Genomic DNA, 144,179 nt, shown 5'->3' on the forward strand with positions numbered 1-144,179 from the left:
TTCAGCTTTCATTTCAGTTTGATTAGTTTCCTGCTTCTAAAGTAGGCTGGATCACACCTGTGCCAAAATAATTGCGAGTCCATTCAGTTCCTTTGTTGGATTAAGACTGCAAATCCCAGCATGCAGTTCATTCTTGATCACACTGAATGTCCCGGTCAGCCTAGTCAATGATTGCTTAAAGTAAGCGGCTGACTAGATTGGGCTCAGGCTGAGAATCATGGTGCTGTGCAGGGCAACAAACAGCTCCTGTCCCTCGCTCCCAACCGCACAGTCTCGTCGGATGCAGGCTCCGTGATGCCGGTTAAAGTAACTGCATACATCCATCTATGATGAACTGCCATTCAACAGCAAAGCTTCTGCTACGTCGAGACGCGTGGCGGTTCCGGGTAAGTACCAATGAACCCGTGAACCATTCTGAGAGGGTCCCCACTGCGTGTCATTGGCAACACGCCAATATGCAATAAATATCTTCTTGTGGTAAAGGAGACGTAGGGACACAGAGGGACTTTTCTGGAGCCGTTTATTCAAACACTTGGCATGACGCGTTTCGGCAAAGCCTTTATCAAATGCCACCGGTGCTCTCGATTCCCTGGTGTCTCTTCCGTTAGTTTTCAGCTTTCATTTCAGTTCGATTGGTTTCCTGCTCCTAAAGTAGGCTGGATCACACCTGTGCCAAATTAATTACGAGTCCATTCAGTTCCTTTGTTGGATTAAGACTGCAAATCCCAGCATGCAGTTCGTTCTTGATCACACTGAATGTCCCTGTCAGCCTAGTCATTGATTGCTTAAAGTAAGCGGCTGACTAGATTGGGCTCAGGCTGAGAATCATGGCGCTGTGCAGGGCAACAAACAGCTCCTGTCCCTCGCTCCCAACCGCACAGTCTCGTCAGATGCAGACTCCGTGATGCCGGTTAAAGTAACTGCATACATCCATCTATGATGAACTGCCATTCGACAGCAAAGCTTCTGCTACGTCGAGACGCGTGGCGGTTCCGGGTAAGTACCAATGAACCCGTGAACCATTCTGAGAGGGTCCCCACTGCGTGTCATTGGCAACACGCCAATATGCAATAAATATCTTCTTGTGGTAAAGGAGACTCAGGGACACGGAGGGACTTTTCAGGAGCCATTTATTCAAACACTTGGCATGACGCGTTTCGGCGAAGCCTTTATCAAATGCCACCGGTTCTCTCGATTCCCTGGTGTCTCTTCCATTAGTTTTCAGCTTTCATTTCAGTTCGATTGGTTTCCTGCTTCTAAAGTAGGCTGGATCACACCTGTGCCAAAATAATTACGAGTCCATTCAGTTCCTTTGTTGGATTAAGACTGCAAATTCCAGCATGCAGTTCGTTCTTGATCACACTGAATGTCCCGGTCAGCCTAGTCATTGATTGCTTAAAGTAAGCGGCTGACTAGATTGGGCTCAGGCTGAGAATCATGGCGCTGTGCAGGGCAACAAACAGCTCCTGTCCCTCGCTCCCAACCGCACAGTCTCGTCGGATGCAGGCTCCATGATGCCGGTTAAAGTAACTGCATACATCCATCTATGATGAACTACCATTTGACAGCAAAGCTTCTGCTACGTCGAGACGCGTGGCGGTTCCGGGTAAGTACCAATGAACCCGTGAACCATTCTGAGAGGGTCCCCACTGCGTGTCATTGGCAACACGCCAATATGCAATAAATATCTTCTTGTGGTAAAGGAGACGCAGGGACACGGAGGGACTTTTCTGGAGCCGTTTATTCAAACATTTGGTATGACGCGTTTTGGCGAAGCCTTTATCAAATGCCACCGGTGATCTCGATTCCCTGGTGCCTCTTCCGTTAGTTTTCAGCTTTCATTTCAGTTCGATTAGTTTCCTGCTCCTAAAGTAGGCTGGATCACACCTGTGCCAAATTAATTACGAGTCCATTCAGTTCCTTTGTTGGATTAAGACTGCAAATCCCAGCATGCAGTTCGTTCTTGATCACACTGAATGTCCCGGTCAGCCTAGTCATTGATAGCTTAAAGTAAGCGGCTGACTAGATTGGGCTCAGGCTGAGAATCATGGCGCTGTGCAGGGCAACAAACAGCTCCTGTCCCTCGCTCCCAACCGCACAGTCTCGTCGGATGCAGGCTCCGTGATGCCGGTTAAAGTAACTGCATACATCCATCTATGATGAACTGCCATTCGACAGCAAAGCTTCTGCTACGTCGAGACGCGTGGCGGTTCCGGGTAAGTACCAATGAACCCGTGAACCATTCTGAGAGGGTTCCCACTGCGTGTCATTGGCAACACGCCAATATGCAATAAATATCTTCTTGTGGTAAAGGAGACGCAGGGACACGGAGGGACTTTTCTGGAGCCGTTTATTCAAACACTTGGCATGACGCGTTTCGGCGAAGCCTTTATCAAATGCCACCGGTGCTCTCGATTTCCTGGTGTCTCTTCTGTTAGTTTTCAGCTTTCATTTCAGTTCGATTGGTTTCGTGCTCCTAAAGTAGGCTGGATCACACCTGTGCCAAATTAATTACGAGTCCATTCAGTTCCTTTGTTGGATTAAGACTGCCAATCCCAGCATGCAGTTCGTTCTTGATCACATTGAATGTCCCGGTCAGCCTAGTCATTGATTGCTTAAAGTAAGCGGCTGACTAGATTGGGCCCAGGCTGAGAATCATGGCGCTGTGCAGGGCAACAAACAGCTCCTGTCCCTCACTCCCAACCGCACAGTCTCGTCGGATGCAGGCTCCGTGATGCCGGTTAAAGTAACTGTATACATCCATCTATGATGAACTGCCATTCCACAGCAAAGCTTCTGCTACGTCGAGACGCGTGGCGGTTCCGGGTAAGTACCAATGAACCCGTGAACCATTCTGAGAGGGTCCCCACTGCGTGTCATTGGCAACACGCCAATATGCATTAAATATCTTCTTGTGGTAAAGGAGATGCAGGGACACGGAGGGACTTTTCAGGAGCCATTTATTCAAACACTTGGTATGACGCGTTTCGGCGAAGCCTTTATCAAATGCCACCGGTTCTCTCGATTCCCTGGTGTCTCTTCCGTTAGTTTTCAGCTTTCATTTCAGTTCGATTGGTTTCCTGCTCCTAAAGTAGGCTGGATCACACCTGTGCCAAATTACTTACGAGTCCATTCAGTTCCTTTGTTGGATTAAGACTGCAAATCCCAGCATGCAGTTCGTTCTTGATCACACTGATTGTCCCGGTCAGCCTAGTCATTGATTGCTTAAAGTAAGCGGCTGACTAGATTGGGCTCAGGCTGAGAATCATGGCGCTGTGCAGGGCAACAAACAGCTCCTGTCCCTCGCTCCCAACCGCACAGTCTCGTCGGATGCAGGCTCCGTGATGCCGGTTAAAGTAACTGCATACATCCATCTATGATGAACTACCATTTGACAGCAAAGCTTCTGCTACGTCGAGACGCGTGGCGGTTCCGGGTAAGTACCAATGAACCCGTGAACCATTCTGAGAGGGTCCCCACTGCGTATCATTGGCAACACGCCAATATGCAATAAATATCTTCTTGTGGTAAAGGAGACGCAGGGACACGGAGGGACTTTTCTGGAGCCGTTTATTCAAACATTTGGTATGACGCGTTTTGGCGAAGCCTTTATCAAATGCCACCGGTGATCTCGATTCCCTGGTGCCTCTTCCGTTAGTTTTCAACTTTCATTTCAGTTCGATTAGTTTCCTGCTCCTAAAGTAGGCTGGATCACACCTGTGCCAAATTAATTACGAGTCCATTCAGTTCCTTTGTTGGATTAAGACTGCAAATCCCAGCATGCAGTTCGTTCTTGATCACACTGAATGTCCCGGTCAGCCTAGTCATTGATTGCTTAAAGTAAGCGGCTGACTAGATTGGGCTCAGGCTGAGAATCATGGCGCTGTGCAGGGCAACAAACAGCTCCTGTCCCTCGCTCCCAACCGCACAGTCTCGTCGGATGCAGGCTCCGTGATGCCGGTTAAAGTAACTGCATACATCCATCTATGATGAACTGCCATTCGACAGCAAAGCTTCTGCTACGTCGAGACGCGTGGCGGTTCCGGGTCAGTACCAATGAACCCGTGAACCATTCTGAGAGGGTTCCCACTGCGTGTCATTGGCAACACGCCAATATGCAATAAATATCTTCTTGTGGTAAAGGAGACGCAGGGACACGGAGGGACTTTTCTGGAGCCGTTTATTCAAACACTTGGCATGACGCGTTTCGGCGAAGCCTTTATCAAATGCCACCGGTGCTCTCGATTTCCTGGTGTCTCTTCCGTTAGTTTTCAGCTTTCATTTCAGTTCGATTGGTTTCCTGCTCCTAAAGTAGGCTGGATCACACCTGTGCCAAATTAATTACGAGTCCATTCAGTTCCTTTGTTGGATTAAGACTGCAAATCCCAGCATGCAGTTCATTCTTGATCACACTGAATGTCCCGGTCAGCCTAGTCATTGATTGCTTAAAGTAAGCGGCTGACTAGATTGGGCCCAGGCTGAGAATCATGGCGCTGTGCAGGGCAACAAACAGCTCCTGTCCCTCACTCCCAACCGCACAGTCTCGTCGGATGCAGGCTCCGTGATGCCGGTTAAAGTAACTGCATACATCCATCTATGATGAACTGCCATTCCACAGCAAAGCTTCTGCTACGTCGAGACGCGTGGCGGTTCCGGGTAAGTACCAATGAACCCGTGAACCATTCTGAGAGGGTCCCCACTGCGTGTCATTGGCAACACGCCAATATGCAATAAATATCTTCTTGTGGTAAAGGAGATGCAGGGACACGGAGGGACTTTTCAGGAGCCATTTATTCAAACACTTGGCATGACGCGTTTCGGCGAAGCCTTTATCAAATGCCACCGGTTCTCTCGATTCCCTGGTGTCTCTTCCATTAGTTTTCAGCTTTCATTTCAGTTCGATTAGTTTCCTGCTTCTAAAGTAGGCTGGATCACACCTGTGCCAAAATAATTGCGAGTCCATTCAGTTCCTTTGTTGGATTAAGACTGCAAATCCCAGCATGCAGTTCATTCTTGATCACACTGAATGTTCCGGTCAGCCTAGTCAATGATTGCTTAAAGTAAGCGGCTGACTAGATTGGGCTCAGGCTGAGAATCATGGTGCTGTGCAGGGCAACAAACAGCTCCTGTCCCTCGCTCCCAACCGCACAGTCTCGTCGGATGCAGGCTATGTGATGCCGGTTAACGTAACTGCATCCATCCATCTATGATGAACTGCCATTCGACAGCAAAGCTTCTGCTACGTCGAGACGCGTGGCGGTTCCGGGTAAGTACCAATGAACCCGTGAACCATTCTGAGAGGGTCCCCACTGCGTGTCATTGGCAACACGCCAATATGCAATAAATATCTTCTTGTGGTAAAGGAGACGTAGGGACACAGAGGGACTTTTCTGGAGCCGTTTATTCAAACACTTGGCATGACGCGTTTCGGCGAAGCCTTTATCAAATGCCACCGGTGCTCTCGATTCCCTGGTGTCTCTTCCGTTAGTTTTCAGCTTTCATTTCAGTTCGATTGGTTTCCTGCTCCTAAAGTAGGCTGGATCACACCTGTGCCAAATTAATTACGAGTCCATTCAGTTCCTTTGTTGGATTAAGACTGCAAATCCCATCATGCAGTTCGTTCTTGATCACACTGAATGTCCCGGTCAGCCTAGTCATTGATTGCTTAAAGTAAGCGGCTGACTAGATTGGGCTCAGGCTGAGAATCATGGCGCTGTGCAGGGCAACAAACAGCTCCTGTCCCTCGCTCCCAACCGCACAGTCTCGTCGGATGCAGGCTCCGTGATGCCGGTTAAAGTAACTGCATACATCCATCTATGATGAACTGCCATTCGACAGCAAAGCTTCTGCTACGTCGAGACGCGTGGCGGTTCCGGGTAAGTACCAATGAACCCGTGAACCATTCTGAGAGGGTTCCCACTGCGTGTCATTGGCAATACGCCAATATGCAATAAATATCTTCTTGTGGTAAAGGAGACGCAGGGACACGGAGGGACTTTTCTGGAGCCGTTTATTCAAACATTTGGCATGACGCGTTTCGGCAAAGCCTTTATCAAATGCCACCGGTGCTCTCGATTCCCTGGTGTCTCTTCTGTTAGTTTTCAGCTTTCATTTCAGTTCGATTGGTTTCCTGCTCCTAAAGTAGGCTGGATCACACCTGTGCCAAATTACTTACGAGTCCATTCAGTTCCTTTGTTGGATTAAGACTGCAAATCCCAGCATGCAGTTCGTTCTTGATCACACTGAATGTCCCGGTCAGCCTAGTCATTGATTGCTTAAAGTAAGCGGCTGACTAGATTGGGCCCAGGCTGAGAATCATGGCGCTGTGCAGGGCAACAAACAGCTCCTGTCCCTCGCTCCCAACCGCACAGTCTCGTCGGATGCAGGCTCCGTGATGCCGGTTAAAGTAACTGCATACATCCATCTATGATGAACTGCCATTCGACAGCAAAGCTTCTGCTACGTCGAGACGCGTGGCGGTTCCGGGTAAGTACCAATGAACCCGTGAACCATTCTGAGAGGGTCCCCACTGCGTGTCATTGGCAACACGCCAATATGCAATAAATATCTTCTTGTGGTAAAGGAGATGCAGGGACATGGAGGGACTTTCAGGAGCCATTTATTCAAACACTTGGCATGACGCGTTTCGGCGAAGCCTTTATCAAATGCCACCGGTGCTCTCGATTCCCTGGTGTCTCTTCCGTTAGTTTGCAGCTTTCATTTCAGTTCGATTGGTTTCCTGCTCCTAAAGTAGGCTGGATCACACCTGTGCCAAATTAATTACGAGTCCATTCAGTTCCTTTGTTGGATTAAGACTGCAAATCCCAGCATGCAGTTCGTTCTTGATCACACTGAATGTCCCGGTCAGCCTAGTCATTGATTGCTTAAAGTAAGCGGCTGACTAGATTGGGCCCAGGCTGAGAATCATGGCGCTGTGCAGGGCAACAAACAGCTCCTGTCCCTCACTCCCAACCGCACAGTCTCGTCGGATGCAGGCTCCGTGATGCCGGTTAAAGTAACTGCATACATCCATCTATGATGAACTGCCATTCGACAGCAAAGCTTCTGCTACGTCGAGACGCGTGGCGGTTCCGGGTAAGTACCAATGAACCCGTGAACCATTCTGAGAGGGTCCCCACTGCGTTTCATTGGCAACACGCCAATATGCAATAAATATCTTCTTGTGGTAAAGGAGATGCAGGGACACGGAGGGACTATTCAGGAGCCATTTATTCAAACACTTGGCATGACGCGTTTCGGCGAAGCCTTTATCAAATGCCACCGGTTCTCTCGATTCCCTGGTGTCTCTTCCATTAGTTTTCAGCTTTCATTTCAGTTTGATTAGTTTCCTGCTTCTAAAGTAGGCTGGATCACACCTGTGCCAAAATAATTGCGAGTCCATTCAGTTCCTTTGTTGGATTAAGACTGCAAATCCCAGCATGCAGTTCATTCTTGATCACACTGAATGTCCCGGTCAGCCTAGTCAATGATTGCTTAAAGTAAGCGGCTGACTAGATTGGGCTCAGGCTGAGAATCATGGTGCTGTGCAGGGCAACAAACAGCTCCTGTCCCTCGCTCCCAACCGCACAGTCTCGTCGGATGCAGGCTCCGTGATGCCGGTTAAAGTAACTGCATCCATCCATCTATGATGAACTGCCATTCGACAGCAAAGCTTCTGCTACGTCAAGACGCGTGGCGGTTCCGGGTAAGTACCAATGAACCCGTGAACCATTCTGAGAGGGTCCCCACTGCGTGTCATTGGCAACACGCCAATATGCAATAAATATCTTCTTGTGGTAAAGGAGACGTAGGGACACAGAGGGACTTTTCTGGAGCCGTTTATTCAAACACTTGGCATGACGCGTTTCGGCGAAGCCTTTATCAAATGCCACCGGTGCTCTCGATTCCCTGGTGTCTCTTCCGTTAGTTTTCAGCTTTCATTTCAGTTCGATTAGTTTCCTGCTCCTAAAGTAGGCTGGATCACACCTGTGCCAAATTACTTACGAGTCCATTCAGTTCCTTTGTTGGATTAAGACTGCAAATCCCAGCATGCAGTTCGTTCTTGATCACACTGAATGTCCCGGTCAGCCTAGTCATTGATTGCTTAAAGTAAGCGGCTGACTAGATTGGGCCCAGGCTGAGAATCATGGCGCTGTGCAGGGCAACAAACATCTCCTGTCCCTCACTCCCAACCGCACAGTCCCGTCGGATGCAGGCTCCGTGATGCCGGTTAAAGTAACTGCATACATCCATCTATGATGAACTGCCATTCGACAGCAAAGCTTCTGCTACGTCGAGACGCGTGGCGGTTCCGGGTAAGTACCAATGAACCCGTGAACCATTCTGAGAGGGTCCCCACTGCGTGTCATTGGCAACACGCCAATATGCAATAAATATCTTCTTGTGGTAAAGGAGACGTAGGGACACAGAGGGACTTTTCTGGAGCCGTTTATTCAAACACTTGGCATGACGCGTTTCGGCGAAGCCTTTATCAAATGCCACCGGTGCTCTCGATTCCCTGGTGTCTCTTCCGTTAGTTTTCAGCTTTCATTTCAGTTCGATTGGTTTCCTGCTCCTAAAGTAGGCTGGATCACACCTGTGCCAAATTACTTACGAGTCCATTCAGTTCCTTTGTTGGATTAAGACTGCAAATCCCAGCATGCAGTTCGTTCTTGATCACACTGAATGTCCCGGTCAGCCTAGTCATTGATTGCTTAAAGTAAGCGGCTGACTAGATTGGGCACAGGCTGAGAATCATGGCCAAGTGCAGGGCAACAAACAGCTCCTGTCCCTCGCTCCCAACCGCACAGTCTCGTCGGATGCAGGCTCCGTGATGCCGGTTAAAGTAACTGCATACATCCATCTATGATGAACTGCCATTCGACAGCAAAGCTTCTGCTACGTCGAGACGCGTGGCGGTTCCGGGTAAGTACCAATGAACCCGTGAACCATTCTGAGAGGGTCCCCACTGCGTGTCATTGGCAACACGCCAATATGCAATAAATATCTTCTTGTGGTAAAGGAGATGCAGGGACATGGAGGGACTTTTCAGGAGCCATTTATTCAAACACTTGGCATGACGCGTTTCGGCGAAGCCTTTATCAAATGCCAGCGGTTCTCTCGATTCCCTGGTGTCTCTTCCATTAGTTTTCAGCTTTCATTTCAGTTCGATTGGTTTCCTGCTTCTAAAATAGGCCGGATCACACCTGTGCCAAAATAATTGCGAGTCCATTCAGTTCCTTTGTTGGATTAAGACTGCAAATCCCAGCATGCAGTTCATTCTTGATCACACTGAATGTCCCGGTCAGCCTAGTCAATGATTGCTTAAAGTAAGCGGCTGACTAGATTGGGCGCAGGCTGAGAATCATGGTGCTGTGCAGGGCAACAAACAGCTCCTGTCCCTCGCTCCCAACCGCACAGTCTCGTCGGATGCAGGCTCCGTGATGCCGGTTAAAGTAACTGCATCCATCCATCTATGATGAACTGCCATTCGACAGCAAAGCTTCTGCTACCTCGAGACGCGTGGCGGTTCCGGGTAAGTACCAATGAACCCGTGAACCATTCTGAGAGGGTCCCCACTGCGTGTCATTGGCAACACGCCAATATGCAATAAATATCTTCTTGTGGTAAAGGAGACGTAGGGACACAGAGGGACTTTTCTGGAGCCGTTTATTCAAACACTTGGCATGACGCGTTTCGGCGAAGCCTTTATCAAATGCCACCGGTGCTCTCGATTCCCTGGTGTCTCTTCCGTTAGTTTTCAGCTTTCATTTCAGTTCGATTGGTTTCCTGCTCCTAAAGTAGGCTGGATCACACCTGTGCCAAATTAATTACGAGTCCATTCAGTTCCTTTGTTGGATTAAGACTGCAAATCCCAGCATGCAGTTCGTTCTTGATCACACTGAATGTCCCTGTCAGCCTAGTCATTGATTGCTTAAAGTAAGTGGCTGACTAGATTGGGCTCAGGCTGAGAATCATGGCGCTGTGCAGGGCAACAAACAGCTCCTGTCCCTCGCTCCCAACCGCACAGTCTCGTCGGATGCAGGCTCTGTGATGCCGGTTAAAGTAACTGCATACATCCATCTATGATGAACTGCCATTCGACAGCAAAGCTTCTGCTACGTCAAGACGCGTGGCGGTTCCGGGTATGTACCAATGAACCCGTGAACCATTCTGAGAGGGTCCCCACTGCGTGTCATTGGCAACACGCCAATATGCAATAAATATCTTCTTGTGGTAAAGGAGACGCAGGGACACGGAGGGACTTTTCTGGAGCCGTTTATTCAAACACATGGCATGACACGTTTCGGCGAAGCCTTTATCAAATGCCACCGGTGCTCTCGATTCCCTGGTGTCTCTTCCGTTAGTTTTCAGCTTTCATTTCAGTTCGATTGGTTTCCTGCTCCTAAAGTAGGCTGGATCACACCTGTGCCAAATTAATTACGAGTCCATTCAACTCCTTTGTTGGATTAAGACTGCAAATCCCAGCATGCAGTTCGTTCTTGATCACACTGAATGTCCCAGTCAGCCCAGTCATTGATTGCTTAAAGTAAGCGGCTGACTAGATTGGGCCCAGGCTGAGAATCATGGTGCTGTGCAGGGCAACAAACAGCTCCTGTCCCTCGCTCCCAACCGCACAGTCTCGTCGGATGCAGGCTCCGTGATGCCGGTTAAAGTGACTGCATACATCCATCTATGATGAACTGCCATTCGACAGCAAAGCTTCTGCTACGTCGAGACGCGTGGCGGTTCCGGGTAAGTACCAATGAACCCGTGAACCATTCTGAGAGGGTCCCCACTGCGTGTCATTGGCAACACGCCAATATGCAATAAATATCTTCTTGTGGTAAAGGAGATGCAGGGGCACGGAGGGACTTTTCAGGAGCCGTTTATTCAAACACTTGGCATGACGCATTTTGGCGAAGCCTTTATCAAATGCCACCGGTCCTCTCGATTCCCTGGTGTCTCTTACGTTAGTTTTCAGCTTTCATTTCAGTTCGATTGGTTTCCTGCTTCTAAAGTAGGCTGGATCACACCTGTGCCAAATTAATTACGAGTCCATTCAGTTCCTTTGTTGGATTAAGACTGCAAATCCCAGCATGCAGTTCATTCTTGATCACACTGAATGTCCCGGTCAGCCTAGTCATTGATTGCTTAAAGTCAGCGGCTGACTAGATTGGGCTCAGGCTGAGAATCATGGCGCTGTGCCTCCCCAATGAGATCGTTTGGAGATGTATTTAAACACACACAATGTTTGCGTGTCAGTTGATATGCACTGAAGAAGGCAAGAAGCCGAAATGCATTTGCAATATTAAAATCAACTTCTAACTCTTAATGTGTCCCGTGAGTGCTCCGCACTTTGCAGCCTGAATTTTCCCCGTGATTTCACCTTCACGTTTAGCGGAGTATGCATCCTCCCTGAGTGCGGCAGCTTAAAGGTGAAACCTGGAGCTTGAATTTGAAATACTGCCAGCACCGCCGAAAGAATGAATGATGAAGCATCCTGCCTGCATTGCTGACAATTATGTAATTGGAGTACTGGTGTAAAAAAATACAGAAAACCTGCAGGATGGTGCAACGTTTCAGATTTTGTCAGGTGAGGGACTGTGAGATGACATCATGGCACTGACATTTTTGAGACACCACGATCAGATCAACCTCAAAGGGCTGGCTGAGTCATGCAGCATGAGTGAAATTATACGTTGCCTTTATCATCCACGAAAGTCTGTAAACTTTGCAAAGTGAAAATGTTTCCATCAGGTCACGAGTGAATAAGCACACGCAGACATGGCAACCAAAATACAGGCATTTTGACCTTGAACTGCTCAATCAATCAATCAATCAATCAATCATAACACTTATATAGCGCGCTACTCACCCGGAAGGGTCTCAAGGCGCTTGGGGGAAGGGGTCCGCTACTGCTCGAACAGCCAGGTCTTGAGTTGTCTACTGAAGGCGAGGTGGTCCTGGGTCAGCCGGAGGTGGGTGGGGAGGGAGTCCCATGTCTTGGCCGCCAGGTAGGAGAAGGATCTGCCACGGGTGGTGGCTCTTCGGAAGCGAGGTGCGGCGGCGAGGGCGAGGCTAGCAGACCGTAGCTGGCGGGTGGGCGTGTAGAAGGTCAGGCGGTCGTTGAGGTACTTGGGGCCCAGGTCGTGGAGAGACTTGTGTGCGTGGGTGAGGAGCCTGAACGTGATCCTCTTGTTGACGGGGAGCCAGTGCAGGTCCCTCAGGTGGCCGGAGATGTGGCTGCGTCGGGGGATGTCCAGGATGAGTCGGGCGGCGGTGTTCTGGATGCGTTGGAGTCTTTTCTGTAGCTTGGCTGTGGTTCCGGAGTAGAGGGTGTTTCCGTAGTCCAGTCGGCTGGTGACGAGAGCCTGGGTGACCGTCTTCCTGGTTTCGGTCGGGATCCATCGGAAGATCTTGCGGAGCATGCGGAGGGTGTGAAAGCATGATGAGGAGACGGAGTCGACTTGTCTGGTCATCGAGAGGGAGGAGTCCAGGATGAAGCCCAGGTTGCGTGCGTGGTCTGTTGGCTTGGGGGTGGTGCCCAGGGCTGGGAGCCACCAGGAGTCGTCCCTTGCGGAGGGTGATGGTCCCAGGATGAGGACTTCCGTCTTGCCTGAGTTCAGTTTCAGGCGGCTGTTCTTCATCCACTCGGCGACGTCTTTCATCCCTTCGTGGAGGCTGGTTCTGGCGGTGTCGGGGTCTCTGGTGAGGGAGAGGATCAGCTGGGTGTCGTTGGCGTAGGAGATGATGTAGAGGTTGTGTTGGCGTGCGATGGTAGCGAGAGGTCTCATGTAGATGTTGAAGAGGGTGGGGCTGAGTGATGATCCTTGCGGGACGCCGCAGATGACTTCGGTGGCCTCGGATCGAAACGGGTGGAGGCGGACTCTCTGTGTTCTTCCGGCGAGGAACGAGATGATCCACTTCAGTGCCTTCTCTTGGATGCCGGTGTTGCTGAGGCGTTGGACTAGGGTGCGGTGGCAGACAGTGTTGAACGCTGCGGAGAGGTCCAGGAGGATGAGTGCCGCTGTTTCCCCGTTGTCGAGCATGGCTCAGATGTCGTCGGTGGCTGCGATGAGGGCGGTCTCGGTGCTGTGGTTGGCTCTGAAACCAGACTGCGAGGGGTCGAGGGATCCGTTCATTTCGAGGAAGGCGGCAAGCTGTCTGTTGGCGATCTTCTCGATGACTTTGGCAGGAAAAGGGAGGAGCGAGATGGGGCGGAAGTTTTTGAGGTTGGTGGGGTCCGCTGTTGGTTTCTTCAGTAGGTCGTTGAGCTCGGCATGCTTCCAGCTCTCTGGGAAGGTGGCAGTGTTGAAGGAGGTGTTGATGACGTCCCGGAGTTGGGGTGTGGTGGTGGAGTTGGCCTTGTTGAAGACGTGGTGGGGCAGGGGTCCGTTGGAGAACCGGAGTGGATGGTGTTTATCGTGCGGGCTGTGTCTTCGGTGGTCACCGTGGTCCAGGTGCGGAGGGTGGCGGTGGGGTGCGTTGGTTCGATGGTTGGGTGCATGGATGGTGCGCCAAAGCTGTTGTGGATGTCGGCAATCTTGCGGTGGAAGAACGAGGCGAGGGAGTCGCAGAGATCTTGTGAGGGGGTGATGTCGTTGTTGCCGGTGCTGGGGTTGGAGAACTCCTTGACGATGCTGAAGAGTTCCTTGCTGTCGTGGGCGTTGTTGTCCAGTCGCTCCTTCGGTGATTTCTTCTTGGTGGTGCGGATGAGTTGGTGGTGCTTGCGGGTGGGCATGTTGTCAGTGGTCTGGTCGAGGAGCCAGGCTTTCTCGAGGGTGCGGCAGGTCTTCTTGGAGTCCTTGAGTTCATCGGTGAACCAGGGGGCCTTCTTGCTTCTGGGTCTGCTGGGAGGGTTCTTCAGTGGTGCGAGGTCATCGGCGCAGGCGGTCAGCCACTGCGTGAAGTTGCGGGCTGCTTCGTTGGGGTCCGGTGTGCCTCCAGGTGGGTTCTGGCTGAGGGAGGTGGTGAGCTGGTCGGCGGTGATCTTGCCCCAGCTTCTGTGAGGAACCTGTTGCGGGTGGTGGTGAGTTGTGGTTTTTCTGAAGCTGAAGTGGACGCAGCTGTGGTCGGTCCATTGGAGTCCAGTGGAGTGGCTGAAGGTGATGTGCTTGCTGGATGAGAAGACGGGATCAAGAGTGTGGCCGGCGTAGTGGGTGGGGGTGTTGACCAGTTGCTTGAGTCCGAGGTTGGCGAGGTTGTCCAGCAGGGTGACGGTGTTGCAGTCCTTGTTGTTCTCCAGGTGGAAGTTGAGGTCCCCATGGAGGATGTGGTCGGCGGAGGGGAGGGTGTGTGGGCTGATGAAGTCCGTGATGTCTTCGCTGAATTGTGTGCGTGGTCCCGGGGGTCTGTAGATGAGGGTGCCTCTGAGGGTCATCTTTGGGTCGGTGTGAATCTGGAAGTGGGGGTGTTCCGCGGTGGCGTAGGTGGCGTCGGTCGTGATGCGGATGGTGTTCTTGTGGACGATGGCGATGCCTCCTCCGGTCTTGTTGACGTGGTCCCTCCTGATGATCTTGTATCCATCCGGGATGGCGATGGCGATGTCGGGGGCTGAGGAGGCGTTCATCCAGGTTTACGTGAGGAAGGCGACGTCTGGTGATGTTGTAACAAGCAGGTTTCAGAGTTCGACGGCGTGTCTGTGGATGGAGCGGGTGTTGAGCAGGATGCACTTGAGGTCGCTGCTGGAGTTTGGCTTGTCGGGCGCGGTGCATGTTCGGAGGCAGGTGAACTTGCAGGTTGTGCAGGTGAAGGGTCCGTGGAAGTGTTTCGGGGCGGCCCAGCAGCAGGTGGGGTTCCGGCCGGCATTGAGTGCGATGAGGGCCACAGCATTGTAGGTTAGTCGGGTCGTCTTGCGTCAGTGGGGACCAGGGGTCCTGGCGCTGGGCGCGGTCCAGGCGCGGACGGGTTTGCCTTTGGCGCGCCTTCGGCGCACAATCGGCGCGCCCGCTGCGCGTGACCACTGCACGTACGCGCGGTCGCCATTGATGACCAAGTGGGAGGGAGGAGCAGCTGGGAGGCGGGAGCGGGGAGGACAGAAAACAAAATGGGGCGTGGCCGCGTGAACGGCGGCGGGAAGCGGGGAGCAGGGTGGGCAAGGCACAGGGGGACAACAGGAAAATGAGTACAAAAAGGCAATTGAAACGCACACAGGCACAGGAGAATAAATACAAAAAGGCAATTTAAAATGTGCACAGGAAAATAAGTACTAGAAGGCAATTCCAGTCCTTCGTCAATGGTTGTGACTGTGTGCCTCCCCAATGAGATCGCTTGGAAATGTATTTAAACACACTCAATGTTTGCGTGTCAGTTGATATGCGCTGAAGAAGGCAAGACGCCGAAATGCATTTACACTATAAAAATCAACTTTTAACTCTTAATGTGTCCCGTGATATATATATATATTACCTACTGGCAGTCACCGGTAGGTAGTTATAGTTAGGACCTAGTTACTATAGGAAAATGGCAACATTCTATTCCCAATAACTTTGGCGCTGATTGACAAATCTTCACGAAATTTTCAAAACAAATTCTTTGTTGAGATCAGCTCCTATATTTAAAGTTTGGGGTGATTCGTCAAGGGGGGGCCGAAATAAAATGGGGGTCCCTAACGTGTTTTTTCAATGTTAATTTTCGTAGGAAACTTTAGACAAGGCTATAGGTCGAACAGAATTACCCCAAATTTGGCAGGGAGAAGGGTCTTGGTCTAGAAAGCACGCTTTTGTTTATTTGGTGTAAATATGTTCAGTAGTTTTCGAGAAATATCGAAATGTACAGATATCAAATTGGGAATTCTGCCATCTGATTCGCTGAGGCGTTACGAGCACGAGCTTGCTGCTTATTGGCTACACAAAAGGGGGTGGTGATGGATGGAGCATCTGAACCAATGAAACACTCACACCCAGTCAACATATCTGGGTTTAATCCATCACCGTTCTTTAGCCCACTCTGCCACCCCAGTTCAGACATGGCCATATGCAAATCAGTCTTGACCCTGTGCCTCATAGGAACAGTGCAGCCCGAACTGCCAAGCTTCCGAGTACCGGTTTCTGGCATTTCAGCCGTCTTCAGCTCGGCTTGCTTGAATCCAGTGGCAAAGTGAGCAAGGGACCACTGGCCATGTCTGAACTGGGGTAGTGTGGAGTGCAAAAAAACGGTGGATTTAGGCCCATATCTCTGTACTGGGGTGAATGTATGACATTGTCCTGCATTCTGTCCATCAACTGTTAGTTTTGCATTTGTCACCCCGAGTGGGATGAATATGCTCAGACGTGAGTCCCATGCTCTCCGCACCACTGGAGTCAAGCTATCCTGGCTGAATACGGCTGATAGCCAGAAACCAGTCCTAGGATGCTTGGTTCCGGTCCAGGAAAGACATGACTTGGCAGTTCGGGCTGGACTGTTCCCATGAGGCACAGGGTCAAGACTGATTTGCATATGGCCATGACTGAACAGGGGTGTGTGAAGTGCAAAAAAATGATGGATTTAGGCCCAGATCTCTGTACTGAGGTGAATGTATGACATTGTTATGCATTCTGTCCATCAACTGTTATTTTTGCATTTGTCACCCCGAGTGTGATGGGTATGCTCAGATGTGAGTCCCATGCTCTCCACACCACTGGAGTCAAGCTATCCTGGCTGAAGACGGCTGATAGCTAAAAAACGGTCCTAGGATGCTTGATTCCAGTCCAGGAAAGACATGGCTTGGCAGTTCGGGCTAGACTGTTCCCATGAGGCACAAGGTCAAGGCTGATTTGCATATGGCCATGTCTGAACTGGGGTGGTGTGGAGTCCAAAAAAACGATGGATTTAGGCCCAGATCTCTGTACTTGGGTGAATGTATGACATTGTCTGCATTCTGTTCATCAACTGTTATTTTTGCATTTGTCACCCCGAGTGGGATGGGTATGCTCAGACGTGAGTCCCAGGCTCTCCACACCACTGGGGTCAAGCTATCCTGGATGAAGACGGCTGATAGCCAAAAACCGGTCCTAGGAGGCTTGATTCTGGTCGAGGAAAGACAAGCCTTGGCAGTTCGGGCCGGACTGTTCCCATGAGGCACAGGGTCAAGGCTGATTTGCATATGGCCCTGTCTGAACTGGGGGGGTGTGGAGTGCACAAAAACTATGGATTTAGGCCCAGATCTCTGCACTGGGGTGAATGTATGACATTGTTCTGCATTCTGTCCATCAACTGTTATTTTTGCATTTGTCACCCCTAGTGGGATGGGTATGCTCAGACGTGAATCCCATGCTCTCCACACCACTGGAGTCAAGCTATCCTGGCTGAAAACGGCTGATAGCCAGAAACCGGTCCTAGGATGCTTGATTTCGGTCCAGGAAAGACATGGCTTGGCAGTTCGGGCTGGACTGTTACCATGAGGCACAGGGTCAAGGCTGATTTGCATATGGCCATGTCTGAACTGGGGTGGTGTGGAGTGCAAAAAAACGATGGATTTAGGCCCAGATCTCTGTACTGGGGTGAATGTATGACATTGTTCTGCATTCTGTCCATCAACTGGTTTTTTTGCTTATTGGCTGCAAGCGGTGCGAGCGATTGCAACTAGGAAGTGTTGGCCGCCATTTTGTGATTCTGTTGAAGCGAGTAAGGGGAAAAAAGGGTGAAAAAGTGGGAAATAGGAGGGTAGGAGCACTGTAAGCTCTGTGGGGTGTTTAGGGTAGGCTATAGAGGGGGTGCAAAGTGAAGTATTCACCCCTACCGGTTTGAAAGTGGTGGGTTACAGAAATTAAGTGAGATATTGCCTGGAGTCTGTTGTTGGTAAAGTGAGGTGGTGCGGGACTCAGAGATTACAGCATGAGCGCAAACTGTGTGTCTTATGCTGTGAAGCATTGTGCTGTGGCCGATGTGCTATACTTGTGGAGGTAGTTCAGCATGTGTTTATACCTTCTAGGACAAACTACTGACCCGTACTAGTGTGAAAGTCCTGGGTACGGAAATATGGGACGTATTGTCTAGAGTCTCATTGAAGGAGGGAGTGTTTGACGCCATTTTGTGATTCGGTTGAAGCGAGTAAGGGGAAAAAAGGGCGTAAAAAGAGGGAAATAGGAGGGTAGGAGCACTGTAACCTCTGTGGGGTGTTTAGGGTGTGCTATACAGGGGGTGCGAAGTGAACTACTCATACCTACCGGTCTGAAAGTGCTAAGCTATGAAAATTAAGTGAGGTATTGACTAGAGTGTGATGCTGCTAAGGTGAGCTGGTGCGGGACTCGGGGATTAAAGGGTGAGCTCAAGTTGTGTGTCTTATGCTGTAAAGACATGCGCCGTGGCCCCTGCACAACAGCTGTGGAAGTAGTATCAGCATGTGTTTATAACTACTAGGATGAACTACTGACCCGTACTGGTCTGAAAGTCATGGGGTATGGAAAGTTTGTGAGGTAGTGCGTAGAGTCTTATGCTGCTAAGGTGAGCTGCTCCCGGACTTGGGGATGAAAGCGTGAGCCCAAACTGTATGTCATATGCTGGGAAGTCATATGCTCTGGCCGCTGTGCCACATCTGTCCAAGTAGTGTCAGCATGTAGTTATAGCTACTCGGAGGAACTTTTGTTTCGAACATTGTAAGTTGTGTATGGTGCTTAGGGGGTGTTATCTAGGGAGTGCGAAAGTACATTTGTGTGTATGAAATGAATTTGGTATTTGGAAAGTGGAAAGCACTGATTCCTACGGGTCTGATGGTGCTGGGGGTATAAGCTGAGTTGCTTGTGGAGTTGGGGGATAAAGCTGATGAACTACTGACCCCTATTGTGAACTTTTAACCTGCACGGGCCATTAAATGTTCAATAAATTGTTGCAAAAGTATATCGTTAGGTTACATAAAAAAATAGATTAACTTTTAACCGGCAGGTGTTGTATAATGTTTCAGAAAGTGTGGTGATAAAATAGGTGGAACTTGTGACCTGTATGTAGCGCGGGATATTAAGTAGCTTTTTGTATGGAAAATTCTAAATTAACCAATGGAGCTAAGTTTTGAAATGTCGTTGAAGGAATGAAGTATTCTGATTTGTTCTTTACATGTATTTATGTGTGGAGCGACAGAGAAAGTGTGTCATTACTGGTTCCATTCTTGATGAAAGCGGTGCTTTACATGTAGTGTCCACGCGTGTGTGATATGTGCAATCTGCATACCAACTACAAAGGTGAGTTAGAAATGAACAAGGTGTGTTATGTGTTCTGTGGAAGTATTTGAGGTGATGTTTTTAATTTTGAAAGTATTATTTATTTAAATGTAATACAGTGTTAGTAAAGTGTGGTGTTTGATATTGGTTACAAAATATGCATAGAATTTGAGCTGTTGTTAAATAAGTACGTTATATTTGTTTAGGAATTTTTCACAGAGAAGAAGTGTAGTTTGTCATTTTTATCGGACTGTATGGTTTTGAAAATGAGGTACAGCGTTAATTTGGTCTCATTTTTGACACTGAGAGGTAGATTTGAATGTAAGTCAAGGTAGGTTGTTGTACTGTGAGGCCGTCTACAGTGTTTGGAGATTACATGGAGAGGAAATGGAGATAGGAAAAGTGATATGTTCCTTTTATATGTATGCATAGTTTGAATCATGTGATCCTAGGTTGAGATATAATATGAACATGATTTCTGGTTTGCATTTGGGTATAGTTAATAATTTTTGTAGTTTCTTACTAGTGATTAATAAAAAGGTGGATATACTAAAACATATGGTAGTAAAAGTATTAATTATTGTCTGTTCTTATGGAATAGACGTGGTTGGGGAGTGCTTCTTTAGAAGAGATGATTTATAAATGTGTGAGAGATAAAAAAAATGAACTGTGCAGTATATTTTCTGTATGACTTTGTTGACATTAGAGAACTACATGTGATTTTAAGTGATACTATTTGTTAGGCTGTGTCGCTGTAGTGGATATATGGAGGTGTTGAAGTGGTCCGTGTTTTACTGATGCTGAGCTTCACTATCCCTTTTGAGACACTCATCAATTTATTCATTCCATTTAATATTTTTAATATAGATACAATAAAGGGACGGTATATCAAACGTTTGGGAGTTAGAACTTTGTTTACTCTCCCGATCCCCTGCTATACAATCTACTAAGGGGCCGATTCCGATGTCGGACAGACTCAGGTCCGTCCAACATCGGTCAGGAGCCATAACCAACCGACCTGCTGTGGTCGGTTATGGCCCTGCAAGTACGATGCGACCAAACTGTGTTTGGTAGCATTTCTATGCTTCACAATGGAAGCATGCATTCTGAGCGGAAGGCATGCCTCCATTGTGAAATGCAGGGGTGCAGTTCATCTCTGCACCCTGTGGCCGGCACCCCAAGGTGCCTGCCACTGGGTGCAGGGATCAACTGAGGGGCACCATAAGTGCCCCCAGGCCACCATTCGGCAGCCTCACACCCATGGGGGCCCTGCTGGGGACCCCCAGAGACAGTTTCCGACTGCCTTTTCGTGCCAGACACACCGGCACGAAAAGGCAGTGAAAAACTGCAATCGAACTCCCTTGGTTGTAAAGAGGCGACGGGGGGAGTACTGGAGGATTTCCGGATGGCAGACAGGCTCTCCGAGCCCGCCGTAGGCCCTCCGGAAATCCGAGTTGGATTCCTTTCTGACCGAGCCCATCGTAATGGCTCGGTCAGAAAGGAATCCGGCTGACACGTTCCGATTCGGTCAAAAGGGCTCCGAACATGGTTCAGAGCCCTTCCGTACGCAATCGGAATCTGTCCCAGAATGTTTAAACAACTTTCATAACATATAGATGTCTAGCTAGTAAAGGGGGTGTAGTTCGACTTGGCCCATTTATAAACTATGCTATGGCATGGTATATGTTTTACCTGCAAATTTGCATGTTTTAATACGTTTTGCTGATGAGCCTTTCGGGAGACATCTGTTGAAATTAAGCCTCTGTATGGCTATAGTGGTGCTTCTATGTTTGCTGGGGCTCTTTCTTTTATTGCGTAAAGTTAAGCAAGCGCGGTTGTTGAAGTGGTGTTGTGGTACTGTGACTATTTATAAACCGACTTATGGTATGGTGTATGTCTGAGTTGAAAAATTGCAGGTTTTAATAGCTTTTGCTGATGAGCGTTCTGGCAGACACCTGTTGACATTAAGTCTATGTATGGCTATAGTGGCAGTAACGGGAGTGCTGGGGCTCGTTGTTTGATTTCGTAAGGTTAAGCAGAGGCATGGGTGGGAGAGGTGTGTATGTTGCTGATTATAAGACGGATATTTGTAACGTGGGCATGTGTAGTTAGTAAAGGTAATGTAGTTTCATTGGGCTCATTTATAAACTGTGCAATGGGATGGTTTATGTTTTACCCGCCAATTTGCATGTTTGAATAGTTTTTGCTGATAAGTGTTCCGGTAGACACCTGTTAAAATTAATCCTGTGTATGGGTATAGTGGCGCTACTAGGAATGGTGGGGGTTTCTGTTTGATTTTGTATGGTTAACCAAGGGCAGGGGTGGGTGTGGGGGAGGTAGTTATGTTGCTGTTTGAAATACAGAATATAGTAACGTGGAGATGTGGAGCTACTAAAGGTGATGTAGTACCACTGGGAGCACTTATAACGCGCCCTATGGCATGGTATATGTTTTACCTGCAAATTTGCATGTTTTTATACGTTTTGCTGATGAGCTTTTCGGGAGACATCTGTTGAAATTAAGCCTCGGTATGGCTATAGTGGCGCTTCTATGTTTGCTTGTGCTCTTTCTTTTATTGCGTAAAGTTAAGCAAGGGCGGGTGTTGAGGTGGTGTAGTAGTAATATGACTATTTATTAACGTCTTATGGTATGGTGTATGTTTGAGTTGCAAAATTGCAGGTTTTAATAGCTTTTGCTGATGAGCGTTCCGGCAGACACCTGTTGACATTAAGTCTATGTATGGCTATAGTGGTGGTAACGGGAGTGCTGGGGCTCGTTGTTTGATTTCGTAAGGTTAAGCATGGGTATGGGTTAGGGTGGTGGAGGTGCGTATGTTGCTAATTATAAGACGGACATTTGTAACATGAGCATGTGTAGTTAGTAAAGGTAATGTAGTTTTACTGGGCCCACTTATTAACAATGCTATGGGATTCTTTATGTTTTCCGCCAATTTGCATATTTGAATACTTTTTGTTGATAAGTATTCCAGCACACAACTGTTAAAATTAAGCCTGTGTATGGGTATAGTGGCGCTACTAGGAATGGTGGGGGTTTCTGTTTGATCTCGTACAGTTAAGGAAGGGCAGGGGTGGGTGTAGGAGAGGTTGGCATGTTTCTGATTAAAACACAGAATATAGTACTGTGCAGATGTCGAGCTACTAAAGGTGATGTAGTACCACTGGGAGCACTTATAAAGTGCCCTATTGCATGGTGTATGTTTTACCCGCAATTTTGCATTTTAATACGCTTTGCTCATAGGCGTTCCGGTAGACAGTTGTTGAAATTAAGTTCCTGTATTGCTATAGTGTGTCTACTAGGTTTGGTGTGGCTCTTTCTTTAATTTTGCAAAGTTAAGGAAGGATGGGGGAAAAGGGTGGTGCAGTGGTAGTGTGCCCATTTATGAATCGCTTTATGGTATGGTATATGTTTTTCTGGCAAAAATCCCATGTTTTAATACCTTTTGGTGATGAGTGTTCCAGCAGACAGGTACACAAATGACACAACATTTCTGTGGAAATCTTCATGCTGATAGACACTCTTGTACTGTAGTAGAAGGCTGATAGCGTTTATAGAAAATTATGAAACTTGGTGCCATTGTAGATTTCAATGGAAGCTTACACTGTTTCTTTGTAACTATGGTGTAGGTAGGGTTGTAAGTGGGAAAAAAAGTGGGGGTGCTCTAAAAGGGGGGTAAAGCTCTTAAAGGGGTGTGGGCTATGCAATTTGGACTGTGGTCTGAATCAAGATAAGTATCATTGTGTGCTTTAGAACATTCTCTCCAATCATCCTACGTTTGGAAAAAAACATTCTTTAAAGGATTTCCCTTCCTTCTACAATGTGGGTAACCTAGCGTGATGCCTCCAGTTCTCAGTAGTGAGCAAAATAAGCAGTCATACATCGATGTGCATGCTCTCACTGCAGTGCAAAAAAAAAAAATTACTATGTTTGCGAGGGCCGAAAATAGAGCCCGATAGAGACCCATTTGGAGGCTCTCTGAAAATATGTGCTGGTCCTCAGACCCAGCCCAATTAAAGCCCAGCATCCATCTATCCTAAGCACTGCGCCATCCAACCATCATTTAATTGATGCATACATTCTACATACATCTGTTCCTGCACTTATCTTAAGCATCTATGAGCCCACTCGCCTATTGTAAGCACTGTGCCATTCATGCAGCCATACGCCTCACCTTATGAGGCGTATGTCTGCATGAATGCGTATGTCTGCATGAATGTGCCATTCATGCAGACATTCCCCCTCACCTTAGGTGAGGGGGAATGTCTTTCTATCTTACCCCCCTTATCTTTGGAGGTGTTTGACTCTCTCAGCGCCAAAATCAAGTCTGGATCTCCGGCAGACCCGCTGAAACCGGCCCATTTCAAGACCCTGGCGCCGGTTTGCCGCATCCCGGTGCTGTCCTTGATCAACCTGTCCCTCTCTTCTGGAGTGGTTCCCGTCAGATGGAAGCAGGCAGTAGTCATGCCAATTCTGAAGAAGGCGACCCTTGACCACCTTAAACCTGAAAGCTACCGCCCTATCTCCCTTCTCCCTTGGGCCACGAAAATAGCGGAGGCCCATGTGAATGCCACTCTTACAGACCATCTTGGTAGGCTTAACATTCTCGACCCTACCCAGAACGGGTTCCGTGCGGGTCACAGCACGGAGACGGCCCTTCTCTCGATGGTCGAGCATCTGCGTTCCGTGCTGGATTCCGGTCGGACGGCGGCACTATTGTTATTAGATCTCAGTGCCGCCTTCGACACGGTCTCGCACGGGATTCTGATTCGGCGTCTTGAGGAGGTGGGCGTTTCTGGCTCCGCCCTGCACTGGTTTCGATTCTTCCTTACGGATAGGTCATTCCAGGTGGCGATCCCACCCGGTAAGTCGTCATCCTACCCGTTAGACCAGGGAGTCCCACAGGGGTCATCACTGAGTCTCACTCTTTTCAATCTGTATGTGAGACCGTTGGCTGCGGTCGTCAAGCGGTGGGGCCTGACCATGGTCTCTTACGCAGATGACACGCAGCTGGCGGTCACACTGAGTGGGGACTCAGACCTGGAGGCTCCCAGGTTCTGTGATGGTCTGCGGGAAGTGGCTAACTGGATGAATTCCAACTGTCTCCAGTTAAACACCAAGAAGACGGAGATTATGGTGGTTGGTAAACAGGTGGCTTTGTGGGGTGACAAATGGTGGCCTTCGGAGTTGGGTGTGACTCCCCTCCCAGCGGCAGAGATAAAAAACCTGGGGGTGTGGCTTGATCCTTCTCTGAGTTTCATCTGTCATACCAAGAAGGTGGCGGCTTCTTGCTATGGCATCATCAGAGGACTTCGACCCATCCTCAAATTCTTTGATGCACCCACAAGACAGCTGGTGGTCCAAGCATCAGTGCTGTCCAGGCTGGACTATGCCAGCTCCCTACTGGCGGGGGTTAACCAGTCAGAATTTCTGCGGCTCCAGCGGGTTCAAAACGCTGCGGCCCGATTGGTGACAGGTCTGCCTAGGCGGTGCTCGGTGTCCAATGCCCTGCGCTCTCTCCACTGGCTCCCTGTGCAGCAGAGGATTAGATTCAAAGTTCTCTGCCTTGCATTTAAAATCCTCAAGGGTACTTCCCCACAAATCTTGGAGAAACTGCTGATCCCCTATGTCCCCTCTCGCACTCTTAGATCGCTAGGCCAGAACTTAGCAGTGGTCCCGCGTTTTAAGTTGAGCAGAATTGGTGGCCGCTCCTTTCGAGTCCTGGCAGCGAGCTGGTGGAATTCTCTTCCTCCACAAATCCGGGCCATCGATGAGCTCCTTCAGTTTAGACGGGCTATCAAGACCTTTTTATTTGTTTAGCTCATCTGTTGTGTCTCTTCTCCTTTCTGCCTGCTTTTAATGCTGTGTTGTGTTTACCTTCTCAAAGCGCCAGGACGCCCCTTTGCTGGGGCAGCTGTGCGCGGTACAAATAAAAATAACATAACATAACATAACATAACATAACATAACAAATATCCATAGATACACCTGTCCCAGAACCATCCTAAGCATCTATCAGCCCACCAGTCTATCGTAAGTAATGGTCCCTGTATTCATTTATCCTTCCATCCATACATTGATACATCCATCTATGTATCTATGCATTGATGCATCTGGCCATGTATCCACTCACCCTTTATTCAACTATACGTTCTTATTTCCGTGCATCGTCCGCCCCTGATCCTAAATACGCCTCTTAAGGGATCAAAAAGGCTTGCGAAAAGCATTGACAGGCATATTTTTTATAAAGAATAACAAAGCTTTGAGTTGCTCTTTGTGGAGCATACTTCACCACCCTTCTCTGGTGGTCTTTTAAAGAAAGAGTCATCTAGCAAAAGAAATGTAAAGGAGCTTTTAAGTGTAAGGCGTTAATTTAGAAACATACTATTTTGTTGAGTTGTATATAGGTACACTGTGGCTGTGACTGACAGATAATGAATACTTGTACTTCTTACATTTGAGAAAGTATACCAGAGAGCTAATTTGGGGTGGTGAGATTCTTGAGTTCTATATTTCCATGTGAAGCACAGTATAGGAATATAAAAGTAATATGAAAGCTTTTATGTTCATATTAAAGAAGGGGTGTGAGAACTAAGTGAGGCACACAAAGCATGTGTTTTCGTAGCACTAAAACAAGACAGTGTGTAAGGTCAGAGCAGGTTTGTGCTGAAGTTGCCTGCTTGTGGTCGTTTCCAGAGGTGTAACCAGTGAAATTTCGGGGGAGCCTAATTCGTTCAGCAATAGACAGAGTGGGGATGTAGGGGCTGTAAAAATGGGTGGAAAAGAACAGAGTCTTCTTTACCAAAAAATGATCTTTTGAAGACCTGTGAAGTACTCGGGTGCGGCTGTGTGTGTGTGCGCCCGGGAAGCTGTTTCAGAGAGTATGGGGCAATGGGCGAAGCCCGCCTGGTGGTCTGTTTGCTAATTACCCCACAATGATGTTGCTCCTGCGTTGCAAAACGAGAAGGGACATTCTAAGAGAAAATGTGTCTTTTTAAAGGATTTCCCTACTCCTACAGTGTCACCTGGCATGATGTCTGCACTTCTAAGTAGTCATAATGTGCATGCTTTGACAGTTTCACTGCAGTGCAATAAAGAAAAAAAAACGGATGAGGTTTGGGAGGCCTGAAAATAGACTCCCATAAAGACCTGTTTATAGACCCCCAAAAATAAAGTGCTGGTGCTCAGACCCCCCACTTAAAGCTGGAAGGGCAGTGTTATGTTTGGGAAGTTGTAGATAAAATTGTAGGCTAATATTGATAATTTGTGTGTGTGCTGTTTGGTTGATAATATCATCTTAAGTACATAGATTAACATTTTTAAAAATACTATCTATACAGTTGTCTGCGGTGGGTTGCAGAGAGAGTGGTGTGGGGTGGTGGTGTGCAGCGGAGAGGTGACTAGTATGAGGTAGTGCAGTTACATATAAATTGCAAAGGTGTATGTAAATAATTAAATACATACTTGCTGTATATTCTATGGCACTACTTGTCATCCTAGTGCTGCTCTGTCATGCTCAATCACATTGCATCACTGGGTGGAAGTCGTTAGTGGAAGTTTTGTAATTGTATGTTATTATTTTAACCCAGTGAACAAACGTGAAAAATAATAGAATCTATTTTTTGTTTTTCAGAAAATTATTTTCGTTTGGATTAAAATTTGGAAATGCCAAGAAGAAGTGAAAAGAAGAAGAAAAATATATATTTCAGCAAAAGCTTGAATTAGAAAAAAATGTGAGTAGTACAGAAACAGTTTGTTCTACTATAAGTACAAGATAGTTTGTGAAAAAAATATTACGAACATTTAAAAAAAAGGATCACACAAGAGGAAAAAGAATTTTTGAAGTAAGGTGAAGCAGAGTTCAATTTCAAATACCAGAAAAAGGAAACATGATAAAGAAATAGTACCTGTTACTCGGAGACAAAAGCAGTTTCAGGAAATTGTTTTTTTTTATTTTTTATTATTGGCAAATTCAGAACACAAAACATGAATATACAGAATAAACAATATGGAATGATACGGTATACATGGATTACAAGGTACATACACAGATATAAATAATCAAAATTCTACCTCTAGGAAAGATATGACGATTAAGAGAAGGAGCACTGGAATACAAATGAATAATAATACAAAAAGAGAAAGAACGAGACAGAAAATGGGAAAGAAAGGAAGGATAGCATCAAGATTAGAATCAAACAATCAAAGACCCTATAACTGATTACCCCTTTCTTCATTATACCACCTGGTAATAGGTTCCCATATCTGTTTTCCTATTGCTCTCATTTTCCTACCTCTTGTGGCATATATTGAAATTTCTTGTTTATAGATAGCTATAAAACGACTAAGCCACATATTAAAGGTGGGAGGCTCTGTATCTTTCCACCTAGCTGCAAGAATTATCCGTAACACGGCGTATCCCAGAAACAGTACCGCCTGTTCTTCTCTATTGTGTTTCAAAGAGTCATCATGACCCAATAGGAGCAATGTTACAGAATCATAAATACGATGCCCAAAAATTTGGGACCAGAATTCCAGCATCATAGTTTTGATTGTTATCAGTGTAGGGCATTCAGCAAACATGTGTAGGAGATTTGCGAGTGGTTGTTTGCATCTAGGACAGTTATCATCCGTCCTAAGCCCCCATGGAAACAATTTAGCTGGCGTGTAATATAAATTATAGATGATTCTATAATATTGAGCCTTTAAGTTAGAGGCTATGAAATATCTAGTTGAGAGGGCTAATGAGAGATCTAAATCTACATTTGGGTTAGATAATTTTAAGGCCCAAGATTGTTCCGTGCGCTCTAAATCATCAGGAGTGTTGGCTAAAAGTAGCTGATATAGAACCCCGATTTTGGTAGATTTTTTCCCTATAATGTCAAAAATTGGGATATTATCTAGTAGGATTTTTGGTCTAGTATTATAGATACTAACTGATATTTGTTAGAATTTTAAAAAGTCACTCGCGGGAACATTATATCTCAATTGGAAGAGCTCAAAAGAAAATGGGAGATTATTACCGAAAAAGTCTCCAACTGTTTTAATACCAAGGAGCTCCCACCTCTGGAGTCTGCTGTCATTAAGGATACTAGGAAAAATGTTGCAATGCCATAACGGTGTATATTTCGTATATGTAGGAAGGCGTAGATGTTTACCAATAGCTTTCCAGACTGAGCGAGCATCTAAAACAGTCTTTAATTTAATTTTTTTATAGTAGGATGCTTCAACCTGCCTTAAAAAAAGTCCCTTATGTTTTTTACCTATACTGAGCTCATATATCGATGGTATATATGGAGTTATAAAGGTTGGGCCGCCTGGTTTAGCGGTCAGAAGAGGATCCATGTGTTGCAATAATGATGCCCAAAAATATAACCTTAAATTTGGTAGGGCTAAACCGCCTCTACTTTGAGGAAGTGCTAGCAGGGGGAGGGCCCGCCTTATTTTTCCATAGCTCCACATAAATTTTGCTATGAGGGAGTCTATAGTCTTTATAAAGTGCTCCCCAGGTAAAAGGGGGATTGCTCTGAAAAAATATAAAACACGCGGGAATACATTCATTTTAACGTAATTGGACCTACCTATGATAGAGAGGTGTAGACTGTCCACCCTTCTTAGATCGCTTTTAATTTTATCAATGAGGGGGAGATAATTAATATCGCTAATCTTACTTATCTCTGCAGAGAGTGCTACACCTAGATAAGTGGCCTGCTTAACCCTAAGTGTGCTTTCGTATTGGGTATTACTAGTGGATAATACCATAGTCTTATCCCTATTCAAAGAGTACCCTGAGTACTTCCCAAAAACTCGAGTAATTGACTCGATTTCATGAACTGCTTCAGATGGTTTAGTGGTTATTACGGCAATGTCGTCCGCATATGCTATAACTTTGGTGGAAAAGGACCCTGTGAGTACTGGTTGTATGGATGTTGAAATTAATAATTTTTGAATAAGGGGATCTATATAGAGTGCAAATAGGACCGGGGAGCATGGGCAACCCTGCCTTGTACCTCTCTGGATCGTGATAACTTCCGACTCGTTACCTGCTACACAAATTTTTGCCGTGGGGTTATTATAAATGGCTTTAATGGCATTGATAAAATTGTTTCCAAAGTTTTTACTTTCCAAGATGTTCCAGAGAAACTGCCAGGATACTCGGTCGAATGCCTTTTCGGCGTCAAGGAAGATCATCGACATCTCGCCCCCCGTGGCACCCATGATGTCAAGTAGGGTTATGGCTCTGCGGATATGGTCTGTAGTGCCTTTGCCGGGTATAAAACCGTGTTGCCACGGGGATACAAGCCGTTCGATGACCCCGCTCAGTCGATTTGCAAATATTTTAGCGTACAGCTTTGAATCGGAGTTAATCAAAGATATGGGCCTATATGAGGAAGGCAGGTGGGGTGGTTTACCCTTCTTGTGGAAAATTATTATATTTGTTTGTTTCCAAGACTCAGGAGGAATTGTGTGGTATTGGACTCCAAGAAACAAATCAAATAGAAAAGGAGTTATCTGGTTACCAAGGATTTTGTATAGATCCAATGGAATTTTATCCGGTCCGGCCGCCTTACCATTAGTCATCTCGGCTAATGCAATCTCCACCTCAGTGATTATTTAGAAATGTTGTAACTTCATTATCAGCATGTGAGATATCGCTACTATAGAGTTTTTGATAGTACTTTTGAAATACTTTAACAATGTCTTTGGGGGTAGTATACTCATTTCCTTCAAATTCTATCTTTTTAATATTACTAAGTGATTGCTTTTGTCGAGTACGGAGTGCTAACTGCTTCCCCACATTTTCCCCTGATTCGTACAGACTATCCTTATTGGCCTGATAGGTTTCCGCGGCTTTTTGAATTAGCGTACTATTAATCTCATTTTTTAAAATCATTATTTTATTTAGGGTTTTCCCAGGATCTAAGGTAGGATCGACGTGCCCTCTACGAGAGAGATTTAGCTGGGAGGCATGAAGGGCCTCAAGATTGGACAGCTGCTGCGTCATTGCCATATTAGATTGTTTTTCTAGCTTGCGTTTATTAGCAACAAATGAAATGGTCTCTCCTCTCAATGCTGCTTTAAAACACTCCCATACTATAATACGGGGTGCACTAAACTGGTTACATTCAAAAAAGGACTGGATCCATGATTTAATATAAGCGATGTATTCTGGATTAACCAATAATCTCCTATCAAATGTCCATTGTGTAATTGGTTTAGTTAAATTGACCGCATCAAAGGTAAAGGTCAGTGCATTGTGGTCAGATATGGTTTTCGGGGATTTAATTATTTCTATAATATCCTTCTGATTTATACTTGACATAATATAGTCAATTCTAACATATTTGTTGTGGGGGAAAGAAAAATATGTAAAACCATCAACATTTGGCCCTCGGAGTAAACCCCAGACGTCAACCAAGTTATGGCTTTTCATCATCTGATCCAATGCACTGTATACCTTTGGTTTACGTCCTTTATAATTTTGAGATAAATAGTTCCCAGAAGATAACCCTATGTCAATGTTGAAGTCTCCACAAAGAACCAAGGGACCAGTCCAAGAGGCCAATTCAATTTCGAGCTCGTGGAAAATAGCAGGGTCGTCTAAATTTGAGCCATAGATTACACAAATAGTAATACCCAGTTGAAGCTGAATGATCACCCATCTGCCATGTTTATCAGCTGATTTACGAATTGGGGGGCCTATTACAGGTTTAGCAAAGATGGCTACCCCTCTAGTTTTAGATGTTTGGGATGTAGCTGCCATTAAATTATAACCAGGTAGTTTAAGTAAGTTCCTGTCAGAATATGCAATATGTGTCTCTTGGAGACATAAAATATCAACAGGATTTTGTTGTGTTAATTGAAATAGCTGAGCCCTTTTGTCTTTATGATTAAGGCCTGCCACATTCCAAGTACGTAGGCTTACTCTCCCCATGTATTAACTTGAAAAGCTAGCCCAATATGCTTAGGACCACCATTCTCCTTGAGATGCATAGTACGGTTTTGCTTTGCTTTAACTTTTCTGTAGCTTTTACTCCCCATACAACATAGTTTATGACTGAATTTGCCAATTTTTCTTTTTTGGTTCCCCCCCTTCCCTCCCCTCCTCCTCAGCCCCCTCCCCAAGGCCTCCCCCAAGGCCTTCCCCCCCCCTCCCCCCGCACTCCACCCTTTGAGGCATGTAGACTCTCACTAGAGTCTAAAGTGATGGAGAGACACCCTGTGACCGTGCCTGAACAATATTTCTATATACTTCAAATATCACGTGTGTAGGCTAGTGGAGGGGTATGTAAAAAAAAAAAAAGGAAACATGCGAAGCTGTAAAAGAATAATCATCCTAGAACTACGCAGTACCCACTGAATCGGTCGTAAAAACCATAGGTGTTGGGAGAAAAAAAATTCATTATAACGATAACAGATTATTATACCAGATTATGCAGCATATTCTAATCGTATTCTACGCGATATATCCAGAAAAAAAAAATAAGAGTTGAGATATGCTTATACTTTCTAAATTGCTAATCAAACAGTAGAGAAAATAAACGTTGCATTTAGTATTCTTTAAAGAAAAGCATATTGTCTCAAAAATTAGTTCAGGCTATCTAAATAAGCCTTCGCTTTGATCTCGGAGGAAAAAAAATTTTACCTGACCATTATATAGCACTTTGAGTGTGGCGGGGTTATTCAAATAAACCTTAGCTTTTTTGTCCAAAAATGGTTTAATTAACTGACGAAGACGCCATCTCCGCTCCACAGTTGTATGGCAGAAGTCCGGCCTGACAAAGTATGAAATGTCACCACGGATCCGATGGGCCTCAGGTCTCGCTTTCTCTGCAATGGTTTGACGTAGCAAAAAGTTACCAAAATAGACCAGGATTGCCCTAGGATATTTGCTCTGCGAGTTGGTAGGTCGCAGTGTAGCAGGGGTTCTATGGACACGTTGGACTTCTAGTTCCCAATTCCATGTAGATAACTCCGGAAAGGTGTCCTTAAAGAGCTGGATCACAAAGCCACGTATGTCATCCCCTTCACTTTTTTCGGGTATTCCCAGGACTCGGAGATTGTTGCGACGCATACGATTTTCCATCTGCTCAAGCTTCCATCTTACATCAGTCATCTCAGCGTCGTGGGCATCGACCTGCTCTTTCACCACTGTTGCTTCAGCCTCAATAACCACAATTCGATCTTCCATATCCGACATTCTAGCATTGGACGCTGCCACAGTTTTTGAAAGTTTACGTACCACCCCTTGTACCTTTTGTAGAGCTTGTTGAGCTTTCCGACCATCCTTAGACGTTTGTTCTCTGTGAGATGCGATTGCCTGCAACACTGTGTCCATTACTGCAGTTAAGGTAGTGTCTTGTTCCTTTGAAGAAGAAGAGGCTCCGTGAGAGCTAGAGGCTGATGCAGGAATGCCATCCCGATAAGGGGCTGCTGGGTTATGATGGCTTCTCTTTTTTTTGATCACTGTGTGTCTTACGGCTGTGGCTTCACCTAATAGCTCGTCCGCATCGCTATCTTGGGTGCTGGTGCTAGAGCCAGTATGCAGGTCGGAGAGGGAATCTAAATCAGAGTCTAAATTATGGTGCCAGCCTGGGTCCTCACGGCCCTCAGAAATAGTGTAAAATTCAAGAGGTTCCAGGTCTGTATCAGACGCAATTCCAGCTCCACCTGCGTAGTCTGGCCCAAGCAATGTTGGCTCTTCAACGTTTCCTTCCCCGATTGGTGCAGAGGTGCCTTGAGATTGAGCAAATGTTTGCGTTGCGTTGTAGAGGGTGATATTAATTTATCCTTCTTCAGAGACTTTTTCGATCTAGAGTGATTCAGAATTCAATGAAAAGTTGCTGCAAATATAAAACGAAAGTTTTTGAATTGAAAGAGAAGCAGCGTATTGAAAGTATAGTAGATAGTGCTTTCAATTTAAAACAGAAGTTATTCATTGTGATTTTGTAGAGAAAGTAATAAACAGAACTTTAAGTTGTTACAAGGACTAGATCCATGTCATGTAAGAAAATATACTAAGAAGTATGGGCATACCCTGGCTTGTCTTTGAAGAAAAGTTTGTAAGAGCATTTTTCATCAGTTGAGGATGTTAGCAGTACTTCATTCAGAAATGCGGAGGTTTGCGAGGAAAGTGTACTATGTAAAAACTCCTGCATAATTTTTAAGTGAGCTGAGTACAAGTCTTTTATATGCTTCTTTATTAGTTGTTCAAAAAAAGTGTGATGATATTGAAATGCGAAATTTTGGTTCAGAGGAGCAGTTGATAGAAAGTGAAAGTTTGACAATTACAGATGTTGGAGGAGATGAGAAAGTGATCAGTTTGAAAAAGAAATTGGAAAGTTTAATTTAGTGTGGTCTTAAATACGAAACTATGTTTGTGTTTGTTGTAAACGTGCTGATTATAAAAGTCAAAGTAGGAATGTTGATTTGTATTTGAAAAGTGAAAAGGAGAACAAGGGAAAGTGGGTAGAATTTGCAATTTACTTGTTGGTGGAAGGTCAATTTGAGTTAGGTAGTGATCAACCTATATGTAAATATTGTTACAACAAATTAGAAGAGAACAAAATGCCTTTTAGAGCAGTACATAATAACTTAGAATTACATATGAGTCTATTCTAATTTTATGTGTTCATTCTTTTCAAACTATGATTCGGATGGAGCCTGAAACAGGTAAACTGACACCAACAGACTTGCAAAGAGGTTTGAAGGACGAGTGGTGTAGTTACCTTTGGATTTTAAGAAAAATATTGAAACTATTGCTGGAGTGAAAGAGGAAAATTAGGTAGTAGTCATTCTAGGAAATTGTGTAGTAACAAAAAGTCGGAAAATATGGCAAGAATTTGTGGGTGTTAATAAAGTTGAAAAGGCTACCTTATATCTTATAGAGAACAATATTTATTACAAAACTGTAAATGTGGGTGAACAGGTAATAAGTTTTGAAGATGAATCTCGTTGACTGATATTCTGAAGTTGCAATCTGTACAGGTTGATCATTATACCGTCCACCTTCTCCTGTAAGAAACAGATGTGGAAAATAATGACCTTCCAAGGTTTTCTTCCATACAATCATTGGAGTTCCCTGTGCTTTTTACATTTCAAATAACTCAATGCTGCTTCCTATTACTTCTTTTGAATACAAAGGATATATTGTGTAATGTTCATAAATATCTTCAGTCCTTGACTTTTCCACTTTCTCAATTTGATCACTTAAAATTTCAGATTATATTCTGAAGGTCCAAGATTTCAACAGTGCATTTTATACATATTTCACCTTTTGTTTGAAAGTGATGCGTCTTCTCTGTTGTTTGCAGTGAACCACATACTTAAAACTAAAGTTCATCAATAAGTTCTTTCAGCGAAAGAATTTGTAGAGAAAGTTCAAGAAAGAGATGAAAATTTAGAAGGACACTTAATCAATTTGATGGCATGTCAACGTGGAACAAATGAGTATTGGTATTGTCATCATGAAGAACTCAAGTGTAGGTTACGGAACATAGGTACAAGAACATGGTTTGTCATACTTAGGTGTGCAGAGTGTACATGGGAAGATTTGTTTGACTTTCTAAGAGAAGCGACTTCCAATATAAAAAATGTTTAAATAAAGACTTGTGGTGAACTGTGTTCATTGGATCCTGTAACTGTGTGCAGATGTTGTAATGATAGTTTCAGCCTATGATGTCTTTTATCTGCAATAAAAGGAATACACCTCTTGGAGAGGTTACCAATTTCTTTTGGAGAAAGGAGTATCAAGCAAGAGGTGCAACTCATATACATATGCTCCTATGAATCAAGGATGAACCTAAATTTGGAAATGATTCTGATTAAACAGTATTGTCTTTCATTGAAAAATATGTGACATGTGAGACACCAAGAGAAGAAGGAGATAGAAGCTTGAGATAGCAAGTTGTACGTTTCAAAAGTCACAGTTGTTGAAAGTATTGCAGAAGAAATACAAGTCTAAAGGAACATTTTAAACCAGATGTTGGTTTAGTTTTTCCTGTCCAGTCATTTGTAAAGGAAGACTAAAGTATTTTTTTTCCTCTGTAAGGCAGACAATAACTCAGAAATCTCCAAAGAATAACTACAAGTTAAAAAGAAGAGAAGTGTCAAAGCATATCAATGATTACAATCCAGTCATTTTAAAAATGTGGAATGCGAACATGGACATTCAGTTTGTTGCAGATAACTCAATTCCTGTTGCATATATTGTTACATCGTACATAACAAAATCAGAAAAAATAGAGATGAAAGAACTGTGGGAAGAAATTGCACATGAGAAAAGCCTTAGTAAAGAATTGTACAGCTTTACTTTGAAAAATATTTCCCACAGAGAAATTGGATTGTATGAATGTTCGGACTGATTGTGCTCTTCAAGTTTAAATTCAAAGTCATGAGGAATCATTTGGGTAAGTTTAGGTCTTGCCTGCAAACGAAATGGAGTCTTGAAATCATTTGAAGAAATTGAAGAATTAGCAGCAAATGAAACAGACAGTACAGACAATCTTACAACTAATATGTTGGACACGTACTAACCGAAAAGAAGTCAACATCTGGAACAGCTATGTCTGTATGAAGTACTTCAACATTACAGCTTGAAAAGAAATGTTAAAGAGAATGTAAAAGAAGGAAAATAATATGCAGTAGTTGGATGTCATGGTTGTTTAGTAAAACATGAGAAGAGTAATCTCATAAACCACAGGAAAGATAGTTAGGAAACTTTAGATAAGCGAGAATTTTACTATTTAGCACTTCTGCAACTGTATTGAAAGTGAATTATATGGAGACTTTGACTGTTATGAAGATTCTTGTAATACATGTAAAGGTAGCATGGCATGTGCAATTGTTGCTATTTATTTAAAAATGTTGAATGATGAAGTTGAACAGGAAAAGACTATTACAGCTCAAATTAGTAATTAAAGTTCTCAAGATAGTGAAACTAGTGGTCCATGTAGTCACGATCTTCTTGGATGACCAGTACTGGAAAACGAAGCAGCCATTGCTATGCATGAAGTTGAAATTGCAATGCGGTACAGCAGGTCCGAACAGTGAAACGGGGTCTTGATTCTATGATTGAGGACGTCAGAAGTTAAACTCTGTGATAATTTCTGTGTACCCCCTCTGACTAGGTGCAATCAACTCTAGGTCCCAACAGTGGAATGGCATCTTGATCCCACAATGGACAATGTTAGAACTGAATCTGAGAGTGGAGATGAAGGTATGCTCTTTGACCAGGTGCAACCAACTCTATGTTCCAATAGTAGAACGGTGTCTTGATCCCACAATGGACGATGTCAGATATAACTTGCTGCTTGCTTTTCACCGAACTCCCTCTGTTGAGGTGCATTAGCAGTGTGTGCTTATGTAGCTAACTGTTGTACATGATTATTGGGCTTGCTTGAATGTAGTCGGTGGAGTAAACCGTGGTACAGCAGGTCCGAACACTGAAACAGGGTATTGATTCTATGATTGATGTTTTCAGAAGTTAAAGTCTGTGATTATTTCTGTGTACGACCTCCGACCAGGTGCAAGCAAACTCTAGGTCGCAACACTGGAACGGTATCTTGACCATGGAAGATGTCCGATATTACATGATGTTTGGTTTTCTTCGAACTCCCTCTGTTGAGGTGCATTACACTCTGGGCTTTTGTGGCTAAATGCTGCACAGGATTATTGGGCTTGGTTAAGTGTAGTCGCTGGAGTACACCACGGTACAGCAGGTCCGAACACTGAAACAAGGTCTTGATTCTATGATTGAGGATGTTAGAAGTTAAAGTCTGTGTTTATTTCTGTGTAGCACCTTCGACCAGGTGTAACCAGCTCTAGGTACCAATAGTGGAACGGTGTCTTGATCCCAGAATGGAAGATGTCCAATATTACTTGTTGCTTGGTTTTCATAGAACTTCCTCCGTTGAGGTGCATCAGACACTGTGCTTGCGTAGCTAATTGTTGCACATGATTATTGTGCTTGGTTGACACCAGTCAGTGGAGTACACTGCGGCACAGCACATCCAAACAGTGAAACAGGGTCTTGATTCTATGATTAAGAATGTCAGAAGTTAAAGTGTGAGATGATTTTTGTGTACCCTCTCTGATCAGGTGCAATGAACTGTAGGTCCCAACAGTGGAATGGTGTTTTGATCCCACAATGGAGGATGTTAGAACTGCATCTCAGAGTAGGGATGAAGGTACTCCGTTCAACCAGGTGCAACCAACTCTAGGTCCCAACATTGGAACGGTGTCTTGATCCTAGAATGGATGATGTCCGATATAACCCTTTGCTGGGTTTTCACAGAACTGTCTCTGTTGAGGTGCATCACACTTTGTGCTTCGGTAGTTAACTGCTGCACATGATCATTAGGCTTGCATGACTGCTGCCGCTGGAATAGACCATGGTATAGCAGGTCCGAACAGTGAAACGGGGTCTTGATTCTATGATTGAGGATGTCAGATTTTAAAGTTTGTGATGATTTCTGTGTACCCCCTCTGATGAGGTGCATCAAACTCTAGGTCCCAACAGTGGAACAGTGTCTTAATCCGACAATGGAGGATGTTAGAACTTCATCTGAGAGTGGAGATGAAGGTACTCCCTTCGACCAGGTGCAAGCAACTCTAGGTCCCAACAGTGGAACGGTGTCTTGATTCCACAATGGAAGATGTCCGAAATTACTTGTTGCTTGGTTTTCATAGAACTCGCTCCGTTGAGGTGCATCAGACTCGGTGCTTCCATAGCTAACTGTTGCACATGATTATTGTGCTCGGTTGACACCAGTCGGTGGAGTACACCGTGGTACAGCAGGTCCGAACAGTGAAACTGGGTCTTATTTGTGTGATTGAGGATGTCAGAAATTACAGTTTGTGATGATTTGTGGTACCCCCTCTAATGAGCTGCATCAAACTCTAGGTCCCAACAGTGCAACGGTGTCTTGATCCCACAATGGAATGATGTTAGAACTTCATTTGAGAGTGGAGATGAAGGTACTCCCTTCGAACAGGTGCAAGCAACTCTGGGGTCCCAACAGTGGAGCAGTGTCTTGATTCCACAATGGAAGATGTCCGATATTACTGTTAGGGTTTGTGCACAGCAAAGAGCATGTCCCCTCTCATTGCACTAGTGGTCTCTGTAATAGCTCTCTTTAAACATACTACTGAAAGTCTTTCTTGTTATCTCAGCCCCTCCCTAAGACTTCTGTGTATGTTGCTCAATGTATTCACAAGTTTGGACATTGCTGTCTTGTTTGCACATTGAACCTTGCTTTTACCAAGGCTTATTTAGAAAACATCGGACCTTGCTTTTACCAAGGCTTATTTAGAACACTCCTACCTAGGCCATGTGTTACTTCAACTCATTAGCATAATATCTGAAGCTCTGCACACCTGCTTGTGAGAACCACACCCAGTTCTTCAAACCACACCCAGCTCTTCGAACCACACCCAGCCCTGTCTATAAAAGGCAGCCCCTGAGCCTCACCCAGTGCTTGTGCTAGTCTTCCTCCCACTTACCTGAGAACAGATCCTTCGGCGCTGGCACTCCTGCTCTCTCCAGACCTTCATTGACTTCAACGGGCACGGCTTCTGACTCTTCCTTCTTCTGGTTTCCGGCTACTTCTTGCCTCAGCCCCTCTTCTGTCCACTGCAATCGACCTGCAAAAGAGAAAGAGGTCAAGGTTAGACTGATCAGTATCCCTTTTCAGCAACAAGTAAGTGCAAAACCTTTTATTATCTGAAAGAACTTTATCGGCGATTTCTGGATTCATGTAGAGCCAATTTGGAACAAGATATCTCCCACGAACTTTATGGTTCAAACCCTTTGTTACAAGAATATTTTGTGGAACTTTGTGAAATAAACATTGTTTTACATGGAACTTTTTTAAGAATCGAACAAAGGAAACCATTGACTGCAAGGCAAACAGTAAATCAAGGACTTGCACAAATTACCTGCTGTATTTTGATGTAAAAGTACAGTATTTGTTTTATAAAAAGTCTGGAAATGTGTGAAAAGTGAGTTTGCTATTAAGAATTTAGGCTTTAGTTATATTAAGGTGAATGTTAGACGTTGGTAATTCTGATAATGATATTCGTTTGATTTTAAGGAAGTTTTACAGTAATAGAAAGCACATCCCAGAACAGTAACACATTCCAAACCTGGAAGCTTGAGACCAGGATCCAAGAGCTACTTTTAGAAGAGAATTTCTAATAAGATTAAGGTTTAGTCAGGAACACATTTAGGGATAGGTTGCACTTATCTGTTCTTTGTTTATGTTTCATTAGGCACCAGTTTCTACTGAAGTCAGAGAGGGCCGCAGATTTTAGCAGCTCTTCTACAGTGGAAACGCAAGAACGGTGTTGTCTCTCTTTTTTATTTTATCCACTTCCCCCCTTCCCTTGAGCTTCTGGTTCCTAGTGCACTGTTTTAAAACTAGTGTGCTGGAACAAGCAGTTTCAGGGTGGGGTCGGACTGTCTTCAAACTCCATCAGAACTGAACAAAAACTCAGGTGAGCTGGGCTTTGACAATTACTTGTTACTTGTTGCTTGGTTTTCATAGAACTCCCTCCGTTGAGGTGCATCAGACTCCGTGATTCCATAGATAACTGTTGTACATGATTATTGTGCTTGGTTGACACCAGTCGGTGGAGTACACGGTGGTACAGCAGGTCCGAACAGTTAAACGGAGTCTTGATTATTTGAATGAGGGTGTCAGTTTGTTATTATTTCCGTGTACCCCCTCTAATCTGCTGCTTTTGAATTGAACGGTACATGGCTGTCACGTGAATAGTGAGTCTGGCCTACAATGCAGACAGAAGTGTTCACAATTCAGATCGAGTGCTGATTGTTTAATTATAGAATCCAGTAGTCAAGCAACTACAACGTCTACTGGAATATACATATTATGTTTTTAGTATACTTGCTTGAATAAATTTTTTTAAATAACTTGCATGTTTACTACAATGACCAAATTTAATTTGCAAGTGCAAAGGAGCACTGCATAGTTACACTGTAGACAGCAGAAATGGTATTTGAATTGTTTTGTTTTATTTATTGCAGATTTTTCTGCTATTTATGTTGTTGTATTTTGTGAAGAGGAAGTGAGAGAAAGTATTCATGAATGTCTGTGTGAGTACTGTCTACAATTAACACTGCAGATAGCAGTGTTCACAATTCAGATCGAGTTGGTCTTGTAGATGACGCAGTTCTGTAGGAAAAGACATTGCTCCAGTGCGCTCTGTCTTAAACCATGCATACGTATTATTACAGGCTCCAGAGACACGCTTTTTGTAGCTTCGCGTATGACAAACTCTGTAGCTGAATTTCGCCTTACATAGCTGTGGGCCCTTGCTGACCGCTCTCTCTGGCCTACACTGTTGACAGCAGTTTTCACAATTTAGATTGAGTTGCCATTGCAGATGATGTTCTGTTGATGGCAACAGATATTACTCCTAGTACGGCCTGCCCGTCTACAGCACACATCATCGCTGGTTGTTGACATGCTGAATGGTTTTGATTTGGCCATCTGAGTGCACTAGAACTGATGGACCCTTTATGATACAATATTTATGTGTATTATTTCGGATTTATTAATTGTGTCTCAGTATACCATAAGTTGTGTTTCTTTTACGATAGAATATTTTTCTGTATTACTTCACATCTACTGTCCCTACCTTACTGCAGTACAAACTATTGATTATTTTATTATTGAATGTCTGTGTGTGATCCAATGATTACTGTTGTAGTAGATGATAGCAGCAACTCTTCCTTGAGGGCTGGTTTACACTCACTCCACACGCATCCACTACAGACATCACTGGATATGTGACCCTGGTAATAAAAAGGTGTCGAGCGCACGTGCCCATACCCACTCCCACTATCTATCTGTGTCCGTGTGTTCATTATCTATGCATGATACTGTCCCTGGGCCGTATTACATTACATTGTGCTCTGGGCAGTGACTGTAACTATGTTACCTCTGGTAGTGGGGAAAACTTTTAGGTGTATGGCTATCATAGGTGGAAGGCTACTTTACAGACAATGAATATTGATGAAGATGATCGTTGAATGTTGTGTGTAGTGCAAGATATGTGTACATAGCAAAAAGTTTCAGAAAAGCTCTCTAAGCAGAAGAGGTGTGTCTCATGAAATGCTGTAGAGAGAATTACTAAAATGGGTGGCGTCCTTCAATTGCTACAATGGGAAATTTTATGAACTAATCAAAAGCTTTTTTTTTTAAGGTCACATGGTAATCGCGCACTCAGTGCAGAAGGAGACTGCACTCGATGCAATTTTGAAACAATATATTTACTATAATATGTATATTACAGTTAGAAATATATAAATGTTTTAAATATTTTAGATTATCGCTTGCTGTCATATACACTTTAAAGTTATTTACATATACTTTTGAGACAAAAAAAATGAGGGAATGGCGTACCCTGCGCAACACCATACATCTATGATGTAAGACAGGGCCTGGCAGTGTGTGCTCGTCGCATATGAAACGCACAGCGGGCGCGATCCCATACGTACATGACATAATGCCCGGCTTGGTACTGCATATCCGTTGCATACCAAACTAGTAGGTGGTGCAACCTTGTCCATATATGTTGTTACGTGGGACACGGTGTCACGAACGCGTTGGATTCCAAATGCGCATTATTTCAATATGGTGGATAGGACTTGCGTGCTGACGGAGTTTGGTAGACTACCGGTACGGGGCTTTAGTTTTTTCTAAAAAAATGAAAAAGTGATTTACATATTTTTGGGGGAAGATTTAAAATATTACATAATTTTTATGTTAAAAGGATAATAGAGTTGCAAAATATTTTTAAAAAATAGAAAAAATATAGGTTTTATATATATTAAAATATGAAATTAAGATTTAAAAAAACTTTGAAATTCACTGAAAAAAACATAGGTTTTACAGATGTTATAGTTAGGACTTAGCATTTAGGTTTCAGGAACGTTATAGTTAGTTGGACATTTCACTCATACAAAACAATAGAAATTTCCCCTATTATAGTTAGTTGAGCTAACTATAACTCGCGCCCCCGCAATGCACTGCTGATGACGTCACATTTTACATCATTCATGACATGGTCAGTGACAACAACGATGACATCACTGATAATATCTCAAATGATATTACAAATGATATTACTGATGACATCACTGATGACATCATCCATGTGAAAATCTGATGCACCTCATCACACTCTAATATAACAGTTGATACACCCACTCCGAAATACAGACTATCATTTTCAAAACTATGAACACACCAATATCAGTTACTACATATCCACTCACCTATTCCTAGCTGTACGCTGTACACACAGATCCACTCATTCACACATACAGTTACTCATACATACAGTCAGCCATTATTACAGCATTATCATATACACTCACATATCTATACAGACACACACACATCGCCTCTCATTCATGGAGTTACTTACACACCTAGTCAGTCATGGAAATAAACAATCACACTTTCATTTACTCACCTGTGCAGTTATACACATACCACCTCACTTATTTAAATATATACTAACACATACTTACACTCTAATACAATAAGTAATACAAGCACTCTCACAATCACTCACTGTCACATATAGTCATTTATACAGTCCAACTCTCGCATATGCTGCCTTTCACATATGCAGTTACTTACACATGTACCACTGAGACAACCATTCACTTACCAACACAGCCATACACACACTCACCCAGCCATACAGCCCTTTAGAGATACAGACTTGAGCATATACCCGGTGAATTATCCACTTACACATCTATGCACAGACACACACCCCACACTCACTGACACGCACACTCAGGCTCCCATACAGGTACTCAGACTACAAATCAATAACACATATAGATCCTCATTTATCTGCTAACCAACCCATGCAACCGCTTACACACCAACTGACAACTTAAACTCTGTGAATATGTGTCAGTCGCTAACATATGCATTAAGCAGGACACAATTAATCACTTACTTATACAGCCAGTCACACACCTACTAAATCAACCATGCTGACTCTTATACACCAATTAATTCTTCAATACAGCTTGGCATATATATATATAGAGGCGAAACACGTCATGCGGAAATGCTTGGGTGTTATTCTGTTATACTGATGGAATAAAACACTGTTTTTTGCACAAGAAGTTGGGTCTGACTTGTTCGTTCAGAGAGTCCAGTCGAAGCAGTAGAACTGGGATGCGGCAGCGTCGAGCGAAGTGAATAGATATATATATATATATATATATATATATATATATATATATATATATATATATATATATATATATATATATATATATATATATATATGTTTTGGGGTACTGATGTATATGTTTTGGGGTGTTTGGGTATTTTTAGGTTTTAGGGCAGTGTTTGGGTTTTGGGGTACAGGGGTGTTTTTAGGTTTTAGGGCAGTGTTTGGGTTTTGGGGTACAGGGGTGTTTTTAGGTTTTAGGGCAGGGTTTGGGTTTTGGGGTACAGGGGTGTTTTTAGGTTTTAGGGCAGGGTTTGGGTTTTGGGGTATAGGGGTGTTTTTAGGTTTTAGGGCAGGGTTTGGGTTTTGGGGTACAGGGGTGTTTTTAGGTTTTAGGGCAGGGTTTGGGTTTTGGGGTACAGGGGTGTTTTTAGGTTTTAGGGCAGGGTTTGGGTTTTGGGGTACAGGGGTGTTTTTAGGTTTTAGGGCAGGGTTTGGGTTTTGGGGTACAGGGGTGTTTTTAGGTTTTAGGGCAGGGTTTGGGTTTTGGGGTACAGGGGTGTTTTTAGGTTTTAGGGCAGGGTTTGGGTTTGGGGGTACAGGGGTGTTTTTAGGTTTTAGGGCAGGGTTTGGGTTTGGGGGTACAGGGGTGTTTTTAGGTTTTAGGGCAGGGTTTGGGTTTTGGGGTACAGGGGTGTTTTTAGGTTTAAGGGCAGGGTTTGGGTTTTGGGGTACAGGGGTGTTTTTAGGTTTTAGGGCAGGGTTTGGGTTTTGGGGTACAGGGGTGTTTTTAGGTTTTAGGGCAGGGTTTGGGTTTTGGGGTACAGGGGTGTTTTTAGGTTTTAGGGCAGGGTTTGGGTTTTGGGGTACAGGGGTGTTTTTAGGTTTTAGGGCTGGGTTTGTTTTTTGGGGTACAGGGGTATTACGACTTTATATAAATTAAATTAATTAAATTAATTTTATTTAATTTAATTACATTAATAACTATATTTACAATTATTAATTTAATTGTATTAATAAACGGTTATAATTAAATTATATTATTTAAAAATGTTTAATTAATTAAATTCTTTTAATTATATTAAATATAATTATATTATGTATTATTTATAATTTAATTAAATTATAATTATATTTATTGTAATTAATTACATTATATTATTTACTATTTATCAATTTTTTATATTTCATTAATTATATTATTTTAAATATATTAAATTAATATCAATTTTAATATTAATTAAATTACTATAATTAAATTAATTACTGTTTTAAAAATGTTATATTATTTTTATTATTTTAAATTAATTTAATTAACTTTATTACATTTTTTTAAAAAAAGATATACTTACCTATACTTACGATGTAATGCCATGCGTTGTAAAAGTATCTGCTATGTAATGCCATGCGTTGTAATGGCATGCATTGTAATGGTTTTTGCGTTGTAAAACATCGCGTTGTACTGACACCAATCCACAAAATTGACAGGTCAGCACTCCTGGGCTCAGGAGTTGAACGACAAGGGCCTCCCACCGATAGACCATGTGAGGAGACAAGGTTGATTATTGGATACAGCAACCAGCATAAAAGTATCCACAAAATCATCAAGGACAATTGGTCCTTAATATCCAGTGACCCTGTCATAGGCCCTACTATGCCTAAACATCCCAGCATTACCTATCGCAAAGCCCGGTCAATGCAAGACAGTCTGGTGTCGAGCAGCCCAGAGGTGACTACAGGAACATGGCTAAATGATAGCAAGGGTTTCCTGAAGTGCTTTACTTGTAAAGCCTGCAAACACGGTATCAGCAAGTCTGAGGTCAATACCCCACTTTCCCCTTTTCCAATCAAAATCAAGCAAAAAACTAAACTGCAAATCTGAATTTGCAGTTTATGTTTTAGAATGCCCATGTGGGCTCAGATATGTGGGCAGTACTAGGCCACAAGTCCACAAGAGAATTCTACAGCATCTGCGTGCTATCACCAATGCAGATGCGACATATCCTGTAGCCAGGCATTTTGAGAAAAACCATGGGAAAGATGCCTCTTTGTTGAAATACTATGTGATAGATTGTGTTCCTCCCCAGAGGAGGGGAGGTGATAGAGAGTCCGCAAACTAGAGACTCGATACATTATATCACTCGACACCAAGGCACCGCAAGGGCTTAACACTGGGGAGGACTGCCACACCTATCTATAGTACTCAGCTAACTCTTGCTATATGCACATTGCACCTTCTTCTCAGTACTGTGTCTGCTTTGTAAATATGAATTTTGGACTAGAGATAAGATACTTTGACATGCTTTCTGGACCTCTCTTGACCTTTTTTGTATATGATCTCTTATAGATTATTGATTTAACAAACTTTTCACTTTTTCTGGTAGCACTTTATTGCCATTTGACATGTTTTGCACTAATTGCGTATTTGCACATATAAATTTCTACCTCAGTGCTAGTGTACAGCCCACTTGGGCATTATACTTTTGAATTCAGTTTGAATCCATGACAACTGGGATTTACAATTATTTCTCTGCACTTTTCATACATCTGCTGGTTTAAACTTGCATATGCAACAGTGGTTTGATGGAATTTTAATGGCAATACAATTATTTATAACTATTTATTAGGCTTTTAACTTTTATACTAATTTTAGAAGTTTTTTTTAGCTGTTGCCATGAATTCTTACAATTACACTTGATCTCTGAGGTTTTTTAAGTTGTGCTTGTTATATGTATTTTACTGCAATTTAAAAACATTGTCTATCAACTTGTATACTTTATGTGCAATACTGGCATTTATGCTGCAATGTAATGATTGTGACATTTTGGAAACATTAGTATTTCTACGCTTTCCATGACATGTGATGGCACTCTTGCACTTTAAATGGGTGGTCAGCCCTCGTGACGTTGTCATGTGATCAAGGCTATATCTAGCCAAAACGCGTCATGGCGGACTGGTGCTGGGCTAAAATCTAAATAAAAGAAAAATTTGCACCTTTCTGGGTCTCGCTGGTTCCTGTTTGTTCGTGTGGCCACATTTGCTGCGCTTGCCGACTTTGGGAATTCAACATACCTCATATATATATATATATATTTATATATATATATATATATATATATATATATATATATATATATATATGAGAACACTGGATTTTCCTCACTCAGCTCTGCGTATGCGGACACAGCCTCCACGCCAACCACAGCAAGGAAGAGACGAACCACCGAATTGGCAGGCAAAAGTACTTTATTTTCTTGCAGTTCACTCAGCCATACATCAGCGACGCGTTTCGGACACGGATGTCCTTGCTCACGCTGCTATGCAAAAATTTCAGCCGATTCCGTCCACAAACGCCAAAGTTATTAGACATAGAATTTTCAAAAGTTCCATAGAGAAAAAATCCTAACTATATATACCTACTGGCGACCGCCAGTAGGTAATATATATATATATATATATATATATATATATATATATATATATATATATTACCTACTGGCGGTCGCCAGTAGGCATATATAGTTAGGATTTTTTTGAATAGGGATTTCTGAAAATTCTATGTTGAAAAACTTTGGCGTTGATGGACGGAATTGGCTGAAATTTTCAGGAAAATGGCACATTTTGTTTCTGAGCGTCCCCTTAAAGTTTGGGGGGGTTTCATCAAGCGGGGGCCGAGAAAAAAGGGGGTCCCAAAACGTGTTTTAAACATTGAGATTTCCATAGGGCGGTTGGACTCACTTTTAGCTCGAACGGCTGAATGGATTTCTATGAAACTTGGCAAAATTGTAGAGACTGTTTGCCCGATGTGCCTTTGCTAGGTCTCAAGATATGTGCTCCAGTGGATTTTGAGAAATTAACGTTCAAAAAAATATACATATCTGTGACAGCGTCCTGGTTAGCGCCCCGGTTCGCGTACCAGACGCGTAACGGAACTTCGCGAGGAGAAGCGGATTGGCTCTCCGGTGACTGTCAACATTCTAAACAGTCCGGAGCGGCCGCCATCTTGTCTCTCGGTAGGATCGAGAGACAAGAGGTGGAAATAAACAAAGGGGGAAATGAATGAAAGGGGGCAAGGTAGACCCCTCCTGACCCCCTAGGATTGATGTGGGGGCTATTAAAGGGCCCCGCGGGGCAAAAAAATAAAATATTTTTTTTTTCGATTTTTCGCGGTGGAAGCGCTACCCGGTACGCGAACTGGGTAGCTCACCGGTAGCGTAACGGGAGTCCGCCATCTTGTGTTTCGGACGAATTTAGTCACAAGGTGGAGGATAAACACTGTTGGGAATGGGTATAAGGGGGCACGGGAGACATATCCTGACCCCCTAGGTTTTCTGAGGGTGGCTCAGGAGGCCCATATAGGTAAAAAAAAAAATTCGCACGGTTAGCACCCGGTTCGGGCACCGGGTAGCGTTCCGGAAAGCGTAACAAGGGGAGAACAAAGGGAAATAGTAAAATAATATTTTAGAGTGCTTTGAGGTAGGGTAGCTCTGAATAGAGCTGTTGTATTGTGTGGGTGATGTAAGTACCAACATGTAGGTACCAATGAAGAGTCTAAAATTCAATGTACACCGTCTCCTCTGTAGATATTTTGTATGTTCTAATATGGGTTAGTTAAATGTAAATGTGTGGAAAAGCACTTCCTGCTTTAAAGCAATTGTATTTTTGAACTGACTGTTCTTTCCTCTTAGTCCTCCTCTTTGTTTTCTTTTCCCCACACTCTTCTTCAGCATGATAGTTGATAAATTCGTTCCCTCAAAAAATTTATATACATAAAAAAATTATATTAAATACATATAAAATATATTTTTCCTTTAAAAGAAGAATACATTTTACAGCTTTTGATATTTGCTATTAAAAAACCATTGAAATTCACTGAAAAAACCATAGGTTATAGACCATATATAGTTAGGAATTAGCATTTACAAAACCTTGAAAATTCACTGAAAAAACCATAGGTTATAGACCATATATAGTTAAGAATTAGCATTTACAAAAACTTATTTTACTCACACAAAACCATTGAAATTCGCATATATAGTTAGTTGCACTAACTATATATCGCGCACCCGCAATCCACTGCTGATCATGTCACATATTACATCATTCATGACATGGTCAGTGACATCACTGATGACATCACTGATGACATCTCAAATGACATCACTGATGACATCACTGATGACAACATCCAGTGACTGTATGTTTCTGTAAAGTTAAAATATGTCTTACATATTGAAGAATGAGTGGATGTATAAGTGTCTGGATGAAGGATTTAGTAGGTGCATGACTGACTGTATGAGTGAGTGATTAAATGTGTCTCACTGAGTGCATGGGTTAGTGACTAAACTGTCTTAATTTGTGCATCATTATGTTTGTTGTTCTGTAAACTGCTGCATGTGTTGATCAGTAGCTATATGAGTAACTATATGGGTTATTGATTGGCTGCCCAAGTATTTGTATGGGAGACTGAGTGTGTGTGTGGGTGGCTGGGAGGTGTATGACTCTGTGCATAGATGTGTGAGCAGTTGATTCACTAGATGTATGGGTTCAAAAGTGCATGTGGAAACAGCTGTATGGGCGGTTGACTGTGTGCATGAGTGTATTGGTGAGTGAATGGATATTTCAGTGCTACATGTCAAAGTAAGTACATATGTAAAACACAGTACATGTGAGAGTTGACATATATACATAACTGTGCATAAGAGCCAGTGAATGTGTGAGTGGCTGTATGGATCACTGTGAACTTGTATCAGGGATTGTATAAGAGAGTAAATATGTGTTAGTATATGTTTGAATAAGTAAGGTGTGTATAACTATAGTTGAGGAAATGGAGGTGTGATTGATTCTTTGCATGACTGACTAGGTGTGTGAGTAACTCCATGGATGAGTGACAGTCTGTGAGTGTCTGTTTACACTGAGTGAATCTAAGGTTATATTAGAGTCTGAAGAGGTTCATCGTATAATCACATGAATGATGTCATCAGTGATGTCATCAGTGATGTCATGTGAGATGTCATCAGTGATGTCATCAGTGATGTCATTTGAGATGTCATTTGAGATGTCATCAGTGATGTCATTTGAGATGTCATCAGTGATGTCATCAGTGATGTCATTTGAGATGTCATCAGTGATGTCATCAGTGATGTCACTGACCATGTCATGAATGATGTAATATGTGACATGATCAGCAGTGGATTGCGGGTGCGCGATATATAGTTAGTGCAACTAACTATATATGCGAATTTCAATGGTTTTGTGTGAGTAAAATAAGGTTTTGTAAATGCTAATTCCTAACTATATATGGTCTATAACCTATGGTTTTTTCAGTGAATTTTCAAGGTTTTGTAAATGCTAATTCTTAACTATATATGGTCTATAACCTATGGTTTTTTCAGTGAATATATATATATATATATATATATATAAAACATATTTACATTTTATAGAAACACGTAGCCAATGGATGATGTCATCAGTGAGGTCATTTTAGATGTCATCAGTGATGTCACTGACCATGTCATGAATGATGTAATATGTGACGTCATCAGCACTGCATTGCGGGGGCGCAGGTTATAGTTAGCTCAACTAACTATAACAGGGGAATTTTCATCGCTTTGTATGAATGAAATGTCAAACTAACTATAACGTTCCTGAAACCTATGTTTTTTTTCAGTGAATATATATATATATATATATATATATATATATATATATTCAATGAAAAAACCATTGGTTTTAGGCCATATATAGTTAGGGATTTGCATTTACAAAACCTTTTTTTACTCGCATAAAACCATTGAAATTCCATATATAGTTATAAGCGCTAACTATATATCGCGCACCCGCAATCCACTGCTGATGATGTCACATATTACATCATTCATGACATGGTTAGTGACATCACTGATGACATCACTGATGACATCTCAAATGACATCACTGATGACATCACTGATGACAACATCCAGTGACTGTATGTTTCTGTAAAGTAAAAATATGTCTTACATATTGAAGAATGAGTGGATGTATAAGTGTCTGGATGAAGGATTTAGTAGGTGCATATCTGACTGTATGAGTGAGTGATTAAATGTGTCTCACTGAGTGCATGGGTTAGTGACTAAACTGTCTTAATTTGTGCATCATTATGTCTGTTGTTCTGTAAACTGCTGCATGTGTTGATCAGTAGCTATATGAGTAACTATATGGGTTATTGATTGGTTGCCCAAGTATTTGTATGGGAGACTGAGTGTGTGTGTGGGTGGCTGGGAGGTGTATGACTCTGTGCATAGATGTGTGAGCAGTTGATTCACTAGATGTATGGGTTCAAAAGTGCATGTGGAAACAGCTGTATGGGCGGTTGACTGTGTGCATGAGTGTATTGGTGAATGAATGGATATCTCAGTGCTACATGTCAAAGTAAGTACATATGTAAAACACAGTACATGTGAGAGTTGACATATATAAATAACTGTGCATAAGAGCCAGTGAATGTGTGAGTGGCTGTATGGATCATTGTGAACTTGTATCAGGGATTGTATAAGAGAGTAAAGTAAATATGTGTTAGTATATGTTTGAATAAGTAAGGTGTGTATAACTGTATAGTTGAGAAAATGGAGGTGTGATTGATTTTTGGCATAACTGACTAGGTGTGTGAGTAACTCCATGGATGAGTGACAGTCTGTGACTGTCTGTTTACACTGATTGTATCTAAGGTTATATTAGAGTCTGAAGAGGTTCATGGTATTATCACATGAATGATATCATCAGTGATGTTATCAGTCATGTCAAATGAGATGTTTTCAGTGATGTCATCAGTGATGTCATTTGAGATGTCATCAGTGATGTCATCAGTGATGTCACTAACCATGTCATGAATGATGTAATATGTGACATCATCAGCAGTGGATTGCGGGTGCGCGATATATAGTTAGCGCTTATAACTATATATGGAATTTCAATGGTTTTATGCGAGTAAAAAAAGGTTTTGTAAATGCAAATCCCTAACTATATATGGCCTAAAACCAATGGTTTTTTCATTGAATTTTCAAGGTTTTGTAAATGCAAATTCCTAACTATATATCCACTATAACCTATGGTTTTTTCTGTGAATTTCATTGGTTTTTTAATAGCAAATATGAAAAGCTTTAAAATGTCAAGTACGTGATAGATAAAAACATTTTCGTATTTATGCACGCTGATGTGCTTTGAACGCTGCCCCCCTTCCCCTCTTTTCTCTTAGTAGTACTCTCTCTTTGCAGATAGTGAACGGTAGTTAACGCAGGCCTTTGCCCCCGTTGTAATCCGTCGTGCCTGCTTGTCTCTCCATTTGATTGATTGTTATCCAAGCATTTACTGTTTTAGAATTGGTTCTCTTTGGATCATTCTCTATTTACAAACAAGCACAAAGTCGCAATACTCTGTTTAGTCTTTGCAGATAGTGAAAAATCGTGTAAAAAAATAAAAGTAATCGAGCAAAATCAGTAGGCCACTAATTGGATCGCTTTTTGACCTCGCTAAAATAGAAATATTAGGAACAACCCTTCATGAGAAATACGAAAATAGTGAGATGAACTGAGCTCCACACCATGAGGGCTGCAAGACAGCTCGACTCCGTCACCCACCCCGCCCAAAATAACGACAAACCCTATGCAAATATTAAAAATATAGACAACACACCAGCAAAGAAACAGGGTAAAACATTTTATTAAATAACTATTTACATAACTATTTTATACTTTTTATTGCCCGATCCGGCTAGCTCAATCGATCGAGCATGAAACTCATGCACTCTGATAGCAAGCATTGCTACTGATGCTATGCAGACCAAAACTGGTTTTCAGTTTGTACATTTTTCTAGATTTTTCAATCCAAAGTTGGTTGACTTTGTAGAACGATGGCTTCAGATTTTCAACATACGGTGTGGTGGCGCGGACTGGGAGGGGGCGCTTCGCTCCTGCCCCCTCCCCAAGTAAGTTTTTCATACGTGAAAGTACGTTAATGGTTTTGGTCCCTGAGTTGCTTCAATGTCACTGCCATTCTCAAATGGCATAAGTTCTGGATGTTGGGTGCCATAGTTAAGAGTTCTGAGCAGTGCTTGTAACACTGTCTGAAGCTTATTTCCACCTACTGCAGCTTCACTATTCTCAAAGTAAGTGAGTGTCGTTTGTGGACCTGACTGCATTAGAAAACAATGTGATATGTTACCTTCCTAAACAGCTTGACGGAGGCCCCTGAGGGGCGGTGTGATGGCCATGGACTCGGAGAAGACGCTTGGCTCCGACACCCTCCCCAAGTCTTATAGCACCGGTGTAGCCTGAGATCGCCCCCGACATAGGCGGCCGGCTCCCGGGGTCCGGCGGAACTTTTTGCCTTTTGATGACTCTTCTATTCTGGACCTTGTCCCACAATCCGTTTGACCTGAAGACACGCTGTAGTGGGGCGCCCCTTTACCGTTTCAGTTGCCATTCCGCCCGCTTTTGCTACACTGTGCCTCTTCCGCCATTCTGCTGTTTACCGCCCGCTCTTGCGACTACAGCGTCTCGCTCATCATGTAGTTGAGTTGCTCCCGCTCTTGCGGTGCAGCGATAGGCGGCTGCCACAGGACTCTCAAAATGGCGGCCGGCTCTTCGGTTTTGGACCTGGTCCACTAAAATGGCCCTGGGACACCTTTGAACTCGGACGCTTCCCTGATAGGGCTTGGGTCCCATTCTCGAAAGCGTCCCCTCAGCCGTGAAGATTCTACAAAAGTCTTGGGGGCCTCCGACTCCAGCAGGCTTCTGGTGGGGAGCGGCTGCCATGATTGCTCGTGGAATGGCCACGACGGAGCTACGAGATGGTAGTGCTCTCATGCTGACGCCAGCTTTAGTCTGAAACATCCAGAAACACTTTAGACTACCAATTCGATCAGTTCCGGTAGCGCCCCAACATGACCCGGAAGAGAAGAACTTGCCCTCCCCTCTTTGACTGATGGTTCTTCTTGCCTGTCCCCTCTGTTGTCATTTAACAGAACTTTTTGGACTGCTGAAAGGGGTTGTGTTCCGAACGCTGGTTGGTGGAGACATTTTGACTATATTCTTGACCTACGTTGTCGCGTAATGCGTTATATGACACGCCGCGTTAGCGCACCCGGAAGTGATCCGAGGCGCGGCGCGCAGCGCGTAACGTAAGCATAACAGGTCATGTGACTTGTTAATAAAACTTTTCATTGGTTCATTTTGCTTTTGTTATTTTAATGATGAAAAGCTTGGTCATATGACCTAAAAATTACGCTTTTTATTGTTTTCGAACATTATTTTTTTAAAAACATATATGTTATAATATTCCAGGCTAATGTACTTTCCCGGAAAATTTACAACTGTCCTGCAAGTAAAATATATTCCTTTTTCGAGAAAAAGGGCGTTTCTTCGTTCCATGACGGAGCCGTTGAGTAAAAGAGACTCGGCCTGCTGTCTTAGTCGCCGATACGCCTGATTATCAGATTCTTATCGATCACTTTATGTTGCAGAAATGAAAAACACAACTGCCCTTGACCATTTATCTTCACTGCGTTCCTACATATTATACCTTTTATCCGTCATGTAATTGGACTGCTTTATTTCACTTGCCTTTTACTGATTCGAAAACAGTGACTAAAAGTAAAAACTTTACCAATGTAAATACTACTACCGTGTTTTGTTTTAAAAACCTTTATTTTGAAAATATCAGTATACAAATACGGGCCTATAACCACGTGGGCCGGCCACGGAGCAAACTGAAATCGTATATGATGAGGAGACATTTACACTGTAGAGGAACGTAACGAGCGGGCCATTAGGTTGCAAGAACAAAGGTGTCTAACAGTTGCGGAATCGGTGGACGTACATTTTGTAATTAAAATACGACAGGGCCACTTACAATAACATTTTCTAGATATACATTTGCGGGCAAGGAGTTACGAGTCCCATTTATACCGGCGCCATTTTGTGCGAGGCCGGGCAGGTCCAAGATATAGTCAAAATGTCTCCACCAACCATCGGCCAGACCAGAACCCCTTTCGGCCCTTTATGCTACAAGATGGTGTCTTCCATTCAGAAAATATTGTTGGCAGCATTTTGAAAGGAAACAGAAACAGCCGTTCTCCTAGTGAGTTTCACATTGTTACATTTAGGAAGAATGTTGAAGAGTAGTATGTGGAAAATCTGAAGCCATTTTTCTACAAACTGTCAATCAGACTTGGATAGAAAAAAAAATCCTGAAGAATGTACAAACTGAAAACCAATTTTTGTCTGTATAGCATCAACAGCAACGCTTGAGTCAGCTTTGTGTCAAGCCGCCATTTTCATTCAATCAATAGCGTCCCCCTGCACACATTCAGGGACCTGGTCGTGTCTTCAGATGAAACGGATTGTAGGAAAAGAAGCAGAAAGGAAAAGGAAAAAAGTTCCGCCGGACCTCGGGAGCCGGCCGCCTATGTCATGTGCGACCTTTGGCCACACCAGGGCAATAGTGAAGCTGCAGCAGGTGCACATAAGCTTTAGACAGTCTTACAAACACTGCTCAGAAATCTCAACTGAGGCACTCAACATCCAGGACTTGCCATTCGGATCTTGGCGCCTTGTGCTGGTTCCGACCTATTCACACATCGGTCCACTACTGACATCACCTCATAAGCCAACGGGGCACCCCACGCCGACTTTCGGCGCAGCATTGTAGGATGGCCACACCAGTGCGGCAACTTGCTGGACACCACCTCGGTGCCATCCGGATCTCGGCGCGTTCGAGTCACTGTGCCGGAAGAGTGACCGGAACTCAGCTGAACACGCCGTCTTTCGGCGCAGCATTGTAGGATGGCCACACCAGTGCGGCAATTTGCTGGACACCACCTCGGTGCCATCCGGATCTCGGCACGTTCGACTCACTGTACCGCAAGAGTGACCGGAACTCAGCTGGACACGCCGTCTTTCGGCGCAGCATTGTAGGATGGCCACACCAGTGCGGCAATTTGCTTGACACCACCTCGGTGCCATCCGGATCTCAGCGCGTTGTGCTGCCTTCGGCCTATTCGCACATCGGTCCGCTACTGACGCCGCCTCACGTGCCAACGGATTTTCTACGCTTTTTGTAGCCCTATGCCGCATAACAGGTCATGTGACTTGTTTATAAAACTTTTCATTGGATCATTTTACTTTTGGTTTCCTAAAGATGGAAGGCTTGGTCATATGACCTAAAAATAACACTTTTCATTGGTTTAGAACATTTTTTTTTCCCAAACGATGAAAGCCCCACCTTGTTTCTGGATCATTCAGACTGAAGCTGGCGTCAGCATGAGAGCACCACCATCTCGTGGCTCCGTCGTGGTCATTCCGCGAGCAATCATGGCAGCCGCTCCCCACCGGAAGCCTGCGGGAGTCGGGGGCCCCCAAGACTTTTGTAGAATCTTCACGGCTGAGGGGACGCTTTTCGAGAATGGAGCCCAAGCCCTAGCAGGCAAGCGTCCGAGTTCCAAGGTGTCCCAGGGCCATTTCAGTGGACCAGGCCCAAAACCGAAGAGCCGTCCGCCATTTTAAGAGTCATGTGGCAGGCGCCTATCGCTGCACTGCAAGAGTGGGAGCAACTCAACAACATGGTGAGCGAGACGCTGTAGCCGCAAGAGCGGGCGCAACTCAGCTGGATGGCCGCCACCTGGGGAGGCCCGTTCACGCCGCCTCCCCCACGCGCCCCCCCCCCCCCCCTGGGCCGCCGCAAGCAAATTTTCGGAGCAGCATTGTAGGATACCAAAACCAGTGCGGCAGTTTACTGGACATCACCTGGGTGCCATCCACATCTCAGCGCGTTCTGCTGCCTTGGGACTATTCGCACAACAGACCGCTACTGACGAGGCCTCCCCCCGCACCACCCGGGACGCCCCACGCTGTTTTTCTGAGCTGCATTGTAGGATCCCAAAAACCAGTGCGGCACCCAGGTGACATCACCTGGGTGCTGTCCAGAACTCTGCACGTTGTGCTGCCTTGGGACTATTCGCACAAAAGACAGCTTCTGACCATTGTTGCTTTTTTGGGTGAAAAATGTTTAAATGTTTTTACAGTTTTTGTTCCGTTCATTATAGTTAAATGTTAATAAAGTTTTAAAATCTAACTTTGTTGGAGTGCTATATATGTTTAAAAAATCGGGTGAATGGGGCCTTGAATCGGATTATTGTCATGTGTGGGCTTTGCAAGTGTACTGCTACAAGATCGGACATTTCAAACTCAAATGCACGTTCTTTTTCTTACCTTTCCGAAGCATGGAGCGCAATAGCAGGCAGAGAAAGGGTGATGCACGTGTTGAACACTGCCTGGCCTGGCAAGTTGCTGGCAGTGCCCCCCCCGCCCGCTCCTGAAAGAGGGCACACACACACCGCCGCCCCGAGTACTTCATAAATCTTTAAAAGACCATGCGCTTGTTCATGAGGCTTAAATGGTTTATCACCCCTTCTAGAACCCCTGCATCGACCCTCTGACGTTTCCTGGAAGAATTAGCACGTAACACAATACCAAGCCCTGTCAGCTGAAACCCCCGAGAAATCATGGGGCATATTATCAAGGGGGGTTATTTCCGCTTTTTTGGCTTTAAAAGCCAAAAAAAAAAAAGATAAAATTATCTCCCTATTACCAAGCTGTCGCTAACACCAGTTAGTGACAGCTAAAAGGAGATAGCGACCATCTTGGGCCCCGCTTTGCATATCAGTGATATTTATCACTAATGACATGCAAAGTGGGCGTGCCAAGATTTTAGCGACTGGAAACAGTCCCTAACCATCGCTATCTCCTATTACCAACTTTTGGAGATATTCGCGCTAAGCGCGAATATCTCCAAAACCTAACACCTGCCCTGAGCAGTTTTAGCCATGTTATCCAATGAGAAGTGGATAACATGGCTAAGAGCATTTGCTGGATAATGCATGAATATCGCTGACTTTTCAACGATATTCATGCATTGCGGCCGTTTTTTATCGCATTTGCGATAAACCTTGCTAATAGCAAGGTTTATGTGCGATAAAATTCGCCGATGTGCGTCGATAATTTTTGTCTCTAAACAAGTTAGAGACAAAAATTATCGCTAGTTGTTGGTAATATGCCCCCGGGTTTTTGCTTGCAGGAATCGGGAGGCGGGAGACTAGCACTGAAATCAGTAGTCTCACGCCTGAATCGGGAAGGTTGGCATGTCTGGATACTCTACATCTGGAGCCATAAACTACATCCGCAGGGCTAGGTGATAGCCTAGGTCCGGCCTGGACAATCGGACACAGAGGAAGAGGAGTGTCAGAGGGTGCGGTAGTGAATAGGGTGAAAGGGAGGTGTCGGGCGGGCACAGGGTGTGATTCTCAGAGAAGAGCAGCGCAGATGGGGGGAAGTATATGGCCCATGCATGCGAGAAAGAGCGGGGGTGACCAGTGCGTGGGGGAGATGCTTGCGAGGGTGGGGAGCCATGCTGAGGATCGGCGGCGTGCAGAGAGTGGCCCTGGTCAAGGCATCTAAAATGGCTGCCGTGCACGACAAAATTGTGGCATTGGACAAAAACGCAAGATGGCGCAGACAATGTTTATCAATAAGGATTCATTTATAACAAAATATTTACTCGCAGTAACAAAATGGTGGTCAACACTTCCTGATTTCCATCGAATCGAACGTTAACAAACGTCACGCAGCAAAAAAAAAAAAAAAAAGCTCACGCACAGAGCAGTTTTTAGCCATGTTATCCAATGGAAGGTGGATAACATGGCTAAGAGCATTTGCTGGATAATGCATGAATATCGCTGACTTTTCAGCGATATTCATGCATTGTGGCCAATGTGCGGCGATAATTTTTGTCTCTAAACAATTAAAACGAAGCACAAAATGGCGAATTCCCGTTTCGCTACCAGTTTGCGGCCCAGTTCGCGGCCCGTGAAGCGCTTCTACCGTGAAAAATCATTTTTTTTTATTTTCCCCACGGGACCCTTTAATAACCCCAACAACAATCCTAGGGGGTCAAGAGGGGTATACCTTGCCCCCTTTCATTAAATTCCCCCTTCGTTTTTCACCTCTTCTTCTCTCTCGATCCTACCGAGAGATAAGATGGCGGCCGCTCCAGACTGTTTAGAATGTTGACAGACACTGGAGGGCCAATCAGCTTCGCATCGCAAAGTTCCGATACGCGAAAAGTTCGCTAACCGGATCGCTGCCCGGAGCGCTGTTACAGATATATATCTTGATTTAAACGTTAATTTCTCAAAATCCACTGAAGCACATATATTGAGACCTAGCAAAGGCACATCGGGCTAACAGTCCCTACAATTTTGCCAAGTTTCGTGAAAATCCATTCAGCCGTTCGGGCTAAAAGTGAGTCCAACCGCCCTATGGAAATTAACATGGGAAAAACGCGTTTTGGGACCCCCCTTTTTTCTCGGCCCCCCCTTGACGACCCCCCCCAAATTTCCAGGAGCTGCTCAGAAACAAAATGTGCCATTTTCCTGAAAATTTCAGCCGATTCCGTCCACAAACGCCAAAGTTATTAGACATAGAATTTTCAGAAATGCCATAGGGAAAAAATCCTAACTATATATACCTACTGGCGACCGCCAGTAGGTAATATATATATATATATATATATATATATATATATATATATATATATATATTACCTACTGGCGGTCGCCAGTAGGTATATATAGTTAGGATTTTTTCTCTATGGAACTTTTGAAAATTCTATGTCTAATAACTTTGGCGTTTGTGGACGGAATCGGCTGAAATTTTCAGGAAAATGGCACATTTCGTTTCCGATCAGCCCCTGAAAATTTGGGAGGGTTTCGTCAAGGGGGGGCCGAGAAAAAAGGGGGGTCCCAAAACTCGTTTTCCCCATTCATTTTTCCATAGGGCCTTTGGCCTCACTTTTAGCTCGAACGGCTGAATGGATTTACACGAAACTTGGCAAAATTGTAGGGACTGTTTGCCCGATGTGCCTTTGCTGGGTCTCAATTATGTGCTCCAGTGGATTTTGAGAAATTAACGTTTAAAAAAACAGATATATCTGTGACAGCGTCCTAGATAGCGCTTCAGATCACGTACTTTTCGCGTAACGGAAGCTGATTGGCTCTCCGGTGTCTGTCAACATTCTAAACAGTCCGTAGCGGCCGCCATCTTGTCTCTCGGTATGATCGAGAGACAAGAGGAGGCCAAAACGAAGGGGGAAATGAAGGAAAGGGGGCAAGGTAGACCCCTTCTGACCCCCTAGGATTGATGAGGGGGATATTAAAGTGCCCCGCGGGGCCAAAAAAAAATTGTTTTTTTCGTGGGGTGCGCCCGGTTCGCGTACCGGAAAGCGGTCTGGGGAGCGTACTATAAGGAAACAAGAATGATTGACTTTTAACTTATTGTATGTTTATTGATTGTTCGTTTTGTTGTTTTTTTTTGTTTATTTTTATTTACGTAGCTACATGTAGGTATCAATGTAGAGTCTATAATTTAATAAACGCCGTCTCCTTTGTAGATATATTGCTTGTTGTTAAAGAAGTTATTGTGGTATATGGAATTCATACCATAGTCTGTCTGGAAAGCCGAAACAACATGGCGGCAGGAGATGATAAAGAGATGTTAAATACACATTGGAGATAATATAGTGGGAGAAAGGAAGTAACTATGAACAAAGTTAGTATGTAACACCAAAAAGTTGCACAGTATATTTAAAGTCTGACTTCACGTTATAATCAATTTGCTACTAGTTTTCAATATACATATACAAATAAATAATGTGTCAAACAATTTTTGAATTAAGAAATTAAAATTTATTTTTCAGATTGTTTTTCAACATTTAAAAGAAAATCTAAAAAATCGTGATCATTTTTTTCTTCATTTTTCAGTAGAAAATCTACTGCATCTACACATTGCACAAATTCATTGTTTATTGTGTCGTCATAGAAATCCATGTCAACTTCTGTCTCAATTTTTTTTTCTGTTTAAGTTTTCAAGTTGTTTTCTTGTCCTTCCATTTTGAATTCTGAAAAATGAATTTTTAGAAAATATATCAGTACAGAAAGGGCATTGTTGGGTTTCAGTACAGACAGGCAGTTTGGTTATTTAAACAGTGTTTTTTTCTTTGGGCAGTGTATGGTATCAAATTGGAAGTAGAAATATGAAGAAAATTATCAAATAAACTCTTAGTCAATTCTGAATTATACTAGAGAAGTCTAACTCTATCCTTAACTCAGGGCCGGCGCTAGGCATGGGCAGCGTGGGCTGCCGCTCAGGGCCTCACACTCAGCCCATCAGCATGGGGCCACACACTGGTGATGTGTCCTTTTGTTTTCCTGGAGATCTATCACAAAGAAAGGTGTCGCCTGCAATTAAGGTCCATTGGCGTGGGGCCCTTCCTTGGGCCTCTCATGGATGGTGTCAGGAGGTATAGGGGAGGAAGAAGGAGACGCTCCTTCAATTGCAAGGAGACCATTCACAGAGACTGTGGGGGGCCCATTGTCCAGCATTTTGGCGCACCCTCAGTTTTAACTTTTAGACCACAATCAATTCTCACACCTATGAAGGTGTGAGAAATGCGTGTGGATTAAAAGTTAAAACTGTGGGGGCATCAAAATGATGGACAATGGGGCCCCCACAGTGTCTGTGCATGTTCTCCTTGTAAGTGGCCAGTTATGTAATTTGGAGGGGGCCTTGCGCACGTTCCCTTTTAGCTCAGGGCCTCGCAAATCCTTGGACTGGCCCTGCCATAACTAAAACAGAGAAGTCTATTTTATTCTATAAGTATTACAGAGTGAAAGAATAAAACTGTTTGAAAATGTTTTTCTAATTAGCTTTCAGTACAGAACATACTTCAGTTTTAAAAATAATATCTTACCTTTTAAATATAATTTGAAGTTATCAGTTGATTTTTTGTTGTTCTGCACTTCACGAAGTAGTAGTCAAAATGGCTGTGTTTCTCTCTCTTTGTTTATATATATTCAGGTACATAACCAATCAAATGTCATGATATAATAGTAGAAATTGAAAGTAATATTTTAATTGGTTGTCATTTCCAACACTTTCGATATGTTTTGTGAAGTAATTTACCTCAGGGATTTTAGAGAGTTCTACATGCTAAATGGCTAAATGGTATTCCAACTAAATTTGTGAAAATGGTAGGGATTGGTATGTAGTATGAGCTACTGTTTAATTGGTGAAAGTGTCTCCAGTGGTTTTTCTGTAAATTACTTTCCCACCTTTTTTGAGCGAGTGCTTGTCAGTGTGTTTCCCGGTACGCGAACTTGCAGTGTTACGGGAGTCCTCCATTTTGTGTTTCGGTAGAATTGAGATACAAGATGGAGGGTAAATAATGTTCAGAATGGGTAGATTGGGGTACTTTAGACGTATGCGGTTTCCATAAGTTTTCTGAGGGTGGCTGAGGAGGCTCATATATGTCGATAAAAAAAAGTTTTTTTCGCGTGGTTAGCTGCAGGTACGCGAACTGGGTAGCGTACCGGGAAGCGAATATAGGTGAAATTAAGTGAAAAAAAAGGTTCATTCGAAATTTTAAAAGAGTACACTAAGTTAAGGTAGCTCTGAAAAGAGCTTTTGGGTTTTGTGTATGTTCTAGAAAGTTATAAGTAGGAACGAATACACATTCTTAAATTTAGTATGAAAACTTTGTTTCCCTCATCTGAGAAATGCACGCCATCTCCTCTGTAGATATCTTGCATGTAGTAACGCAAGTTATTGTTGTAGATGCAGCCCATTCCATGGTCCCTCATGTAAGCTGAAACAGACTTATTTACATGCTTCCTCAATTTCTCAATTTGTGGACAAAATTGATTGGACCACCTCCATTTTTGTCTTTGGCATATATTAGAATATACCAAGGCAGTTTGAGGAAAAAGTGTCATCAATTGCTCAAAGGTGTCCTTTAAAAGCATTTCCAGACCTACCCCAGTCAAAGTGCCCAAATCGTTTCTTCCACAGTGCACTATTATGAGGTCAGGGGTTGGCAAATGTAAAAAGGTTTTCACCAATGGTATCAATTGGTGACATTTCAATCCTCTTCGACCAATCCATTTGATTTCCACATTTTGTAAATTGAGGTTGTGTAAATTTCTGTTATCAGCATACCTGTGAGCCCAGTGGATGTAGCTATGTCCCAGAATCCAGACTGAAAACATGGCTAGAGGAGTTTTGCTGCAGTCAGATGAAGTGTGGGAATGAAATGGCAGTTGAAATAGTGATGTTTGTAATGTAAAAAACTGTGGAGTTTAAGTGCAAATGATTCATTAGCAGTGATTGGTGTATTTTCATTGCTGAAAACAGAAAGTTAGGGTGCATGGATGTGTTCTTTGAAAGATGTATTTTGAATGGTTATTTAAAAATGTTGTTATGAAAGATTGCAGTGGATTAGCAGGCGTACTGAGAGTTCAGAGTTCATTTGAAACATTGTTGTGTGAACTTGTGGCCATGATAGGTCAGGCAGGCGGTAGTTGCTATGGAAAAGAGGTAGAAAGGGCAGAGGGGGGAAGGGTGTTGATTTGAAAAAAGTGAGGGAAGAGTTTTTATTGGCTGACATGAGAGATATGTGTGTTGAATATCAGCGTTTCGGTGCCTTTGTTGGTTCCAGCCTCTGGAGTGCATACCTTTAATTCTGGTACAGAATAATTGGTGTGTTTCTGAGACTGTTTTCAATTTCAAAAAGAATTTGTAAAGGTGAGTTATCGTTTATATATTTTAGTTAAAGAGTAGTATGCTTTTTTAAGTAAATAAGAAAGTCAGCTGTGTATTTAAAATGATGTTTTGCGTCAAGTGTTTGCATTCTGCTTTCAAAGGCGATTTTGCATTCTTCATTTATAGAATCGGAAAAATTATTGGTTCGGTAAAATACCGAATCGGTAATTTTACCGATTCTGTAAATTTGCTATGTAGGGGGGAGTCTTCTGAGTCTCAAATGACTTAATGAATCGGTATTTTAGCATGAAATCAAACTTCATGGTAAAATACCGATTCCGGTGTGCATGCACATTTGTGCATGCACATGTATGTTATGTGAAAGGCAGACCTGTCCTTACATGAATGTAGGTGTATAATTGTTTTACATAAAAGGTTTTAAAACTTTGTTTGAAATCAAATGCATGCACACTTAGGGCCCGATGTAGGTGGTCGTTTAGGCCATTTACCGACCGGTTACGGCCGATTTCGGTCGTTTCCGACCTGTAAATGGCAAAAAGGTATGTAGGCGCCTAAATCCAGGGTCAAATGTAGGTAAATTTACATTTACAGAATCGGAGAAATTGTTTTTGATGGTAAAATGATGTGACTCCTGCAATGCGTCGCTTTTGCGGAACAGATATATGATGTAATTGTGTTGTTAATGTTACGGTGTACATGTAAAAAATGATGCATAAGTGTTGCACGGGCATTGTAGATACTCTCCTATGTGTGCTTAGCAATTTCAAGTCACTTCCCCCGGTTTCAAGGGCCTTGTAAATACGTCCCCATGTGTGTCTGGTCATTTGAAGTCATTTTCCTTGTAGTGTAAGGCCCTTGTAAATACGCCCCCATGTGTGCCTGGCAAATTTTCATTTTGATTGTTTGAGTTACATAGCCATGTTAAAAGTTATTGAAAAAAAGGTGCAAGTTCCTTAAAAAAACGTTTTCATGTGTATTAGGGCATTTTAAGTCTGTTCCCCATGAATGTAGGGGCCAGATGTAGGTGGCTGAAAATAGCCGTTTACCGATCGGTAACGGCCGAATTCGGCCGTTACCGACCGGTAAATGGGCATTGACATGTAGGGGCCCTTAAATGTTGCGTTTTCGGTAATTTTACCGAATCTGTAATTTTACCGATTCGGTAATTTTACCGAATCGGTAATTTTACAGATTCGGTAATTTTACCGAAAATGCAAGATTGAAATGTGGGTAGCCAATTTTCCATTGGCACATGGCTTTCAGAATCGGTATTTTACCATGGAATACAAATCCATGGTAAAATACCGATTCCTGTGTACATGCACATCTGTGCATGTACACATGTGCCTTGTGACAGACAGACGTGTCCTTAGGGCATGTCTGTGTGCCACATTGCACACATGCCCGTTTTGGGGGTGCTAGATGGTGTCAAAGTGATACCCCCTGCACCCTTGACAAATTCGGTATTTACCGATTCGGTAAATACCGAATCGGTATTTGAATTGAATCCTATGGGCTTCAAGGCCCATAGGATTCAATAGCAAATACCGATTCGGTATTTACCGAATCGGTAAATACCGAATTTTTAAGGAATCGGTAATAAATCAGATGTTGGTACCTACATCCCATTTACCGATTTTGAAATACCGAATCGGTAAAATTCGGTAATATTCGGTATTTCAAAATCGGTAAATGTGATTTACCTACATCTGGCCCTAGGTGTATTATTGTTTTACATAAAATGTTTTAAAACTTTGTTTGAAATCAAATGCATGCACACTTAGGGCCAGATGTAGGTGGTCGTTTCAGGCCATTTACCGACCGGTTACGGCCGTTTTCGGCCGTTTCCGGGCGTTAAATGGCAAATCGGTATGTAGGGGCTTAAATCCAAGGCCACATGTAGGTAAATCTACATTTACAGAATCGGAAAAATTATTTGTTCGGTAAAATACCGAATCGGTAATTTTACCGATTCTGTTAATTTGTTATGTAGGGGGGAGTCTTCTGAGTTCCAAAGGCCTTAACGAATCGGTATTTTAGCATGAAATCAAACTTCATGGTAAAATACCGATTCCGGTGTGCATGCACATGTGTGCTCGCACACCTATGTCATGTGAAAGGCAGACCTGCCCTTAGGGCTGGTTTGCTTGCCACATGGCACCTGTGCCTGTTTTGAGGGTGTCAGAGGGTGTCAAAGGGATACCCCCTGCACCCTTGTGCATACTTTTTTTTTTTTATAGCATTGTCGAATCTAGTTCTTACTGTTATTGATTTACTGTTTGGTAATAGTGGTTAATAACATTTTTTATTATATTTCACCACAGATTCAACTGCAGATTATTTGGGAATTAGACAATGCCGTCTAAGGATAGAATTCGAAAGGCTACAAAACGTCAAAGACAGCAGTTACCTAATATTTTGCAGCAGTCCTCTACATTAATATTACCTCAACGGACGAAGAGAACACCGGGTAAGAGAACGAAATCATTCCTTAAAAACATTTGTAGAAACAAAAGTATAACTACAGAACAAGTTTTAGTCCAGAAAAAGAGAGCCAATTTAAATGGATAGGAAAGGCCCGTGAAAAAAGTTTGTGCTAGAGCAGGAGATAACTCTGTGCATGGCAGTAGAAGGGCAAATATTTTCAGGGACATTCGTAAGCGAATGTTCCGTAACAGGGTAATTGTCAATTTGGTAAAACAATTTAAAAAAGGTCAACAGAAAGTGTCATTTTATAAGAAAAAGAAAAATGTAGAGAAAATTATTGATCAGGCTTTCGAAATCAAGCGAAAGTTATTTATTTTGGTAATTAATAGAATTAGGAAACTAAACAAGGTAATCTATGTTTTCAAATCTAATAGTAGATGGAAGAGAGCCGTTAATCGGAGTAATTTTTGTGAAGTTTTCTTAGGAGAATGGATGCATAGTTCAAATAGTGAGGCATTTTTTAATGAGGAGAGTTATTTTCAGGACAATGTTTTGGTGCATGCAGTTGACAGCAGTGGTTGAGCATATGAGGTAAAAGATGGTCATCCGGTTGAAAAAGAAATACTTGTGTCTGCAGATGCAGAAGAGGCGCTAAGTGATGAGGTTTTAGGGAGACGTCCTAAGGGACCAGTGTACACCTGGAAGTGTAGTTCTATTTGCAGTGTGCGACAGGATTCTATCAATTTGCTTTGTGATTTTATACGGACATTTCATAAGAAAAGTGTAAAGCAAAAAATAAAGTTGTTGCAAGAATTAGATCCTTGCAGAGTGAGACAAGTGACAGGTTTGCGTGGTAATTCACTGGCTTGTCTTTCTAGGAGAGTATGCCAGAGTGTATTTCATCATTTCAGGATGCTTGCAGTGCATCATAATAAAGTGAGGAAATTAGTTAGAATGTTGTATTATGCTAAGAGTCCAGCAATTATGCTTAAAAAATTAAGCAAAGCTCTTTTGCATGGTTCTGAAGTAGATGTGAAGAATATTTGTCAAGAAATTGAGTTCTGTTACTTTGCTGGTAAAGAGAACAATGTTGATATTGAACCACTAGAAGATGGTAATGTGGAAGACAGTGAACAGATTTTCAGTACAGATAAGTTTCACAAGGAAATTTCCACGTTTATGGTGAAATCAAGTGAGAGGCCTAATTTCACTTGTGTGTGTTGTCGACGGACTTATTATAAGAATCAGACTAAGTTAGTGGATATATATGCAAAGAGTGATATGGAAAACAATAGAGAATGGAAGGATTTTGCCACATACTTGATGGTAGAAAATTGTTTTGATTTGGGAGCAGACCAACGTATGTGTACTTATTGCTATAACAAACTAAACCAAAACCAGATGCCTGCTAGAGCGGTTTATAATAATCTGGAATTAGATGACATTCCTTATGAATTGAAGGATTTAAATACTTATGAATCTATTTTGATTCAAAGTGTCCATCCCTTCCAGGCTATTGTACGAATGGAGCCAAAGACAGGGAAGTTGCCTCCATCAGATTTACAGAGAGGATTAAAGGGAAGCGTTGTTTATTTGCCTTTGGATTTGAAGAAAAACATTAATACAATTGGAGTAGACAAAGTGGAAGAGGAACCTCTGGTTATCATAGTTAATGGTGTTCCGACAAAGAGTAAGAAAATCTGGCAAGATTTAGTGGATGTTAGGAAAGTTAAAAAGGCAACATTGTATTTGATAAAAAATAATAAGTACTACAAGAATGTATGTGTTGCAGAAGAGGAAGTAAGTGAAGAAGAGGACAGCGATTTGTGTCCTGGTCAAATTGAGAAAGTAGAAGCCTCTAAAAAGGAAGAAATATATGAACATTATAGTGTTCATCCTTTGCATTCCAAGGAAGCCATGGGGAATGCTATTGAGTTGTTTCAAATGAAACAAGCCAAAGGGAGTCCTATTAGTGTTTGGGAGGAAAGTTTGGAAGCTCGGTGTTTCCCACAGTTATTTCCCACAGGTCGAGGAGGACGTTATGATGAGCGACCTGTTCAAATTCCTGCTTCAGAATACCGGACTTTACGATTGTATACAGAAGATCCTAGGTTTCGACAATGCATTCCCTATTTATTTCATCTATTGTTTGAAAGTGATCTCTCTGGATTGTCTTATGCAGTGAACCACATCTTGAAAAGTGGTATACAACTGCGAAATATCTCGGCAAGGGACTTTATGGATAAAGTCAATGTGCAAGACAGTATTTTGGATTCTCACCTGATTAATCTCATGGCTTGTCAGCGTGGTACTAATGAGTATTGGTACCGCCGTCATGGTGACTTAAAATGTATGCTGAGGAACTTAGGAACTCCCACATGGTTCCTCACTCTCAGCTGTGCTGAGTATGGCTGGGTAGACTTACTTGAATTTCTACGAGAGGTAAATGGAAACATTGAAAATATTGAATTTAAGACACCCGGAGAACTGTGCTCTTTGGATCCTGTGAATGTTTGCAGGTACTTCAATCATAGATTTGAAGCTATGATGTCTTTCATCACGAACAAGAAAAATCCACCTCTTGGAGAGGTGTTGGATTTCTTTTGGCGAAAGGAGTATCAAGCAAGAGGTGCTCCTCATATACATATGCTACTATGGATCAAAGATGCACCCAAATTTGGAACAGATCCGGATGACTTAGTGATGAGTTTCATAGAACAGTATGCTACATGTGCTGTTCCAAAGACAAATGAAGACAAAAGTCTAAGAGAACAAGTTTTACGGTTTCAAAGCCATCGTTGTGGAAAGTACTGTCGTCGTAAATTCAGAAACAAGGACAAATACTACACCAAATGTCGTTTTGCATTTCCACGGTCGGTGTTATCAAAAGGAAGAGTTAACAATTTGATGTCATCGCTGCGACATAATGTGACGAGGAAATCACCCAAAAACACATACAATTTGAAAAGAAACGAAGAGTCCAAGTACATCAACGACTACAACCCAGTGATTTTGTCCATGTGGAATGCTAACATGGATATACAGTTTGTGACTGACAACTGTATGGCTGTGGCTCGGTATGTAACGTCTTACATCACTAAAAAAGAAAAGACAGAACTGAAGGATATGTGGGAGGATATTTCCCATGAAAAGAGCCTCAGTAAGAAGTTGTACAGTTTCAGTCTGAAGATGTTGTCGCATCGAGAAATTGGAGCTTACGAATGTTCTGACCGGTTATCTTCAGCAAGTCTCTATGCCAAATCTAGGAGTATCATTTGGGCGAGTCTTGGTCTTGCTGCAACGCGTAATCGAGTTCTGAAACCTGTACGGGAAATTGAGTATTTGGCGGAGAAGGAGCCAAACAGTACAGATATTTTGAAGAGCAACATGTTGGATACATATTATCCAAATAGAAGCAGTCACCTGGAGAATGCTTGTCTGTATGAAGTTCTTCAAAATTACGTTTTCAAGAGGAACATCAAAGAAGATATTGATAAAGGTGTGTATGCTGTAATTGGAAGTGAGGGATGTCTGGTCAAGCAAAAAAAATGTCAATTGATAAATCATCGAAAATTGGATTGCGAATCTCCCGAAAGAAAAGAGTTTTTCTATTTAGCTCTTTTGCAACTTTTCAAGCCTTGGCGTGCAGAAGAGGAACTGCTTGGGGATTTCCTCTGTTACGAAGACTCTTTCAATGCAGCCAAGGAGTCCATAGAATGTTCTGTTTTTCCAAAATATCTACAAATGTTGAATGCAGAAATTGAGCAGGAAGCAAAAATTGCAGCCGAGATTGCTTGAGACAGTTCTCAGGACAGTCAGAGTTCTGTTTCATTGAGTCAGGATCCACTAGGAGAACCAGTTATTGAAAATGAAGCTGCCACTGCCATGATTGAAGTGGAAAGAGCCATGGCACATGCTCAGAAGGATGAGGTTAACTTAGAAGAATTGGAAAGACAACTTAACGTTGAGCAGAGGAAAATATATGTCGAAGTTACCAACCAAATTGAGCATGGATTAAGTCATGAGAAGAAAGAGTGCTCATGTACGTCGTTGAAGCCTGTCCGACTGTACGTGAGTGGAGAAGCAGGAACTGGAAAAAGTTTCCTTATTAAAGCAATTTCATGTTATATGCAGAAAAAGACTGATTCATCACTGTCTTGTGTTGTGACCGCTCCAACTGGACTGGCAGCTCATAACATTAAAGGGATTACTTTGCATCGGTTACTGATGCTGCCAGTGGAGCATGATAACAAATTACAATACCACAAGTTATCTGGAGATGCTTGTTGTGAAGTATCTCGAGTTTTGAAGAAGATGAAACTTCTTATCATTGACGAAGTAAGCATGGTTTCCAATCTCATGCTTGCTTTTGTGCATTTAAGAATGCAGGAAGTTCTTAAAACAGAGTATGATGTGTTATTTGGTGGCAAACACATCATTGTTTTTGGTGATCTTTTGCAGTTGACACCAGTGAAAGGACAACCAGTGTTTAAACTGCTTACACATGAAGATACCAAGAAGTGCCTAGGGAGCATTGGCAACATTAACATATGGTTAAACTTCAGTTATGCTGAGCTGCGTGAAAATATGCGTCAGGCGAAGGACGAAGATTACAAGAATATTCTACAAGATATTAGAATCGGGAGAGTGACTGAGCGTGGTAAACAAGCTTTACATGCACGCTTACTGTCAAATTTATATCCAGAAGAAGACGTTTTGCCAGAGGATATTTTTCAGAAAATTACTGTGAAGAAATCTGGAATATGTTTGATGCCAACTCTTGCAGAATGTTCCATCTTCAACAACAAAATGTTGAATTTAGAAAAACAAGAGATTGTGAAACTTGAAGCTATTGACAAAATAGAGCATATGGGAGCAACAATTATTTTGTCAGAGAATTTGAAATCTAAATTGGATTCATTAGAGAAGACTATATCTAAAACTGCGGGTTTTGAAAAGACTTTGAATGTGTGCTTAAATTGCCGAATCATTTTGAGAAGGAATTTACATGTTGAAAGAGGTCTGGTAAATGGATCAATGGGTAATGTTGTTGATTTTGAGAAATACAGAAATAGAGATGGAATTGAATTTTTAAAAATTAAATTTGATGGCATTGAGGAAGTACAGCTAATTGGTTGTTGCTCTGCTAGGTTTTTGCTTGTTAAAGACTTATATGTTCGCCGTAAGCAGTTTCCTGTTTGCTTGGCATATGCGGTGACAATTCATAAATCGCAAGGTTTAAGTGTAGACACTGCTTTAGTGAATATTGGCAGTTCTGTATTCAAAGAGGGTATGGCTTATGTAGCATTGTCACGAGTCAAAACTTTATCGGGTTTGTACTTGATTGACTGTAATGTCACAAACATTTGTGCAGATCTAGATTGTGTTAAGGAATACAATAGGTTAGGAAGAGAGTATGCGCCACATTTGCCTCAATATCCTTTGATTGAGAAACGTGTGGTAGGCCGGAAACGAATAAATATCAGTAATAGTAGGGAGGTTGTAGCAAAAAGAGCAAAAGTCGATGAACCCAAAAGTGGAAGCAGGAATAAAATGAATTCTGTTGAAAATGTTGTTGGTTTTAAATTTGAAAATAGTTCTGGTGTCAACTGCTATGCTAATGTAGTTGTTAATGTTCTCTTTTCACTAGAGACTTTCAAAGAACAGATTGTGATCAATTCGGAACAAAGTTTATGCTGTTTGTTGAATTCTGTGTTAGAGAAATGTAGTGCTGATAAAACGAGAGTAGAAAGTGTGTCTGAAATTCGTTTTCTGTTAGACGAATGTTCAGGTCAAACAGAATTCTCTGAAAATATTCAGCAGGATTGTCAGGAGTTTTTAATGTATATGCTTGATGTATTGCAAGATGAGGGTGTAGATGTAGATTATCTATTTGGCCTTTCTTATCAATGGCAGCATGACTGCGAGAACTGTAGGCTATCAAGTACTACTAGTGTAGACTCAGAAAGATTTATATATTTAACTTTGCCTGACAGTAAATCAGTATCCTTCAATAAGCTAGTAAATGCAGCCGATCAAAACATGGAGTGCAGCCAATGTAAGTCTGGAATGCTGTCCACGTTAATTTTACGAAGTTATGGCCAGTATGTCATTTTAATGTTCCAACGATGTAGGCCTGATGGAACTAAATTGACAACTTTAATTAATAATTTTGTGGCTTCACAGTTGTCAATATCAGGAAGGACTTTTAAAACTACTGCAATTATATATCATAACGGTCCTTCAACTAATTCAGGACATTACACAGCTTATTTGAAATCTGGAAACGGATGGTCATTCTGCAATGATTCTGTTTTAACTTTTAAAAAAAGATTGCCTTTCCACCTTCAAAATTCTTACCTGGTGTTCTTACAACCAAAATTTTAGGAAAGGAAGCTTGGGATTTGTTTAGAGGAATTTACAGAGGTTCTAATGGCTCCTACTATATATGGCCTTGTGGATAATTGTAGTACAGAGCGAAAACTATTTGTTTTTATAAGCAAAGTCAAGCAGCAGATCAAAAAAAGGAGTAGAGGAAATGTAAGTCTGCAATGCTGTCCACATTATTTTTGAAAACTTATGGATGAAATGTCATTTTACAATTTCAACTACATAAACTAGAAGAAAATAAGTTGTCCAGTCTAATTAAAAATGTTTTTGCTACACAGTCATCGATTTCAGGAAGAACATTTGCAACTGCAGTTATTACATAATATGCTGGTCCTTTGACAACATCTGGATATTACACAGCTTATTTAAAATTTTAAAAATGGCTATTCTTTCAGCAAACATTACTAATTGAGTATGAAGCAATGTTGCCTTTTAACTTGATTTTTGAAGTCAGAATTTAGGGTAGGTAATTGGACTACAATTATTCTAGGTGTTGCTGTAACTTAGTGTGCTGTTTCAAATTGCTTTGTATGTCTCAGTTTTCTTAAAACAATTGAGTTTATCTTTCAGAAAGTGGCGGGCAGAAAATAGTAACAGCACAACTGAGTATAAGCTGTTCATAGGATATCCTTTGACGTCATAGAAAGTAAGTTACTTTGGAGAAGTTCCTATTTCTGCTTATTTATATTATTTGGGTTTTTCAAACACAATCATTTTGATTGTGTTTTTTTTTCCCCGCTGTTATATGATAAATACCTTCAACTCACTGTTTTCAGTGAAATTTGTTTTTTTCTGATAACAGCAAAAATAAACCATTAAATATGTTTAATTAATTTTCTACTTTGAATTGTGATTTTGTAATATGTATATGGATTGGTGTGGCTCACTGATTAGAGGCGGTAGACTCAGAAGCAGAGGTCGGCCTGGGACCAGGGTTCAATTCCTGACGTGGCAGGATCTTGGGCCTTGGTCAGCGGACTCGATAATTTTTGCTTCGGTGCCTACTCCAACCATGGGTCCCACTCAGCAACTTTGGGTAATAGCTTACTTAATCTCAACTAACAGCCCCATCAGCGCCGGGGATGCCTGGCATCACCTTGGGGATGCTCAGGAGGGTTTATCTCACAGGGAAAGCCAGGATGGGTTCCCCAGCAAAATACAGCGCCGGGACGCTTCTTTGCTGGGTCAGCTGTACGCTTTACTAGTATACCACATTTAACATTTAACATCCATTTTGTCTTATGCTCACTCTTTTTTTACCATCTTGTATTAATTTAAATTTTTTTGTTCTTTCTTACACAGATAAAAAGTATGAAAATGACAATACAGTACGGTAATGACAATTATAAGGTAAGCGTTTAGTACTTTTTACGTTACATGTCTATCAGATTTAACTTTTATTAGTTCCTCTGCTTCTTTTTTTTAACCCTAAGTTTCCTGTCTTTGCAACTTCCTTCATTTCTTTTTCTATTACTTATTTATACTACTCTTTTCACTTCTTTTATCAGTCCCTCTTTCTACAGTAACTGTGTGTTACTCACTCTATTTTTCTTTCTTTTCACATTACTCTCTGTTTATTAATTCGTCTTTTTTTAAAAAATATTTTTTTTACTTCGCTCCCGGTTCGCGTACTCGAGCGCTAACCGGGAAGCGTATCAATAGAAATAGAGGATGCTAGAGTGGTAAACATTCTAGCAATTTTTTTTTAATAGGGAAGGTAGTTCTGAAAATAACTTTTTTTTATTATTTTTGATGTTTTATATTTTTTTTGAATTTTTTTTGAGGAAGGAGAAACAAAAATGATTTACTTCAAAGGGCTCAACAGGAGCAACAAAAAAAAAATTACTTTCTAGGACGTTTTGGACATTGATGATTTTCAAATGATCTATTTTTTAAAGTAATACTCATTTCTCCGCATGAAATTAATTTTCCACACTGTACACAAGTCAATCTCATCTGCCAAAAGTTTTTTTGCAGATTTGGAACCGTTTCCCTTGCCTCTGACTCACTTATTGTAAAGTCATTGGTGGATGTTTTTGCCGGTCGGGGGTTTTCCACCAAATCTCGAAATTGCGCTTTGGAATAATTAAGAGGGTGCCAAGTCTCCATGTGCCGATGCATGGTATGATTACCAAAGCTATATTTTTTTTCGGTCCCTCTCGAGAGTGTTTTTTTGCAGATGAGGCAGGTAACGTACCTAGCATTAACTTTCTTTTCATGAGAAGGAAAAGAAAAAAATTGCCAGATAAAATTCACTTTCACACGGGACGTTCTTGGCATTTCTTTCAGAAAGCCACTTGTCCCTTGCTCCTGTTCCTCGTCTTCCTCTTCTTCTTCTTCCTGGTCGAAGATGACCTGGCTAGTCGGTCCTCTCTTCTTTGGTGGTGGTGGAGGTGGTGGAGATCCACCAGCTGCAGCTAATAGAAATGCCATGTCTTAGCAAACAAAAACAGGTCTTTCTCTCATAAAAATGAAAGTCGGAGTGAGGAAAAAAGGTGGGACTTTCATCATTTGAGAAAACAAAATGTTCTAAACCAATGAAAAGTGTTTGTTTTACGTCATATGATCAAGCGTTCCATCATTAGGAAACTAAAAGTAAAATCAACCAATGAAAAGTTTTATTAACTAGTCACATGACCTGTTATGCTTACGTTCCGCGTTCCGCACCGCGCCTTGGATCGATTCCGGGGCTTTACGTTTCGCGCCTTTGTTCGCGTTCCAGAACGCTTCCGGGTGCGCTAACGCAGCACGTCATAAGGGGCATTACGTAGTAACGCGATATGTTGCGTTTACGGGACGCGTCACGATGTGCCTTTCTAACGCGGTATTTGCACTAACGGAACGTTTACCGATTCGCAGACCGGCAACGAAACAAGAAAAAATAATTTAAACTATAATATAAATTGAATTAAAAAAATATAATACAAATATATATAAAAAATATTTGTGAATTAGAATAAAAATATATGTTACAGCTATAGATATTAGCTTTTAAAAAACCAATGAAATTCACAGAAAAAACCATAGGTTATAGACCATATATAGTTAGGGATTAGCATTTACAAAACCAAGAATATTCATTGAAAAAACCATTGGTTATAGACCATATATAGTTAGGAATTAGCATTTACAAAACCTTAATTTACTCGCACAAAACCATAGAAATTCGAATATATAGTTAGTTGCAATAACTATATATCGCGCACCCGCAATCCACTGCTGATGATGTCACATATTACATCATTCATGACATGGTCAGTGACATCACTGATGACATCACTGATAACATCTCAAATGACATCACTGATGACATCACTGATGACATCTCAAATGACATCACTGATGACATCACTGATGATATCTCAAATGACATTACTGATGACATCACTGATGACATCTCAATTGACATCACTGATCACATCACTGATGACATCTCATTTGACATCAATAATCACGTCACTGATGATATAATTGATGTGATAATACAATGCACCTCCTCACACTCTAAAATAACCTCTGTTACACCCAGTGTTAAATACAGAGTTTCATTTTTTGAACCATTGACACACCAATACCAGTTACTACATACGCACTCACTGATTCCTATGTCTACACACACATTCACTCATTCACCCATACAATCACTCATACATACAGTCACTCATTATTACAACACTATCATATGCACTCATACACCTATGCAGACACTCAAACACTGCCACTCATCCATAGAGTTACTCACACACCTAGTCAGTCCTGTAAATAATCAATCACACTTCGATTTCCTCATCTATACAGTTAAACACAGAACACCTTATTTATTCAAACATATACTAACACATACTTACTCTCTTATACAATTACTGATACAAGTACACATTGATGTGCACAGAGTCACACACCTCCCAGCCAGCCACACACCCACTCAGTCTTCCATACAAATACTTGGGCAACCAATCAATAACCCATATAGCCACTCATATAGCTACTGATCAAACCATGCAGCAGTTTGCACAACAACAGACATATTGATGCACACTTTCAGACAGTTTAGTCACTAATCCATGCATTCAGTAAGACACATTTATTCACTCACTCAGTCAGTCACGCACCTACTAAATCCTTCATCCAGACACTTATACATCCACTCATTCTTCAATATGTAAGACATATTTTAATTTTACAGAAACATACAGTCACTGGATGTTGTCATCAGTGATGTCATTTGAGATGTCATCAGTGATGTCATCAGTGATGTCACTGACCATGTCATGAATGATGTAATATGTGACATCATCAGCAGTGGATTGCGGGTGCGCGATATATAGTTATTGCAACTAACTATATATTCGAATTTCTATGGTTTTGTGCGAGTAAATTAAGGATTTGTAAATGCTAATTCCTAACTATATATGGTCTATAACCAATGGTTTTTTCAATGAATTTTCTTGGTTTTGTAAATGCTAATCCCTAACTATATATGGTCTATAACCTATGGTTTTTTCAGTGAATATATATATATATATATTCACTGTGAATATTTATATATATATATTCACTGTGAATATATATATATACATAGGTTTCAAGCAGGTTACAGTTGGGAATTATCATTTAAAAAACCTTAGATATGCATTGAAAAAACCATAGGTTTCAGGGGTGTTGTAGTTAGCTGGACATTTCACTCATACAAAACCATTGAAATTCCTCCGTTATAGTTAGTTGTACTAACTGTAACTCTCGTGCCCACAATCCACTGGTGATGATGTCACATATCACATCATTCATGACATGGTCAGTGACATCACTGATGACATCTCAAATTTCAAAGGTTTTTTAAATGAAAATTCCTAATTATAATGTTGACCACTTCCCCATATCTTCAACAAGAAACCCAATTTGCAATGCTACTTAAAAAACAGGCAATAGTTCCACTTACCACTAACAAATTAACATCAACATTTTACTAGTGTAAGGACGTCGACTATGTACTGAGTGAATTTCATCCAACTCACACCCATATTTAAAGAGCAATATGTGATAGAGGTACTAATTTTACACTTCCGACACCCAACAAAATCACAATACCCAGCGCCACTACCACTACAACCACCCCTCCTGACCCCTCCCCCTCTACTACCTCAGAGGCAGCGCAAAATAGGACAACAGACCTTCCCAAAATAATATATCCGCTCAACAGCACACTAGCTCAATGTTCAGAGATGTGGCAACCAATTATGTAGAAGGGAAGGAATTCGCACATCAACAATAATGTACACAATGCTAACACTACTGGTGATATTCTATACTCAACTCAATATACAAACCAAAAACTTTTCCGTGTGTAGATATACCATTGATACGTGTAGTGTACTGCACAGTAGACGCAACCATATTATCTCAGACTCTGGGTAATATCTCGGTCATGTTGCTGTGTTGTCTCCCCCCCTTCAAGCAGAACTGAAGTGGGCTAATCCAACGCACGCCACATCAGCATAAGAGTATAAATAATCAGCCTATGCCTTGGGCATGGTTCACTTCTGCAAAGATAAAAGACTCTGCCACAGCGAAGTTCCTCACCCTGCCACGTGACTGCCGCCATGACCACGTGTCTCCTCGATACAGGCCGATTGCGAATTCAGTGCCACAGCACCGCAGACTTATGTCTGTATCAACTACTGTCTACCATCTACACTGCGGACAGCAGGGTTCACAACTTGAATTCAGCTTTCCATCTACACTATGGACAGCATTCTAGTTAGCCTTGATTTATGTGAGGCAGAGCCAATTTTGTTAATGGATGCCACAAAAAACATTGCTCAATGTCTGTACAAAGTACTGCCTTCAAATGTACACTGCGATCAACAGAGTTTACCACTTGATACCAGAAGTGCATCAGCACTGCAGACAACATTAAATTCATTCTTGATTTATTTAAGCCAGAGACAATTCTACTGTGTCATCAGATTTTCTTAACGTATGCGACAAAAAGCATTCGTCGATGTTTCTGTGGACTACTGCCATAAATGTATTCTGCGGACAGCAGGGTTCACAACTTGAATCCTGCTTTCCATCTACACTACAGACAGTACGGAATTCAGCCTTGATTTATGTAACGCAGAGATAATTCTACTGTATGTGTTAAGATTTTTTACAAAAGTCACAAAAATCATTTGTCTATATCTGTGCTGACAGCTGCCTTCGATCTACATTGTGAGGGCTCATGATTCAGGTGGAATGGTGATTGCACATGACGCATTCTAATAGCCAAGAGACATTGTACCAGTGTGACCCGCCCAAACCACGAATCATCAGAGGGTGCGCACACGCTGAGTTCTTCATGTACCACTAACTCACTGCACCACAAGTCATCTCCACGTGGCCTTGTTAAAGCAGAATTCACTAGGCAAAAAACATTGCTCCTAGTGCGGCCTGCCCGGACCACGCATCATTGCAGGTTACGTACACGCTCAGTGCCAAAGGTACCAGTAAGTCACTGCACCATAAGTCATCACCACGTGGCCGTATTCAGGCAGAAATCAATAGAGAAAAGACATTGGTCCAAATACGCCCCCTCTTTACCACTCCTTATCGCAGGGTATGTACAAGCTCAGCGCCAAAGATACTGCTAACTCAGTGCACCATAAATCACCGCAAAGAAGAGTGAACAGTTTTATGTCAGCAATGAGGCATAGTATCACTTTTAAATCGAATTCATGCAGAATTCAATCGACAAAAGACATTACTTCAATTATTGTGCCTCCCCCCGACCACGCATCATAGCAGGGTACGTACATGCAAAGTGCCAAAGGTACTACTAACTCAGTGCACCACAAATTATCACCACGCGACCGTATTAAGTCAGATGTCTTATTTAGAAGAAAATATATCATAGTTTTTGGAGATGTACTGCAACTTACTCCCATGAAGGGAAAACCAATATTTATAAGAAAACTTGATTTTAAAGACTTTGCTACCATTGCGTCCTGCTCGGAACACGCATTATCGCAGGCTCCACAGAACTTTGTTTGTTTCAGTTGCCACTAACTCTGTGCACCACTTATCATCGCTGGCTGCACGCACACTAAATTACCAATACTGTTCAGCTCTAATCAACGCCACGTGGTCGTGGGCTTTTGCTAACCGTAGCCTCCTGCCTACACTGCTGTCATAAGAGCTCACAATTAAATTTTTGATTTATTATTTGCAGAGTACAATACCAAACTAAGTGTAACATTTATCAAACCCAATACAATATCCCTCAATGATGCTTATTTTGACAACTTCTTTTATATCACTTATAGATTTACTTGAATAGTACATTTCTCGTTGCAAGTGCAAAGGTACACTTAATGATAGTCTACACTGTGGATAACATAGGTCACAATTTTAACCTCACTTTTTCTTCATTGAAACCTGAATTTCTTTTTTGGAGACAAAAATGGCTACACCACTGGAAGAATCATCTGATTCTGATCATTTTGTTGCTGAAGAATTCATAACCATCGATTGTACTTTTTTTTCCCCACAAAGTACATACAGTCCAGCATGCAACAGTCAATGCTTTGAGTGCAGCCCGTTCACACCACGCATCTTCGCAGGTTGAGCACACCCTAAACACCAGATGTACCACTAACTCAGTACACCATAAATATTCACCACAAGGCTTTATTAAAACAAAATTCTGTAGTCAAAAAACGTTATCCCCAGTGCAGCCTATCCGGACCACGTATCATCACAGGTTATGTACACGCTCAGTCCAAAAGGTACTACTAAGTCAGTGCACCATAATTCATTGCTACATGGCCATATTCAGGCAGAATTTAACTGATTCTTCATTCAATATTTATAAAGTGCAGTACCAAACAAAGTAACGTCCCTCAAACCTACACAAAATCACATGGCCTTACTAAGCCAGAATTCACAAGACAAAAAACATCACTATCAGTACGGCCTTCCCAAACCACTCATTGCAGGGTCCACAGAACCTTGTTGTTTCAAATACCACTAACTAGTGGAAACCAAACTAAGTATAACACCTATCAAACCCTACACAATATCCCTTAAGTATGCTTCCTTCAAAAATGTTTTTATATCACTTATAGATTTAGTTGAATAATAAAATGCATGCTGCATAGATGTTCTGTCTTCCACTTCAATCATAATTGAAAATGATGCACTCCACCCAAGATCTACACTGCAGACAGCAGGGTTTACAACTTGAATTCACCTTTGCATCTACACTACAGACAGTAGGAAATATAACCTTGATTTATTTAATGCAGATACAATTATACTGTATGTATTCAGATTGTGTTAAAATAAAAGAAAAAAAGCATTGTTCTCAAACTGTACTGACTACTAGCTTCTATGTACACTGTGCACAGTAGGGTTCACAACTTGAATTTACCTTTTCAACTACACTACAGACAGCATTAAATTCAGCCTCAATTTATTTAATCAGAGAAAAAAATAGTGCTGTTGCACTGCTAGTATGTGCAAGCACCTTCAATAGCTGCATCGTGTGAATTATGATAACAAAGAATGTAGAAGATTGAGCCAAAATGTACCTCCACCACCAGCAATACCAAGTACCTCTGGGGTATCACCTTCAACATCGCCACCAGACATAAGTCCCCAATTTATGAAAGTTACAATGCACTGCATGAAGAGGAATCATTTAATTTGTTATGGGGAACAATCAGTACACCTAGTTTGCACAGCAATTGATAACCATCGATGCTAGTTTTTCCCCCCCCTCAAAGTTAATATAGTCCAGTATGCAACAGTGAATGATTTCAGTGCAGCCCGCTCAGCCCACGCATCATCGCAGGGTGAGCACACCCTAAATACCAGACGTACCACTAACTCAGTACATCATAAATAATCGCCATGTGCCCTTGTTAGGGCAAAATTAAATAGTCAAAACAAATTTTTACCAGTGCGGTCTGCCTGTACCACGCATCATCGCAGGCTCCACACAAACCGCCGCTACCTCAGTGCACCACAACTCATGAACTCTTTATGATAGAATCTTCTGTGTATTATTTCACATACAATACTCCTACCTTTGTAAAGCAGAAGTCATAAACCGTTTATGATTAAATATCTGTCTATGGTATCATGATTACTATTCAACTTGTTACCAATAACAACGTAATAAAATGGAGTCGAGCACATGTGCCCATACCCACTTCAACTATCTATCTGTGTCTGTGTATTTAATGTGTTTTTAAAATGCTGCTCCTCCGCCCTACCACATTATATTGTGCTACAAATAGCGTATGCAACCATCTTACCTGTGCAAGTAAGTGTGGGCTATTCCTCCTTTTTTTTTTTGTGCATATTTATATAGCGCAAAATCAACCCAAAACTATATCAGCAATTTACATGATCACCATGTTTACAATACATTTTCAGGCATGCGTACATTACGTCATTACTCTACAATAACAGGATGCGGATGCAACTCTGAGCTTGAACACTGATTTCAAGCTCCAAGTTCTACAGTGTTTCTGAATAACAACATACGTATATATATATTAGCTGCCCTTCATGTGCCAAAAACTGCAACTTAAACCTTTCACAGCCCTGTATTACTCCAGCTACAACACTCCACTGAATGTACAACAAACATTCATATTCGCAGAAATGCGTCATGTCCACCATCTTTTATGTGTGCAACTATGAACGAATATAGAGTCAGTAATATCCCGTACCTTCCATGTTGGCCAAATTGTGGAACTTTACAGATATAATGACACATTTGCGTTTAAGACACTGGTGACGTCAGCACTACAAAACGGACACCCGGATCACTTGATTTCTCATATAGCTCATGACGGGACCATGCCCATAGCTCCAGAATCATTGTTTACAGCCTCGCGCAGCACTGGCATATGTCAGGTCATCCCACTCCACCTACGCTACCAGGAAAAAACAAAAACAAAACATTGCCCAGATTCCCATTGTACTGATTTCTTAGTTCCAGGTCTAGTTGTCAGAACCGCACACACAAACTCCCTCATGGCTGGTATACACCCACACCACACCCATCCAGCGCATGCGTCACTACACACATGACCCTACCAATAAAACTGACGGGGGCACATGCTGTACACCATTTTATAGTTGCTCCCATCGCAAGCGCTGTGATGGCCCGTTCTAGTGGTTCGGACGCCTCATGTAGGCCCGAACCACTGAGTACAAAGGCCCACCACTACGTGCGTGGCCACTTTGGTTACTGAGTTAGTGGTACCGCAAGGACTGAGCGGGTAAAGAACCTGCGATGATGATGGAATGTCGGTAGCCATAGCGATATCAAGACTCAGCACCATATGAGAGACTTCTTGGTGGCAGAGTGGGACTGCATGATGCAGAAAGTGTTCTGTCCAGGAAAAGGTGAGCAGTGATGCCTGGGTGCCCATCGGAGGGATCGATGGGCTGCCACAGACTGGATACAAAAAACCGACGCAGCTATTTAGACAAATGCAGTCCTATATACCGAATCTTATTCCATTAATATATTTTTTTCCAATATCAGGAACATTTTTATAATTGGTCAAACGTCCAGAATATAAACTGTACAAATAGTTGTTTTTAAATGTGGGAGGGAAGGTGTGTGAAAGGGTGATGTTATTGTACTCCACATTAAGATAGTAACAAATATCAATAATAACATCTTTCTTTTACTATCTTTTAAATGTACAGCTTCAGGGTGCATTATGTTCTGGCACATGGTGAAAAACACACCAGTGAAAGAAAGGTGAGCTGCGCATATTCTTTTCAGTCCCTCTCTCACTTCCTCTCTCCTTTCATAAAGAAATGGCACACAATCTTAACTTCATTTTTATCTTACAGGTTGTGTTTCACAAATTGGCGTCCCCCCCCAAAAAAACTACAAAGCTCTACGTTCTTGTATTCTGCGATGATGCCTGGCCATCGTAACAATGTCTGAGATGCCTGCTTCGACACATGGTGCACCCTCTTTGAATCATGCCAATGGCACAAGGTGAGCAAAGAAACTTGTTTCCGAAACAACAACAACTTATCTGTGAAAAGAGAAAGTGGGTGGTGTGCAGCAGCTTCACTGCATAGGAATGTACAATTACCTCAGAACAGTGAGGATAGGTTTCAACAGCCTGAGGGGCAGATTTATAAGCCCCTTGCACCACTTTTCTATCACTTTTAACATGAGAAAAGAGGCGCAAGGAGCTTCTAAATCTGCCTCTGACTTCCCAAGAAAAACACTCACCTTCAGACTCTGCGAGTCAATGGGCTGCAACAGTCTCGGTACGCAATATTGAGAACTCACCGCTATGCAGTGGGAGTGCATGGGATATACTACTTTGGAAGAAAAACAGCGCACAGACACCTCCTTACAGTGGAACTGGATGAAATACATTATCCTGAGTGTACAAATAAATAAAGCAAAGATATACGTGTTCAGTTGTATGTACTATGCTATTACTAACTCTATATACTATCTTTCAGATCACTGAACTAGTGGGTGCACTATGAAGCGGCACGTGCTTGGACACACAAAGGAGGCAATAAGGTGAGCTTCGAAGATTTTCTCCAGTATTACCTGCTCCATCTATAACTTTCTCTCTCTCACAGTTTTAATGTCGTTTTTTCTCTTTCTCTCTCTCACTCTCTCTCACATCGTTTCTCTTTCTCTTTTAAAAGTTATGGACGCTGCTGTCCACTCTGCCGAGGCTGAATGTAAGACAGGCTGCAGTTTACAACCAAAGCTGAGTTTAAGTTGTGAACTCTGTTGGCCACAGTGTTTACAGAAGGTAAGCAGAGCGGCCTAGATATACAATGCCCAATAAAACAAGGGGACCCCTGAGAATAGATGTAGATGGAGGTGTAGGGGAGAGAAATCAGTACAATAAAACACAAAAACCTCCACCTGTATTGAATCAAAAAGTGCTATTGAGTTTACTTGATACAAACGGTCTACCTCCCAGGGCACAATAGATAAACACCAGAACAAAGAATGATGAATACATAAATCAGTTTTAATCAGAATTCATGGGAAAACATGGTTCATACATTGTGCAACATTGAATGGCAAAATATAATCAAAACTAAATTAGTAATACCCCACATGACAATAGAGCATTCAAACAATCACAGTCAAGCTCACTCATTCATTCGCAGACGTCCAGTTACTGTAAAGGTACATTCATTCAAAGGAACAGAAATTCGGGGGACGATCAAAGGAAATGGCAAATACCTACGGGTCAGGTGGTGATCAAAAAGATATTATAGCTAGAATGGTAGCTGATAAATACAGAGTTGTATACTCTCATTGGTAAATAGGAATACAAATTAACAGAATTGACAAAATGCAGTAAATGTTATCACAAAGAAAATTATAAAGATTAATACTGGGAAGTATCTGTCTCCACAATAAGTGACAATAACAAAATCAGGGGAAACAATAGATCATGTAGGTTTCGCCAGGTAGGTACATGGTGCCGACGCACGTATCGGTGTGCGACCTCAACAGGGTCTCACCTTCATCAGGGCACAAACTAATGAAATAACAGGAGTGGGGGTATCTAGGAGTTAGATCGAGAAATGGGCAGGTCAATGGTGAGCCGCAAAGGAGGGAGGGTTTCCGGGGACAGGAAGGAATCACTGCCTGATGGATGGGCTGGTGCAAAGCTGAGCAGCGCGCAAGATCAGGTCAGAAGATAGGGAAAATCCTCGAGGGGGTGTGTCATTGCGTGGCGAGGCGTCTCAATGCCCGAACTGAGATGCAATCTGCTATAGGTTGTAACAGTGCAGAAACCGACAGGCTGGGGAGGGGGGGGAAAGGGGGAGTTCACGGAAGTCGGGATGGCAGCGCTTCAGGGGCTAGAAGGTTGTTTTTTCCTCTTGGCTCCGATATACGTGACGGTTCAATCAATTCGGATGATAAGGCAGTCAGAATTCGGGAAACATCAGGTCCGTGAAGAAGGAATTCCAGAAATGAACCTGGAATTCCTTCTTCACGGACCTGATGTTTCCCGATGTATATCGGACCCAAGAGGAAAAAACAACCTCATAGCCCACTTTTGCGTCACTTTTCCCATCTTAAAAGTGATGCAATACTAACGCAATGAACTTGTAAATCTGCCCCTATGCACATTATGAGCAAAACAAGTACACAACTCATTCAATTCTTTATCAATCACAATTAGACAGTGTTGCTTCACGATTGACAATGAACTTCAATATATACTTCGTGCCTATTTAAATGGAAGACGAGATTGCCGAAATTACAAAACTTAGTGGCATATTTACAAATTAAATATGCCATTAAAATTGTTGTTGCTTTAACGCCTGCAAACTACAACAATAACGCTGAAAATGGACGTCAAAATCCTTTGTTATCTTACTGGAAGATTTTCTCTACATTGCTGTTTCCTATACAAGACTGAGAGCCACCTCCCGGGGCTATAAAATAAATGGATGTGGGGGCTCCAAGGCTCCCCTGCAAAATTAGAAGTGTGGGGACCTCAACGACCCCCCTCAAGCCCCGGGAACCACCATCCCCGGGGATTTGTGCATTGTGATCAGGCAGACTGCGTGGCCCTCCGCCTGGACCGCCCCAGGGCCGGCTTCCGCAGTGTCCCGGGGTGCCTACCCATGGGACACTGCTGTTTGCTATGAGAAGGCATGAGTCTCGCGGCTCCCGCCCTCCCATAGCAAACTTAGTTTGCATTTTGAAAGACCCAGCAGTGAAACTGTTCTCACTTTCAAATCCAAACCAGACTGCTTTTCCACTTGCAAGTTAGCATCTCCCCATGCGGAAAAGCAATGCCGGCTCCCAAAGGACTCAGGGAGCCGGCGGGACCGTGGGTGCATTGTGGCTCCCCCCACAGTCCCCAATATTTTTTATAAGACCCGGGGGATAGGGTCCCCGGGGATATTAGAAAATACTGATAGGTGCTATTTTTAAATGGTAAAATTAAAAGTTGCGCACCCAGCGTAGCGCTCAGTGTGGCCCCCTGGTGTGCACGCACTGGATGCACGACTCATAATCTGGTGGGTGCACGACTCCAGCGCCTTTGGTGCACAACTTTTACGCGTTTGGGAGCCGGCATTGCTTTTCCACATGGGGAACTACTAACATGCAGCTCCCCATGTGGAAAAGCAATCTGATTTAGATTTTAAGAGAGAGAACAGATTTCCTTGCTTTGGGAGGGCGGGATGGCACCCCGGGACACTGCAGGAGCCGGCCCTCCCATAATGCATAAAACCCCAGGGAGTGGGGGTCCCCGGGGTTTTGGAGACCTTGCAGCCCCCGCAATAATTTTTTTTGTAGCCCCGGTGGGTAACGTGGCCCTTGAGTGCTCCAGTAGGGGGGGCACACAGTCTCCCTCCCACAATACATAAAGCCCTGGGTGGTGGTGGTCCCCGCAGCTTTGGGGACCTTGGACCACTCCGCCCAACATTTCTTTTTTTTTAGCCCCAGGGGGTGATGATCCCTGGGGCTGGGGAACCACCGGTATTTAACCCCCCCCCCGGGAGCTAATTATAAAAAAAGCTCTGTTTTATTTTATTTCTTTTACGGCAGAGTCCGCACACCCTACATGCACCTGCCGGGTTTAAAAAAAATTGTGGGCCCTGGGGGTCCTCCTGGGACTCCCTAAGCAGGTCTAGAGGGTAAAATTATTTCTACCCTACCCCCTTTCTACGTTTTGCACACATATTCCACTGACTTCCTCAGCCTTGCTTCTACTGAGGCACAAAATGGCTGCCAACAGTTCCTGCTTTCGAATGTTGACAACCACTTGGCAGCCAATTAGCATTCAGCATGTGATCAGAAGGGTGCGCTTATGGTACGATGACAATGCCCGCAGACTCCGCGGATCCACTGCGCCTATAGATATATAAATGATTTTAACTTTCCTCAAGAACTACTGAACAGATTGACATCATTTAGGCAAAAGGCACAAGTCTGAACTGAGGGCTACCTCTTTGCCAAATTTGGCATAATTCCGTTCAGCATTTCCGGCTGTAGCTGTGGCTAAAGGTCCTACCGGAAATTGCATGGGGAAAACACGTTTTGGGACACCCCTTTTTTCTCGGGCCCCAATTGACGAACCACCTTGAAACATTCAGGATAGGAGCGGACCAGAGCTGGCCAAAAGTTTGGAAAATTTTGCAAAGATTCATCAATCAGCGCCAAAGTTATTGGGAATAGAATGTTGCGGATTTCCTTTAGATAATAGGTCCTAACTATAACTACCTACTGGCGACCGCCAGTAGGATATATATATATATATATATATATATATATATATATATATATATATATATATATATATATATATATATGTATATGTATATATATATATATATGTATATATATATATATATATATATATATATATATATATATATATATATATATATATATATATATATATATATATATATATATATATATATATATATATATATATGCAGGAATCTCCTCCCAAAGGAAAAGGCAGAGGCCAGTGTAGGGGACGTCAGGAACCACTTTAATGAAGGCAAACTCAATTGTGGCGGATGCATTTCGGCTTCCTAGCCTCGTCAGCGCCTGGAGTTTGATGAAAGGGGTGTGGGCGAGAGGGAGGTTTAAAACAATGTCCTGCCGCACACCAATTGGGTCGCATCTGGCTCCGCCTCCAAATAGTTCATCTTGCACACCTGAAGATTCCGGGAAACTGCAGGGCCTGCAATTCCCAGAATACATTTCTTCCTGTAGGTGAGTGATGCGGGGGAAAGAGTTCAGTGCAAGTGCGGGTTTCAGGGCTGTTCACTCTCGCTGGCACAAGTGTCCCACTTCTGTAAAGGTGCTCCCTCGGGTCCCCTTGACCGCAAAACCCCCGGAATGCAGGAAGAGTAGATGACGGGGGCTCGTCAGGAAATCCTACTTGCCCAAAGTTGTGCATGAATGCTGCAACACCGCTAACGCTGCTTCCCGCTCCGTTGGTGGACCTGGTAAGTTTCAGTAACCTGAAGAGCAGAATTGCCGGAGCAAAAGCCAGTAATCCCAGGCCGACTTGGATGCGGTGGCCTCTGTGGCGCGAAACTGGCGTTCGCGCAAATTTATGCAGGAATCTCCTCCCAAAGGAAAAGGCAGAGGCCAGTGTAGGGGACGTCAGGAACCACTTTAATGAAGGCAAACTCAATTGTGGCGGATGCATTTTGGCTTCCTAGCCTCGTCAGCGCCTGGAGTTTGATGAAAGGGGTGTGGGCGAGAGGGAGGTTTAAAACAATGTCCTGCCGCACACCAATTGGGTCGCATCTGGCTCCGCCTCCAAATAGTTCATCTTGCACACCTGAAGATTCCGGGAAACTGCAGGGACTGCAATTCCCAGAATACATTTCTTCCTGTAGGTGAGTGATGCGGGGGAAAGAGTTCAGTGCAAGTGCGGGTTTCAGGGCTGTTCACTCTCGCTGGCACAAGTGTCCCACTTCTGTAAAGGTGCTCCCTCGGGTCCCCTTGACCGCAAAACCCCCGGAATGCAGGAAGAGTAGATGACGGGGGCTCGTCAGGAAATCCTACTTGCCCAAAGTTGTGCATGAATGCTGCAACACCGCTAACGCTGCTTCCCGCTCCGTTGGTGGACCTGGTAAGTTTCAGTAACCTGAAGAGCAGAATTGCCGGAGCAAAAGCCAGTAATCCCAGGCCGACTTGGATGCGGTGGCCTCTGTGGCGCGAAACTGGCGTTCGCGCAAATTTATGCAGGAATTTCCTCCCAAAGGAAAAGGCAGAGGCCAGTGTAGGGGACGTCAGGAACCACTTTAATGAAGGCAAACTCAATTGTGGCGGATGCATTTCGGCTTCCTAGCCTCGTCAGCGCCTGGAGTTTGATGAAAGGGGTGTGGGCGAGAGGGAGGTTTAAAACAATGTCCTGCCGCACACCAATTGGGTCGCATCTGGCTCCGCCTCCAAATAGTTCATCTTGCACACCTGAAGATTCCGGGAAACTGCAGGGACTGCAATTCCCAGAATACATTTCTTCCTGTAGGTGAGTGATGCGGGGGAAAGAGTTCAGTGCAAGTGCGGGTTTCAGGGCTGTTCACTCTCGCTGGCACAAGTGTCCCACTTCTGTAAAGGTGCTCCCTCGGGTCCCCTTGACCGCAAAACCCCCGGAATGCAGGAAGAGTAGATGACGGGGGCTCGTCAGGAAATCCTACTTGCCCAAAGTTGTGCATGAATGCTGCAACACCGCTAACGCTGCTTCCCGCTCCGTTGGTGGACCTGGTAAGTTTCAGTAACCTGAAGAGCAGAATTGCCGGAGCAAAAGCCAGTAATCCCAGGCCGACTTGGATGCGGTGGCCTCTGTGGCGCGAAACTGGCGTTCGCGCAAATTTATGCAGGAATCTCCTCCCAAAGGAAAAGGCAGAGGCTAGTGTAGGGGACGTCAGGAACCACTTTAATGAAGGCAAACTCAATTGTGGCGGATGCATTTCGGCTTCCTAGCCTCGTCAGCGCCTGGAGTTTGATGAAAGGGGTGTGGGCGAGAGGGAGGTTTAAAACAATGTCCTGCCGCACACCAATTGGGTCGCATCTGGCTCCGCCTCCAAATAGTTCATCTTGCACACCTGAAGATTCCGGGAAACTGCAGGGACTGCAATTCCCAGAATACATTTCTTCCTGTAGGTGAGTGATGCGGGGGAAAGAGTTCAGTGCAAGTGCGGGTTTCAGGGCAGTTCACTCTCGCTGGCACAAGTGTCCCACTTCTGTAAAGGTGCTCCCTCGGGTCCCCTTGACCGCAAAACCCCCGGAATGCTGGAAGAGTAGATGACGGGGGCTCGTCAGGAAATCCTACTTGCCCAAAGTTGTGCATGAATGCTGCAACACCGCTAACGCTGCTTCCCATACATATATATATGTATTTATATTTTACCTACTGGCAGTCGCCAGTAGGTATATATAGTTAGGATTTTTTTGATTAGGGATTTCTGAAAATTCTATGTTGAATAACTTTGGCGTGGAAGGACGGAATTGGCTGAAATTTTCAGGAAAATGGCACATTTTGTTTCTGAGCGTCCCCTGAAAGTTTGGGGGGGGCTTGTGAAGTGGGGGCCGAGAAAAAAGGGGGGTCCCAAAACGTGTTTTTAACATTGAGTTTTCCATAGGGCGGTTGGACTCACTTTTAGCTCGAACGGCTGAATGGATTTCTATGAAACTTGGCAAAATTGTAGGGACTGGTAGTCCGATGTGCCTTTGCTAGGTCTCAAGATATGTGCTCCAGTGGATTTTGAGTATTTTAGGTTCAAAAAAATATATATATCTGTGACAGCGTCCCGGTTAGCGCCCTGGTTCGCGTACCAGACGCGTAACGGAACTTCGCGAGGAGAAGCGGATTGGCTCCCCGGTGACAGTGAACATTCTAAACAGTTCAGAGCGGCCGCCATCTTGTCTCTCGGTAGGTTCGAGAGACAAGAGGTGGAAATAAACGAAGGGGGAAATTAATAAAAGGGGGCAAGGTAGACCCCTCCTGACCCCCTAGGATTGATGTGAGGTCTATTAAAGGGCCCGCGGGGCAAAAAATAAAAAAAAAATGTTTTTTCGATTTTTCGCGGTGGAAGCTCTACCCGGTACGCGAACCGGGTAGCTTACTGGCAGCGTAACGGGAGTCTGCCATCTTGCGTTAAGGTCTAATTTGGACACAAGATGGATGATAAACAATGCTGGGATTGTGTAAAAGGGGGCAAGGGAGACATATCCTGACCCCCTAGGTTTTGTGAGGGTGGATGAGGAGGCCCATATATGCCCAAAAAAAAAAAATCACATTTTCGCGCGGTTAGCGCCCGGTGCGCGAACCGGGTAGCGCTCCGGAAAGCGTAAATCGTGAAAATTAGTTAAAAAAAAGTTACATTTAAAATTTATTTAGAGTGATCATAGTTAGGGTAGCTCTGAAAAGAGCTTTTGGGTCTGTGGAAGATTTAGGTACTTATACGTAGGTACCAATACACAGTCTTAAATTCTGGATGAAAACTCTGTTCCCCTCATCTGAAAAGTGCACACCATCTCCTCTGTAGATATCTTGCATGTAGTAACGCAAGTTATTGTTGTGGATGGAGCCCATTCCATGGTCTCTCATGTAAGCTGAAACAGACTTATTTACATGCTTCCTCGCTTTCTCAATTTGTGGACAAAATTGATTGGACCACCTCCATTTCTGTCTTTGGCATATATTGGAATATACCAAGGCAGTTTGAGGAAAAAGTGCCATCAATTGCTCAAAGGTGTCCTTTAAAAGCATTTCCAGACCTACCCCAGTCAAAGTGCCCAAATCATTTCCTCCACAGTGCACTATTATGAGGTCAGGGTTTGGCAAATGCAAAAAGGTTTTCACCAATGGTATCAATTGGTGACATCTCAATCCTCTCTGGCCAATCCACTTGATTTCCACATTTTGTAAATTGAGGTTGTGTAAATTTCTGTTATCAGCATACCTGTGAGCCCAGTGGATGTAACTATGTCCAAGAATCCAGACAGAAAACATGGTGAGAGGAGGTTCTGCTGCAGTCAGATGAAGTGTCGGAATGAAATGGCAGTTGAAACAGTAGGAGTTTGTAATGAAAAAAACTGTGGAGTTTCAGTGCTAATGATTCAGTAGCAGTGATTGGTGGATTTTGATTGCTGAAAACAGAAAGTTAGGGTGCATGGATGTGTTCTTTGAAAGATGTAATTCGAATGGTTAAGAAAAAAATCATTTTAAGAAACATTGCACTGGATAAGCAGGTGTACTGAGAGTTCAGAGTTCAGTTGAAACATTGTTGTGTGAACTTGTAAACATGAGAGGTCTGTCAGGAGGTAGTTGCTATGGAAAAAAGGGAGAAAGGGCAGAGGGGGGAAGGGTGTTGATTTGAAAAAAGTGAGGGAAGAGTTTTGATTGGGTGACATGAGAGATATGTGTGATGACTTACAGCATTGCTGTGCCATTGTTGGTTGCAGCCTCTGGAGTGCATCCCCTTTGCTCTGCTAAAGAAAAATTGGTGTGTGTCTGAGACTGTTTTGAAATTCAAAAAGCATTTGCTAAGGTGAGAAAAGATTCATTTAATTTAGATAGAGACTAGTATGCTTTAGGGAGAAAATTAGGAAGAAAGTTGCGTATTTAAAATGTTGCTTTGTGTCAAGTGTTTTACAAAAAGATTTTGTTTCTTTGAGAAATTGTAATTGGAGATAATGTGAAGTATTAGTACTGACAGGGTGTTCTTGTACATAGGAGCTGTGCTGTGTTTTCGAATCATGACTTGAAAATCGTTTTTAAGGAAAAGGAATGCTTTTTAAATTTATGAGAAGGAAAAAATGGTGTCTGCTTCCTTAAACAAATATTTCACTTGCCCCATGAATCAGGGAGAATAATTTGCTTACTTGATGTGTTTAAAAACGTTTCTTGAAGTCATTTAGGTTTCTTGATATGTACTGCTAGAGTTTCATAGCCAGCATGGGGCATATTTACAAGGCCTTTGAGCCACTTTCATGTTATTTTCCCCATGTTAAAAGTGACGCAAAAGTGGTGCAAGGGCCTTGTAAATACGCCCCCATGTGTGTTAGGGCATTTTAAGTCACTTCCCCATGAATCTGGGAGAATAATTTGCTTGCTTGATGTGTTTAAAAACGTTTTTTGAAGTCATTTAGGTTTCTTGATATGTACTGCTAGAGTTTCATAGCCAGCATGGGGCATATTTACAAGGACTTTGAGTCACTTTCACGTTATTTTCCCCATGTTAAAAGTGATGCAAAAGTGGTGCAAGGGCCTTTTAAATACGCCCTCATGTGCGTTAGGGCTTTTTAAGTCACTTCCCCATGAATCTGGGAGAATAATTTGCTTACTTGATATGTTTAAAAACGTTTCTTGAAGTCATTTAGGTTTCTTGATATGTACTGCTAGAGTTTCATAGCCAGCATGGGGCATATTTACAAGGCCTTTGAGCCACTTTCACATTATTTTCCCCATGTTAAAAGTGACGCAAAAGTGGTGCAAGGGCCTTGTAAATACGCCCTCATGTGTGTTAGGGCATTTTAAGTCACTTCCCCATGAATCTGGGAGAATAATTTGCTTACTTGATGTGTTTAAAAACGTTTCTTGAAGTCATTTAGGTTTCTTGATATGTACTGCTAGAGTTTCATAGCCAGCATGGGGCATATTTACAAGGACTTTGAGCCACTTTCACGTTATTTTCCCCATGTTAAAAGTGACGCAAAAGTAGTGCAAGGGCCTTGTAAATACGCCCTCATGTGTGTTAGGGCATTTTAAGTCACTTCCCCATGAATCTGGGAGAATAATTTGCTTACTTGATGTGTTTAAAAACGTTTCTTGAAGTCATTTAGGTTTCTTGATATGTACTGCTAGAGTTTCATAGCCAGCATGGGGCATATTTACAAGGACTTTGAGCCACTTTCAAGTTATTTTCCCCATGTTAAAAGTGACGCAAAAGTGGTGCAAGGGCATTGTAAATACGCCCTCATGTGTGATAGGGCATTTTAAGTCACTTCCCCATGAATCTGGGAGAATAATTTGCTTACTTGATATGTTTAAAAACGTTTCTTGAAGTCATTTAGGTTTCTTGATATGTACTGCTAGAGTTTCATAGCCAGCATGGGGCATATTTACAAGGCCTTTGAGTCACTTTCACGTCATTTTCCCCATGTTAATAGTGACACAGAAGTGGTGCAAGGGCCTTGTAAATACGCCCCCATGTGTGCTAGGCCATTTTAAGTCACTTCCCCCATGAATCTGGGAGAATAATTTACTTACTTGATGTGTTTTAAAAATGTGTTTTTTGACTTAAAATAGCTCGTTTCTTGAAGTCATTTAGGTTTCTTGATATGTACTGCTAGAGTTTCATAGCCAGCATGGGGCATATTTACAAGGACTTTGAGCCACTTTCACGTTATTTTCCCCATGTTAAAAGTGACGCAAAAGTGGTGCAAGGGCCTTGTAAATACGCCCTCATGTGTGTTAGGGCATTTTAAGCCACTTCCCCATGAATCTGGGAGAATAATTTGCTTACTTGATGTGATTAAAAACTAGCCCTGGGCGGAGTTGGCGGAGTGGGGCTTCGCGGAGCTACGCGAAGTGGGCGAGAAACTACGCCCACCTCCGCACTCCGCGTAGCCCCACTCCGCAAAACCACTGGCCGCCAGCCCCGCCACCCGCCTCCCTCCCGCCCTCCCTAAATACTTTCAAATAAAGGAATGAAATAATTTAAAAAGCACTTACCTTGCCGCCGCTGCCCGCCGCGTCCCCGGGGCTCGCTATCTTCCGTCTTCTTTAGTAATGCGCATGCGCGGGCGGCCGCGCATGCGCATTTTCTCGTGAAAATGCGCATGCGCGGCCGCCCGCGCATGCGCATTACTGAAGAAGACGGAAGATAACGAGCCCCGGGGACGCGGCGGGCAGCGGCGGCAAGGTAAGTGCTTTTTAAATTATTGCATTCCTTTATTTGAAAGTATTTAGGGAGGGCGGGAGGGAGGCGGGTGGCGGCCAGCTACGCTCCGTCTGCAGAGCGTGCGTAGTGCCGCCTGGCTCCGCCAGCTCCGCAAAATGCGGAGTAGGCGGCACTACGCACACTCCGTGCACGGAGCGTAGCTGGCCGCCCACCCCTATTAAAAACGTTTCTTGAAGTCATTTAGGTTTCTTGATATGTACTGCTAGAGTTTCATAGCCAGCATGGGGCATATTTACAAGGACTTTGAGCCACTTTCACCTTATTTTCCCCATGTTAATTGACAACTCGTGTGTTAATTGTTTGCGTACTGTTATTGGTTTACTGTTTGGTAATAGGGGTTAATAAAAATTTTTCTAAAAATTTACCACAGATTCAACTCAAGATCTTTTGAAAAATTCAAAAATGCCCTCAAGGCAAAGAAAAAGAAAAGAAGCAAAGCGACTTACACCCCACCTTGGTAAACCTTTGCAGCAGTCCTCTACAATAAAAACTTGTCAAGTCACCAAAAAAACTCCGGGTAAGACAACAAAATCTTTTTTAAGAAACATTTGCAGACGAAAAAGTATCACTACAGAACATGTTTTAGTCCAGAAGAAGAGAGCCAATTTAAACGGGAAGGAAAGGCCCCTCAAAAATGTTACTGCTAGAGCAGGAGATAACTCTGTGCATGGTAGTAGAAGGAAAAATCTGTTTAGGGACATTCGTAGATGAATGTTCCGCAACAGGATAATTGGCAATTTGTTAAAAAATATTAAGAAAGGTCAACAGAAAGTGGCTTTTTATAAGAGAAAGAAAAATGTAGAGAAAATTATTGATCAGGCTTTCGAAATTAAGCGAAAGTTATTTATTTTGATAATCAATAGAATTAGGAAACTAAACAAGGCAATTTATGATTTCAAATCAAATAGTAGATGGAAGAGAACAGTTAATCGTACTAATTTTTGTGAAGTTTTTTCAGGAGAATGGATGCATAGTTCAAGTTGTGAGGCATTTTTTAATGAGGAGAGTTATTTCCAGGACAATGATTTGGTGCATGCAGTTGACACCAGTGGTCGAGCATATGAGGTGAAAGACGGTTGTCCGGTTGAAAAAGAAAAACTTGTGTCAACAGAGGCAGAAGAGGTGTTAGGTAATGAAGTTTTAGGAAGACGTCCTAAGGGACCAGTGTACACCTGGAAGTGTAGTAGTATTTGCAGTGTGCGACAGGATTCCATCAATTTGCTTTGTGATTTTGTACGGACATTTAATAAGAAAAGTTTAAAACAGAAAATGAAGTTGTTGCAAGAATTAGATCCTTGCAGAGTGAGAGAAGGGACAGGTTTGCATGGACATTCACTGGCTTGTCTTTCCAGGAGAGTATGCCAGAGTGTTTTTCATCATTTCAGGATGCTAGCAGTGCATCATAATAAAGTGAGGAAATTAGTTAGAATGTTGTATTATGCTAAGAGTCCAGCAATTATGCTTAAACAATTAAGCACTGCTCTTTTGCATGGTTCTGAAGTAGATGTGAAGAGTATTTGTGAATAAATTGAGTTTTGTTACTTTGTTAGTAAAGAGAACAATGTTGAAATTGACCCAGTAGAAGAAGGTAATGTGGAAGAGAGTGTACAGATTTCCAGTACAGATAAGTTTCACAAGGAAATTTCCACATTTACATTGAAATCAAGTGAGAGGCCTAATTTCACTTGTGTGTGTTGTCAACGGACTTATTATAAGAATCAGACTAAGTTAGTGGATTTGTATGCAAAAAGTGAAATGGAAAACAATAGTGAATGGAAGGATTTTGCAACATACTTGATGGTAGAAAATTGTTTTGATTTGGGATCAGATCAACGTATGTGTACTTATTGTTTTAACAAATTAAATCAAAACCGGATGCCTGCTAGAGCGGTTCATAATAATCTGAAATTGGTTGACATTCCTTCTGAACTGAAGGATTTAAATACTTATGAATCTATTTTGATTCAAAGTGTCCATCCTTTATCAGGCTATTGTTCGAATGGAGCCTAAGACAGGGAAATTGCCTCCTTCAGATTTACAGAGAGGATTAAAGGGAAGAGTTGTTTATTTGCCTCTGGATTTGAAGAAAAATATTGATGCAATTGGTGTAGACAAAGTGGAAGAGGAACCTCTAGTTATCCTAGTTAATGGGGTTCCGACAAAGAGTAAGAAAATCTGGCAAGATTTAGTGGATGTTAGGAAAGTCAAAAAGGCAACGTTGTATTTGATGAAAAACAATGAGTACTACAAGAATGTATGTGTTGCAGAAGACGAACTAAGTGAAGAAGAGGACAACGATTTGTGTGCTGGACAAATAGAGAAAGTAGATGCCTCTAAAAATGAAGAAATATATGAACAGTATAGTGTTCATCCTTTGCATTCTAAAGAAGTCATGGGGAATGCTATTGAGTTGTTTCAAATGAAACAATCCAAAGGGAGTCCCATTAGTGTTTGGGAGGAAAGTTTGGAAGCTCAGTGTTTCCCACAGTTATTTCCAACAGGTCGAGGAGGAAGATATGATGAGCGACCTGATCAAATTCCTGCTTCTGAATACCGGACTTTACGATTGTATGCAGAAGATCCTAGGTTTCGTCAATGCATTCCCTATTTGTTTCATCTACTGTATGAAAGTGATCTGTCTGGACTGTCTTATGCAGTGAACCACATCCTGAAAAGTGGTGTACAGCTGCAAAATATATCGGCAAGGGAGTTTATGGATAAAGTCAATGTGCAAGACAGTAATTCGGATTCTCACCTGATTAATCTCATGGCATGTCAGCGTGGTACTAATGAGTATTGGTACTGTCGTCATGGTGACTTAAAATGTATGCTGAGGAACTTAGGAACTCCCACATGGTTCCTCACTCTCAGCTGTGCCGAGTATGGCTGGGAAGACTTACTTGAATTTCTACGAGAGGCAAATGGAAACATTGAAAATATCGAATTCAAGACACCCGGAGAACTGTGCTCTTTGGATCCAGTCAATGTATGCAGGTACTTCAATCATAAATTTGAAGCTATGATGCCTTTCATTACGAACAAGAAAAATCCACCTCTTGGAGAGGTGTTGGATTTCTTCTGGAGAAAGGAGTATCAAGCAAGAGGTGCTCCTCATATACATATGCTGCTATGGATCAAAGATGCACCCAAATTTGGATCAGATCCGGATGACTTAGTGATGAGTTTCATAGAACAGTATTCTACATGTGCTGTTCCAAAGACAAAGGAAGACAAAAGTTTAAGAGAACAAGTTTTACGCTTTCAAAACCATCGTAGTGGAAAGTACTGTCGTCGTAAATTCAGAAACAAGAACAAGTTCTATACAAAATGTCGTTTTGGGTTTCCACGATCAGTGATATCTAAAGGAAGAGTGAACAATTTGATGTCTTCGCTGCGACATAATGTGACGAGGAAACCACCCAAAAATACATACAATTTAAAAAGAAGCGAAGAGTCCAAGTACATCAACGACTACAACTCAGTGATTTTGTCCATGTGGAATGCTAACATGGATATACAGTTTGTGGCTGACAACTGTATGGCTGTGGCTCGGTATGTGACGTCTTATATCACAAAAAAAGAAAAGACAGAACTGAAGGATATGTGGGATGACATTTCACATGAAAAGAGCCTCAGTAAGAAGTTGTACAGTTTCAGTCTAAAGATATTGTCGCATCGAGAAATCGGAGCATACGAATGTTCTGATCGGTTATCTTCAGCAAGTCTCTATGCCAAATCTAGGAGTATAATTTGGGTGAGTCTTGGTCTTGCTGCAACACGTAATCGAGTTCTGAAACCTGTACGGGAAATTGAGTATTTGGCGGAGAAGGAGCCAAACAGTACAGATATTTTGAAGACCAACATGTTGGATACATATTATCCAAATAGAAGCAGTCACCTCGAGAATGTTTGTCTGTATGAGGTTCTACAAAATTACATATTCAAGAGGAACATCAAAGAAGATATTGATAAAGGAGTGTATGCTGTAATTGGAAGTGAGGGATGTCTGGTCAAGCAAAGAAAATTGCCAATTGGTAAATCATCGAAAATTGAGTTGCGAATCTCCTGAAAGAAAAGAGTTTTTCTATTTAGCTCTTTTGCAACTTTTCAAGCCAAGGAGTCCATAGAATGTCCTGTTTTTCCAAAATATCTAGAAATGTTGAATGCAGAAATCGAGCAGGAAGCAACAATTGCAGCCGAGATTGCTAGAGACAGTTCTCAGGACAGTCAGAGTTCCACTTCATTGAGTCAGGATCCACTAGGAGGACCAGTTATCGAAAATGAAGCTGCCACTGCCATGATTGAAGTGGAAAGAGCCATGGCACATGCTCAGGAGGATGTGGTTAACTTAGAAGATTTGGAAAGACAACTCAACGTTGAGCAGAGGAAAATATATGACGAAGTTACCAACCAAATTGATAATGGATTAAGTCATGAGAAGAAAGAGTGCTCATGTACGTCGTTGAAGCCTGTCCGACTGTATGTGAGTGGAGAAGCAGGAACTGGAAAAAGTTTCCTCATTATAGCAATTTCATGTTATTTGCAGAAAAGGACTGAGTCATCGCTGTCTTGTGTTGTCACCGCTCCAACTGGACTGGCAGCACATAACATTAAAGGTATTACTTTGCATCGTCTACTGATGCTGCCAGTGGAGCATGATAACAAATTACAATACCACAAGTTATCTGGAGATGCTTGTTGTGAAGTTTCAAGAGTCCTAAAGAAGATGAAACTTCTTATCATTGACGAAGTAAGCATGGTTTCCAATGTCATGCTTGCCTTTGTGCATTTGAGAATGCAAGAAATTCTTAAAACAGAGTATGATGTGTTATTTGGTGGCAAACACATCATTGTTTTCGGTGATCTTCTGCAGCTGACACCAGTGAAAGGACAATCAGTGTTTAAACTACTTACGCATGAAGATACCAGGAAGTGCCTAGGGAGCATTGGCAACGTTAATATATGGTTAAACTTCAATTATGCTGAACTGCGTGAAAATATGCGTCAGGCGAAGGATGAAGATTATAAGAATATTCTACAAGATGTTAGAATCGGAAAAGTGACCGAGCATGGGAAGGAAGCATTACATGCACGATTATTGTCAAATTTGTATCCAGATGAAGACGTTCTGCCAGAGAATATTTTTCAGAAAATTACTGAGAAGAAATCTGGGATATGTTTGATGCCAACTCTGCAAGAATGTTCCATCTTCAACAACAAAATGTTGAATTTAGAAAACCAAGACATAGTGAAACTGGAAGCTATTGACAGAATTGAGCATATGGGAGCAACAATTATTTTGTCTGAAAATTTGAAATCTAAATTGGATTCATTAGAGAAGACTATATCTAAAACTGCGGGTTTTGAAAAGACTCTGAATGTGTGCTTAAATTGCCGTATCATTTTGAGAAAGAATTTAAATGTTGAAAGAGGTCTGGTAAATGGATCAATGGGTAATGTTGTTGATTTTGAGAAATACAGAAATAGAGATGGAATTGAATTTATAAAAATTAAATTTGATGGCATTGAGGATGTACAGCAAATTGGTCGTTGCTCTGCTAGGTTTTTGCTTGTTAAAGACTTATATGTTCGCCGTAAGCAGTTTCCTGTTTGCTTGGCATATGCGGTAACAATCCATAAATCGCAAGGTTTAAGTGTAGTCAGTGCTTTGGTGAATATTGGCAGTTCTGTGTTCAAGGAGGGTATGGCTTATGTGGCATTATCAAGAGTCAGAACTTTATCTGGATTGTACTTGATTGAGTGTGATGAGACAAACATTTGTGCAGATCTAGATTGTGTTAAGGAATACAATAGGTTAAGAAGAGAGTATGCGCCACATTTGCCTCAATATCCTTTGTTTGAAAAACGTGTGGTAGGCCGGAAACGAAGAAATGTAACCAATAGTAGGGAGGTTGTAGCAAAAACACGAAAAGTCGATGAACCCGAAATTGTAAGCAGAAAGAAAATGGATGCTGTTCAAGATGTTGTTGGTTTTCAATTTGAAAATAGTTCTGGTGTCAACTGCTATGCTAATGTAGTGGTTAATGTTGTCTTTTCTCTAGAAACATTAAAAGAACAGATTGTGGTCAATTCGGATCAAAGATTTTGCTGTTTGTTAAATTCTGTGTTAGAGAAATGTAGCACTGATAGAAGAAAAATAGAAAGTGTGTCTGAAATTCGAAATCTCTTAGACAAATGTTCAGGTCAAACGCAATTCTCTCAAAGTATTCAGCAGGATTGTCAGGAGTTTTTAATGTATATGCTCGATGTATTGCAAGATGAAGGTGTAGATGTAGATTATCTGTTTGGCCTTTCTTATCAATGGCAGCATGACTGGGAGAACTGTAGGCTATTAAGTACTACTAGTGTAGACTCAGAAAGATTTATATATTTAACTTTGCCTGACAGTAAATCAGTATCCTTTATTAAGCTAGTAAAAGCAGCCAATCAAAACATGGAGTGTAGCCAATGTAAATCTGCAATGCTGTCCACATTATTTATACGAAGTTATGGCCAGTATGTCATTTTAATGTTCCAACGATGTAGGTCTGATGGAACTAAATTGACAACTTTAATTAAAAATTTTGTGGCTTCGCAGTTGTCAATATCAGGAAGGACTTTTGTAACTGCAGCAATTATATATCATGACGGTCCTTCAACAACTTCAGGACATTACACAGCTTATTTAAAATCTGGAAATGGCTGGTCATTCTGCAATGATTCTGTTTTAACTTTCAAAAATCGTTTACCTTTTGACTTAAAAAATTCTTACCTAGTGTTTTTACAACCAAAATTTTAGGGAAGGAACGTGGCCTAAGAAGATTGGAGCAGTTGATAAATTTTAGTCTGCTGTTTTAAATTGCTTTGTGAATTAGAGTGATCATAATAAATAAAAATGTAAAGTAGTCATAGAGGTACATAACTGGCCTATAATGATTCAAAGAGTTGATATGATTTACTCTGTTGTTTTAAATTGCTTTGTTAGTAACTGAGATCAAGAGAATGAAAAAATTGGAAAAATCATAGAGGTAGTGTAAGTGTGCCTCATAGTAAGTGGTATCAATGTTATAGGAAATGTGAAACATGAGTAAACTAGATGGGGAGATATTATTAGTACAAGATTGTGAAAGTGATTTTGGACGTTTTCTTTCTGAAAGTCGGGGAAAAAGAAAATGACGGGATTTGCTTTGAGGAATTCGAAGAGTTTAAAATGGCTCTTACACGATTTGGCCTTGAGGAGAAGTGTGGTAGAGAGCGAAAAGTCATTTATTGTTTCTAACTTATTACTCGTATTTTCGTATTTCATCAACTTTTATTCGATTATAGATTCATATAATCATAAAAAGTACATTTTTTCTTTTAAAAGAGAATTTTTAACATAAATCAGAAAATAAAAACAATATACAAATAAGATCACAAAATGGAGATCACTATATGAAAAAAGGGTTTCGGAATGGTGGAATAGTTTCTCTAAATTGAAAAAAATACAAGTTTAGTTAGAAACTTTGCGACGTGTTAATATAACTACTTTAAGAAAGGTCGCTATCAGTTTCGCTTCTTGTGGGGATTTCGGGGATTGTAAATGGGAGAGTGCTGGATACGATTGTCTGAGTCCACTGGATCGGAGGATAGGAATGATCCATGTTTTTCTTGCTGATCTGTAATATTTACAGAAAAGGACTACATGGATCGTGGATTGTGCAGAAACTCCATCACAGGGACAGCTCATCAAATTACGGGACCAGTTCTTCATTTCCGGGAATGAGACCAGACGGTAAAAAAGATCAAACCGGAGTCTTGTAATTAAGAACTTTTCGTAGTTCGACAGAAAGTATGTCAAATAGGGCTGAATGTGTTTCCCTGTCTGCAATTTACAAATTTTTTCATTTTGTGTTTTAGTGATCTCTGCTTGGTTGCGGAGTTCCCTTAGATGGCCCATACATATTTGTTTCAACTGTTTCTTCGAAATGTCTTCAATTGAGGGTGGTTCAAGGAAGTAATGCTCACAGTCAAGATCTACAAAAAATTTATGAATATAATTCAGCCACGGAATTTTCCGCCAGTGCGCTAGGCCAAGACAGTCGGAAATAAGGGAACGGGTAATGTGACTTTCAGGGTTACACCATATTCGCTGCCATAGTAGGATGGGCTGGCTTCGTATGGTGTCGATAATATATTCCATACCAAGCTCCCGGTGCGAGGCTGAAATCGGGGAACTTTGGGGGAGAGATAGGATGTATTTGATAAAGTCATTTTCGGTGACCTGGAGTTGGTCGATACATCCATGGCCCCAGATACCTGCTCCATAAGTAGCCACACTGTGGCATTTTGCATAGTGTATAGTTAACAGTTCCGCTGGGGCTCGTTTGCCTAGTTTCCTTGAAAAAGCAATTAATGCTGAGGTAGCGCGGCGGAAATTAAGATTTCTGGCTTCCACTGCCTTGCGCCAGGTCATTGTGTCATCCACTAGGATGCCCAAGTATGGGTACACGGGTGTTTTTTCTAGTCTGCTGTTGTTTATAAGTATGGGCTTGGAGACTCTTGGCCTTAGGCCGATGTTCATTGTAAAAGTCTTTTTGATGTTAACTTTAAGGCTAAGTGTGTCCATAAAACTCACGTACTTATTAAGCTGCCGCTGGAGTTGGTTAGAGGTCCGTGCCAGAATTACAGAGTCGTCGGCATACAGGAGAATAGGTATCGGGCGGTGGTCTATCTGCGGGAGGTCCTGGCTCCCTTCCAGCATAGCCTGTTCAAGCCCGTTTGTGTATAGGTTGAACAGGAAGGGAGCCAGTACGCATCCTTGCCTAACTCCTCTTGAGATTTTGAAGGGTCGTGATAGTTCACCGCCGGTGCCAAATCGAACTCGACCTTCTGCGTTGGTGTATAGCTCTCTTAGGAAGGCTAGTATAGGTGGGTCCACTCCGAGGTGTGCTAGGATCTGCCAGAGCTTAGCATGTTGTACGCAGTCGAACGCCGCGCTTAGGTCTACATAGACCAGGAAGATGTTGCCTCCTTTAGCGCGCGCGTACTTTCCAGCCAGGAGGACGAGATTTAGGGCCTGTTCGACCGTTCCGAGCCCCTTCTGGAAACCATATTGCAGGTCAGTGATGATGTTATTCTCCCGGGCCCAAGATTGTAGTCGGTCCAGGAGTATTCGACCTGCAATCTTGCCCATGGAGTCCAGAAGGGAGATCGGCCTGTAGCACGCAGGGTCGTTACGGTCCCCTTTTTTGAAAATGGGCAGTAGTGTCGATGTTGACCATGAGGGGAAGAGACCAGTTGAGACTACTGCAGCCATGACCCGTGTGATTATTTTCGACCAATAGTCGACGTCGTATAGAAACAGGTCCATGGGGACCCCATCTGGGCCAGGGGCCTTGCCTGTTTTTGAGGCCTTAATTGCCTTTCTGACCTCATTTAGACTAAAGCGTAGATTGATTGGATAGATGTTGCTCTTTGCCAGATCGGGTTCATGCATTTGGATTGTTGGTACGGCATCTGATGATATTCCAAAATTTTTTGAAAAATGAGAGACCCAGTCGTCCTCAGTTATTGCCACATCGAGATGGTCAGGATCGCTGATGTTGGCCAAGAAAGGTGATCTTATGGTCTGCCAGAAAGCAGTACTATCTTTCCTTAATGCACTCTCGTGTAATCGAAGCCATAGATCTTGCTTGATCTGTTTTTTACGATTTTTCCGAGCAGTATTGTACTTTTTCCTCAATTGGGAAATTTTTTGAGGGTCTCTCGGTTGCTGGTGTAGGGCTTCTTTGAGGAATGTAAGGGCCTTCCGACAGGCGGTATCAAACCATCTCGTAGTGGGAAGTCTGGGCTTATTTTTTGAGTTGATGAATAGCTCGTCCCTTATTACAACCTGGGTGTTTTGAAAAGAGGTGACAATTAATTCTGGGGGTGCCTCAGAGGACAAACAGTTGGTTAACCAGAGGTGTGTTTTGTCGAGAATCCTTTGTGTCATCTCTTTCGGGTCGATCTTAGTCCATTTAATTGCATACCCGTTCAGCTTCTTCATCGCCAGCGACTGTTGGTCAAGGGAGCTAGCTTTTGAGGGGAGTATCTCGGCTTGTTTCATGTGGATTTCCACACTAAGTGGGTAGTGATCGCTGCTTGGATTAGACCTGATCTTGTAGTTGCTTAGTTGCCCTTTATAAGAGTTTGAGGCTAAAATGTAGTCGATGGTTGACAGACATCCTCGCCCGTGAAAGGTGGGTAGAAAGGCCTGCTCCGGGTTTACTAGTTCGTTGACAAAGTCAAGATCTAAGGTGAAGAGGGTTTCATTTAATTTGTTGCCACCTAGCGTGTGCACGAAGTGTGGAATGGGATTTCCAAGTTCGTTCTGTAGCCCGCAGTTCCCATTTTTGTGTTTTGGGCACAGTGTGAGATTAAAGTCGCCACCCCAGATGAAGTAGATTGTGGAATTATTGTTGGTTTTTTGGAATGAGGATAAGTATGTGACTATTTCGTCTAGATGTGAGCAGCATTCCAGGGTGCATGAGTTATTGTAGTAATTTATGAATAGATAAAGATTTCCTTTCGATACTGTTGACTGTGCGATTTGTATGATTTGGAAGATGGGTGTTTCCTTTAGCAGTTTCGCAGTGAGGGGAAGGGTATTGGAAATGTAGGTCGTGAGACCACCTTTAGGTCTGCCCATACTACCCGATATTGCTTGAGTGAAAAAAGTTTTGTAGCCAGCTAAATGAAGTGGTGTTGTGCACCAGGTCTCTTGCAGGCACAGAATTTGGTGGCTCTTTGCTGTGTCCAGCCATGAGGAAGAGGTTATTTTTGTAATTAAGCCTGCAACGTTCCAATAAGCGATGGCAAATCTCAAGGTTGAGAATTCCGTCACGGTGTGTGCTGGTCTTGTCGGGTTGTTAGCAGCCGCAGTGCCTGGTGTTTGTCGTGTTTTATCACAGGAATGTTCAAATGGAACTTCAATGTCTGCGACTTGCTGTTGGCACGTTCCCGCATTAGTGTTAGCTTCTGTTGATATGATGATAAACTGAGCTTTTTTTGGAGCGTTGGATATGTCCTGGCAGGCATGAGTAGGTTTTTCAAATTTAGTGGAGAAGATATTAAATTGTTCCTGCAGTGGGGTTTCATGTCTAACGTATGGAAATTCTGGAGGTGTTGAGTGCTGGTTAACGTTCACTAATTGCAATATGGTATCGGGTTTAAGATGTCTAGATTTGTCCCTGAATGGTCAGTCGACCGTTTCGAGACAGTCAAAACGGTTTTGGGTTGGGAGGCCCTGCCAACCTTCGTAGGTTTGGTAGGGTCTTTCTTGCCAGTAGGGCCTCTGGTGTTCACTAGGCCTATTTCTCGGTCCACCCCTACCTACATAGTCATATGAGTATTCCATCTGTTTCCATGGCACTTGATACCATGGCTCTTGGTTCCAAGGTTCTTTAGGGAGCTGGTGCCATGTCCAGGGTGGAGGGTTACGTTGTTGTTTAGCTGGGGGATAGAAGAAAGAGAGATGACGAGCATCAATCCCCCCTTTTTTATCAAGCTGGGGCCAGGCACAGATGTAGTCCACTGTTGAGGGATCTCTACATGTTACAATGATGCAGTCTCCGCGGATTGTTTTTGTAGTTTTGCCTATCCAGGCTACCCTGCGGGCTGTAGTGACCCCTCCAGATAGGTGGGATTCGAGAGGTCTATTGATGCTTAACCACTGCATGGCCTTGTTTTTAAGTGACCATGCCGTTTCAGGTGTGTCATCGGTTAACTCAGGTACACCTGTGAGAACTATTGTGTATGGGGTGGCTTCCGGAGGCAGGTGGGCAGGGCGTCTAGCTGCTAAGGGTTTTTTGGATGTATTTTTAGGAGTCGGTTGAGAGGGCAGTGGTTTTGATGGAAAAGTTTCAGCCCTTTTCTCTGAGCAGGCTCTACTGGTGTCTGTACTTGTCGGTGGACCTGGGGTATCTATCATAACTGTATCTGTATTTACTGTTTGCTGGATGGATATAGCAGAAGGTTTTTCTCTCTGGGGTTGAGGCGCTTTGGCTGCCGACTTAGGGGGTGTAGTATTTTGTTTGTGATTTTTCTGTGTTACGGACGTTGGATTTGCATGTTTGACTGTTTTCTGTAAATGTACTTGATGTTGTTTTTTAGGTGGCTGTAAAACGTTCCGCTGACCCTTTGTTTCTATACGGGTGTTCGTGTCTAGAAGGGTCGCCGAGATTATGGATAGCTGAGCTTCAAGATTCCTAATGCTGAGTTGAATAGGCTTTAGGTATTGGAATACTAGATCTTTCGTTGTGGTAAGGACTTGCGAGGTGACTCTGCAAGTTTTACATTGGTTTTCGAGATGGTCATTTGAAATTGCCTTGTGTGGTTGATCGGTTGCTGGGAGAAGTAGTATGCTATGAGACGTAGTGGAATTTGGATGAGTTATCGGGTGTTCTGAACACGGGATATTAGTTCCTGATTCTTCAGTGATTTGTGGGTGTTTTTTTGGGATTGCTCCTTCCCTTTCACCTTGTTGGAGCGAGTTTTCATGTGGATGGGCGGCCCCCTGAGTATGGCAAACAGCTAGGTCAGGAGTGGTTTCCAAGTCGTCAAACGTTATGGAGAGATCTGACTCAGACTGTGTGACGGAGAGGTTTACTACCGATGGTACTGTGTTTGAATCTGGTACTGATAAAGTCATTGGAAGAGAACAGTTCTGTGTGCTGAGTTGAATGGGAGAGGTGGCGTTTGCTATAGCACCTAGAGAGGAACGCTTCGCATTAGCGCTCATGAGATCTAGTGATACTCTCTTTTCCATTAGGGCTATACTCTGGTTTATTGTCTCATGGACCCGCGAAATAAATAGGTCGATAGGACCTGTTACTTGTGCTACCTCCTGTGCGTGTTTGGATTTTGGCTTAGTAGTGCTTCTTGTTTTTGGTGGCATGATGTTACCTGGTTGCGGGTTCAATGATGAAAGAGAGATGGCCCGGTCCGGTCTCTATCGGGCACTAACGGGCAACAACGGGCCCGCCCTTGGCCCGGGCTTTGCCCGGGCTGCGACCCGCGCGCGTCCCGCGATGCGCGGTCCGGGAGGCGCTTTTGTAGAGTGGAGAGTTTTAGGGGCGGGGCTCTGGAAGGGGGCGCGGCTCTCACGGGAAGAGGACCAGCTGGAGATGGTGTATGCTGGTCCTCGCAGTCCCGGGGCCGGCGCCTCGTCCTCCTCTGCGGCCTCGCAGCGGTCTCAGACTCCCAGCGGTGCTTGGAGGATCAGCTGTGCTACTCCTGTAGCGGAAACAGCGGGAACAGGCTTCAGAGTGTCAGTGGCAAAGAGGTTTTGCTCCACGAGTGGCACCCGCGAAGCGGGTGCCGCGAGAAGTTGTAGCGCTTCACTGGGGGCGGGGCTCTGGAAGGGGGCGCGGCTCTCACGGGAAGAGGACCAGCTTGAGATGGTGTATGCTGGTCCTCGCAGTCCCGGAGCCGGCGCCTCGTCCTCCTCTGCGGCCTCGCAGCGGTCTCAGACTCCCAGCGGTGCTTGGGCGATCAGCTGTGCTACTCCTGTAGCGGAAACAGCGGGAACAGGCTTCAGAGTGTCAGTGGCAAAGAGGTTTTGCTCCACGAGTGGCACCTGCGAAGCGGGTGCCGCGAGAAGTTGTAGCGCTTCACTGGGGGCGGGGCTCTGGAAGGGGGCGCGGCTCTCACGGGAAGAGGACCAGCTGGAGATGGTGTATGCTGGTCCTCGCAGTCCCGGGGCCGGCGCCTCGTCCTCCTCTGCGGCCTCGCAGCGGTCTCAGACTCCCAGCGGTGCTTGGGCGATCAGCTGTGCTACTCCTGTAGCGGAAACAGCGGGAACAGGCTTCAGAGTGTCAGTGGCAAAGAGGTTTTGCTCCACGAGTGGCACCCGCGAAGCGGGTGCCGCGAGAAGTTGTAGCGCCTCACTGGGGGCGGGGCTCTGGAAGGGGGCGCGGCTCTCACGGGAAGAGGACCAGCTGGAGATGGTGTATGCTGGTCCTCGCAGTCCCGGGGCCGGCGCCTCGTCCTCCTCTGCGGCCTCGCAGCGGTCTCAGACTCCCAGCGGTGCTTGGGCGATCAGCTGTGCTACTCCTGTAGCGGAAACAGCGGGAACAGGCTTCAGAGTGTCAGTGGCAAAGAGTTTTTGCTCCACGAGTGGCACCCGCGAAGCGGGTGCCGCGAGAAGTTGTAGCGCTTCACTGGGGGCGGGGCTCTGGAAGGGGGCGCGGCTCTCACGGGAAGAGGACCAGCTGGAGATGGTGTATGCTGGTCCTCGCAGTCCCGGGGCCGGCGCCTCGTCCTCCTCTGCGGCCTCGCAGCGGTCTCAGACTCCCAGCGGTGCTTGGGCGATCAGCTGTGCTACTCCTGTAGCGGAAACAGCGGGAACAGGCTTCAGAGTGTCAGTGGCAAAGAGGTTTTGCTCCACGAGTGGCACCCGCAAAGCGGGTGCCGCGAGAAGTTGTAGCGCTTCACTGGGGCGGGGCTCTGGAAGGGGGCGCGGCTCTCACGGGAAGAGGACCAGCTGGAGATGGTGTATGCTGGTCCTCGCAGTCCCGGGGCCGGCGCCTCGTCCTCCTCTGCGGCCTCGCAGCGGTCTCAGACTCCCAGCGGTGCTTGGGCGATCAGCTGTGCTACTCCTGTAGCGGAAACAGCGGGAACAGGCTTCAGAGTGTCAGTGGCAAAGAGGTTTTGCTCCACGAGTGGCACCCGCGAAGCGGGTGCCACGAGAAGTTGTAGCGCTTCACTGGGGGCGGGGCTCTGGAAGGGGGCGCGGCTCTCACGGGAAGAGGACCAGCTGGAGATGGTGTATGCTGGTCCTCGCAGTCCCGGGGCCGGCGCCTCGTCCTCCTCTGCGGCCTCGCAGCGGTCTCAGACTCCCAGCGGTGCTTGGAGGATCAGCTGTGCTACTCCTGTAGCGGAAACAGCGGGAACAGGCTTCAGAGTGTCAGTGGCAAAGAGGTTTTGCTCCACGAGTGGCACCCGCGAAGCGGGTGCCGCGAGAAGTTGTAGCGCTTCACTGGGGGCGGGGCTCTGGAAGGGGGCGCGGCTCTCACGGGAAGAGGACCAGCTTGAGATGGTGTATGCTGGTCCTCGCAGTCCCGGGGCCGGCGCCTCGTCCTCCTCTGCGGCCTCGCAGCGGTCTCAGACTCCCAGCGGTGCTTGGGCGATCAGCTGTGCTACTCCTGTAGCGGAAACAGCGGGAACAGGCTTCAGAGTGTCAGTGGCAAAGAGGTTTTGCTCCACGAGTGGCACCTGCGAAGCGGGTGCCGCGAGAAGTTGTAGCGCTTCACTGGGGGCGGGGCTCTGGAAGGGGGCGCGGCTCTCACGGGAAGAGGACCAGCTGGAGATGGTGTATGCTGGTCCTCGCAGTCCCGGGGCCGGCGCCTCGTCCTCCTCTGCGGCCTCGCAGCGGTCTCAGACTCCCAGCGGTGCTTGGGCGATCAGCTGTGCTACTCCTGTAGCGGAAACAGTGGGAACAGGCTTCAGAGTGTCAGTGGCAAAGAGGTTTTGCTCCACGAGTGGCACCCGCGAAGCGGGTGCCGCGAGAAGTTGTAGCGCCTCACTGGGGGCGGGGCTCTGGAAGGGGGCGCGGCTCTCACGGGAAGAGGACCAGCTGGAGATGGTGTATGCTGGTCCTCGCAGTCCCGGGGCCGGCGCCTCGTCCTCCTCTGCGGCCTCGCAGCGGTCTCAGACTCCCAGCGGTGCTTGGGCGATCAGCTGTGCTACTCCTGTAGCGGAAACAGCGGGAACAGGCTTCAGAGTGTCAGTGGCAAAGAGTTTTTGCTCCACGAGTGGCACCCGCGAAGCGGGTGCCGCGAGAAGTTGTAGCGCTTCACTGGGGGCGGGGCTCTGGAAGGGGGCGCGGCTCTCACGGGAAGAGGACCAGCTGGAGATGGTGTATGCTGGTCCTCGCAGTCCCGGGGCCGGCGCCTCGTCCTCCTCTGCGGCCTCGCAGCGGTCTCAGACTCCCAGCGGTGCTTGGGCGATCAGCTGTGCTACTCCTGTAGCGGAAACAGCGGGAACAGGCTTCAGAGTGTCAGTGGCAAAGAGGTTTTGCTCCACGAGTGGCACCCGCAAAGCGGGTGCCGCGAGAAGTTGTAGCGCTTCACTGGGGGCGGGGCTCTGGAAGGGGGCGCGGCTCTCACGGGAAGAGGACCAGCTGGAGATGGTGTATGCTGGTCCTCGCAGTCCCGGGGCCGGCGCCTCGTCCTCCTCTGCGGCCTCGCAGCGGTCTCAGACTCCCAGCGGTGCTTGGGCGATCAGCTGTGCTACTCCTGTAGCGGAAACAGCGGGAACAGGCTTCAGAGTGTCAGTGGCAAAGAGGTTTTGCTCCACGAGTGGCACCCGCGAAGCGGGTGCCACGAGAAGTTGTAGCGCTTCACTGGGGGCGGGGCTCTGGAAGGGGGCGCGGCTCTCACGGGAAGAGGACCAGCTGGAGATGGTGTATGCTGGTCCTCGCAGTCCCGGGGGCGGCGCCTCGTCCTCCTCTGCGGCCTCGCAGCGGTCTCAGACTCCCAGCGGTGCTTGGGCGATCAGCTGTGCTACTCCTGTAGCGGAAACAGCGGGAACAGGCTTCAGAGTGTCAGTGGCAAAGAGGTTTTTTTTTTATTACTCAAAAAGAAAGAGCTTTTCTTTTAGAAAGTGGCGGGCACGGATTTTTTAGAGCACAACAGAGTATAAGCTGTTCATAGCATATCATTCGACGTCATGGAAAGTAAGTGTACTTTTGATGAGTTCTGATTTCTGATTTGTTATATTATATGGGTTTTTTAAACACAATCATTTTGATTGTGTTCTTTTTTTTCCCGCTGTTATATGATGAATACCTTCAACTCACTGTTTTTAGTGAAATTTGATATATTCTGAGAACAGCAAAAATAAACCATTTAACATGTATAATTAATTCTATATTTTGTATTGTGATTTTTAATTTGTACTCATCTTGTCTCATGCTCACTTTTCTTTTACTACCTTATATCAATTCTCTTTACATTCTCACATTGCCTTTTGTTTTATTCTCTTTCACCCTTGTTCTCTAACTCTACTTATCTTTCAACCTTTGTTTCCTTATTCCAACTCTGCTTTTTTCTTTTCTCTCATGCACCATTTTCTAGCTTTTAGACCCTCTGCTTCGCTTCTCTTTTCCATCTTTTCTCCCTTTGTTTTCGAAATTAAATATTTTTGGGTTCTCCTTTTTTGTTGCAATCAGTTAGTATAACTCACCTTCACTCATTTATCTTTCTTTGTTGCTTCACTCAGTCTGTATCTGACACTCTTTCCTTCACTTTCTCTGTCCCCTCTCTCCCTCACTCTCTCTTCCTTATTCACCCTTTCCTTATTTAGTTTACCTTACTCACATTCTTTTAGTATCTTACACATCTTCAGTTTATTTTTCTCTTCTATCCTTCTTTTCTGTCACTGAATCTATCCTCCTTTTTATTCTCTTAGTAATTTACTCTATTTCTATTTCTTTTTGACTCTGTTTGTCTTTCACTGTTACTTTATTTTCCTTTCTGAATGTTTATCTCTAACTTTATTTCTTTGTAAAATTGTATGATTTTCAACCTTATGCCTTGTCTTTTCTATTTTTTAAATAAATGTTTTAATATTTTTCAAATTTTTGTTCTTTCTTTCACAGATTGAAAGTAAAAAAATTATAAGTGATGGAGTTAACAACAACTATAAAGTAAGTATTTAGTACTTTTTCCCTTACATCTCTATCACATTCAACCTTTATTACTTCCACTGCTTTATATGGCCGGGATGCCTGTCACCCCCTCCCAACACAATCCCCAAGGATGGGAAGACGGACGCAGTTCTGAACTTTTGGAAGGCGGGAGGGAGTTACCCTCCCGGCCGTATTTATTAAAATATGAAACAAAATTAAAACATTAAATAAAAGTTTCATATCATGTACAATTTTCATTTATTACATTTCGATGAAGACATGTTCATTGGCTAACCTTAACAAATCTCTAATACAAAGGTTTTCCTAGCCGAGTCTAACATCCTGCAAATGCATACTTTCTAAATTAAAATTGTACATCCTAGCATTACGGGCCAACGGCAAGGTCGCAACCGGTGTCAGATCCCTACTACCAAAACTCTCGCCCTCACGGTGTGAGGGGCGGCCGCGCAGAGGACTGTACCCTCTGTGCCAACTCCAATTTCCCTTGTCTTGTTGGGGGCCCCCCATTTCAACTCGACGCCATCTTAAAGGTCGTCCGAGGACCCGTGTGAGGTGTCTGTAAGAAGGCAGCGTGGACTCCCCCTCCCACCCCACACTGTCTATCACATCCGCCGTCGCGGATATCCGGGCCCCGGGAAATTCGTAGGAGGGGCATATAGCCGCCTCCTCCCCTGGAAGGGGCCTATGGCCGTCTTCCCCTAGGCGACCCATACTTAGTGGGTGCCGCCTCCCCGTGGGAGGGGCCAATGGCCGCCTCCCCCCGAGCGCTCCCATCCATAGTGGGTGGCGCCCCCCTCTAGGGACCTTGAAATTACTGCTCACCGATCATGACCTTACCGCCACAGGCCGGATAGTTGACCGGCTATCCGGCCCCCCCACAAACTCCTCCTAAAGGTCATGCTTTCTTAAACCCCTTAGCCATGCTATGAAGTCTCCTATGAGTAAGACATTCCCCTCCCGGGACAAGTGAACACCATCATCGAGATACATATGATCACCCCGAATACACCCATGCGAAATACTGTGCAACTGCGCCGAGCGAAACAACCTATTAATTTTGTTGTTGACCTTCTTCACTGAATGGTTCAGTGCTGACACCGAGAGGCCCCCCCGCCACACCTTCCTGGGAATCATGTGGGACCATGCAATCGTGCACCCCGGGATTCTTCTCGCCAGCCAGCTAACGGTAGGCAAAACTCGCTCGAGCAATACTCGCTTACCGAGTGTCACCAGGTCATTGCCCCCCAGGTGTACTATGATTACAGATGGCGGTGACCTCTGCCGCCCTAAGAGTCCCTCTAAAAAAAATTCAAACTGGTCAATACAGAGCCCGCCCCTTCCGTGGAAGGTCACTCTGTACCCGTATTCCCCAGCTGCGTGAGTCGCGTCACCTGCTTTGAATACGTCCCCGGCCCGCCTCACGTATGAGTGGCCCACGACCCACACCACTCTCTTCTCAGCCGGTGATCTTTGACCGCTGGTCCCCTGGTGCCGGGTCGACTGCAAATTCCGCCCCGCATAACATGCTCGCGAAACTGTAAATCAAACAGAAGACAAGAAGCGTGAGTGCATTGAACTTGACTTCATAACATGTGCAACCGCACATACCTTTTAAAACAATCTGAGGACCATCGTCCTAACAGTTTCACCTCTTCGGCACTCTGACCCCTGGCTGTAGCCTCAGTAGCCGCCCCTATCCTGAAGGAGTGGGTCCCAAAATCGCACGGGTCCAAGCCCACCGCTGCGATCGCCAATGCTAGCACCCTCTGAAACTGAAACCTCGTCAGTGGGGTGGCATCAGTGTGTCTCAGCAGACTCCCACCCCATGTATCCGCCCTCAGCGCCAAATACTCCTCAATGCACTTTACCGGGCACATGGGGGACCCTCGCATGCGCTGGACAACAACACTGTCTCCCATAGCTCTCTGTTCAGTCTTGGACTTAGCTATCGTGACTACCACTGAATCACCCCTAATCAGCATGTGATCCCGACACAGACCTCCCTCCACATCTCTCCTATTCTTTGCGACCAATTCGCTCACCCGCATAGCCCCATGGAACGCTAATGCGAAAGCGGCCCGGAACAGAACTGCTTCGAAATGGGAGGAACATGTCGTGGGTAGTATCGACATCAGCAGGGACAACCTCTCTAACCCAATCGGGCGCCTTCCGTCTACTCTCCGACCTTCAAGGCGTTGCCATCCACGAAGAGCTTTCTTTACCAAAAAGGAAGACGTCGGGTCCCTGATGCCATGCACCTGCGCCATGAATGAAATGGCCGCCCGGTGCCTATTGGCCGTCGCTATTGATCGGCCTCCCCTGTGTAATGCTACCAGAAACTTTAGGAAGCAATCCTCCTGACCCCATTTCTGATCCCCTGCCGGACCCAAAAATGCACAATAGGAACGAAACGCTCCTTCGTATGCCTTCCTCGTCCTGGGGGCTAAGCTTGCTGCCACGAGGTCTTGTAATCCGGGGCACCGAGTAGCCAGAGTACTTCTGGGAATGGTGCCGCCGACAGGTCCGCAGTAGGTAGATAACCCCTGAATGCCTGCATATGTGAACGAGAGAGTGCATCAGCGGCATGATTCAGTACACCCGGCACATGTTTCGCCCTGAACTGTACATTCAGTCTCATGCAAAGTAGTACTATTTCCTTCAACAATCTCAATATCCATTTGCAGCGTGCTGCCTGATTATTTATACATTCAACAACAGTCATATTGTCGGACCAGAATACCACAGAGCGATCTCTGAACTCGTCCGGCCATGCCATCAGAGCCACAAAAATAGGGAATAGCTCGAGGAACCCAATGTTACTTGTGAGACCGCTGGTGTGCCACCATGTCGGCCATGCTTGCGCCGACCATCGGTTACCAAAAATGGTGCCAAATCCCACGCTCCCTGCCGAGTCAGTCCATAAACCTAGCTCGTCCGAAGACGCTGGTGGCTTGTTCCATACCACTCGACCGTTGAAGTCCGCCAGAAATGCCAACCAGATGCGCATGTCCTGGCGAACCTCTGCAGACAGTCTCGTGCAATGGTGTCCTTCCTTGAGACCGACCATAGCTTGTGCAATAGAGCGTGAAAAGGGGCGGGCCATTGGTATCACCCTAAGGGCAAAGTTCAGCTGACCCACTGCTTGTTGTAACTGATGCAGGGTCACTTTCTCCTTACTAAGGCACAGTTCTAGGGAAGCCCTAAATTTCACTACTTTCCCTACCGGTAAACGGAAACATCCCTCCACAGAATCGAGCTCAATTCCCAGAAACTCCAGTGAGGTAGATGGTCCAACCGTCTTACCTGGTGCCAATGGCACCCCGAATTCCTTCATGAGAATGCAAAATTCCTGTAGCGCCTGCGCACATTTTGTGTCGCCGGCTGCCCCCATGAACAGAAAATCATCTAAGTAATGCATAACATGGCTATGGCCAGTGGCCTCGGTGAATGCCCATTCCAAAAAACAGCTGAATTTCTCAAAATGAGCACAAGAGATGGAGCAACCCATTGGCATACATCTATCCATGTAGTAACGTCCTTGGAACACAAAGCCTAACAGACGCTGATCCTGTGGGTGTACCGGGAGCAACCGAAATGCTGACTCGATATCTGACTTTGCCATCAGCGCTCCGGGCCCCAGGCGATTCAATATGGTGACGGCATCATCGAAGGATGCATACCGCACCGAACAAACTCCCGGGTCAATCGCATCGTTCACCGAGAGACCCTTCGGAGCTGACAAGTTGTGGATCAACCTAAATTCCCCCGGGTCTTTCTTGGGGACCACACCTAACGGGGAACAGATGAAATTTGCTACGGGCGGGTGCCGGTATGGGCCCGCAACTCGGCCCAGGGTAACCTCTTTTGCAATCTTCCCCTCCACCACCGCTGAATTATGGAGAGTCGATAGTTGGTTTCTACAGAGTGGTTCCCCACGAAAATCCCCCGCCGGGATGTGGAAACCATATAAGAATCCATCTCTCAACACCCCAGCGGAGACATGATCAGGGTATTCATTTAGCCTGGGGATCATTGCCATAACATCAACGGGGGTAGGTAACGGTACACAGTGGTCCACCTCAGTCTTGTTTGGACCCTCCTCTACCCCACGACCCGCCATTCTTGGATCTGCATGAACTCTCCGGGTGCGAGGAATTCCCACAACCCGCACACGCATGTCTGAACTTACATGTCCCTTGTGGTCTGGCGCAGTTGCCCCTGTTAAAGCTCCAACAGACCCCTCTCTTACCCCCATTCCCACCAGTCTTTGCTTGGTGGTCGCCGCCGGCGCCCGCTCGAAAGGGCACCGCGGACTGTTGGCGGGAAAACCCCGACCCATTCCCGCCTGGCGAGGACGACTTTGTCGCGCCCGGCAGGAGCTGCTTCTGCCAAGAAATCGAGTCGAGACAATCCCACGTCAGAGATGAATCGTACTCTTTGGCCTTACGGAATTTCATATCATAACCCATCCATTCATTCCCTTCATACGTTTCATAAAAATCCATTATTCGTGCCTGATAGCATGACAACTCAGGCAAAACCTCGGGCTTACGTTCCCCAATTATTGCAGTAAACATCGCAAAGGCCTTGGCCCAATTTGTGATTGTCTCATCCACCCTGAATCCCGCCATCTTGGCTCGCCAGACACTCGGGTGCCACAAATCTTTCTGCGTCTTAGCATACTCCATCTTGCGATGGTCAGTCAGAAGAGAAAACATATTTACATACTTGTCAGCCCATATCAATTCTTTCGTGGCCAACGGGATATGTTGAACCACTCTCTCCCGTCTTGAGGGCAAAGAGCCCTCCCCCGCAATTGGCAATGCCTGCTTACCCGGCTCGGTTGTTGTTCCCGCTGTTTTTCCAACGCCAGCTGCCGGTCCTTCCGGGGTCACCTGTGGGGGGACAAGAGGGAGATTCGCCTTTGCGGCATCTCGCGACTGCCGCAACTGCTGCATTAGTAACCTGGCCTCTTCGGCCGTGTCTCCAGGCGCCGTAGCACCCCCTGTTTTGCTGCCAAGCCATGCGGCCAACTGGGCGGCCAATTCTGGAGGCATGTCCTCCTCGTTGGCGGGCGTAATCACAACCGGAATCGGCTGACCCGCGTCCGGGATTGGTACCGGGGCCTCGAGTGGAATGGCAGGGCTCGCCGGGGGTACCTCGGGAATTGGATCCTCCCCCCTGCCGCCCTATTCCTGACACGTTTCCCCCTACCCTCGGGGGCAACTCCCGGCAATGCCGGGCCTATTACCTTCTTTGGTTTACCCGGATTGTTCATCGCAGCCATCTGCTTCTTCATGTTTGCCATATCTCGACCAAGCACTGGGACCATAACAACATTTCGTTCGATCTTCGCCATTCTCTTTACCAGCATGCAAAGCATCTGGTCAGTCTCGGACTTCTTTCCTGCCTTCTTGCCAGACATTGTTATCAAATATTCGATCCAAGTTTGATCAACACAGTCCTGGATCCTTAGCCTCGAAGTCGCTGAAAAAGAAACACAAGAATTACAAGTTCTCAAAATTGCTCCTTGTTCCGTCGAGGGCTCACGTGCAACGAGTGGGTGCAGCTTCCAAGCACAGGAACAAGAGGACGCTTCTTCGGATTCCCGCTCTCTTTATCCTTCTTCGGGAGGGCGTGTACCCTCCGCCGGTACGCCTCCTGGGCGTGGCCATCGGTGTAGGTGTCTAGGACAACCCCTCTTGGGCGGGAAAAGGCGCGCCCCGGCTACGCCGCTTCGGGCATACCAGCCGAGACACGCCCCCCGCCCAAAATGGTTTCCCGGGAGGATCCGGGCCCCCAACCATACGTTCGGGGGGACCGAGTGGTCGCCCCTTTCCATTTCCTTAACTCTCAGTTTCCTTCCTTTGCTTTTTCCCTCATTCCTTTTCAATTACTTACTTACTCCACTCCTTCCACTCCTTTTGTTAGTCCCTCTGTTCTCACAGTTCCTCACTCCTTTTCACTCAGTCCGTCTCTCTTACTCTCACTGTCTCTGTCTCTTCACTCTTTTACTAGTTGTTCATTATGCTTTCTCCCTGTAGTTCAAGCACACTATCTTATTTACATTTTTGCTGCCTCAATTATTCTTTTTCTATCACTTCTTCTTTTCTTCTTTCTGTTTTTTCTCTCTGTCATTCCACATGTTTTAACCTTATTCACTATCATACACCTTGTTTTAATCCTATTTACATTCACTCACTGTTTTTTTAACACCTTCCCTCAGGGTTGTTGTTTTAGTCCGGTTCTATTCCTACCTCTTACTCCACATCCTTTACTCTCTTTCTTTTTAATTTGAAGATTCATTCACATTCTCCAAGTAACTCTTGTTTATTATTCTTCTACTCTCTTTTTTTCTTTCACTTCCTTTTCTATTTTCTTTTTCTCAATTTTACCCTCTTACATCTTTTCTTTGTATAATTATCTATTATACAGTATCTCTGTGTTACTCCCTCTAGCTGTCTTTCTTTTAACATTATTCTCTCTGTCTCCTTCCCTTATATTCACTCTTTATTTTTTTTTTATTTTTTTTTTTGGTTCGCTTCCGGTTCGCGCACCGGCGCGCGAACCAGGAAGCGAATAAAAAAAAAGAGATTGCCAGAGTGCTAAACATTTTAGCAATTTTTTATAAATGGGAGGTAGTTCTGAAAATAATTTTTTTTAATTGTTTTTGTTGTTTTATATTTTTTTTATTATTTTTCTGAACATTTTTTTTTTTTTGTATTTTTTGAACAATTGTAAAAAATGTTTTTTTTTTGAGGGGGAACAACGAAAAACAGGCATTAGAAAGGGCTCAACAGGAGCAAAAAAAACAAAAAACTTTTTGGGGCATTTTGAGCACTTGTGGTTTTCATATGCTCTGTTCATTAAATTGACACTCCTCTCCCCATAACAAAGTAGTGCCCCACAATAAATGCACACTAGCTTTATGTGTGCAAAATTGTTCTGAATACTGGGGACCGTCTCCCTCGCCTCTGGTCCCGATAGACTTTCCTGTGACGAGGTGCTGGCCACAGGAGTTGGTGGGTTTTCTTGGAGGTGACGCACCTCAGCAACGCTGTAATTAATTGGATGCCACCTCTGCATGTGGCGGTGCATAGTATAGTTTCCGAAACTATACTTTTTGTCTGTGCCTTGGGACAGAACTGCTTTGCAAATGAGGCATGTCACATGTCGGGCATTGACCTTTTTTTGGCCTTGAGGGAAAGAAAAAAATTGCCAAATAAAATTGTCTTTGTGGTGGGATTGCCGGGGCTGTTCAGGCAAGAATTGTCTCTGCTGTACCTCCTCTTCCTCTTCTTCTTCCTCTTCCTCTGGATTTGGAAGGAACTGTGTAGGTGGTCCTTCCTTCCTAGGTGGTTGTGGTGGTGGTGGGGGTCCACCAGCTGCAGCTACTACTGATGCCATCACTGAATAATGAGAAACAGGTCTTCCTCTCACAAAGTTGAAAGTCAGAGTGAGAAAAAAGGTGGGGGCTTTCATCATTTGGGAAAAAAATGTTCTAAACCAATGGAAAGTGTTATTTTCAGGTCACATGACCTTTTACGCTTACGTTACGCGTCCCGCTACGCACCCGGAGCGCTTCAGGGGTGCTGCGCTTCGCGCCTCGGTTCGCGCTCCGGAGCACTTCTGAGTGCGCTAACGCGGCGCGTCATAAGATGCATTACGCGGCAACACGATACGTCGCGCTTACGCATGAATGATGTAATATGTGACATCATCAGCAGTGGATTGCAGGTGCGCGATATATAGTTAGTGCAACTAACTATATATGCGAATTTCAATGGTTTTGTGTGAGTAAAATAAGGTTTTGTAAATGCTAATTCCTAACTATATATGGTCTATAACCTATGTTTTTTTCAGTGAATTTTCAAGGTTTTGTAAATGCTAATTCCTAACTATATATGGTCTATAACCTATGGTTTTTTCAGTGAATTTTCAAGGTTTTGTAAATGCTAATTCCTAACTATATATGGTCTTTAACCTATGGTTTTTTCAGTGAAGTCTACAGCCCATGTCCTAAACCGCACTGATGAAGCGAGAGCAGAAACGCGTCTGCGGAGGGAAACAGCGACCTATGAGTGCACAAGTGAGCATTGTTTTGGCGAGAAACGAAACGGGTTCCATCCCCGTGTGTTGTGCACCCGCCGTGAGTTCTGTGTGCAGGCGTTGATGGAGTTGGAGCGACAATCTGTTTGCCTGCGTGAACCGCCACCAAAAGCAGCGCTGCCGACCTTGGTCACGGATTATCCAAATCCGAGGTGTCTGAGTATCGAACGGACACCTGAGGCAGCTCGGCATTGAGGTGGCAGGCGAAGGACATAGTTGGCTGAATTGGCAAGGGGCTTGGGACATTTTGCATCAAAGCAAGAAACATCCAATGACATTGCCCCATGGAGGAAGTCGCCTCCTTATTGGACGATGAAACACCAATAAATGCCTTTCAATTCATGAAGTCTACAGCCCATGTCCTAAACCGCACTGATGAAGCGAGAGCAGAAACGCGTCTGCGGAGGGAAACTGCGACCTATGAGTGCACAAGTGAGCATTGTTTTGGCGAGAAACGAAACGGGTTCCATCCCCGTGTGTTGTGCACCCGCCGTGAGTTCTGTGTGCAGGCGTTGATGGAGTTGGAGCGACAATCTGTTTGCCTGCGTGAACCGCCACCAAAAGCAGCGCTGCCGACCTTGGTCACGGATTATCCAAATCCGAGGTGTCTGAGTATCGAACGGACACCTGAGGCAGCTCGGCATTGAGGTGGCAGGCGAAGGACATAGTTGGCTGAATTGGCAAGGGGCTTGGGACATTTTGCATCAAAGCAAGAAACATCCAATGACATTGCCCCATGGAGGAAGTCGCCTCCTTATTGGACGATGAAACACCAATAAATGCCTTTCAATTCATGAAGTCTACAGCCCATGTCCTAAACCGCACTGATGAAGCGAGAGCAGAAACGCGTCTGCGGAGGGAAACTGCGACCTATGAGTGCACAAGTGAGCATTGTTTTGGCGAGAAACGAAACGTGTTCCATCCCCGTGTGTTGTGCACCCGCCGTGAGTTCTGTGTGCAGGCGTTGATGGAGTTGGAGCGACAATCTGTTTGCCTGCGTGAACCGCCACCAAAAGCAGCGCTGCCGACCTTGGTCACGGATTATCCAAATCCGAGGTGTCTGAGTATCGAACGGACACCTGAGGCAGCTCGGCATTGAGGTGGCAGGCGAAGGACATAGTTGGCTGAATTGGCAAGGGGCTTGGGACATTTTGCATCAAAGCAAGAAACATCCAATGACATTGCCCCATGGAGGAAGTCGCCTCCTTATTGGACGATGAAACACCAATAAATGCCTTTCAATTCATGAAGTCTACAGCCCATGTCCTAAACCGCACTGATGAAGCGAGAGCAGAAACGCGTCTGCGGAGGGAAACTGCGACCTATGAGTGCACAAGTGAGCATTGTTTTGGCGAGAAACGAAACGGGTTCCATCCCCGTGTGTTGTGCACCCGCCGTGAGTTCTGTGTGCAGGCGTTGATGGAGTTGGAGCGACAATCTGTTTGCCTGCGTGAACCGCCACCAAAAGCAGCGCTGCCGACCTTGGTCACGGATTATCCAAATCCGAGGTGTCTGAGTATCGAACGGACACCTGAGGCAGCTCGGCATTGAGGTGGCAGGCGAAGGACATAGTTGGCTGAATTGGCAAGGGGCTTGGGACATTTTGCATCAAAGCAAGAAACATCCAATGACATTGCCCCATGGAGGAAGTCGCCTCCTTATTGGACGATGAAACACCAATAAATGCCTTTCAATTCATGAAGTCTACAGCCCATGTCCTAAACCGCACTGATGAAGCGAGAGCAGAAACGCGTCTGCGGAGGGAAACTGCGACCTATGAGTGCACAAGTGAGCATTGTTTTGGCGAGAAACGAAACGGGTTCCATCCCCGTGTGTTGTGCACCCGCCGTGAGTTCTGTGTGCAGGCGTTGATGGAGTTGGAGCGACAATCTGTTTGCCTGCGTGAACCGCCACCAAAAGCAGCGCTGCCGACCTTGGTCACGGATTATCCAAATCCGAGGTGTCTGAGTATCGAACGGACACCTGAGGCAGCTCGGCATTGAGGTGGCAGGCGAAGGACATAGTTGGCTGAATTGGCAAGGGGCTTGGGACATTTTGCATCAAAGCAAGAAACATCCAATGACATTGCCCCATGGAGGAAGTCGCCTCCTTATTGGACGATGAAACACCAATAAATGCCTTTCAATTCATGAAGTCTACAGCCCATGTCCTAAACCGCACTGATGAAGCGAGAGCAGAAACGCGTCTGCGGAGGGAAACTGCGACCTATGAGTGCACAAGTGAGCATTGTTTTGGCGAGAAACGAAACGGGTTCCATCCCCGTGTGTTGTGCACCCGCCGTGAGTTCTGTGTGCAGGCGTTGATGGAGTTGGAGCGACAATATATATATATATATATATATATATATATATATATATATATATATATATATATCCAGAACTGAGGTTGCGCTCTGGACCCCTGCCCCTTACAGCGGAGGGCCTGGACGGGGTAGCGACTCCCCAGTAATCCAAAAATAATATCCAACCCAATCAAGAAGGAATGTCCAGGCCAGCTTCATGCAGTTTCAACGAGCTTTAATGCTTAGCTCCTACTCAACGCTTCGCTCGTTGAAACTGCATGAAGCTGGCCTGGACATTCCTTCTTGATTGGGTTGGATATTATTTTTGGATTTTGGATATATATATATATATATATATATATATATATATATATATATATATATATATATATATATATATATATATATATATATATATATATTACCTACTGACAGTCGCCAGTAGGTAGTTATTTTTAGAACCTAGTTTCCATAGGAAGAGCATTTTTTGTTTTGCTTATAACTTTGGCGTAGTGATGAATCTTCATGACATTTTCAAAACAAATTCTTTGTTCATATCAGCTCCTATGTTGAAAGTTTGGTGGCGATTTGTTAAGGGGGGCCAAGAAAAAAGGGGGGTCCCAAAAAGTGTTTTTTCCATGTTAATCTCCATAGGAAAATTTAGACATGGCTACAGGTCGAACGGGTGAACGGAATTATCCCAAATTTAGCAGGGAGAAGGGTCTTGGTCTAGAAAGCACGCTTTGTTTATCTGATGTAAATTCATGCAGTAGTTTTGGAGAAATATCGAAATTTACAGATATCAATATTTGGGAATTTTGCCATCTGATTGGCGGAGTCGTTACGAGCACGAGCTTGCTCCTCATTGGCTGCGAGCGGTGCGAGCAGTTGCAACTAGGAAGTGTTGGCTGCCATTTTGTGATTTCATTTAAACGAGTAAGGGGGAAAAAGGGTGATAAAAGTAGAAAAGAGGAGGGTAGGAGCACTGTGAGCTCTGCAGGGTGGTTATGGTGTGCTATAGAGGGAGTGTGACGCGTAGTATTTACCCGTAGCGGTATGAAAGTGGTGTTTTTCCCCGAGTGAGACGGTGGTGAAGTGAGGTGCTGGTAAATTCAGGGATGAAAGCGTGCACCTAAAGCATGATCTGAGTGCTGTAAACTGATGTGCTGAAGTATTTACCTCTACAGGTGTGAAAGTGCGGTTTTGCCCACTGTGAGATGGTGCTGATGTGAGGGGCCGGTACACTCAGGGATGAAAGCGTGCGCCTAAACCGTGAGCTGAGTGCTGTAAACTGATGTGCTCTGGGCACTGTAGCATCGCTGTGCAGGTGGTGTTAGTATTCGTTTACACTATAGCGGGAGTGGGAAGCAAACTATTCACTGTTACCGCTCTGAAGACTCGGGGAGGAAACCGTGAGCCTATTCGTGAGCTGATTGCTGTAAAGTGATGTGCTGTGGGCGCTGTAGGATACTGGTCGCAGTACCATACCTGTGTAAGTAGTGTTAGTATGTGTTTATACTATACAGGGAGTGGGAAGCGAACTACTCACCCCTACCGGTCTGAAGACTCGAATGCAGTGTTTTAGCAAGCAGGAATAAAGAAATAATTGTGAAGAATATAATGCAGAATGTTGCAATGCCACAGAAGACAAATGGTGAAATCAGGTGTGTGTAAGAAAGTCCCTGTGTGTAATAAAGCGATGGAGTTAGAAAGTTATATAAAAAGTGTCTTTATTTAAGTGCCATAAATGGACCCACTGGCGCAATAGCTAACGCATCCAGCTGAGGCAAACTGTAAGCTGTTTTGCTGGATTCAAATGTAAGCTCCTGTATCAGTGAATTCCACATTACATGTTACAGTTCCATGTGACATCAACAATACCTATTAGAGTTAAATTACTCTAAATTCTATAAGGAAAATGAAGGTAGGACACGATTACCACATGTATCCTTTAAGAAAACTAAAAAATTAGCAAACTGTAATCATCAAGCTTTTTAGGTACCCTGGTACTGCTTTTTTTGTAACACAACATTTTCAACAGTAGAACAGTCAGGAATCTGTTGTACAGTAGATTCTATCTGGTGCATGTCAGAATTGGTAATAGTTCTACCCACATTGGAACTTTGAGGAGGCATACAAACATTGGGCTTCTGAGCATCACATTCGGTACCCTTCTGGTCAAACCATACATTATTGTCTTCAGCTCTTTCAAAAAAAACATCTTGTGCAGAGAGTTAAGGCATCGAGCTGAGGCAAACTCCAACCACTTCTGCTGTATTGAAACCGAAGCTACTGCTTCAGTGAATTCCACACTACATGTTACAGTTTCATTTGACATAAATAATTGCTATTAAACATGAATGACTAAATTGTATACTGAAAATAAAGGTTACGACACTGTGCCAACCAGTTCTTAAACAATGTTGTGTTTTTTTATCAAGATCGCCAGCTTGTGAGCACAGGCTGAAGAAGAGTAAATTTGTGATATCAAAAGGCTTTTTGAATAACAGGCTGGCAGAGAGAGACGTATGCACAAAGAAAAGACATGGTTTCAAAATGGATGTCGGTTTAGGGTAATTTAGCAAGTAAATAGCGTGTTTGCATAGGCCATACATCACCAATCCCTGGTTAGAGTGGAGACATAAGGGGCAATAATGAAAACAGAGTTCAAATGCGTGAGCATACTTAGAAAGTTATTATATGAAAATAATTCAATTTAAGTGTATTAAAAAAATGTAAAGGAAAAAGTAAAAAAAGTTGGAAGAAATCAATCCAAGAATAACGTGAATTTCTTACAATTCTTGGAGATTGCAGTCCGGAAGTTCTTCAGTGGCTTGAGATAAGTAATGTTCCAAGAGGTCATTGTTGCCATTGTGTAAGAAAAGGAAAGCGACCAATTCATATCCCCGAAGGGACAGTAATGTTCCTCGAATGTTGGAGCGGCAATTTGAATTGGCAGGCAATCTGCATTGTTGTCAAAGGTTGCACGTTGCAGGAGATCTTTTGCGGCTGCGCAGAAATCCCATTCCGCCACAATACTTTTTTGTGTTGCATTTGCCATTGCTCCACTGCCTGAACAATCAAGTTCATGGTTTTCAAGATACTCGATTACTTGCTGGATATCGGGAGTGATTTTTGGAATTTTGGCAAGGCATAGATTCATTTGCCAGTCGAATGGGCAAGTTTTGCAATAAAAAGATGGGTGTACGCAAATTGCATATGTGTACATAAATGTCATGTTGTAGCTGGCTCCGATAATAGAGAGAGGCAGGCAGTCCAAAAGTTGTTTAATTTTTTGACAGTATTGGTGTAGCTTCGCTTAGAGGCAAATTCTCTCGGACATTGTTATTAGCCCAGGGAGCGCAGCCATTCTTTAGAAGCAAAAATAATAGTAGGATGGCCGCAAAGAGAGCGAGAATTATGGGCACTGTTCCTGTTATTCCATAGATAATCGAATAAATGAAGTCTGGTATTATACCAAAAATGGTTTGAAAGAGTGTGAGAAGGCCAGGGGGAGACTGTGTTAAAAAAAATGTGCCAGACCTTGAGTGTGAGATGTGTTGAAAATTGTGTAACAATTTACAAAGTGTAATGGGAGGTTCGTATTCAAAAGGGACTGTATTTTACTTGAAGTTCATGTTATCTGCAGTCGATAAATTTCTTTTGCAGAAGTGAGGGACACTTCTGTTCTGAACAAAAGCTGTTTCAGTTTGGTTAGTTTAATAAAATCTGTTTTCAAAGTATGTTTTGAAGGTCAAGTTGAAGTTTGGGAGTTGTTTTGTGTGGGTGGGAATAGACATTGCCACAGGGCGTTACTCAGTTTGAAACAGTAAGGACAGACGGTATTCCCGCTCATATTCTGTAGGAGTGCATGTTATAGACAAGCAGATAAGTGCTGTTAGAAGGCTGTGTGAATGTTGGGCTTATTGTGGGAGTTGGCGTGGTTTTAAGAAAGCACGCAAGATTAGGGGCTGTAAACTTAGAAGCGTTGTGCAGTTGGACATTCTTGGATAGTAATGAATGAGTGCCATTATGGTCGCACTTTTCACCTGTGAGAAAAAGTTCTCTATCCTCTTTAAGACAGCGATATGTACATGGGAGAAAACAATGCTCGTGAATAAATGCGGTACCTTATATAATGACATGCAACATGACAAACAACATGTGCACCTATCAGACACAACAACAGTACCTCCTGTGGGAACCCGGGCTAATCATATATACAAACCAAACATGGCATGACACCTCTGCCACACAATGCAGAATGCGGGGAGAGATGGGAGCAAAGTATGTGCAAAGGTGGGCAGTGATTCTCAATTATAAAAGAATACAATGCGAAGTGCTGAGGGGATGTGCCGAATAGACCTGAGTATGCAGAGCACAGACATGTACATGTGAACATACAGTTATGGTCTATTGAGTGAAGTAGACAGTGGACACATCCATGATAGTACAGTCAGTAGGGAAGATTATGAAAACATAGCGTGTACCTGCCCCCTCCCTCCTCAATTCTTTAGTGTAGTGGGCTGGCTCGGCGTACGCAAAGCTTGCCTAGGGGTATGAATAAAAGGCATGTTGTGTGGGTGTGGTTTTGCTCAGAAATGGCGAACGTGTCTGCCAGGTCTGCACAGCTTACACCACCATGAGCAAAAGTGGGTGCATGAATGATGCTCTCAGCCTGCTGGTATCCAGAAATCGCCATTGCCACTGCAACGCGCATATGCCCCACAGTTCACCTTTCGCTAGCGCATTATCTGAAAGAGGGCCTACCATGTGCCCGCGGAAGCTCCTGGGCCGAGGTCTGCGAGGTCGGAGAGTTCCTCAGATCAACGATGGCTACTGCGACACAGGTACATAGCGCCCAGCCTGAGGCCCAGCACCGTGGAGTGCTGTGTATACTACTAACACAGAAGTCCAACAGGTACCAAGAGTGGAACGGTGTTTTGATACCATAGTGTACCATGTTAGAACTGTATCTGAGAGTGGAGATGAAGGTACTACCTTCGACCAGTTGTAACCTACTCTAGGTCCCAACAGTGGAACAGTGTCTTGATCCCACAATGGTCAGTGTTAGAACTGCATCTGAGAGTGGAGATGAAGGTACTCCCTTCGACCAGGTGCAACCAACTGTAGGTCCCAACAGTGGAACAGTGTCTTGATTCCACAATGGACGATGTTAGAAGTGCATCTAAGAGTGGAGATGAAGGTACTCCCTTCAAACAGGTGCAGCCAACTCTAGGTCCCAACAGTGGAACAGTGTCTTGATTCCACGATGGACCACGTTAGACCTGCATCTGAGAGTGGAGATGAAGGTACTCCCGTCAACCAGGTGCAACCAACTCTAGGTCCCAATGGTGGAACGGTGTCTTGATCCCACAATGGACGATGTCCGATATTACCTCCTGCTTGCTTTTCACAGAACTCCCTCCATTGAGGTGCATCACACTCTGTGCTTCGGTAGTTAACTGCTGCACATGATTATTGGGCTTGGCTGATGGCAGTCGCTGGACTACATCATGGTACAGCAGGTACGAACAGTGAAACGGGGTCTTGATACTATGAATGAGGATGTCCGTAGTTAAAAGTCTGTAATAATTTTTGTGTACCCCTTCTGACCAGGTGCAACAAACTGTAGGTCCCAACAGTGGAACGGTGTCTTGATCCCACAATGGACGATGTTTGAACTTGATTTTAGAGTGGAGATGAAGGTACTCCCTTCAACGAGGTACAACCTACTCTAGGTCACAACAGTGGAACGGTGTCTTGATCCCACAATGGAAGATGTCCAATATTACTTGTTGCTTGGTTTTCATAGAACTCCCTCCGTTGAGGTGCATCAGACTCTGTGCTTGCGTAGCTACCTGTTGCACATGATTATTGGGCTTGGTTGACTGTAGTCGCTGGACTACACTGTGGTAGAGCAGGTCTGAACAGTGAAACAGGGACTAGATTCTATGATTGAGGATGTCAGAAGTTAAAGTCTGTCATAATTTCTGTGTACCCCCTCTGACCAGGTGCAACTAACTGTAGGTACCAACAGTGGAACAGTGTCTTGATCCCACAATGAACGATGTTTGATATTACCTGCTGCTTGGTTTTCATGGAACTCCCTACGTTGAGGTGAATCAGACTCTGTGCGTGCAAATCTACCTGTTGCACATGATTATTGTGCTTGGTTGACACCAGTCGGTAGAGTACACCGCTGTACAGCAGGTCCAAACAGTAAAATGGGGTCTTGATTCTATGATTGAGGATGTCAGAAGTTCAAGTCTGTGATTATTTCTGTGTACCCCGTCCGATCTGGTGCAACCAACTCCATGCTTTCTAATTCAACGGTACGTGGCTGTGTGGCGTTAATGAATAGTGCCTCTGGCCTACACTGCGGTCAGCAGGGCTCACAATTTAGATCGAGTGGTGATTGTTTAATTACAGAATCCAGTAGTCAAGTAACTAGAACGTCTATTGAAATATACACAATTTCCTTTTAGTATACTTGCTTGAAGAATTTTTTTTAGATGACTTATAGCTTTCAAAGACAGACCAAATTCATCTTGAAAGTCCAAAGGAACACTGACTAGTCTACACTGTGGACAGCAGAAAAAGGTATTCGAATTGTTTTGATTTCTTTATTGTAGAGTTTTCTGTAATTTATGTTGTTGTATTTTGTGAAGAGGAAGTAAGAAAAAGTATTCATGGTTGTCTATGTGAGTAATGCCTTCAATTAACACTGCAGACAGCAGTGTTCACAATTCAGGTCGAGTCGGTATTGTAGATGAGGCAGTCCTGTAGGAAAAGACATTGCTTCAATGCGCTTGGTCTGCACCATGCATACGTATCATTACAGGCTCCGCACGTGCTTTTTTTGGTATGCGTATGAGAAAATGGGCAGCTCAAGTCAATGCCATGTGGCTGTGGGCCCTTGCTGAACGCTCTCTTTGGCCTACACGGCAGACAGCAATGTTCAGGGAACATCGTTTACAACGAAACTTTTACCCCGCACTACCATTACAACGCAGGATTTACAACGAAAGTCGTTACAACGACTTTCGCTGGAGGGCGCTGTTGGATAGGGAATAGTATAATTTCTATCCAACACCTTCCCTACTATCCACGGGGACTGGAGTTGGAATAGAAAATTAAACTATTCCACTATCCAGAGCCCCCAACGCAAGTCGTTGTAACGACTTGCGTTGTAATTCCTGCGTTGTAAAGGCATGCGTGGTAAAAGCATGCGTTGAAACGTCATACATCCCAGTGTTCACATTTGAGATTGAGTCGGTACTGTAGATGACGCAGTCCTGTAGGAAAAGACATTGCTGCAGTGCACTCTGTCTGCACCACTCATACGCATCATGGCTGGGTCCGCACATGCTTTTTTGTTGCTTCGCGTACTGCAAACTGTGGAGCTCAAGTCAATGCCACTTGGCTGTGGGCCTTTGGTGACTGCTCTGTCTGGCTTACACTGCAGACAGCAGTGTTCACAACTCAGATCGAGTCGCTATTGCAGATGATGTAGTGTTCATGGCAACAGATGTTGCTCCTAGTACGGATCGCCCGCAGCACGCATCATCGCTGGCTGTGCACATGCTGAATGCTTTTGATGTGCCTATGTGAGTGCAGTAGAACTGATGGTGCGTTTATGATATAATCTTTTTGTGTATTATTTCAGATCTATTGATTGTATCTCAGTATACCACAAGTTGTGGTTGTTTTACGATAGAATTGTCTCTGTATTACTTCACATCTACTGTCCCTACCTTAATGCAGCACAAATTATTGATTATTTTAATATTGAATCTCTGTGTGTGATCTAATAATTACTGTTGTAGTTGATGATAGCAGCAACCATTCCCTAAGGTTGGCTGGCTTATAGTGCTTGATTGATCTGTCATATATGCACATCATATGATTATTATATGTACTGTCATCTGAATTGCAAAAACATAGGAATGATATGTTTCAATAATTATTATTATTATTTTTTTTTGGAAGACCTTTATTGTACCTTATCACAAGAACACAGCGTTTGGCCTACAACCCGAAAATAGGGCCGGCCGCAAATCAGTTCATGTACATACCTTAATTATCGTGAGGAATCTCAATAGTTGAGACCAAAGGCAAGGCGTACAGCAAGTTTACGTGATGAACCTGTGTCTTGTATTATCATTATACAGATTTATAAGCAGTCTAATTTTTAGTTATACTTTAATAAGAACAATGGAATACTTTAACATCCCCCCTCCCAAATAACCCAGGGATCCAACCATAGCATCGTCCATTAATTCACAAAGTCAAAAGGTAATCGAGGCATATGGGATATGGAATGTATCACAGCTCTGGCTGATGCATTGGTCAGGGTATTGTTGCTGCAGAGGGCTTTCTCATGGAGAGAGTCGTGGCCCCGACAAACGGAGGCGAGACAAGGGGACCATCCATATCTATCCTATAATAAATATTCACACGACGAAGAGCAGAACATCAGCATCATATTTACAGCTTGACAGTGGACATCCGCACAACTGAGACTAACCGGGGGTACCTTTGGCCATCACTGGGTCCTTATGGTTATGTCACATATCAATCATCATCAAGTTTAGACTGAATATACGCAGTGTATGGGCCCCAAACATCACGTGGGCGTGAGGTGACAGGCAGTTCTTCATAATAACATGTCAGCTGATCACGACAATATGCCATGTCTTGCAGCCATAGCTTGAAATCTGGTGCACGTCTCCCACCCCAGCAAACAGCCACTCTGCGCTTAGCAATTTGTAGCGCCAAAACTACCAATCGCCGCATTCCAGCAGGCACTCCAGAGGCCATACCCAGCAAGCATAAGCGCGGGTCAGCAGCAATTTCAATTGATGTCATGTCAGATAATGCCGCAGTCACAGCTGCCTAGAACGCAGCCACTCGTTCACACCCCCAGGCCAAATGAATAAAGTCGGCGCCTTCCATACCACATCGCACACAATTTGATGTGTCACGAAGACCATATTTAACCAACTGTGCCGGTGTGTAATACCATTGTTGCAAGAATTTATAGTGAATGAGACGAAAATTTCCATTTGCTGCAAACCCACCAGTCATAGAACAGCACTCAGACCATTCATCATCGCTCAAAGGTTCAGGTAAACATGCATCCCATCTTGCTTTAGCAATCACACCGCCTCCTCCTTCATCCTCCTGTGAGGCCCGATACAACCGGGAGATTAATTTCACTCGATTGGTAGTTGTATATAGCAGCTGTAAGGCTTCCAGCACCGGTGGCTCATCCGGGAAGGTAGGATATAAGGCTCGCAACGCAGCCCGTAACCTGACGTAGATGAACGTGGCCATAGTCGCGTTAGTCGTCTGTTCTAAAAGGGTCTGTAAAGGAAGAAATCCGGCAATCGGGAATACATATCCCATAGTGTTAATCCCTGCACCCTGCAGCAACTGTAAAGCTCCTATTTCACTCGATACCGAGACCTCAGTATGAAACAGCAACGGCATACCCGATGCGTATAATGGTAACTTGTTCGATCGCTTGCCTAGCTCTCACCCTTATCAAACACCAAGTGCGGATTCACTATCATCGCCTTTAGGGGCAGAGGAAATACCGCGCTCGCTTCAAGTGCCACATGTGGCGTATATGGTGGAGCCGATAGCCAGTATGTAGCAAAATGAGCCTGAGCGCATAGATAATACAGTCTCATGTCCGGCACAGCAAAACCTCCCAGTTCATAAGGTTTAGTTAAGACATCCCACTTCACACGCGGATTTTTCCCTGCCCAGGCCAAGGTTATTAACAATGACTGAAGCTGCGCAAAAAAGTGAGATGTCAGGACAATTGGCACATTTACAAAATAGTACAAAAACTTGGGAAGAACCACCATTTTAATCAGGGAGACCCGATCAGCAAACGAGAGCTGTAACCGAATCCAGCGCGTGACCTGATCTTCCAATTTTGAAATAGCCACTCCGTAGTTAGCTCGAATTGTCTCCTGGCAATTCCTGTGCACCCAGATCCCCAGGTAACGAACTGGCTCCGTCGCCCACCCCAATGGAAATTCCAATGGGAACGGCAGTGTGATATCCGTGAGGGGTAGCAATATGGATTTATCTCAATTGACGGACAAGCCCGAGAATCGCCCAAATCGAATAAATTCCCGAAGTACTCTTTCCAAATTTTGGGCAGGTTCCCTTACATACAGAACCATATCATCGGCATACATAGATACCGCCAGGGACCTGAGAGGGAATCGCAATGCCGTGTCTGCATACCTTTGCCGCAGAATACACGCTAGGGGCTCCATTATTATAGCAAATAGTAAGGGCGAAAGGGGACAACCTTGCCTAGTCCCCCTCTGCACAGGGAACGGTGCCGACACGTGACCGTTAACCCGCACTCGCGCAATTGGATTTGTGTAAAGCAGAGTGATTAAGGACATAAAAAAAACGGCACTCCCATGCGCTGCCTTTGATACGGTGTCACATGAAGTGCTTCTCGGTCGTCTGAGGGATGTGGGACTGGGGGGTGTGGCTCTATCCTGGATGGAGAGTTTTCTCTCAGGCCGCTCTCAAGAAGTCAGGTTGGGCTTCCATAAGTCCATCTCTAGGGAGCTCACCACGGGAGTGCCACAGGGCTCATGCCTAAGCCCCACATTATTCAATGTGTACGTGGCCCCCCTGGCTGACTTAGTGAGATCCTTTGGGTTCACCCCGGTGTCATATGCCGACGACACCCAACTTCTGTTCCCTTTTAAAACCTTCACACCTGCACTAAAGAAATCTTTTGCAGATGGAATGAGGACAGTGTCAGAGTGGATGGCCAAGAACTGCCTACAGTGCAATGTAGGTAAAACGGAAGTAATGTTGTTTGGGGAGGCAGTGACACTGTGGTCCCCCGAATGGTGACCCTTGGAACTGGGACCTGTTCCCAGTCCCAAACAGACCATTAAAAACTTGGGAGTGCTATTAGACCAAGCACTAACATTAAAAGATCATGTAAACCAAGTTGCAGGCACTTGTTTCAGGGCCATTGGACTGCTGAGAAGGGTTTTCCCATACCTACCTGACAGTCATAGGAAGACATTGGTCCAGGCATTAGTCATTAGCAGATTAGACTACTGCAATGGTCTTCTCTTATCAACCAATGAAGAACAGCTTAACAAACTGCAAATAGTCCAAAACACTGCGGCAAGATTAGTCCTCAACGCTCCACCTAGGACTCCCTCCCGCCCTCTACTGGCTAAACTCCACTGGCTCCCAGTACGGCAACGCATTAAGTTTAAAATCCTATGTACCATTCACAAATATCTGACAGGCACGGGGCCCAAGTACCTCACAAAAGCCTTCTCACCTTATGTTCCTGGACGTTCCCTACACTCCAGTAACCTCCAGCTACTAGAGGTACCCAGAATAAAAAAATCTAGGCAGGGAGGTCGCGCCCTTGCTCACACTGGTCTTGTCCTCTGGAACTCACTGCCCCAGACACTGAAACAAACTATTAATCACCTAACTTTCCGAAAATCCCTTAAAACCCATCTTTTCACTAACATTTAAAAACCACCTACTTAATTCAATCAGCCACTTTTCTGAACATGGACCAGCACAAACTGTATTCTCCTACTGGCAAAAGCGCGGAGATACCCCTTCGGGGGTCGAGTCAGGCGCTCTATAAGAATATAAAATAAATAAATAAAATATCATATATCGCCATGCCACAGAGTCGAATGCTTTCGCTGCATTATTTGCAATGCCTCAGGCACCACGGAGCAGTCACCACGCTGTTGTCTCTCTCAGTCGTCCCAGTCCGCACCCTGCCCCCGCCGGCCGCAGTTCACGCGGAGCAGCCCAGTACGGCCTAACGCCGCCTCCACAGCCCCGGACTTTCCTGGACCGCTGCCCCATTCACCGCTACCAGCAAGGACGGGAGCCAGCCCCATTGCCGGTCGTCCTCCGCTGCCTCAGACCAGAACACCCTCGCTGGCCGTCAAGATCTTCTCCGGCCGCTTCCACCTCTCCCGGCTCCAATGCCAGACTCCGCCGGGCCGCTCCACAGCAGGCAGGCCCCAGTCGTAGTGAACTGCTGCAGGCCGGGCCCAGACACCACGAGGCTGGGAGCCAGCAGGGAAGGCCAATCGCCAGTATTCGCCGCAAAAGAGGAGTCCGGAGTCCAGAATCAGCTCCAAACTATGCTGCACCGTATCAATCACGCACAGCCTTCAAGTTGGTAAGTGGCAAAGGCAGGATGTATAGGATATTTTAAGGATATTAGCTCGGTCCGGTGGAGCCTCACATGAGTGCGGCCATCTTGCCCGGCGTCCTCTAGCGCCCCATGTTTCTATAAATTTGCTAACTACCATGCTAAAGGATTGAACGGAGACAATATTAAATTAACAAATACTCAATAGTTTGATGTTCTCTTTTCTCCTCATTTGATAGACTTGTAATGTTCTCTACTAATGAAACAATCGCTGTTGTAGGACTCTCAGTATTGGCCATTTAGCGTAATCCAAATTGTAAACTGTTGAATCTACAATTTCGAGTGCCGAGGTACAACTACTTTTCATAAAACCTCCAGTATGTGCAGGGAGCTCTATTGCAGAGAGGTTGTCAGAGGCCACGCCCCTTTTTACACCTCTCTGCAACGCAGCTCTGTGGCGCTTACTGGGGGTATCTAGTGGGCTAGTTTGACCCTAGGGACCCTCAGGATTCAAGGGGACATAATCTCCCAACTTAAAACAGACACAGGGCGCGTTTACACATGGGCGAAGGGAGGGGAAGGGGTCTCAGGTGACGTGTGCAAACACGCCCTGTGGCGTGTTTTAAGTTGGGGAAATAATTCCTTTTAATCCTGAGAGCCCCTGGGGGCCAACTAGCCCACCAGGTGGTTCCAGTACAGACATCGGCTAACCCCAAGTCCTTGATACAGAGTTTTATCCATTCCCTCATTCTGGGTAGAATAAGGGGGTCATTAGGATCGCGGACGGACTTGCGTCCGTCCGCGACCCCAGAGCAGGAGGGAACCTCCGCATGGCATGCGGAGTTCCCTCCTGTGTAATTAGGTGTAATTAGGATGTGACCGCAAGCGTTGCGGTCACATCCTTTATTTTTAACATTGCGGCGGGTGGAGCTTCAAGCTGCACCCGCCGCAATGTTAAAAATGCACGCATTGCATTTGCATGCAGTAAGAGGCAGGCACCGCGCGGTGCCTGCCGCTTTCTGCATGCAAATGCAGGGGGGTACCATAGGTACCCCCCATGTGCACCCCTCACCCCCCCTTCACCTAGGGGGCCCGCAACGGGCCCCCGCAGTGAAGTTCTGTATGCTTTTCCACGGCGGAAAACCCGCCGCGGAAAAGCATAATTTACAGGCCATCCTAATATGGCGGACGGTGTCTGGAAGACACCTTCACCATATTAGAGCTTTTCTGCCGCGGTTGTAAGCCGACCGCGGCGGAAAAGCTGCGGACGGAAACCAGGACCCACCAGCCATCCTAATGTGGCGGTGGGTCTTTGGTCAGTCCGCTGCAGTTTTTCCGCATCCTCTGGGCCGGCGGTGCCTTCCGCCGGCCCCGAGGATGCGGAAAAACCGCAATCATAATGACCCCCTAAATGTCTTTCTGATGGGGAGTCTGTTCTCTCTAGGGTTTATAATTGTTTTGAAATCTCCACCCATGATTATAGGAGCCAAGACTTCTAGTAGCTGTGAGTATACCTTCTATAGTGGTGCAGGATCATCTACAATGGAGCCATAATACCCCACTATGATATAACGTTTAATATGTATTATAACTTTCGCTATTGCCCATCTCCCTCTCATGTCCATGTCTATTGCTTTTATCCTTACTCTAAGTGACCTCTTGAAGAGAATCACCATTCCTTAATACAACAGTCTTGATTCGTATACACATAAGTATCCACCCATTTTTGTTTTTTGATCAGGTGTTCCCATTCTTCCTTTAAAAGGTGTGTTTCCTGTAGTATTATTATTTCGCTTTCTATTGTTGTTAGATATTCTATAATTTTCTTCCTGCGACTCTTGATTCTAAGGCATTAATATTCCATGAAAGAATAATACCTAGCATTAGACTCTTTTGGCATGGGCCACAGTGGTTCATGGCACTTCTTGGATCCCCGTCTCCTCAATTTTGTGCAACTTGGTCTATTTTCTTTAGGTTTTTCCCTTATTCTCCCCCACCCAGTGCATATTTCTTTGCAGTTTTATTTGTGGACTACATACTCTTCTTGCTTTTTACCCCCCTTCCGGGAGAAGCCTCGAGTCGACTTCAGTTTGTAACTTGTACTAGTCTCCCATTTTGATTATTTTTAATTTTACTTTAGATTTGCTTACCATGTTTTCTCATTTGGCATGCTTATTTTAGTGTACTGGTAGTCATATGGCCGGGATGCCCGCCACCCCCTCCCAACACCAATTCCCAATGGGAGTAGACAGACACAGGTTTGAACTTTTGGAAGGCGGGGGGGAGTTACCCCCCCGGCCGTATTTATTAAAATATGAAACAAAATTTAAAACATTAAATAAAAGTTTCATGAATTATGTACAATTTTACATTTATTACATTTCGATGAAGACATGTTCTTTGGCTAACCTTAACAGATCTCTAATACAAAGGTTTCCTAGCCGAGTCTAGCATCCTGAAAATGCATACATTCTAAATTAAAATTGTACATCCTAGCATTAAGGGCCAACGGCAAGGTCTTAACCGGTGTCAAATCCCTACTACCAAAATCCCGCCCTCACGGTGTGAGTGGCGCATGCGCAGAGGACTTTACCCTCATTGCCAACTGTAACTTCCCTTGTCGTGGGGGCCCCCTTTTCACTCGACGCCATCTTAAAGGTCGTCCGAGTTCCCGTGTGAGGTATCTGTAGGAAGGACAGCGTGGACTCCCCCCCATTCCCACACTCTCTATCCGCCGTCGCGGATATCCGGCCCCCGGGAAATTCATAGGAGGGGCATCTAGCCGCCTCCCCCCTGGGATGGGCCTATGGCCGTCTCCCCCTAGGCGACCCATCCTTAGTGGGTGCCGCCTCCCCGTGGAAGGGGCCAATGGCCGCCTCCCCCCGGGCGCTCACATCCATTCTGGGTGGCGCCCCCCTCTAGGGACCTTGAAATTACTGCTCACCGATCAGGACCTTACTGCCCGACCAAAAATAAATACGACAGTTGTTTTACCTACTAAGGGAAGAAAAATTCTGACATAGCCTTGATGAGTCATCAACTTCATTTTTCCTACACAGGGAAACATTATCCTAAAAAACAGAAGCCACATCATTATATGAAACATTCCCTTACTTCTCTACAAAGGAAAAAAGGCCTATACATTTCTATCTAATCAAACTTTATTCAAACAAACATTGCCATAAGGGGCTGGTGGGTGGGTCAAAATTGCCGCTTGTACCGTCGAGGTTTCACGAGCAACGAGTTGGTGCAGCCTTCAGAGCACAGGAACAAGAGGACGCTTCTTCGGATTCCCGCTCTATTTATTCATTTGCGGGAGGGCGGGGACCCTCCTCCGGTGCGCCTACTGGGCGTGGTCTTCCGTGCGGGTGTCTAGAACAACCCCTCCTGGGCGGGAAAGGGCGCGCCCTGGCTACGCCACTTCGGGCATACCAGCCGAGCCACGCCTCCCGCCCAAAATGGTTTCCCGGGGGGATCGGGGCACCCACCATACGTTTGGGGGGACCGAGTGGTCGCCCCTTTCCATATGGCCGGGATGCCCGCCACCCCCTCCCAACACCAATTCCCAATGGGAGTAGACAGACACAGGTTTGAACTTTTGGAAAGCGGGGGGGAGTTACCCCCCCGGCCGTATTTATTAAAATATGAAACAAAATTTAAAACATGAAATAAAAGTTTCATGAATTATGTACAATTTTACATTTATTACATTTCGATGAAGACATGTTCTTTGGCTAACCTTAACAGAACTCTAATACAAAGGTTTCCTAGCCGAGTCTAGCATCCTGAAAATGCATACATTCTAAATTAAAATTGTACATCCTAGCATTAAGGGCCAACGGCAAGGTCTTAACCGGTGTCAGATCCCTACTACCAAAATCCCACCCTCACGGTGTGAGTGGCGCATGCGCAGAGGACTTTACCCTCATTGCCAACTGTAACTTCCCTTGTCGTGGGGGCCCCCTTTTCACTCGACGCCATCTTAAAGGTCGTCCGAGTTCCCGTGTGAGGTATCTGTAGGAAGACTAAACAAGAAATTGAAGCGGGTAAGCCTCAAACTTGAGTGCCCTGCGAATGCCCGATAGGCGTATTTCAAAACTCCACAGATGTAATCAGAATTTAATCCTTTTATTCTAGATTTCTTCAACACATTTCTCAATTGTATTAGTTGTATAGTAAATGGTTAAGAGTATGCGGTTAAGAGTATGAATGCTTCTACATGGCAGCTGTGTATCAACCTCTTGCTGTCGTATGCCCATACTTTTAAACACATCTTTCAGTGACTTCTTTTTCCCAATGCATTTCGAGCTTTTGTTATAGCTCTTCGTCAGGGGATCACTATAAATTTAAGAAAACGTGAATGTTAGAATTTAACATGGCCCAACCATATAACATAATTAATTTTGAGAAATCTTTAAACTGATCGACAGTATCCCGCTATGCGCCATGAACATGGCGCTACGAATTTACACATGAAAAAACGAACATCATGATACATTTCCTTGACTGTAGTTTACTATTTTATATCATTATCTGCTGTAAATCAAGTTAACCCGCGTGCATTTCTTCTCCCTACCTTCAATCGTGCCCGCCTCCTGCTTTTCAAAATGTCATCATTACTAACCAACATCGTGTATCTTAATAGGTGTAACACGGGGCTCCTCCCCCCTATGGTAACCAATGTGCGGTGAAACGATTGGTAACCCACGCGAAAAACTACAATCTCCATAATACCATCTGATGACCCGCAGTTCACCCGCCCCTTACTGCACATGATGTAGTTCAAACATGTTAAAAAATTCTATGAACAGTTTAAACTCATATATCCCACCCTCCCTTGTTGGATTTCACTACTGTCAATCAGAACATCCCAACTTGATGGCACCGGTATCCCCGCTTAAAACATGTGATATGGTCACTACAAATCAAAGTCCAACTTGCTGTATTGCTGACTGCCGAATGAACGGTGCGAATTTACAGTCTTTGAATGGTGTTTGAATGCTTGTTTCATCCTTGGTAATCGTGGGTGCAGCTTGGTTTAGGACAAGGGTATATCATAAAATGAAAAATACAAGCGCACTCCTTCTTTCAATAATGTTTGTTCCATTTTTGTCGATTTCAAATGTTCGGCGTGCACTCAATTGGCGGTCTGTCCTGGGACCACGTGGGTGAATACTAAACAAGAAATTGAAGCGGGTAAGCCTCAAACTTGAGTGCCCTGCGAATGCCCGATAGGCGTATTTCAAAACTCCACAGATGTAATCAGAATTTAATCCTTTTATTCTAGATTTCTTCAACACATTTCTCAATTGTATTAGTTGTATAGTAAACGGTTAAGAGTATGAATGCTTCTACATGGCAGCTGTGTATCAACCTCTTGCTGTCGTATGCCCATACTTTTAAACACATCTTTCAGTGACTTCTTTTTCCCAATGCATTTCGAGCTTTTGTTATAGCTCTTCGTCAGGGGATCACTATAAATTTAAGAAAACGTGAATGTTAGAATTTAACATGGCCCAACCATATAACATAATTAATTTTGAGAAATCTTTAAACTGATCGACAGTATCCCGCTATGCGCCATGAACATGGCGCTACGAATTTACACATGAAAAAACGAACATCATGATACATTTCCTTGACTGTAGTAGTATCTGTAGGAAGGACAGCGTGGACTCCCCCCCATTCCCACACTCTCTATCCGCCGTCGCGGATATCCGGCCCCCGGGAAATTCGTAGGAGGGGCATCTAGCCGCCTCCCCCCTGGGAGGGGCCTATGGCCGTCTTACCCTAGGCGACCCATCCTTAGTGGGTGCCGCCTCCCCGTGGAAGGGGCCAATGGCCACCTCCCCCCGGGCGCTCCCATCCATTCTGGGTGGCGCCCCCCTCTTGGGACCTTGAAATTACTGCTCACCGATCATGACCTTACCGCCACAGGCCGGATAGTTGACCGACTCTCCGCCCCCCCCCCACTCCTCCTAAAGGTCATGCTTCCTCAAACCCCTTAGCCATCCTATGAAGTCTCCTATGAGTAAAACATTCCCCTCCCTGGACAGGTGAACCCCATCATTCAGATACATGTGATGACCCCGAATCCACCCGTGAGGAATGCTATGCAACTGCGCGGAGCGAAACAATTTCCCAATTTTATTGTTGACCCTTTTCACTGAGTGGTTCAACGCTGACACTGAAAGGCCCCCCCGCCAAATCTTCCTGGGGATCATGTGGGACCAGGCAATCGTGCACCCCGGGAGTTTCTTAGCCAACCAGCTAACTGCCCACAGGATGTGTTCTAATAACACTCATCTTCCCAGCTTCACTAAATCATTGCCCCCCAGGTGTACTATAACTACAGATGGCGGTGACCTTTGCTGCCCTAAAAGACCCTCAAAAAACGATTGAAATTGGTCAAAACAGAGCCCGCCCTTCCCATGGAAGGTCACTCTGTACCCGTATTCCCCAGATGCGTGAGTCGCGTCACCTGCCTTGAATACGTCCCCAGCGCGCCTCACATATGAGTGGCCCACGACCCATACCACTCTCTCTCCAGTCGGTGATCCTCGACCGCTGGTCTCCTGATGCTGGGTCGACTTCCAATTCCGCCCCGTGTGACAGGCTCGCGAAACTGTAATTCAAACAAAAGACAAGAAGCGTAAGTGCATGTCAATTGATCTTTACAACATGTGCAATCGCACATACCTTTTGAAGCAATTTGAGGACCAACGGCCCAGCTGCTTTACTTCCTTCACACTCTGACCCCGGGCTGTAGCCTCAGTAGCAGCCCCAATCCTAAATGAGTGGGTCCCAAAATCGCACGGGTCCATAACCGCGGCAGCGATTGACAGTGCTAGCACCCTCTGAAACTGAAATCTCGTCAGTGGGGTGCCATCCTTGTGCCTCAGCAAGCTCCCCCCCCATGTAGCCGTCCTCAATGCCAAGTATTCCTCTACGCATTTTATCGGACAAGTGGGGGACCCTCGTGCGCGCTGCACGATAACACTATCACCCATAGCCCCCTGGTCAGTCTTGGAACTGGCTATCGAGATCACCATCGAATCACCCCTTATTTGGACGTGATCCCTGCCCAGGCCTCCCTCTATATCCTTCTTGTTCCTTGCGGCCAGTTCGCTCACCCGCATAGCCCCATGGAATGCCAAGGTGAAAGCTGCCCGGAACAGAACTGCTTCGTAAAGGGAGGAGCACGTCTCATCTAGCTTTGCTAAAAGTAGAGACAATCTGTCTAAACCAATGGGGCGCCTCTTATCCTGCTTGCGACCCTTGAGGCATTGCCAGCCGCGGAGTGCCTTCCTAACCAAAAAGGAATCCGTCGGGTCTCTTATGCCATGCACCTGTGCCATGAACGAAACGGCCGCCCTATGTCTATTGGCCATTGACGCTGATCGGCCTCCTTTGTGCAGCGCAACCAGGAACCCCAGGAAGGAGTCCTCCTGACCCCAGCTCTGTTTCCCTGATGGACCCAAAAATGTGCAGTAGGAACGAAACGCTCCTTCGTATGCCTTCCTTGTTCTGGGCGCTAAGCTGGCTGCCACGAGGTCTTGTAATCCGGGGCACCGATTAGCCATAGTGCTTCGGGGAACGGTGCCGCCACTAGGTCCGCTGTGGGTAAATAGCCCCTGAAAGCCTGCATGTGTGAACGAGAGAGTGCATCAGCTGCATAATTCAGTACTCCTGGCACATGTTTTGCCCTGAACTGTACATTCAATCTCATGCAACGTAATACGATTTCTTTCAATAATCTCAAGATCCACTTGCAGCGGGCTGCCTGCTGGTTAATGCACTCAACCACAGTCATATTATCAGACCAAAACACCACCGAGCGGTCCCTGAAGTCGTCTGGCCATGCCATCAGAGCAACCCAAATGGGGAATAGCTCCAAGAACCCAATGTTACCTGTCAGACCGCTGGAGTGCCACCACGTCGGCCATACTTGCGCCGACCATCGGTTACCAAAAATGGCGCCAAATCCCACGCTCCCAGCTGAGTCAGTCCACAGACCTAGTTCATCCGAAGAAGCTGGTGGCTTGTTCCACACAACTCGACCCTTGAAGTCCGCCAGAAATGCCAACCAAATGCGCATATCCTGGCGAACCTCTGCCGACAGTCTCGTACGGTGGTGTCCCTCCTTGAGACCACCCATAGCTTGTGCAATAGAGCGTGAGAAGGGGCGGGCCATTGGTATCACCCTCAAGGCAAAGTTAAGCTGACCCACTGTTTGCTGTAACTGGTGCAGGGTCACTTTCTCCTTGCCCAGGCATTGTGTCAAGGAAGCCCTAAACTTGGCCACCTTTTCCATCGGTAAACGGAAACATCCTTCCACAGAATCGAGCTCAATTCCCAGAAACTCCAGTGAAGTAGATGGTCCGACCATCTTACCTGGTGCCAGTGGGACTCCGAACTCCCGCATGAGGATGCAGAAGTCCCGTAGCGCCTGCTCACATTTCGTATCGCCGGCTGCTCCCAAAAACAAGAAGTCATCCAGATAGTGCAAAACATGCCTATGCCCTGTGGCCTCGGTAAATGCCCATTCTAAAAAACAGCTGAACATTTCGAAATAGGCACAAGAAATGGAGCAACCCATAGGCATGCATTTATCCATGTAATAACTCCCCTGAAATGCAAAACCTAACAAGCGCTGATCTTGCGGGTGTACCGGGAGCAACCGGAATGCCGATTCGATGTCCGATTTCGCCATCAGCGCTCCGGGGCCCAGGTGACTTAACATGGCCACGGCATCATCGAACGATGCGTACCGCACCGAACAAATATCTGGGTCAATGGCTTCGTTCACCGAAGAACCCCTTGGGGCAGACAAGTTGTGAATGAGTCTAAACTCCCCAGGGTCTTTCTTCGGGACCACCCCTAACGGGGAACACATGAAATCCGCCACCGGCGGGCGATGAAAAGGCCCCGCCACCCGCCCCAAGCTGACTTCTTTGGAAATTTTCTTTGCAGCTACGCTTGGGTTGTGTTGGACAGATAACTGATTTTTACAAAAGGAGTCCCCCCGAAAATCCCCCGCCGGGATGTTGAAGCCATATAAGAATCCATTCCTCAACACCCCAGCGGATACATGATCCCGGTATTTGTTCAACCAAGGAGTCAGAGCCATGATATCGACAGGTGTGGGCAATCGGTTACAAAGTATCACCTCAGTCTTGTTTAGACCCCCCTTTTCCTCCCGTTCCGCTGTTTTTAGATCTACAGCTACTCTCCGGGTGTGAGGAGTTCCCACAGCCCGTACACGCATGCCTGAACCTACATGTTCCCTGGGGCCTGCTACAGTTGCCTCTATTGAAGCCCCAACAAACCCCCCGCTTGCCGCCATTCCCGCCGGTCTTGGGCTGATAGTCCCCACCGGCGCCCGCTCGAAAGGGCACCGCGGGCTTTTGGCGAACTGACCCCGACCCGCTCCCACCCGGCGAGGACGTACCTGCCGCCCCAGGCAAGAGCTGCTTGTGCCATGACACCGAGTCGAGGCAATCCCAGGTCAAAGTAGCATCAAACTCTTTCGCTTTTCGGAAATTCATATTGTAACCTTTCCACTCGTCCCCCTCATACATGGTATAAAAATCCATAA

This window comes from Lissotriton vulgaris, chromosome 4_1, assembly GCF_964263255.1.
Source record: "Lissotriton vulgaris chromosome 4_1, aLisVul1.2, whole genome shotgun sequence".
Taxonomy (NCBI): Eukaryota; Metazoa; Chordata; class Amphibia; order Caudata; family Salamandridae; genus Lissotriton; species Lissotriton vulgaris.